Source organism: Triplophysa dalaica, chromosome 17 (genome assembly GCF_015846415.1).
Source record: "Triplophysa dalaica isolate WHDGS20190420 chromosome 17, ASM1584641v1, whole genome shotgun sequence".
Lineage (NCBI taxonomy): Eukaryota > Metazoa > Chordata > Actinopteri > Cypriniformes > Nemacheilidae > Triplophysa > Triplophysa dalaica.
Window position 1 is genome coordinate 2,545,095 of NC_079558.1, and position 119,901 is coordinate 2,664,995.

General features: G+C 37.8%; 6 protein-coding genes across 9 annotated transcripts; all 6 read left to right on the top strand.

The window, feature by feature from the left end:
• Window positions 1–1,941: 1,941 nt before the first annotated feature.
• On the top strand, window positions 1,942–2,604 carry pde6gb (phosphodiesterase 6G, cGMP-specific, rod, gamma, paralog b). The gene is made up of 3 exons (XM_056771330.1): window positions 1,942–2,087; window positions 2,209–2,249; window positions 2,528–2,604. Exons 1-3 carry the CDS (start codon window positions 1,942–1,944, stop codon window positions 2,602–2,604), a joined length of 264 nt encoding a protein of 87 aa, XP_056627308.1.
• Window positions 2,605–4,963: 2,359 nt separating this feature from the next.
• Window positions 4,964–14,108, top strand: nploc4 (NPL4 homolog, ubiquitin recognition factor). Its single transcript, XM_056771311.1, has 17 exons — window positions 4,964–5,108; window positions 5,978–6,058; window positions 7,371–7,480; window positions 7,564–7,782; window positions 7,990–8,038; window positions 8,119–8,213; window positions 8,301–8,424; window positions 8,619–8,798; window positions 9,165–9,251; window positions 9,867–9,938; window positions 10,059–10,185; window positions 10,277–10,437; window positions 10,930–11,001; window positions 11,549–11,641; window positions 11,801–11,920; window positions 12,165–12,267; window positions 12,346–14,108. Exons 1-17 carry the CDS (start codon window positions 5,094–5,096, stop codon window positions 12,501–12,503), a joined length of 1,866 nt encoding a protein of 621 aa, XP_056627289.1. The 5' UTR covers window positions 4,964–5,093; the 3' UTR covers window positions 12,504–14,108.
• Window positions 14,109–18,828: 4,720 nt separating this feature from the next.
• Window positions 18,829–46,535, top strand: LOC130438952 (E3 ubiquitin-protein ligase rnf213-beta-like). Of its 2 annotated transcripts, none has more exons than XM_056771279.1 (63): window positions 18,829–18,955; window positions 19,689–20,708; window positions 20,807–20,962; window positions 21,069–21,238; window positions 21,322–21,611; window positions 21,688–21,917; window positions 22,129–22,332; window positions 22,419–22,641; window positions 22,914–22,969; window positions 23,083–23,239; window positions 23,320–23,463; window positions 23,646–23,744; window positions 23,864–23,992; window positions 24,154–24,316; window positions 24,659–24,826; window positions 24,918–25,067; window positions 25,189–25,802; window positions 25,876–26,035; window positions 26,138–26,355; window positions 26,603–26,746; window positions 27,223–27,375; window positions 27,536–28,697; window positions 28,815–28,999; window positions 29,099–29,251; window positions 29,325–33,161; window positions 33,254–33,390; window positions 33,513–33,611; window positions 33,768–33,901; window positions 33,982–34,098; window positions 34,269–34,318; window positions 34,405–34,561; window positions 34,682–34,817; window positions 34,936–35,118; window positions 35,302–35,435; window positions 35,721–35,896; window positions 35,979–36,182; window positions 36,430–36,617; window positions 36,714–36,834; window positions 36,950–37,050; window positions 37,336–37,515; window positions 37,649–37,794; window positions 37,882–37,981; window positions 38,102–38,213; window positions 38,402–38,618; window positions 38,855–39,045; window positions 39,543–39,665; window positions 39,893–40,003; window positions 40,231–40,473; window positions 40,657–40,735; window positions 40,813–40,847; window positions 40,956–41,204; window positions 41,328–41,493; window positions 41,709–41,794; window positions 42,255–42,491; window positions 42,916–43,048; window positions 43,157–43,240; window positions 43,321–43,501; window positions 43,602–43,803; window positions 43,901–43,978; window positions 44,072–44,269; window positions 44,670–44,759; window positions 45,299–45,474; window positions 45,887–46,535. In XM_056771279.1, exons 2-63 carry the CDS (start codon window positions 19,735–19,737, stop codon window positions 46,020–46,022), a joined length of 15,429 nt encoding a protein of 5,142 aa, XP_056627257.1. In that variant the 5' UTR covers window positions 18,829–18,955; window positions 19,689–19,734; the 3' UTR covers window positions 46,023–46,535. The 2 variants fall into 2 exon arrangements, with proteins under 2 accessions (XP_056627257.1, XP_056627258.1); XM_056771280.1 differs by having other exon boundaries at window positions 24,157–24,316.
• A 412-nt stretch (window positions 46,536–46,947) lies between these two features.
• Window positions 46,948–75,711, top strand: LOC130438953 (E3 ubiquitin-protein ligase rnf213-beta-like). The gene is given in 66 exon segments (XM_056771281.1): window positions 46,948–47,052; window positions 47,976–48,590; window positions 48,680–48,811; window positions 48,980–49,146; window positions 49,242–49,519; window positions 49,638–49,873; window positions 50,418–50,604; window positions 50,606–50,622; window positions 50,731–50,947; window positions 51,371–51,426; window positions 51,543–51,705; window positions 51,786–51,929; window positions 52,187–52,285; window positions 52,381–52,509; window positions 52,684–52,843; window positions 53,158–53,325; window positions 53,417–53,566; window positions 53,689–54,302; window positions 54,390–54,549; window positions 54,652–54,869; window positions 55,137–55,280; window positions 55,574–55,726; window positions 55,887–57,048; window positions 57,168–57,352; window positions 57,452–57,604; window positions 57,678–61,514; window positions 61,607–61,743; window positions 61,883–61,981; window positions 62,136–62,269; window positions 62,354–62,470; window positions 62,641–62,690; window positions 62,787–62,850; window positions 62,853–62,942; window positions 63,064–63,199; window positions 63,318–63,500; window positions 63,685–63,755; window positions 63,758–63,817; window positions 64,085–64,260; window positions 64,347–64,550; window positions 66,071–66,258; window positions 66,368–66,488; window positions 66,604–66,704; window positions 66,990–67,169; window positions 67,303–67,448; window positions 67,536–67,635; window positions 67,773–67,884; window positions 67,998–68,214; window positions 68,409–68,599; window positions 68,720–68,851; window positions 69,097–69,207; window positions 69,324–69,566; window positions 69,667–69,745; window positions 69,837–69,871; window positions 69,965–70,213; window positions 70,396–70,561; window positions 70,782–70,867; window positions 71,384–71,620; window positions 71,725–71,857; window positions 71,966–72,049; window positions 72,130–72,310; window positions 72,411–72,612; window positions 72,705–72,782; window positions 72,876–73,073; window positions 73,406–73,495; window positions 74,019–74,194; window positions 75,086–75,711. Coding segments are annotated over 65 exon segments (15,009 nt in total). The 5' UTR covers window positions 46,948–47,052; window positions 47,976–48,003; the 3' UTR covers window positions 75,222–75,711.
• A 361-nt stretch (window positions 75,712–76,072) lies between these two features.
• cep131 (centrosomal protein 131) lies at window positions 76,073–93,646 on the top strand. 2 transcript variants are annotated; one of them, XM_056771285.1, is made up of 27 exons: window positions 76,073–76,199; window positions 76,895–77,088; window positions 77,483–77,577; window positions 79,180–79,291; window positions 79,655–79,782; window positions 80,358–80,462; window positions 80,782–80,949; window positions 81,094–81,211; window positions 81,363–81,476; window positions 81,963–82,113; window positions 82,450–82,547; window positions 82,636–82,815; window positions 83,035–83,226; window positions 83,306–83,443; window positions 83,545–83,670; window positions 83,815–83,931; window positions 84,728–84,757; window positions 85,609–85,711; window positions 86,091–86,292; window positions 86,940–87,047; window positions 87,288–87,405; window positions 87,745–87,819; window positions 88,590–88,732; window positions 89,016–89,193; window positions 90,362–90,558; window positions 90,684–90,744; window positions 90,944–93,646. In XM_056771285.1, the coding sequence occupies exons 2-27, from the start codon at window positions 76,900–76,902 to the stop codon at window positions 91,013–91,015; spliced, it is 3,318 nt and encodes a 1,105-aa protein (XP_056627263.1). In that variant the 5' UTR covers window positions 76,073–76,199; window positions 76,895–76,899; the 3' UTR covers window positions 91,016–93,646. The 2 variants fall into 2 exon arrangements, with proteins under 2 accessions (XP_056627263.1, XP_056627264.1); XM_056771286.1 differs by lacking the exon at window positions 84,728–84,757.
• Window positions 93,647–94,777: 1,131 nt separating this feature from the next.
• st6galnac (ST6 (alpha-N-acetyl-neuraminyl-2,3-beta-galactosyl-1,3)-N-acetylgalactosaminide alpha-2,6-sialyltransferase) lies at window positions 94,778–105,955 on the top strand. 2 transcript variants are annotated; one of them, XM_056771326.1, is made up of 10 exons: window positions 94,778–94,902; window positions 95,833–96,165; window positions 101,044–101,329; window positions 101,628–101,793; window positions 102,936–103,110; window positions 103,612–103,754; window positions 103,862–103,961; window positions 104,117–104,200; window positions 104,548–104,647; window positions 104,941–105,955. In XM_056771326.1, the coding sequence occupies exons 2-10, from the start codon at window positions 96,020–96,022 to the stop codon at window positions 105,109–105,111; spliced, it is 1,371 nt and encodes a 456-aa protein (XP_056627304.1). In that variant the 5' UTR covers window positions 94,778–94,902; window positions 95,833–96,019; the 3' UTR covers window positions 105,112–105,955. The 2 variants fall into 2 exon arrangements, 1 of the variants encoding a protein (XP_056627304.1); XR_008909396.1 differs by lacking the exons at window positions 104,548–104,647; window positions 104,941–105,955 and having other exon boundaries at window positions 103,612–103,750; window positions 103,859–103,961; window positions 104,117–104,202.
• Window positions 105,956–119,901: the final 13,946 nt, after the last annotated feature.

Below are 119,901 nucleotides of genomic sequence, written 5' to 3' on the forward strand. Positions count from 1 at the left end.
AAGAGAACAAACAAGATTTAGAAGTCTTATTGATAAAACCATAGAACGGAGTCAGTTTCTGGATGTTTCCATTATGATATCTCGTTTTATTCAATCAGCAAATCCTCTATAGCAGAATTATCCTATTCACATTCTAGATGCATTTCTGTTTGTCTTTATTTTGTTTTGGATCAATACTTGTTTTGGTTACATCCTTGAAGTGTTCTGTAAAGTAAAATGGTTGCTTGAAAGCACAAGATTCGTGAAGTGCAGACAAATTTTCTTGCAAAGAGATTTGAAATTAAATCATGTAAAGTAAAATTCAGTTCTTTTAAAATATTCATATTAATTCTATGCATTGATTCTATGTAAGCGTGGGACAGAAACATTATATCTGTCTGTACTTATAAGCAGCTTTGCTTATGAGACCTAACCCTGATAACAAACCTCCCAGAAGAGGATTAGTTTTGGTTTTGAACATATGCATAAAGGTACATATATATACTGCTATTTTTGTATCCATATGACATAAGCAAATTGTTACAAGCATATTACCTTATGTTCAACAAACGTAAAAATATTGATTGTAGTTGAGGGTGATCGAGGGAGGGAGTGTTGCTCCTAATCTTCTGAGAGGGCATATAAAAGACTCATTACCCCTCCACTGCTCCCACGGGAAGACCAGTGTGGACATCCACTCAGCCACAGAGGAGGACCCAGTCATCAGTTTTTCAATTAATAATCCAGTGAGTAAAAGCATTCAATATGAAATTAATTGTTTTTATAATTGTGCAATTGACCAATAAGAATCAAGAATGCAATTAAGGTATGTGAATTTGTATGGTTATTTATTAAAAACAATCTATGGAGATATTTCTGTTTCATGATATTATTTACATAATATTTGTTTATTTGTTTGTTTATAGATTTGCCGATCAAAGTGTGCTTGTTTAAGACTTAAAGTGATACTTCTCCCAAAATTGAAAGTTCTGTCATTATTTACTCACCATTCGAGTTGTTCCAAATCTGTATCAATTTTTTTTGTTCTGAAGAACAAAGAGAATAATATTTGGAAGAACGCTAATAACCAAACAGATCTTGCCCCCCATTGACTCCCATAGTAGGAAAAAATACTTAATCTTTTTTTTCAATGTGTTTCTCTATGTTCATCAAAACAGACATTTTTACAGATGTGGAACAATTCAAAGGCGAGTAAATAATGACATACTTTTCATTTTGGGGGGAAGTATCCCTTTAAGACGTTTGGATATTATATATTTTATGCTATAGTCTTATTTCATGCATTTTAAAAGTAGTCATCTTTGCCTTTAATTTTTTTATGAAAAAAATGAAATTTAATACAAATGTATGTTTAAATATATTTAAATATATGTTTAAATATTCAGTTGCACTTTTTCCCAATTATTATAATTATAATTTCTGAAAAAAGGTGATTAAAAATCACATAAAAAGCAAACAGTAACAGTTGCCATTAAAATTACACAGGCAATATTTAAATACTGTATGTCTTAAGGCAATACAGCTGAAGGTCATATATTGACTCTATCTTTTCTGCCTGTTAAGCAAGTTTGGTGTTATCCTGGCTCTAATAAGATTAACCAAAGTGCAGATTGCCTGAGACGGGGCACATTTAATAATCCAAGCTCTGGATTACACAAAACGGGTCATCCTACCCAAGACACATTGGAGATAGTAGACATACATTACAATAAGGGATTCATATAATTTTGGATTTGTGTACTATTCATCTGTAAGTGGATTTATGAGTTATTTCAGTCTGATGTAGCTGGAAAAGATGAAAACCTGTGATGGCCCTATGCTTCTTAAGCAGCTTGTGTAATTAGAAAAATGATACGTGTGAACCACAAACTTACTCCAGTCCTTCTAACATTTTCCAGGCCATCTTTACATAAACTAAAAAACTACAAGTGACCCACAGCTATGAATCTTGAGCCACCCAAACTGGAGATCAAGTCAGCCACACGTGTCACCGGGGGCCCTGCGACACCCCGCAAAGGACCACCAAAGTTCAAGCAGAGGCAGACGCGTCAGTTCAAGAGCAAGCCACCAAAGAAGGGTATACAAGGGTAAGATGAACAACTTTTGTTTATCAAAAGCTTTATAAAACATTAACATTGAATCCTCTGTGTATCAAACATGCTGGCCGAATGCATTTATATTCAAATATATTGTTATTATTTTTTTCAGTTTTGGAGATGACATCCCTGGTATGGAAGGGTTAGGCACTGGTAAGCATAATCTGTATTTTTCTCCGTTCGTTTGTTTATCAATTTTGTCAGCATCATCTACCATCTATTCTAAGCTGCCCTTGTCTGAAAGAATTAGTCTGATCAGAATAATGCTGTCAAGCCTCTCACACTATATCCGTCATCCAACGTCCGACATATACGACAACACAAACAGACCTGAATTTTATCTGGTCTTCAAGCTACTTAGATTAACCCTTTCATAGATGAATGCTTGATATCCATTTACTGAACTCATGCTGGTGTCCTTCTGCCTACAGACATCACTGTCATTTGTCCCTGGGAGGCCTTTAACCATCTGGAGCTTCACGAGTTGGCTCAGTATGGTATCATCTGAGTCCTCCACCTTCCCATCATCCTCTGTACAAATTTAGACCTTTCCTGTCATTTGCTCCAGACTGCATGTCTTCACCGTGGTCAATGGCTCCAAAAGGACCGTTCCTATTTTCATAACAAAACGAAGAGCAACATTTACAAAAATGGAAAAACAATGAAAAGTGTAATCTTAAAAGTTGCCCTCTTGGTTTCTTTCCTTTCTGGCCTCTAGAAAACCTGTTTGTGTTTTCATAGTCACACTTCTATCTCATCTTCTCTTTTTCCATCACGTGTCCCTCCTCTTTCTTGCGAAACATAAAAACATGCCAGACAGCCTCTGAGTTATACAAGCCCCGTGCCCGTGAAATGCCCTGCTTCTCATTTCACGTGCCTCGGTGTCACCACTGACCAGCATCACCGAGTTCTTAAGAAAAGATCAAAGTCCTGTAGAGATGAGACATTCTGCTGGATGTCATTTTGGCAGAGATTCTGCATTTATAATGATCCACAAATCTCTTTGAACAGTGGAGAGTTTATATTCATGTACAAGAGGCAAGGACACTTTGATCTGAGGCAAAAACTCTTGGATTAAGTAAATTATCTCTCTACAGTTATGACTGTAGGGTAGTTGTGTTGGGCTGTCATCTCTTGTGTTTCTTTCATCTGTGATCATTTTGTGTTATAGTTATTTCATCCTTCATCATCATCATCATCATTCATCATGTTATTATTGTGTCCCACTTTAGTACTTAATTAGAGTCATATAGTGTTATAATTTCATTTACAATTTTATGTTTTATTGTATGTTTCAACTTATTTTGATTTGACGTATTTATTATACTGTAGCACCGACAATTTTATTCAAAAAATCTTTCTTTTCTATTACTGGTTCTATCCTTTTCTCTTTTGTTTGTTGATATTTGCTTGCGTTTTATGCATGCTTTATAGTACACCATTTATGGTTTAAGGCACTTTGATCTTTTTTGTTCCTTTTTCATCCATCCATCCATCCATCAGTTTAGTCATAGTTAGAATTTCATCTATTTTATTGAATTGTAGCGTTCTAGTCGGCCATTTTCACCACAGTCAGCTCCACAACCCAAATAAATCATATAAATCAGAGAATAAAAAATATTTTGCGCAAGCATGTTCATTTTCACATAGACACTTTGCATCATTTGTGTGTTCTTTAAAAATCTTAATTTTGAGTTAACATTTTTGCCTGTATTTTGTAGCAAGGGGATTTAGACTCACACCATGTGTACCACATTTAATGGACAACATCACGTTTACTCTCTACAGGGTGAGATCAAAATAAATTTTGAAAAAAGTCAGAAAGGTTCTTTGTGTTTTGTTTACTAAGGTCACGTCATTGTTCTGTAGATATCATTTGTGGGATGAATGAAAGATATAAACTTCAATTTTAATTAATCTAGCATGATATGTGGTTAGTGCACTAACAAACAGCACGAAATAGAGACAAAAATTATAAACGATGATAATGATAAACTTCAGAGAGGTTTTAAATTGATAAATCTATGACCAGTGTTGGGTAAGTTACTCTGAAAAAGTAATTAACTACTAGTTACTCATTACATATTCAATAGTGTAATTAGATTACTGTCCAAATGACTCTGTCCAAAAAGTATTTAGTTACTCATTACTAATTACTTTCTATATCCTACATCAACCTTTATTAGTTAAGTGATTCAAGGATAGACATGAAACGGCTTATTGAATTCATTCAAATAATATTATTAACTGACCAAAGTATTACAAATGTGAGAATTATACATTAAAGCACAGATTTTAAAGTAAGACTTTGAATTTTGAAGTCAATTACGCTATTGCACACACATATATTTAACAAAGTATTTAGTTTAATTACATCAAAAGTAACTGTATTTAAATTACAGAAAACATATGAGTAATCCCTTACTTTACTTTTTCAAGGGAAAAGTAATTAAATTACAGTAACTAATTACTTAGTAACTAGTTACACCCAACACTGTCTATGACAGACCGAAAATCTAAATATTTTACTAAGTGAAATATTATGAATATAAATGAGATTTTCTTAGTTTTATGAATGTTTTCAAGAAACAAACATTGTATTTTGAAAGAATGATATGCATGTCAATGTCCTGGATGTTCAATTCCACATAAATACAAGCAATAAAAATGTCAAATTTACACCTAAATACATTTGATAAAAAATAGGCTTTGTTTAGTATATTAAATGTACTATGTATTACATCAACACATGCTATGTAATGTACTATAAAACAAAACACAGTCGTTTCGGAACTGAAGAGACTTGTTTCTACCCGGACACTTTAAGCCGAATCCCGTCATCATATCTCGCCGCCGCCGGACTCGTTCAGATGTAGCACCGGCTCTGTGAGTTTTGTATCGCTGCACAGATCCCAACAGATCTCACAAACAGCGACATAAAAAAAAACTCGAGGTCTCCTTTCCGTGACACCAGAAGGGACAGTTCACACAGTCAACATGGCAGAAAACATGGTAAGTGTCTGTTAATGCGTGTCTAAATGAAGTTTAAGGGAATTGTGTCATCCAGTGATGAGGCAGCAGAAATGTTAGCATGATGCTAATGCCAAAATCCTCCAGAAACGCATTAAACACTAAAATTATATTCTGCCCTTACTTACACCTTTCATTAATCTGAATAATTCTTCTCATGATTTACTGCTAGTGTTTAATAATCTGTGGAAATTGTCTGTGTTTCTTGGCAGTGGTTGATGAAGACCATTTAAGTCAATATAAGTTAATATCCTCCTCATATTAAGTTCGAGAAAAGTATCTTATTGAAATATTACGATATTACGTTAAGTGAATATGAGATTTTAGGATTGTTTGGGCTGTTTTGCACAGCAAATGCCACATTATGGAGTATCGTATTCCTTTCGGCTATATTTATTAAATATGTTTTGATTATGAGACAGCAAAATGTGTTCAAGAAGATAAGTGGATGTTTTAGAGATCGTCATATCAGTATGAAAGACAGTCATTTTCACATTAGTTAAGTAGAGATGTTTTTGTCATAAAGTGTAACTAGGCACAGTAGCTCTGTCATTCAGTGATATGTGTTTAAATGGGAGTCCTGTGACGTGTGGCTCTCTGTGTCAGTTTAAGTGTCAGATGTCCTTCTACCCTCCAGCCACATCCTGTCTTTCTTTCCCTGACTTTTATTTAAAATGCTACTGAATTAATGAAAGAATATGGATTGATGCACTCTCTGTTAAAAAATGTTAATTGTCACAAATACAAATGGAAAATAACACAACTAATATTGGTGGTCCAGTGAAATGGTTGTGTCTGATTGGACAACGAACAGCCTTAACGTTGTTTCCCTGTTGTTTATTCATTGACAGATTATTCGTGTTCAGTCTCCAGATGGTATGAAAAAAATCCCCTCTACGAAGCGAGAGACCGCTGCAGCTTTCCTTAAAAAGGTATAAACGGTACTCTTGGTGTCCTTCAGACTACATTAGCTTTCGTCTTGTACCTGTAATATTCTGCCTTTAATTTCTGTCTGTATAACTGAATTATTAAAATGATCCTATTTTGTCCTTATTAGGGTATTAAAAACTTTAATAAATTAGATATTTGATATTTCGAGATGCTCATAAAGACAAATGCACATTAGGATCATGACAGTATATTCACTATGTTACTCAATTTTATATTTAAATCAATATTAGAAATCTCATCAATAAACAGTGTCATGCCCAGCTCTATTGGACAGTTTATTCACACCATCCACTATAAGGAGTATTTGATCCCATTTATGACATTATATTCATTGTCATTGTATGTGCATTTGCAGCAGTTACATAAAAGTCAATATTTACGTAGTAATTATACATTTTTTTTACGATATATACAATATTACGTTATACATTTTACACCTACAGCACAATGTTTGTTTCCAGGGTTTGCATCTGGTGTCATTATTTGACCAGGTGTGATTTCGATGAAGTTTTTTATTAATGTAGGGGTCATAAAGAGTTTTTTTATATTACGGTCACGTAGTTTAAAGTGCTGCAGGCTGTTTGGAGCAGTGAGTTTGTGTTTGCCTGGTAGACACCGCAGGACCTATTAAAGATTCATGCGTCTCTGCAGGAGGGCGGAGGGTGAGCTGGTGATCAATGCTGGCCGTCTCCCTGTTTGATTTCAGCATTAGACATCTAAGAAAACATGGACAGTCGAAAAGTGTAAAAAAGGGATAGTTCTTTCCTAATTAAAAATGTAGTCTTCATTTACTGCCCTTTCTATGTCCTTCAGTCATCATGTTGTTCACCCCCTTTATACGGAGACGGAGAGACTCATGCACCAGTCGCTTCATTGTACGTAAAAGCAGCAGTGTCACTCTTCTGTTTATTAAGTCGAATAGGTATAGAATGACATAAGTGGACCTGTTTTGGTTCTTGGAGTTCACACTGCATTTTTAAAATAGCACTCATCTTCAAAATGTTCTCACCAGTGTAGTAACTTATACTAATGGATAGATACGGGACACCCTGAGTAGCAAGTAAAAGCCTTGTTGATTGGATTAGCAGTGATTTTGAGTTTCTACTGGGGTGTTTCATTACCTTATGGGTGTTGAGTTAGGTCTGATGGACAATCATTCAATATAGATTCTTAGACTTTCTCAAGTACAGTCCTATGTTTAAATCATGAAAGGGCTCTAATCAAAGTAACTGCGTTCTCTTCAGACAAGCCGAGCTAGTCTCACCCCAGAACGTACGTTTGTCTCCCTGCCAGGTTGCCAAAGAATTTGGCTGCAGTTCGAATGGTTTCTCTGTCTACCTGAACCGGAACAAGACCGGAGAGATAATGTCACAGAACAAGGCCCTCAGCCTGCTGAAAATCAAGTAAGAGGCCTAGAGAGTGTGGGTGTATTCTGTAGGAGCATGCTTGCATCTCACATGTTAATCTTTTATTCTTCGTCATTTAGACACGGCGACATGCTTTTCTTCTACCCCTCCTCTGCCGGACCCTCCAGCGAGAACATGGACACAGCTCAGCCTCACACGTCCTCCTCCTTTCCTTCATCGTCATCATCCTCAACTTCCTTATCCCGCTCACACTCTGCACCACAGCTCAGAGAGGACGATATTGACCAATACCTTTCCAAACAGGAGGGAAAAATCTACAGGAACAAAGATCCCCAACTGTGAGTCTGTACATTGCTCTCTCTATATCTCTCTGGCTGTATTGTATATAAAGTGCTCTCACGACCAGTGGAAGATGTACTCATACTGTGCTAGTTATTGGTGCTGTTACCCAACTCAATGAATTATCTATCACAGTATGAGGAGTACTATTTGGGGAGCTTAAAAGATTGTGTTATGTTTGTTTAAAGAGATTGTTTGTTGTACAGGTGCCGGCACGGTGCTATGGGGAAATGTGTGCACTGCGTACCTTTAGAGGTAAGAGCGACCGTCTCTTCAACTAGAGGTCACCATCTCATCTCTAGTGTTCTAACTGTGGTAACTATTTGTGTTTAAAGCCTTTCGATGAAGACTACCTAAACCATCTTGACCCGCCGGTCAAGCACATGTCCTTTCACGCTTACATCCGCAAACTCACTGGGGGCGCTGACAAGTGAGTTTTTCGGTGAACTCCACTTGATAAAGTTTCTAAATGAGTTCAGAGGAACCGTGTGATGAATTCAGTTTCCTTGTCTCTCAGGGGGAAGTTTGTGGCGCTTGAGAACATCAGTTGTAAAATTAAGTCCGGCTGTGAGGGGCATCCGCCCTGGCCAGAGGGCATCTGTACCAAATGCCAACCCAGTGCCATTACTCTCAACAGACAGGTACTCACCTCCTCACTTTCACCCAGCTCTTACATTACATACAGACAAACTCTGAATGAATCGATTTGTTGCGCTGATACGAGCTCTCCAGTTCCTGCTGGGGAGAGTAAATGAGAGCTCCCTGAGGGACTGTATTGCGTTTCTGTCCAGGCATTCACCTTTTTCTGTTGAAACTGAATAATCTTGTGTTTCAGAAATATCGACACGTGGACAACATCATGTTTGAGAACCACACCATTGCTGACCGTTTCCTCGACTTCTGGAGGAAGACGGGGAACCAGCGTATGGGCTACCTGTACGGACGCTACACTGAGCACAAAGACATCCCTCTTGGGATCCGTGCGGAGGTGGCTGCCATTTATGAACCTCCTCAGGTGAGATAGTCAAATTCGTTGGTTTTCTTACAGCAAATACAAAATGTGTTGTTGTGAAATTCGTAAGCTCCACACTAGGGGGCGATAGAACTTTGCAGAGGTGGGTTAGAAAGGTTTGGCCTTCTCTGAGAAATAAGAGGCCAAGATGAGAAATAAGAGGCCAAGATTATGATGCATCTGGTGTTTGTAAACCATAAACCAATGAGGTTTGAACTCTCCAATACTAGAAAGGCCCCACTGACCATGTCTACCGAAAGATGAAAATATACTGTTAATACTTACATGTTAATGTATGAGACTATTTTGGTTTAATACTGTTCTGCTGATTCATGTTTTTTTTGTTTCCACATGTGTGCTGTGACTCAGATTGCAACCCAAAACAGTCTAGAGCTGATTGAAGATCCCAAAGCAGAGGCTGTTGAGGAAATTGCTGCCAAATTGGGTCTACGTAAGGTAGGAGACATTTTCTATACCTCACAAAAGTGCGGGCAGAGTTATTATAGTTTAATTTTTTTTTAATTTAGTTTTATTAATTCCCTTAATTAGCCTTTATTTTCAACTTTGCTACATACATTTTTTTATTTTAGTTTTTGTTTATTACTATAATTTTACTGCATTAAATTTACTTCAGTTTATTTTTGAGGCAACATTTTAATTGTTCCTTGAGTTAAGTTTCTCTCTAAAATCAGTCAATATTTTATTTGATTTCAATAAACAGGAACGTTTCAAAGTTTTAATTTTATAAAAACTAAAATAACGTTGATTGGAGGCTCATCTGGGATAAGGAAATATAAATTTAATCACAAAACAAACATTTAGGAATGTGGGAGGATTGATTCTTAGTGTAGGCTTCCTTAAGTATCCATACATCCCATGAGACTCTTCAGCATGGAATCCCGAAGTTCACATGTAAATGGTTTGGTTTCCATATGTTGCTTTCATGTGAATAATGGAGAGGTGACCTGCACCATTGTGACCTGTGTTTTTTTGTTTGTTTTTGCATGCATGCATCTGGACAAGCTTTTTTCCTGTAAAGCTAATTATTAATACTGGCTGTTTTACATTCAGGTGGGGTGGATTTTCACAGATCTGCTTTCAGAGGACACCAGGATAGGGACCGTCCGCTACAGCAGAAACAAGGTAACCTGTCAAACATCTTAAACATAATACAAACAGACATTAATGACAAGCCATTTAACCCAATTGACTAGCTACATCTCATCGTCACGATTGATGGATTGACATATTTTACCTGTCTAGGACACATACTTCTTGAGCGCAGAGGAGTGCATCACTGCAGGACACTTCCAGAACCAGCAGCCTAATCCGTGTCGGCTTTCCCCAGACAGCCATTTTGGATCCAAGTTTTTTACAGTGGTAGCAACAGGTACAGGCTTCACCCTATACGTGTGATTTCCTGTTGTTGTTCATATGTGTCAAATTCATATTGTTTTAATGCATTCCCTATGTGTTGACAGGGGGTCCTGATAACCAGGTACACTTTGAGGGGTATCAGGTGTCCAACCAGTGCATGGCACTGGTGAGGGATGAGTGTCTTCTGCCCTGTAAAGACACTCCAGAACTTGGTTATGCCAAAGAGTCCAGCACAGAGCAGTATGTCCCGGATGTGTTCTATAAGGTAGACAACTGGCACATTTTTAAATATTGAACACTAACAGTGATGTGTCTGGTTGTTCTCAGTTCAGAGCTTAAAGTTAAGCCTTATCAACTGTGTTTGCGATATAATGTGAATTGCAATAGAGAAAAATTGATGTCCCTTGTCATCTAATCTCATTACTCTTTTGCACGGGTGTAATAACAACTTTTTTTGTTTAAATCATACAAATTTAAAAGTAATTCACACTATTCCATTTTCTGTGCTGTTCCAACAGGTTTGATGTGTTCATGTGGTTAATGACTGTAACTCTAATCATAACATTCACAGGGTTTGATTGATGATGTTTCGTTTGAGCGTCTATTTACCTGAATCTGTCATTCGTCATAGAACATCAGAAATTAACTCATTCCTAAGCTAATATATATATATCTTGCTTTGGACATAAGCCATCTCATCAGAGATTTTAGTAGGACAAGATGATGATCATCATACCTTTTTTTTTTTTACTTTCAGGATAAAGACAAATTTGGCAATGACATCACATATTTAGCCCGGCCGCTACCGGTCGAGTACTTGATCATTGACGTGAGTATTTGTTGTCTTGGTACTCTTACACGTATTTGCTTAAATTGAATTCTAGTTGACACCATGTGTGTGTGATAAGTGAAGGTTTGGCTGATGTTAAGTAAAGTTTGAATCCTGCAAGGGGCGATCCATCACATTTATACCTAAAGCATGTCAAAATGAAATGACAGTTGACACAGTGTACATCACTTGGAAATACACCAATGTAAAATGGCCTGCGAATGCGGTTTCATATAGACTTTTATATTGGGATAGTTCACCCAAAAATAAAAAATCTGTCACCATTTCAACCTTTTTGTGACTGTAAGAACATATATTAAAGAATGTTGGTAACCGAACACAGGTGCTACTCATTGGTGTCCATTTTTGTCCATACAAGAGAAGTGAATATGTAACGCCATTGTTCAGTTACCAACATTCTGCTTTTTTGTGTTCTGTGAAAGAAAAACATTCATACTATCCCTTCAAACATGGTCCTTGTGAGTGCACCATAAGTCACCTTAGATATCAAAGTTTTTAAGGGTCATTGCAAGCTTTTATTTTCCAGATCACCACGACTTTCCCAAAAGACCCAGTGTTCACCTTCTCCTCCACACTCCGCTTCTCTATCGAAAACAGAGAGGCTCTGGGGGAGACTCAGGTACATATTTAGGTTCACAGAAGAGTATCTTTCATGTCTGTCTTATATCTACTGATGACTGAATTTTATTTTGTTTGTAAAACTATCAAAGATGCCATAAAACGTACATTCTTAGTCGACTTACTGTTTTCATTGAAGATTTATTTAATGTGTGTCCAGGATTTCCACAGTTTAGCAACATATCTTTCCCAGTCTTCTTCCTCCTCCTCCTTCCTGAACATCGTCTCAGACTTCCACCTGCTTCTCTTTCTCGTCACCAATGAGGTCATGCCCCTACAGGTGAGATTATTTATATACTATGTAATGCCTCTTTCCATATGACCACATTCATTGAGATCCATATGAATTGTGTACTATATTTAACATTTTCTGAAACCATAGGCATATTTCTGTCTTCTTTTAGTTTGAAATCAAGTTGATCCTTCCATGTTTTGGATTATTTTGGAAGTCTATCTATGCCTGTCTTGTAGATAGTCGTGTATTTCACTTGACCACATCAATCTCTTCTCTGCCGTGTTTACAGGACAGCATTGGGCTTCTTCTTGATGCTGTGAAGACGTCCAATGAAGAACTGGCTCAGACCTGGAAGAAATCTGAGCAGTGGGCCACCATCGAGCAGCTTTGCAGTAAGATGTCATGCAATTTGTTTTAAATTCGTTGGTTTTTCTGTGTGCAAATCAGTCTTTTTTATCTCCATATCACAGGCACAGTGGGAATGCAGCCACCTGGACCCCTGGATTACGCCATGGGCGGCCCAACTCAACCACAATCCTCTTCATCTGTGTGGTCTTGTCTCCACTGCACCTTCATGAACCAGCCTGGCACCGAGCACTGCGAGATGTGTAGTTTGCCCCGCAGCTAAAAACCTAGAAAAATCCAGGCTGCGCCATACATCCCATGGGGAATAACAGCGAGAGCGGGCGTGCTTCCCTGTATTCCTGCCGTTTTAGTATGCCTAATCCCTAACTCCTCCCCTCCCTCACTGACTGTGTCGGATCTTAACGCCGACGCCAGCCTTGTGCTCGAAATATGAGCCCAGTCCAACGCTGTGTGCTGCATTACTTTGATTGGTTGAAGACGATGGGATGCTCCCAAGTATCACTCTCTGTGTAAACCCAGTGCATTCTGGGGATTTAGTTTAGTACTTGGGCAAAAGATCATTTCACTCAAATCGTTATTACGGTCCAATAAAACTTCTCAGCAACACTCTTAGGACATTGGAGAAACAAGATCAGTTTTTGTGTTGTCAAAGTTTTCCCCAACTCACTAAGGATTTTGTGTAAATAATAAAGAAAAAGGAGAAATACTGCTATTTAATTTCAAATGTCTTTTAATCCTGGTTATATGTTGGGAAAAAATCTTTGATGCTCAACTGAGGTGTTCAGCCTCGCATTCAGTTTTCTTTTACTTTAATTCTTCACTTTTTTCGGATGATCAATTGCTTGAAGTGTTGGCTTGAAGTGCTTGGTGATGAGATCGATCTCTGAATGTTGGATTTGAGTGCAGAACTAGAAGAACAGTTACTTTTCCACAAAGTTCTAATTTGACCTTTAACCTCAGAAGGCTACAAAAGCTATGCTTTAAATGTGGATTGGTTTTCGTTTGCTTTGGAAAAACTGACGCCGCTCAATTTTGGTGCTGGTACCAATTTCTGCACCTTATGCATATCCCCTTTCACATCACTGGCAAGTTCAGATATTTTCCAGTCTTCAGCCGCTAAGGATCCTGTATAGTGGCTTTATTCTGTCATGGCCCACATGCTTCTTCTACTCCCCACCCATCAGTACAATGCATCTCACTCTGAAAAGAACTACAGAAGCAAAGCTCTAGAGTCAGTCTGCCTGATTGACATCTTTGCTTTCGGGTTTTATTTTCTTTTGGTGTCACATCAGAATTTCTTTCTGAAGAATACTGTAAAATTAGAGTATTGGTTTTGTGTGGTGAGTATTGGATGGTGGAGTTCAATAGTTGAGTTTCAGTTGATGATCACATTTCATTACTTTTTCCACCTGATCATTTGTTTAAGAAAACACTTCCTCAGTTTTAAAAATCAGTCCAAAGATGTTATATAACATGAATATGCATTCAATACAATTGGGACCCTTTGGAATAATTGATCAAGATTTTTTTTTCAAGCAGCATTTTTATCGCATTTGTATTTTTTAGCTTTTCCTATTAAGTACGCAGATCGACTCGATTCTTAAAACTCACATATGACACTTTCTAAAAAAATGCACTCTGTTAGTTCACCTCAATGCAGGGGGGGACATGTTGATCAATGTTCACAGGATGTTTTCGCTCCGAGAATGTTAGCATGTTAGTTTGAGGCTCTTCATGGTCAGCTCCTCTTCGAGCGGCAGCCGCTTGCACCCCATTCTCACACGAGATGCCCTGAGTTGTGTTCTATCAACAGGTTTTGGAGTTTTAAATGCAGAGAGAGAATAGTTCAACAATAAAATGTTTTTCTTTGGAATCAAGGTGTCTTGTTTTAATTTTGTGTCTGTATGTATGCGTGTATTATTTAACACAGATGTGACAACATTCTGGATAGTGAAGAAAGCTTCCAGAAGGATAAACCAGATGGTGCCCTGTTTGATTTATGGATGCAGACATTCTTCGTGGACAATACACGTACTGTATCTCATGCGTTAAGTGGGACATTGAACTCATCCCTTTTTGGCAGAAAGCATGTGGTTAAATGCTGTTTATAAAACGGTTTGTTCTGGTCCTTGATTCTGATTGGCTGAGCCAAGTCTTAAGCAGTTATAAAACACCCTGATTTATAACGGCTGACTGCATTACGTAACCCTAATATCATTTTATTTACTTTATTTTATGAAACCTTGCTACACATATGTAATAACCGTTTTAGAAAAGCAATAAGCCCCGCGAAGCAGTTTGTTGTAGTGCATTTTATAACAGCTAAGGGGGTTTTGGGCAATTTGCGTCATGCCACAACGCCCTTAGCTATGATAAATGCACTTTAACCCATTGCTTTGCAGGGCTTATTGCGTTATTATGCAGGTATTTGTGTTCTGCTTTATGGAGATGACTGTTCATTGTAATGCCTAAATCTGACAATCTACGCACCTCATACTTCATTGATAATCTGGTTCTGTTTGAAGTTCATTCCTTCTTAGAACCTTAAAGTGTTATTAGCTGTCTAGAGCAACACATTAGTAGCAGTTAAGTATCTGAACAGTGTTTTCATAATTTGGGTATTTATTGTTACTTGTGGATACTTTTTTAGAAAAGCTAAACATGCGAGATTCTAGTCAATCACATCATTATGCATTTATTTTTGTGTATCATTATCTAATGGCTGGAATACACTACAAGACTTTTTAAAATCTGAACAGATTTTTAAAAACTAGACATACACTTGCAGACTTCTTGAAAGTTTCAGATAGAAACACTAACTGATCAAATCTGCAGACTGGCACAGACTTTCTGCAACAAATCTGAGCAAAAGTCTTGTAGGGTATTTTAGCCTTAAACTTTACTTTTGACCTTGTAGATCTTCATATTTTTTTACTGTATTATTTTCATTCTATGAGTTTAATGACATTTCTACATGGTTAAAGAAAAGCACCTGAATTCAGCCATGTGTGTGGCAGATGATTCAGTGGAATGCAGAGGTGGAGCGAGCTCTCGACATCAAACACATCTATACCTAAACCTCTCAGAATCTGTAACCTTTGACATCTGAATCTTATGTTCTCTATTAACTCTCCCAATAATACAAGTAATGACCTTTCACCAGTGAATGTGATGACAAACCTACGAGAGATTACTTGTTGATTGGGATGTTTCGTCAATGTCAAGATTTGACCTTCCTATCTGATGTGAACGTATCCACATCATGCTATAGACCCCTATACATGCTTATCATCGTACTGCAGTAGTTCAAAAGCAATTCAATTTGATTATTTTATACACGTTACTAATCATAATCCAGTTTGAGAACAGGTTATGTGCGCCAATTTCTCATATAAAGGTAGTACATCAATGTACTGAAAGTTAACTCCTCTCCCTCACTTATGGGTGGGATTAGATGATGATAATATATAAGAGCCAGCAAGGCACATATGTGGTTAATTTTGTATTTCACAGTTTTTGGATTCCATTCCACTTTGAGGCATTATCTGACCCATCTAGGTAAGCATTTTTAAACATTGAAATATTGAATCACAGGGTGTTTTATGTGTGACAATTCATGGTAAAAGGCAGCATAATACTTATGAGAAGCAGAATGTATTTGAATTCATAACGCTTGTTGTTTACATTTTTTTGGAGTTGTGCATCACTCATGAAAGCATCCCAAAAGTCATAACATATGAATTGATTTGTTTTTAATAAGGCATGAATTGTCTCCTGTGGTTACTTTTTGTGCTCTCTCTGGGAGCCGCTCAGAGAAGCAGTTCACACAATATAGAGTGGGACTACAAAGCTGAAGGTGAGAGAAACTAAACTTTCCAGTAATAGCCAATAGCCAAATAATTGTTTCTGAGTGGTTTTAAATAATTAGTATTGCAATTTATAGTTTTATAGCAGATAATTGCGCTAACACTTTGAAAAAATACACATGGGTTTGATACAGTGCTCGAATTGAACCAAGGCTTATGGGTTGTCCCCCTCATAAGACTTTTTTTTGGTGGGGTCTAGTCTCGCAATATACAATTGATACAAAATACACAATATATTTGATTATAATATGCATAACTATTAACTATTATGTTTAAAACAGGCTTAAATAGAAGAAAAGGCTTCTTTCACTGTCCAGCGCTTAGGGGTCTTTAAACGTGGTTCAAATTAAGACATGACAACTAGCCCATAAACAAACTTAATATAAATTATTGTAAATAATTAATTCACAAAATTTACCACATCAATTGCATGAATTTAATCACATTTGTCATTATAATTTTAACTCAAATACAAATATGTGAGGGACCCCCAAAAGTCAATTTTTTACTTAAGGGGGGTCCCTCACGCCTTATGGGCGGTCCCGAGCCCCCCAGCCCCCCTTCAATTCGAGCACTGGTCTAAATAAATAGTTTCTTGATTCTTCAGCTGAAAAGGTAAACCTGCGAGGATGCGCCAATCTCACCTTGGTTTTGGATAACTGGAAATATGCCATAATGACGCAAGTCAAAGATCTCCTCCTGAATGATCATAACACCGTGCTACCAGACTATGAAAGGTTGGATATTAAATGTTTGTTAAAAAGTGAACATTTAAGAAGAAGTGATCCATGCGGATTACCTATTTTTTCCCCTTTGCGGCCAACGTTCTGACATGATGAGAATTTTGTCTTTCCAGAATCAAACCATTATCAGAGGCTCTGAATGATCTGTACAGCGAATTTAACTCCCTGAAAGAAAGACTGGGAGAGCTGACCACTAAGTTTGAGGGCATAGAGATGTTCGTGGAGGAAGCCCGAGGCTCACCGCGTAGGGATGTAGAGTCTGCCCGACAGGGACGCAAGAACAAGGTGGTTGTACGAAGAGTTAAAAAACCTGATAATCCACAAGTTTAGGAATAATTTATGTATCTCAACCCACAAGATATCCCATGTTGTAACCAGATATGAAAATGTATAATTGTTTGTCTTTTCTGTACAATTATGGTTGAGATTCTCTCTCTTTTCTTCTCACTTCTTTATCATTTCACATCACACATGTGTTTTGTATTTATATTTTCTGTTATTTTCTTTTTCCTGTTCTGTGAGTTTAAATTGTGAATACATTATCGTTGTAATCACAGAATGGCCAATAAACTTTTTATTTCCCAAAACTGTCCGTGGGGTTTTACAATATGCTGAGGCTATAGGCCTGTTATTAAGAATGTTGGATAAGTTTGCTTGACAGACGTTATCATGATCTAATTAAAGGGATAGTTCAGCCAAAAACTCCAATTTGTCGTTTACTTTCACACCCTTAGGCCATTCAAGATGTGGGTTACATTGCTCCTTGAGTAGAACCATAAAGAAGATTGTTTGGTAAATCCGCAGCCCTCTCTGCTTCATATAATGGGAGGCTACGTGGTCCGCCGTTCTAAGAGTTCCTTAACATGATTCCAAAAAGCGACTCCTGGCGACATGTTGACATTTCGTGAAGCGAGTCGCTCGATATTTTCATAAATTTGAACGTCATTTAATAATATTAGCCTCAACACTCCCTTTCTGCAGGTGGTGCTAAACGTACCAGATGCTGGTATGCCATCCGCCACCAAATACTACAAGAAGAAGATTGCGACTGTGTGCCGAGGCTGCACATTATGGCTAATATTATTAAAAATGAAATTCAGTTTTATGAAAATATCAAACGATTCGCTTCACGAAACGTCAACATGTCGCCAGGAGCCGCTTTTCGGAATTATGTGCTTTAGGAACTCTTAAAACAGGTGGACCCCATAGACTCCCCTTATATGAAGCAGAGAGGGCTGGGAGGATTTACCAAACAATCTTCTTTATGGTTCTACTCCAGAAAAAATGTCACCTACATCTCGGTGGGCCTGAAGGTGAGTAAACGGCAAATTGGAGTTTTTGTCTTAACTATCCCTTTAACATACATGACATATTTGATTACTAGTCTGGATCCTGGTGTGGTTTTAAAGGAGCAATGTGACAGATGTATTACTACAGGTTACATGTAAACATTTATTGAACATTGCTGTAATAGGCTATGTATTAAAAGTTCTATACAAATCATAACAAGAAAGTGTAGACTATAATTTACAAAAATAAAGCCGAGAAATGCCAGATCATGCACATCCTTCAATAACACGCTGTCCGATTGGCTAATCCTAACCCCTCCCTAATCCTCACCCTAACCATTGCGGGGGGGGGGGGGGGGGGTGCATAATCTGACAGGGGTGCGTGTTGCTAACATTGCAATTAAAATCATACAATTATTTTTACATTTTAATTATTATAACTAAAAACAAAAATGATGATAATTATTTTAAACGATTTATTTAAATTAATTACTGATTATTTAATACTGCATATGCTGTAACAACTGCTTTAAGATGTTTGCAAATATGAGGATGCAATTCTATATTAAGCATGAGAAGCAACTTTGTATCCAGGAAATGTAGTTCGGTCAGGAGTATGAGTTTGGTTTTCAATGAGGAAACAATCGTCTTTGATTCACTCGAAACCAGCTGGAGAAACGAAAGTGAAAGTTAAGTGACGCATTTCAAACGAAATAGTCCAGAGGTGTAGTTTAGTGAGGACTGTTCATAGAGAGAGACGTGAGACACAGTCACACGATGCTCTCATGTTACTGACACTGTAAAGGATCATCGCAGGTATGACATCACTTACTTTGTAATATTTTGGACAATATTATCGCATATGAAGTAGGCTATAGCTACTTTACGATGATGGGGCTTTAGGATTCGCTTATTCAGACACTTACTGTACATTCCTCTGTATTTATGTGTAAGAACATAATCTACTGGAAAAACAAAAGCTGGTAGTTATAATAAAGTTGTTTACTAGTTTAAAACATATTGGATTTGACTATACGTGATTAGGCTACTTCCTTAAAGCGTTCAGACTGTTTGTCTTTGAGTATTGCGATTGCAATTTAGTCACTGAGAAGATTCAGTCTTTTCTGATTCCTTACAAATCTTTACCTCAGTTCAAGCATAAAACCTGTTTTTAACTGCATAAACAAACGGTTGCATTAAATGTCCTAATTTCATTTGAAAACTATACTTGCTGCATTTGTTATTTATATGGGTCACGTTAGTTCGTTGTTGACAAAAATAGCCACGTGTTCGGTGTGACAACAAATATTGAAAACAAACTGTTATCATAGTTTATATTAGGCTATTTATATACATATTAATAATTAAAATAGAGAGATTTATCTTTGTTTTTTTCAAAAATGTTGCTGACATACTATTATGTACTACTTAACGTTTCTAAAGTGGTAGTGCTGTGTTTAACAGTTCATTGGAATCACACATTAAAAAAGTTGCTTTGGATAACGCATAAATGTAATTTCTATTTTTTCTTTGCCTTGTGAACCCTAAGAAAAACACATAAAGAAAGCCGCAAGCAGGGAGAACTTTTGGCGAAAATGCCAAAAAAGAAAAGAAATGGGGAGAAAGGTAGGGCACAGAAGAAAGGGAACAAAAAAAGAGATGCTAGCACCTCTTCAGCCAAAGTGCATTCACAGAACAAAAGACCCGAAGGCCATGTTGAGCCAAGAACAGAGTCTGAGCCACATACTCAAAAAAGCTCCAGTACGGTGGAAAAATGGACTCAGACCAAACCTGTTAAACTGGCAACACAGCAGACACAAACAGAGTTAAATGAAAACAAAGAGACCACAGAGTCAATAGAACAGAGTCCAGAGGAGGATAAGATGGATGTGGAGACTCAGAGGAATCAAGGAAATAAATGCGATGGAGAAGATGAGGATTGCATAAAGAATAAAAAAAGAAAAGTCAGTGAGTCAATTGACGCAGAAGAAAAGAGGACCAAACCGTCAAATGGTTGCAGAGATAAGCAAGCTGGAGATGAACAGAAAGACACAGAGACCAAGGAAAAACATTCCAGTAAAGATTCACAGAACGACACTGACCTCAAATCAGGAACTGAAGGAGGAAAATCAAATTCAGAAGCTGCTGGAAACCAGACTAAAGGCTCTAAGGAGTTCAGTGACAACAACGAGTCCAATGAGGCAATAGTACAGAGTCCAGAGAAAGATAAGATGGAGGTGGAGGTGCAGACTCAGTTGCAGAGGAACCAAGGAAATGAAATTGATAGGAGGGATGAGAATTGTGTAGAGAAGAAAGAAGGGAACGTCAGCGAGTCTGGTTGCAGAGATAAGCAAGATGGAGATGAACAGAAAGACACAGAAATCAAGGAAAAACTCCACAGAGATGATTCCCAGAAAGACACTGACCTCAGATCAGGAACTGAAGGACAAAAATCATATGCTGAAGCAGCAGCTGGAAACCAGACTAAAGGCTCAAAGGAGCAAAAGAACCAAACAGCAGCAAATCAGCACCAGACAACGAACAGCGAAACTCAGCATAGACAGCAAAGGTTTGCATACTTGTGTTCATCATATCAAATTTTTGACCTTAATTAATGCATGACCTTTGGGCATTCATTTATAGATGTTTTCACAACTTATTTCACAGAAAACCTTCCCCAGTGAGAGCTCCAGAAAAGCCACCGATGTTTACTTTCTACATATATGCAGTTCTGGACAAAAGATTCAGATTTAATGAGGAGATTAACTTTCTAAATCTCCTGTTTGATAATGAAAAGATATTACTACAAATTACACAATTCGTGTAAGTGCATACTTTCTTGTGTAGAATAGATTATTGGCAATTACAATGTACTTTGTCTATTGTTTTACTATATTGTTTTACTATGTTGTGATTTCTTGTCACGTAGGGATCTACATCAAAATGGCTGTTTGATTGAAGCAATATTTTCGATTGAGGAAAGCACACTGATGAGGGGTAATACAATACAATACAAGTATGCAGTTCAGCAGAGGCACAAGCTGATTCAGGAAATAGCTCTGAGATATGTTTGTATACCTACCGATACTACAATAAAAGGTACTTTTCATTTTTAAATTGTTATTTGATTTCTTTTTATTGTTTTGTGTGATAATGCCTTATTTTGTTGTTGGACTTTCCAGAGCTGCACCTTTATGAAGGCTACGTAAGTTATTCAAGCTCAGGATCTTTTCCGGATCGGTTGAAAGGTTTTGGAGAAAGTCTTTTTGGGTCTGCAGACAAAAACATTTTTGAAGGCTGGAAGACTTCTGCTCGTGTACTGTTGGACCAAGTGTTCCACAAATGGGAGCCATCTAACCATGAGACCATCAAGACATTTATACAACACCTAAACCATTACAAAAAAGCTTTCCAATTTAACCATGAACGAAGGTTGGAATTCCCAGGGAATCTCACTCCATCTCGTATAAATGTAAATGTTATTTTTTACATATTTGCTTTTTCAAAAATGGTCTTGTACATTAGAATCACTGTAGTTGTTGGTTTAGGTCTCAGAGCTGATTTCTGCAAGACTGGTTGAGATTTTGAATGCAGAAAAGAAAACTTCACAGAGCTCAGCTGGAATTAAGTCTTTGGAAGTTGCATTCTCAGTGTTTAAGGTGTGCCGTGGCTGTGGAGTGGATCTCGGCATAAAAGATTGGGCCCAGCTTTGCCAAATTGTCTTTAAAAACGCTGCTTCTCTTGGAGACTTGCAAACACAATTACCTGTCATTGACCAGTGAGTATAAAAGTGTATAGGACAAGCCTATTGGAACAAAGTGTTAATTTCAAGAAGTAGATATGGGGACCGTATTTATAAAGATGTTTATACTGGTGAATTATGTATTTCCTTGTGACAATTGATTTTCAAAATTTCAGTATGAATGAAAAGATCATATTAGTTTGTAGAATGCAACCACATAATAATAGATTTATTTGTATTTTTGCAGCTCTGTGATAGGACTTATAAACCAATGTGGACAGAAGTTGATCTCAGAACTGGTGCTGCTTGTTCCTGCTCTTCATTCACTAAGAAAGCCAGAGGCAAAGTCAGATCCAGGCTCGGCTGTGAATGAGGAGAGATGGGCACATCTTGAAAGCATCAAGTTCACAACATTTAGAGAAAGAATAAGAGGATTGTCTGATAAAAGAAGGTTAGTCTAATTTTAGAGCTTCACTTTCATTTTTGAAATCTCAAAAATGATCTTAACTAAAATAGCATTTCTTCTTAAAACTGTAGGATGATTCTTCAGATGATAAAGGATCACTTGCCATTGAGCAAAGATAAGCCTTACTTATTGACCAGCTGGCTATCCCTGGTAGCCTTTGAGGACATCCCTGAGTTTGCAGAGTCGACAGGAACTGGTCCTGAATACCTGATCCAGAGCTTGATGTACAGGATGGAGGAATTTGAGAAATCTGTGCAAAACACTGAATACGACCGCACAAAATATAACATTGAGGTATTAGAATAATTCGATTATTGGCATTGTTCACCCAAAAATGATAATTCTGTAAGAATTAATCCATACTGTATGTATGCATTCATACTGTACAGTAGTTACACACTTACTATCACTTTATTGAGGCTGACAGTCACCTGGAACTGTCAGTGTTTTAAAAAGCGGTGTAAAACTCTTTACGTTTCTACATTAATATTGGCAATACAGGGTTAAAACACACATGAGGTTGAATAAATACATTTTGTATAAATTGTTTGGTTTTTAATTGGCAGGCGATTGAAAATGTCCTGTGCTACTTTTTGAAGATGGTTGAGGAGGAAAAAGAAAGGTGCAGTATTGCTCTCAGTATTGTTTATTACCTCAAAGGATCTTTACACTCATTGGTATTGTTGTTTAAGCTGTGAAACAGGATTGATATTAATGCAGTTTTTTAATTGGCAGAATTATGGAGTCATTAGACTCAATCCTTGAGTGTTGCAAAAATGTTCACAAAAGCGCTTGCAAGATTGCTCAGCGTGTCCACTTCTACAGTCTCCCATTGCTCACCTTCCAACTTCTGCTTAAAGTGGTTGAAAATAAACATGCTGTGCTTTCTAAGGTACTGTGTCTTTGACGTCTGGTTGTCAGTCACGTTTAGGGTTTGTATGGTGACTCTAAACGAATCTTTCCATCTTCCAGGGTGGAGAGGAAATGGACCAACAGAAAAATCTGCTTTTGTCACAGCTCAATGACATGCAGAATGATTTCAGTAAATGGAGAGATGGTCTGTTCCAACAGCCTGTGATGAAAGACTCCAAGCTGTGTTACCACAAAGAAATACAGGTGTAGTACTGTATAACACCTTAAATTAAAATATTAGTTAGATTAATCCACTCACTAAAAATTGCTGTTTACAATGATCCCGACATTAAAAAAAAAAATCACATTTAATAGGGTCTTAAAAGCAAGTACACATACACATCCAATTTAATATAAATAGTCTTTGTTTTGTATATTCTTTGTAGCTTTGGAATGGTTTGTATGGGATTGAAAGTGCAATACCTGACTTCTCTCAAAAATGGAAATGTTTATTAGATGGAGACTTGAAACGGAGAGTGTCACAGGTAGGCTTAATACAATGTTATAATTTTATAAACATGTACATTGACTAATGAGTTGTACAGAAATGATTAATGGGTTGTAGGGAAGACATGTTGTTTGACCAAACTCCTTTTGCTTTCAGATGCCTGACTTTGACAAGATTCTGATTTGCTGTTTGGAGATGTCATCCAAGGAGATCGAGAACAGTCATGCCAACATTCAGTCTTGTTTTCAAGAGCATTGTCAGTTAGCTGTTAAAAACAAATGTCAGGTAATGTAAAGACTTTTTTATTGCAAAATAATTGTCTTAATTATTCTCAGTGTTGCCCAATTACACTTCTGTCAATAATCACAGAAAATAGATTTTTTCGAATTTATAATAATAAAATTGAATAATTACAGTATGTCTTGTCTTAATTTATTTATTAAAAGCAGGCAAAGAAGGAAGGAGAACTTTTAGGCTATCTCTATAATAAACACATGAAATGGTCCGTCTTGTCCTACATTGTTATTGAGTCGGCTGCTCGCTTTAAAGAGGATCGAGAAGGAAGGCTGCTGGATCCCCAATCAGCCATCAGCTTTTTTTTGACCCAAGGTACAGTGATTCGATCTGATACATGTAACCTTTTTTTCCCCACCGTAAAAATAGTTTTTGGCCTAAAATTTCTAACGTTTATTAAACAGGCTCTAAAAGTCATTTCAACTTACTATTTAATTGTTTTTAATGGTCCGATTTTAATAGCGAAAGTTAACATTTTTTGTAAAGCCAATTCATTTGAACTTAAAATTAAAAAATAATTTACAGCACACTATTTATCCACAGCAACATATAAAGAGTCAAGATGGAACAGTTGCCCTATTCTTAGATTCACATGTGTATGGTATGTAAATGCAGAAGCTTTAATTTAATTTCAAGTCTTTTATTTCATTCCCACAGACAACTGGAATCGATGGAAGTTGAATGAAGAGGCAAGTAGGTTAATAAGAGATAGTCAGTCAGACTTGGATTCTCTAATTCAGAGCCTTTGCCGAGGAGATGTAACCCTGGGCCACTTTAAGACCATCCAAAAGTACAAGAGTCGATTTGAGAAGCTTTACAATCAATGTAAGTGTTACTTACTCCATATCCATGTCTGTTATACTAGACATCATTAGGCCCCCAGCTTAATAACTATAGTTATTACTATTGTCTTTAGATATGAAGAACAACAAAGAAAAGAATATCTCGATCGATGTGACAGAGCTACTCAGTCAAAGAGAAAGTGACATGAAAGCCTTTGAAGAACAAAGGGGGCACATGACCGTCCTTGTTAATATGCTAGGGAAGATTTTGGATACTGTACATGGTAAGTACCTTAAGATTTGTTGAATATGTCTGATCTGAAAACCTAAAAAAAGCTTTAAATAATTTTTACTACATTATAGGGGAAAAAAACATTATATTTCATACTTGACATGTTTCAACAGTACCCGAGCTTTCTTCCCTCGAAAAGGAGGTCAAAAATGACCAGCAGGCAGTATCCCTGAATGAACTGGTTGAGGTGCAGCCTTATTTCTCCAAAGAGGATCTAAACAAAAAGAGCAAAAGAAACGTGCTGTGCTACATAGATAACTTTGAAGTGCAAGACATGGCAAGGGAGATGCATGAAGTGGGGACAAGCAGCCTTCTTCTACATCTATGGCAAGAAAAGGCAACAGAATATGTAATGCTGGTTTCTCAGCTGTTAATACTGAACCTTACAGATGTCCGTAATGAAATCTGGATGCCTTGTCACAGTGAATTCTTCAACCTGGGTGTACAAATTGCAAATGGAACAGTTTGTTTTAAAAAGGTGGACCAGGCTTTAGATTGGTGCGAGGATGGGGGTGAAGGAGACCGGCTAAAGAAAGAACTTGCTTTATTGGCCTCTATGCTAGATAATGAGATCCCGGATAAAAACTGGAAGGAACTTCGGTTCAAACAGATCCAGGAATATAGAAGCCTTCACCATGCTGCTGAATCTGCTGAAGTCATAATGGAAATAAAAGATAAATTGGAATTACAAGGAGACTTTAGTGCAATAGATGTCCTGACTCAAGTGGTATGAGATCTTCATATATATGTATGTGTTTTTGTTTAATTTCATTTGATATTTGATTTCATGTTGTATATAGAGAGATGACTCATTCAAACGAAACACTCTGGGTTCGTTGAGCGATAATCTTGTCAAAGCCAAGCAGAAGTTGGAAAATGTCAAACCACAGCACATAGCCTGTCTAAAGGCATTCTTGCACAGTGAACCTCTGAACAAATGGGTCAAAACCCAAATTGAAAGTAAGATATTCCTGAGTTATAATATTTATTTGAGATCTGTAATTGTCATATATGATAGTTTAATCTTTAATAATATGTACATTTACGCTTTCCTTCTTCAAGGTCTGAAGGACCTAAAAACCTTTATGGATCTGGCCACAATTCCTGCTGGAGAGAATGATGTAGACACTGATCGAATAGCTAATTTTGAGAGCGCTGTAATGGGCTACAGTCCTTTGCTTTACTCACTTCAGAATCATGCAGGATTTGAAGATTTCATCAAACATGCACAGCAAGTGTGGGACGCCCTTGACAAAGATGAGAAACTTGTGGATAAACTGGTTAGTTTTCAGCATCATTTTATATCAAATGTTGTACAGTTAAAGAAATCTCCTGTAAAATAATCATCGTTTAATGTACTGTTTTATTATTCCACAGTGTCTAAGGTTGCATACTATTATTTAGCGAAGAACTATTCTGTACAATTCATTTTCATGCAAATTTACCTGAAATTACAGGGTTCCCACTGTTAATGAACTCAGTAATATATATAATATATTTTATTTTTATTTATCATTATATATTCAGACGGACTCTTGTCGATGGCTGGATTGGCTTAAAGGTTTGAGAGAGACTTTTGGGTCTGTTGAGCAATCATCACTTTCTCAGGCCTCAGCTATCAATACTGATGGCGTGTATCATGTGGGATGGCCAGTGGATTTCAGTGGAAAAGTTAGTAGACAGTGGTTTAAACAAAATGTAATCCCTGAAAGTGATAGTTTCCCAAAAATGACAATTCTTTCATCATTTAATCATGCTCTTGTCATTTCAAACCTTTATGACTTTCTTTCTTTTGAAAAAAGTTAGTAACCGAACAACACTGGACCCCATTCACTTCTAGTGTATGGACACCAAACCAGTGCAAGTGAATAGGTTCCAGTTAACAAAAGAAATCTAAATAACTTATGTTGTGTTCTGCGGAAGAAAGAAAGTCAAACATTTGACATTACAAAAGACTAAATGATGAGAGAATTTTTGTTTTTGGGTGAACTATCACTTTAAGGACACATGCTTTGGTGAAGCATTACATACTAGATGTCACTTATCATGTCTCCAAAACTAAAAATATATTTTATAGAATTGTATAGGTACAGTTTATGAATATGAAATTACAAATATAACATTGTATTGATATTATATGTTTGCAGACGTGTTTGGACAATGTCTTTAATGTGAAGGTGACGAAGAATAGACAAACAAGGACATACAGTCTTGATGATCTCCTCGAGCTTCAGAATAAACTCATGCTAATGTCCTCTAAGGGGGAGCATGGGAAAGAGCAAGTCAACAAGTTTACTCAAGTGGGTCCTTTATCCAAAACCTTTAGTGATGAGAATTTAACTAACATGTTTCTCAAGAAAAGACCCAATTCCACCATTTCGCATGCAACTCTATATTTGCATCTCTTTTTTAAGACAATAAGGGATTATTTTTGTAGTTATGTTTGTTTCTATCTTGTAGGTTTTTGAAGGAGTCCAAAGGATGGGTCGCATCCTCCTGCAGTTGCGTACCTCAGGCAATGTGCTTCTCCGAGACTTGGAAGCTCAGATAACATGCAACGGCACAATAGAACACTGCATTAACATCAGGTTTTCCCAGTTAAAGAAGTGTGTTGAATATAAGGGTGATGTGCTAGAGGAGCTTCAGAAGCTGTGTCGCTTTCTGGAAGACGTCCATAATGACTGGTGTACTCACTTATCTAAGATGCGCTCTCAGTACTATGCTCTGAATTATTACACATCAGAGCAAATGGCCTATCTTTGCAAATGGGTCAACAATGTTAGCAACAAAAGGAAACCTGTGCCACAGCAAATGTGGAATTTTTTGAGCCATGTAAAACCAGACTGTAGCATAAATGACATCAGGGAAGCCTTTGAAACGGCAGCTGACCCAACTGAACCTATGGATCAAGGAGATGTTGCAGAGGAGCCAGAACAAGACAGTGATATTACCATGGACAGTTTGGACAACCTGTGGAAACAATTTAAAGAGAACATGTCCAGATTCCTCAATGACCATGTGGATGTTGAAACACTTGGGAAGATTCTCTCTGTTCTGTCTTCCATGAATCAAATGCACATCATACGTAACATTCCTCAGATTCTATGTGACGGAAGGCCAAACCTTATACAGTGCCCAATTAAGGATGTGATTAGTACTACGTTGTCCTTTTACATAGAGTGCCCAGAACAACCTCTTCCCACAACTGATGAAATATTAATGTGCCAAGAGGAAACAACCACAGAGGAAGTGGAGATCTTCCTTCGCCGATGTTTAGGATTTCAGGGCACTGCATACAAACATAATAAGATTTACACTTTGGTTAATCCAGGATCTCTGACCTATGATGTAGGTGTGGCCCTGGTGGAATGCTTTGAGAGACTAGAAAAAAGTGCAGAGCCTCATTATCGTCTAGTGATGGTCTGCCCCGTAAACCAGGATAGATATGTTCCTTCCTTCTTTAGCAACTATAAAGTGCAAACAGGTCTGTGTGTGTCCAAAGAAAAAAGCGAAGAGTACCTCAAAAATCACTTCCGTATTCCAGCCAAGCTTTACAATCACTCACGCGTCTACCCAGGAAATCTCTCCGTTTGGATGATTGCATCAAGACGTCCATCTGTTGGTATGTATTGTGTTGTGATATCTTAAAAGTAGTAAAATATTCTCTCATGGTTTTAGTAACAGACAGTTATTTAATGCAGGAACTCTTCTTCATTTGTTACAACTACTCTCTGTGCAGGAAAGTCACTGTATGTCAAGCGTCTATTTGAGCAGTTCCAAACAGAGTTTCCAGAAGCAACCTGTATACAAATGAGACTCATTGAACCCTGCGTAAACATCGATGGATTTGTACAAACTCTGTCCCAGCGGTTGGCTCCACTGAAAGAACAAGACCCTGTACTATTGCACATTGATACGGCAGCAGTATGTTTTACAACAAATTCATTTTGATATATCTTGCTAAGTGTAGGTGACTGATAATATTCCAGAATCTGCCTACAAATCCACAATTTTTTTTTACAGGTACGCTGTGGTTTGGAGGAGTTCCTGTTCAAATTACTTGTTCTTGGATGCCTCAGTGACAGCAAAGGAAATATATGGAAGAGAAACACAGCTCATTTTGTGGCAATTGAAGCACTTCAAAGAGGTCTTGGGCCTAACAGTCAAACCCAAAAGGTAAAGAAGACATTTTCTCCTTTGAATCATAGTTAGGAATTAATCTGACTTACCTTTCTTCTATGCTTCACAGACAAACCATGGGTTTTTGCATATACTACCTACTATTTTCTGCAGACCTCCTAAAGAAGTCAAAGATTTGGAGATCAAGAGAAAAAAAGAGAGACAAGCATATTTAGATCCCCTGATGGACAAAGGAGAATTTAGGAGTGAAGACATTCAAAGACCTTACCAATACTTACGGAGGTTTAACAGGAATGAGAACTTGGATCGTTTCACATATCAAATTAATTCCGTAGAAGGAGATCATGTGAACTGTCTCCATCATCTTTTGTCAAACTGTGGCTTAAAGGACCCATCATGGGCAGAATTAAAGCACTTCACTTGGTTTCTTAACCTTCAGCTCAAAGACTGTGAGAATTCCCTGTTCTGTGATCCAGACTTCCTTGCTGACAATTTAAGCGGATTTAAGGACTTCATAGTAAAATTCATGATTCACATGGCTCGAGATTTTGCCTCTCCTTCCATCGACATCTCCGACCAAAGCCCTTCCTTTTTGTCTCAGAACGAAGATGAGGAGGATATCTTGTCTAAACTGACTATTCGGAAGAGATGGGAAAATGAATCTCACCCCTACATCTTTTTCAATGCAGATCATCTCAGCATGTCTTTCTTGGGATTTCATGTAAAGACAAATGGAAGGATTCTCAATGCAGTCGATCCACAAAGTGGCAAAGTGTTAATGGGAAATGTAATGTCGCAGGAGCTTTTTTCAGGCCTTGAACGACAAAGAATTAACCTCTGTGAAGACTTTGACAACCTCTCCAGAGAAGACAAAATACAAAGAATTTCCTTTGTGGTTGGTGCCAAAAAAGGTTGGGAAAAGGGCAAGTTTGATCCAGACCCGACGTATGAGCTTACTGCTGACAATGTCATGAAGATGTTGGCTATTCATATGAGATTCAGATGTGACATTCCAGTAATCATCATGGGAGAAACTGGCTGTGGCAAGACACGGCTTGTGCGCTTTCTCTGTGATCTGCAAAAGGAAGGCAGAGATGTTGAAAACATGAAACTTGTCAAAGTCCATGGAGGTACTAATTCTGAGACTATCTATAAGAAGGTGAGAGAGGCAGAAGAAATGGCTCAGAACAATCGGCAAAAATTTGAAGTTGATACAGTCTTGTTTTTTGATGAAGCCAACACAACCGACGCAATATTTGCCATCAAGGAAGTGTTATGCGATAAAACTGCACAAGGATACCCTTTGAAGAAAAATTCAGGTCTGAAAATTATTGCTGCATGTAATCCCTACAGAAGACACACCACGAAAATGATTGAACGCTTGGAACGAGCAGGGCTGGGATACAGAGTGAAAGCTGAGGAAACAGAGGATCGCCTTGGTAAAGTTCCCATGAGACAGCTTGTGTACCGAGTGCATCCTTTACCCTCAAGTATGGTGCCTCTGGTATGGGATTTTGGACAGTTAAGTGATTCATCTGAGCACTCTTATATTCGTCAGATCGTTCAAAAACAAATAAGGGTTCATGGTTTGCCCCTTCCCTACCACAAAGTGATCACAGAAGTTCTGGCTGCTTCTCAAAGACACATGCGAAGCCAAGCGGATGAATGCAGCTTTGTAAGTCTTAGGGATGTCGAGAGATCAATGTGTGTCCTGGTTTGGTTTTTCAACCACAGGGATTATCTTTTTCCAGATGACCAACAGTTTGAAAAAGAACATATGATATTGAAATGCTTGGTGGTTGCCGTGGGTGTTTGCTATTACCCATCACTTGAAGGTAAAGAACTGTACCTGGCAGCTGTCAGCGAATACTTTCCTCATCCGTTCAACTCTACAAAGACACTGGAGCAGGAGATATCATCATGCCAAGACTTTTTTCTTAGTAACATTGAAACAAGAAACACAATTGCCAAAAATCTGGCTTTGAAAGAGAATGTTTTCCTCATGGTGGTCTGCATTGAGTTGAGAATTCCACTTTTTCTTGTTGGCAAGCCCGGGAGTTCAAAATCCCTTGCTAAGACTGTTGTAGCAGATGCCATGCAGCGTCAGGCCTCTCACTGTGAATTTTTTAAGAAACTCAAGGAAGTTCACATGGTGTCTTTTCAATGCAGCCCCCACTCAAGCCCTGAAGGAATCATTGGAACCTTTTGGAACTGTGCACGTTTCCAAAAGGATAAGAAATTAGATGAGTATGTTTCAGTAGTTGTACTGGATGAAATAGGTCTTGCAGAGGACTCTCCTCGGATGCCACTGAAAACATTGCATCCACTTCTAGAGGATGGATGCATAGACAGTGAAAGATCTCTCCCACACATGAAGGTTGGATTTGTTGGAATCTCAAACTGGGCTCTTGACCCAGCAAAAATGAATAGAGGGATATTTGTGTCCCGTTGGGATCCAAGTGAGAAAGACTTAATAGACACAGCCAAAGGCATCTGCTCATCATCCGAAACTGTTTTTCTCAAAATCAAGCACCTCCTGCCAAAGTTGGCAAAGGGATTTCTTAACATCTGTAAAGATGACAGCGAACAGTTCTTTGGTCTCAGAGATTATTACAGTTTGGTAAAAATGATTTTTGCAACAGTCAAAAAGACAGACAAAGATCCATCTGACATTGAGTTGGCAGACGCTGTATTGAGAAATTTCAGTGGACAAAGAGATGGTTTTGACCCACTTCATTCCTTCCAGGACCTCTTCCTGAATATTTCAGGAGTCCAAAGCCCAAGTACACTAAAAATGATTGAACAAAATCTGGACCATCATGTAGATGAAGAGTGTCGCTACCTTCTTTTGCTCACAACTAACAGTGCTGCTTTGTACATAGTCCAACACCATATTTTCTCAAAGGGGAACAACACACCTCCTGAAATTGTATTTGGTTCAGGATTTCCAAAAGACCAGGAATATGCCCAGATATGTCGTAATGTGAGTCGAATAAAGGCATGCATGGAGACAGGCCGAACCGTCATTTTATTGAATCTCCTCAATCTTTATGAGAGCCTGTATGATGCCTTGAATCAATACTATATCTACCTCGGTAAACAGCAGTATGTTGACCTGGGACTCGGTTCACACAGAGTAAAGTGTAGAGTTCACAAAAACTTCAGGCTGATTGTGGTGGAGGACCAGGAAAAGGTCTACAAAAGGTTTCCTGTTCCCCTAAAAAACAGACTTGAAAAGCACAAAGTTGATAGGAGTACAGATATGATGCCTTGGCAGCACAGAGTTTTGGATAAACTCAGAAAATGGGCTGAAGACTTTCCAAGGGATCAGACATCTACTGAAGTAAACTTCAGCTCGTCAGATGTTTTTGTTGGTTTCCATGGCGATGCTTGTGCCAGTGCACTACTCCAGGCTTTAGATAAAATCCAAAAGCAGGCTAATGATAAAGAAGATACAAAGAAGGCCAAGGACATGCAATTGAAGAGTGAGGACAATGAGACACATCAACCAATCAATGAAGAAATTTTGATGATTGAAACAGATTTACGTGAGGAAATAAATGAAATCCCTGATGAGGAACAAGACGGCGCCTCTTTGGAAGTTGACAGCAAGGTAGAGGATGCGGAAAACATTGAGACTCTTGGAGAGGCTCTTCATCTTGTGAAAATGGATGAGGATTCTAAGGACCCTGAGGCAACAGAGAGTATGGAGTCAAATGAAATCATGGATGAGGAAGAGGAAGCATTTGAAACTGCAAAAAGTTTTCTCTTAAACTGTGCAACACCTGACGCAGTCCTCAGACTGAAATATTCAGAAGAGTTCGGAAATCAGGAGAAAGACAAACTTCAGAAGATTTATTTCCATCAGCAAAGCCACAAATCACTCAGGGACCTCATAGAAAGCCATTTAAAAAAGCCTGATCAAGACAAAACCCGATTCTTAGAGGTACAGTATTGTTCCCTTTTATATAGGTTTGCAGAAAAGTTTCAAACGTTGGGAAAGTTTCTTATGCTTTCCATTTGTTATGAACCTGCTAGGTAACCACATTCTCTAGTCTTCTCACTGGAGCTGATTTGAGAAATCTTGCACCAGCCTTGGGTTTATCTGCTGAGCAGGTTCATCTGCTCTTCTTACACCAGTTTGACACAGAAGCCTCATTTTCCAGTAAAATACGGTAAAAATTTTACTTTGAAGTCTGTTACACATCATTTATGCTATTGTAATGTTTGTTTTTGAAGTTATTGTAGTTTAGGTTTATTTGTAGTAACTTGAACAATTGTATATACATTTTTCCAGGTCTTATCTGAGGGATTCTGTGCTTTCACTACGCATTCTTCTGGTTCAGATTGATATGGAAGAGTCATTGTGCAAAAATGCACTTATTGCTTCAGCAAAGTAAGTCTTTGGTGCTAGCAGCAACAACAACAACAGTAACAACATTCTAAGGATGTAATAGTTTGCCACTTATTATGATTATTTTTGTAACACTTGGTAGATCAGATGTCAAAAACTGAAATTGATCTTTTTCTACCTTACCTGTCCTGTCCCCAGATACTGTACCATGAATGAAATCTTATCCTTCAAATCAGATGCAAGCAACTTTTATACTGTGTTCATAACAAAGCTCTCCAGAATTGGGGAGCAATGTAAAACAAGTGGCGACAAATACATTGGCTTTCAAGGAGGTGAGTGGAACTACACTACATTGGCAGCATCAAGTGTTTTAAAGGGTGTATTCAGATAATTATATATATTTTTGCTTAAGGTGTTTGGTTATCTGCGCATATCGATGATCTTAGAGATTCTGAAGACATGAGCTTAGATCTTAAAGCTTTTTGTGGAATTTCTATGAGTGAACTCATCTCCAGCACAATGAAGTCAGGTACGCTACCAATGCAATATATTTAGAGTGAAGGAGGGACTGAGTGGACATTTTTGACATGTGCCAGTACGCAACAACTCAAAACACCTTAGCAACCACATAGCAACATCATAACAGTCTGTCATAACTCAACCCAGCAAGTTATGAGATGCAATACAATTTGTTTACAGATGTCAACGATTTAGAAGAAATGGATACAAATGAACCTGAAAGTCAAAAGGTAAATTTGTTTAAAGTTTATAATGGACATATAGTACATACAGAACATCCATTTCACAACTTCTAAGAAAAATTATTTGTTTTCAGGAAAGTTCAGTGCATCTAAACAGTTTGTCCCTAATAAGATCCTGCACCCAGAAAGCTGTTTCATTGCTAAGAGATACAGGCAAAAAAACCTCCAGGAGCATAGAGCGCATGAACATATTGCTTGTCCTTTTGGATGATGACCCTGCGCCAACAGGAGGTGGGTTGGTTTGGTTCTATGTCTTCTTTCCACACAAATTTAATATGTGTCATATTAAAGTTTGAATGAAAATAGAAATGGTAAGAATTTAAGTTGGATATGAGTGTTAATGTTTTGCAGAACGGTTCCAGAAAGTGTTGTTAGGAAGGCTGATGACTGCCCTAAAGCAGAAGGAAGTGCTGATTCTAAATCCAACAGATTGGGTTTATAGAGCAGCAAAGAACCGTGAAGCTCTACAAGAAGGTGGAACACTCCGGTATGTCACTCTGGGGTTAAACTATCCCATCTGTCTGGATGTTTGGGTGTCTGTCTATTTGTCTGGCTAGATAAATACAGTATAGCGTTCTAACTTTTTTCTTTGTGCTGTTGTTCAGGCACACTTTGTGGCGTCACCTGCAGGGAATTTTAAGCCCATTACTTGCCAGAGTTTTAGAAGTGTTGGACCGAGACTGTAACTTGGGTCTACTGTATGGGCTCAGTGATGGTCTGGTGCAGTTCTGGTTAGACATCTTTCAAGATCAACAGCTCCTAGACCTACTCTTCACACAGACTGCAAGGTATATTTGGAAAAAAACAATAATAAAAACTGTGATATCGCTTTCTAAGTTATGTTTTGATATGATGTGGTAGAAATGCTTCAAGACGACTACAACTTCCGTTAAACTAGTTCTGTTCCACTATACCTGAGTTTTGTTAGAGGTATTACACACTTTTAAGATTGACTTCTTTTCCTCCTTTAGTGTTCCAGAGCAGGAGATTAATGTTCAGTGTCACCTGTTTGTTGGAGAAGTGGAACGGCCCTGCGCTGCTCCTTTTAGCTGGCTGATAAAAACATACTGCCAGAGTTTATGGGAGGAATCAGAGTTTGTGAGAGGTAAGGCCTCAATTTGTCTTGTAATTTTATTCAATTTATTTGTTTTGGCCACTAAGCTAACAAGATACCATCGTGACACATCCCTGTTGAAAAAAAACAGCATATGCAGGTTAGGTAGGTTTTAAAGCATGGTAGCTGGTTTGTGCTGGTTTAAGCTGGTCATATGCTGGTTTACCATGCTTCTTAACCTACCAAACCAGCATATGTTGTGTTTGTTCAACAGGGATATGTAAATTGCACATGCACTTAATAGCTAATGGTTAATAGTGTTGTCATTTTTTTCAGGCACTGATCAAGGCAACAAAGCAAGAATTCAACAGTTTGTCAGTGCTGTTTCAGGCAGTAGACTGGGGAGCTATATCGAAAAACTTTCAGAGAGAGAAAAAGTAGAAATGGGTCACCGTTACCTGACTGACTATGTACTTCTGGCCTTTAAAGTCCATTCTGTAGAAGAGCTGGAGGTAAGATACATATTTTATTTGTCAGTAATACGTTTGCTTCGTGTTCTGATGCGCTTATGTGTTTGTGGCCGTTTTCACACAGATCTTCACTGCGGCATTGCTGGGCTGTGTGTCTTCGCTGCAGATGGAGATGTCAGTAGCCACTGATCTCTCGCCGACGTGGATCCTAGCAGCCGCAGAAATATATGCACCACGCCTGGACACATTGTCACATGCCCTTCAGCTCAACCCTCAAGTTGTGGGGATCATTAAGGACAGGATACCACAAAAAACAAGCCCTGACATGGTGAGAACGAGGGGTGTTCGCTTTTAAGTAGAGAATTTGCAGCTGGATTGGAAATTTTCAGTTTGGGTAGGAGAGATCCATGAACTAAAGTGCAAAAGTAATCTCATAGCACACAAACATCTGGCAGATGTCTGTTGGATGTCTGCATTTACATCTGCAATACGTCTCGGAGACGTCTACTGTCAGATGTCATATGGATGTTAATGATTTAGAATGGGTGTAAAACTGCTCTGTATTTTATTTTCAGTGTGAGGATATTCTTGCTGTTGGTATCTGCGTTGAGGAAACAAAGCTTTTGCCTCTATCATCATTTTGTGAATGCCAGACCTTTTTGCAAGGAGTTGAGCAGCTTCAGCCCTGTTTAGAGCAAGCGCTCAGTCCAAGATTCAGAGCCCTCTGCAGCCCATGTTGTCTCAAACAGCTGGACTCTATAAAGTAAGTAACAAATATTTTAGAGGCATAATTTTACATTCTAGGTTAAATAAAGAGATATTTTATAGAAATGTAATGTTTTTATGCCTTTTTCTTTAGGTCAGTGTGGCAGGGGATGCTGTTGGTCTGCGCTTTTATCGGACAGGTTGTTGTCAAGATGAAAATGATAGATGAAAGGATAGAGGCAGTGACTCTGAAACACTGCGCTCAGTTACATGGGGTGAGTCTAGACGTACTGTTTGACGTCCCCAGCTCTATTTTCACGTCCAAGTGTAATAAAACGATATTTTGGAGGATATCTAACAGATATGCTGCTTGTGTTTTGGCTTGCACAGCTGATGGAAGGATCTCCCAATTTAAGGGGCAAAGACAATCTTCAGCAAATCATCCGCATACTCAATGATTACCAAAACGAGTCCATCAGTAGAGAGCTGCGGTAAACCAACCTTTAATATCGGACATTTTATATACATTAAATATTTGTTTCAGGATAATTTGAGTGCAACACTAGTGAAGCGTCATATACAGTATATCTGGACTATATGTAACTATATGTTTTTTACTCATAATCACAGAAAATCAACAAATAACAGTACACACAGAGATTCGTTTAGTTTTTATTCCAAACAATGTTCTTTATTTCATACCAATTTAATTAACTACACAGCAGTAAGAACGTATCTCATAATTGCTTTTGCATCTGTGCGCTCTTTCTTCACAGGTTCGGTGTAAAATGTTCAGTATGTTTGGAAGATCTATCAAACCCCACTGCTCTTCCCTGTGACCATGTCTTCTGTTTGGCCTGCGTGGAAAAAGCCATAGCTGGAGGAGCGCAAAAATGTCCCGTGTGCAGGAGACCTTTGCCAGACAACTACCGGCCCACTGTCTCTAGAAACATAGAGTGAGATTAAAACCCAACATTTTACTTTTACATGTCTCGGCATACAGTTGTGTTCTAATCTTTATATGGGATAGAAGTGTATGGCGAAGTAATAGTGAACTGCAATATTCTGTGCGATTGATTTCTGTTGCAGCTCAGCCTTGATTCAGCATAATGAGACAAGGAAATGTTGTAACGGCTTTTTCCTGGAGGTGGTCTCACGCTTCTGTCTGACCGATGAAGAAGACCCCTCAGATGACCTGGTGGAACTGCTTTTCTCCCTCCTCATCTCAGCACAAGGTGAGTTGATTTAAATGCGACCTAAAAAGTCTATCATGGTAAGTTGCTTATTTAAAAAATAACGGTGTGTTATGTGCACGCATACAGGAGACGTCTATAAGACAAGAGAGCTCACCCCATTCCTGGAATGTGTCGACCAGAGCCCTGTTGTGCGCTCTGTGCTGCTCAAACTACTTCTGCAATACAGGTGCCTACTGCAATTTTAGACACACATGTTGTATACACACCCTGACATTCTGGCCTAAAAGATGCACTGTATAATAGTCATAAGTTGCTCACCAAGATGTTTAAAAGCAACTCTCTCCAGTTTTAAACAGGTGAAGAAGCACATTCAAAGCTACTTGGAAGACCTGGAAAACAAGCTTCTGGATAAAGAGGACAGAACTGAACTCTATCTACTATTTGTGAAATGCTTCCAAGTATTTGTCCTTCACCATATATTAACACATGCAACACTATCACTGTTGCTCAGTTATACTTTTAAGTATGATAACTTCATTGCATAGCGTGTCCACACTGTTTGCGTTATGGGAAAAAAACATCAGTTTTTTGTCAGTTCAGTTATTGCATTGTATAGTTGTGTCTAAAATCAGATGCATGTTTGCAGGATTCCCTTCTCTCTTCTGGATTGAATGGAGCTGTTGAGGTCAAAGAGAAGAAAAGTTGTCTACAGGAGAGCGTGAGCTTTCTAAGCCGAATCGCTCGTAAACAGACGCCTTCTAGACAGGATGACCCAGCTGAGTTTCTGCTGTCTATGGCTCGCCTCAGAATGTGTCTGGAGTCTGCTGCCCGTATCCTGCCCAAAACTGTCGGCCAAAGAGAAGGTGAAGATGCTTGATATGAGACCAATTCATGGCAGTTTCCGATATAAAATTAAATTAGATGATGTGATGTCTTGTGGTGAGCATCTGGCAAATATATAAAGTTGTGTACTTTTTGTTGTAAGCACATTTTCAGGGAGAAAATTCTAATTAAATTGATTAAAGAGCAGGGATTTCAAATATGTCTTGTCTTAAAATACTGTAAATTATACATTGGTCACATGTTTGGCATCTTGCAGGAAATTGTGAGGATGTGGAACTGAAGCTGTTGGAGCAGGTAAAGGCTGTGTGTGGGTATTGTGACAATGACTGGTACAGAATTTATCTGCTCCGAGCACTTGATAGACTGGCCGGCATGGATTGTCTACAAATGCTGATCAACAGCACAGATTACGCATGGATCTTCCCTGCAGAGATTCTACGCCTTCACGTACGACCATTCAGTTGTTATTTTTGATTAACCATTATTCTAGTTTTAAAGGTCCAGTGTATAATTTTTTGGAGGATCTATTGACCGGAATGCAATATATTATGCATAACTATGTTCAGAGTTGTATTAAGACCTTACATAATGATGTTTTATGTTTTTATTACAATAGAATGAGCTATTTCTATCTACATACACTGCAGGTCCCATTTTCCATATTGTTCTACAGTAGCCCTAAACAGACAAACTGCTCGATAGAGTGTGTTTCGTAAATACGTTATCTCGTTCCCCAAAGAAGTGAAAACGTCAAAACATCTTAGTTCCGTGTCAGCTGCCGTAGTGCTTTGAAAGGGAGTGGTTGAGTGAGCCTTTGGTTGCAATTTGCAACCTCACCTCTAGATGCCGCTAGATTTCATACACTGGACCTTCAAGGTATTTACCAACTCATGGGTTAAAAAAAAATCTCCAGGATAATGAAAGGAATATTATTATTTTTACAGAGGTTGACTCCTGCTGAAGTGGATCGGTTTTTGTGTTGTGGTCATTCATATCGGACCATCAGAGATGGGGTGGGACAAGTGATGCATGATGGCAAAACAAATAGCCTCAGAGAAGCCTTACAGGTCTATGGCTATATTATTAACAACACATATACAAAACAATTAGGGATCAAACAATTAATGCTTATTTGCTCCTCCTGCTGTGTAAGGGATGATATGAGGAAACTTGAATAATTGAATAATTCATTATTTATGTTTTAATTTCTGAGTTAAAGTTATCATATTGCTTTAGAAAACGGGAAATGCAGAGGACAAGCCTGCATTTGTTTTACATGTGCTTTTCATTTCAGGCAAAGAATTGTTCAGGTCCTTTGAAGAACGTCATGCTGACTCTTGCTATGTTCAGGCAGGTTACCTGTCATCTCGTGTCACCTGAAAGAGCAATAGATCCTCAAGGACAGGTAAAACCTGCTTAGTGTTATATAAATAAACTCTTATTGTATGTGATATTCCAACTTGCAAATTGCAACCTGAAATAGTATCACATTTGGTTATACAAGTCTTTGAGAGTAAAAAAACACTAATAATTTTTTAATTAATCCTAAAATGATTTGTGAATAGGTTTGCTACTCCTTATATGCATATGATGTGCTTCTATAAAAATAAAGTGCTGTTTTATTCTCAACAGGATCTAAATGTTTTGAAGGATATTATAAGAGAGAATGCCTCAGGACATATGGGCGAGCTCTGTACCGCTCTGTTATCCAATCAGATTGGAGGGCCAGGATCTCCATTGAGTCTCAATGCAGGTGTACCGGCTCAACGTCGCCTTCTACTGGAGCTCCTGGTGCACGCCAGTGCTGTGTTTTACAGTGGGAACAGAATGCTCAGGCCACTTCACAGCATTTCCTCTCAGCCTCAGAATGTGACAGTAAGGATTTATTCACTCTAAAAGTCGCACTATGGACATGGTTTAGTTTAGTCGTGTATATATATACAGTATATGTATACTGTATATATTCATTATATATTTGAGCTTTTATGATTTTTTGTATTTAATTAAAATGAGAAGAGAGTTAAAGTTTCTGATCACTCATTTTCTGCTCTTCTTCAGGGAGTGTTTCTGCCCACTATGCCAGATGACCACACAAGTGATGTCCTACAGTCGCTCAATGAGAAAGTTACGCCATACTGTGAGTAGATCTTTATTTAAATGTATTAAACGTTTATTCAATGTTGACTGAAACTATTTATTTTTGTTACTTTTTAGATTGTGTTAACGGCCACCTATGCGTTGTGGGAAAGGTAGTAGATCTAAAAAAACATTTTTTATACTTTTCACCAAAAAGATTATTACAGTGATTAATAATATGGAATTATTTTTACCTCTTCTATTTACTAATTTTAAATTAGTGTGGTAAACCAATGGAATCTTCAAAGTGTGACACATGTGGTGTGCCTATTGGAGGCCATAGACATACTGCAGTGGCAGGTTTTCATCGAGTCTATGGAATTAAAGATACCACACAACCAGGTCATATATTGGGAAATGCGAAAAAACGGTCTGAAGCCCCAAACAGGAATATGTCTCTAGCACAGTCCTGTGTTCTTCGTCTGTTTCTTCATTTGGCCATGTTGCAAGGGGCCATTCACCACCAGCAGGTACAGTTCTAAGAAAATCAATAAAGTGGAAAAATATTACTTCATATTTTGAACAAATTGTATTATAGAACATTTCTCACTCGCTTATGCAAAGTCGGTAACTGTAGACATCACATCCCACAGGGCATTAAAAATAGGATCCAGCCAGCTGTTCATAATGTCTTTGAGTTCCTGTGGCAGCATCTTGAGAAGGACATGACGGTTCTTGGGAAGACTTTAAATCTCAACATGGATGACACTGCCATTGTAGTTCATCTAATCCTCAACAGGTTTCTAGAAACCAACACAGGTGTGAAAACTGTTCTTCAGTATTTCTTACCATCACCCACATGCCAACAAATTGAGATTTTATATTACTTTTGACAAAACTTTTATTAAAATATTTCATCTCAAATATATGTACAATGATAACTTGGAGTCTTTGCTAAACATTTCTGTTTTATGTGTATGTTTTCTCTGTTTGTAAAAAAGTATGTGAACCGAATAACTTTTTGTCGTTGACAGTTGGTCACCAGGATTTATCAACACGCAGGTCCAGGGAAGAGTGGGAGGTCACAGTCTGTAATTCCATCATTACTCCTGTTTTACAGGTCAATAGTTTTACTACAGTATCAAAATAGTGAGCGGCGATTAACCTGTTTTCTATAGTACATTGACCTTATTTATGAACAGTTTTCATTTCCAAACCTTACATTTCATTGTGAACTGAAGAATGCATTTACTTTGGCAGACTTAATGACTTTTTTGCCTGTGGGCATCATGGGAAGGAGACACTATTTGTATAGGGCCCAAACAAAACTATTTTTTAATCCAAGTAGATTGATCACAGATGATTGTTTGCCATTGGAAAATAAATTAAAATCCTACCTTGGATTTTGAACCCTTGATTTTTCTTAGCCACGTCCGGACTTTTTTTGCAAAATTGTATTGTTTTGTTCTTTCTTGTATTAGTTGTTATTAATTTGCTTGCGAGTTGTAGTAAATGTAATTTTTGTAAAAACACAAGGAAACAAGATGCTCACTTTTAAAATAAAATGTATTTGTTTTCAGGATTTGAACAGGATGTTGAACAGCGCACAGGATGTGATTGCATCTGATAACAGACTCTCTAACAGTCCCCTTATGAAGGTTCTGAAGAGAGACCCTAAAGACATCCTTCAGCTCCCCTCTAACTGCCCCACCCACCAGTCGGCCTTCTGGAGTCTTTCACCTCTCCTAACAGTGGAGAGCTTCGCCCAGCAAATACACCAAAGTCAAGCACCTCTGCTCACCCTATTTTTCAATAAGGTATTGTCAAAACATCCAAAATAATAAAATTCCCTCTTTCTTTTTCGCAAACACAGTCCTGCCACATGCCATAACATGCCATTACATTAGGGTGACCATATGAGCCATTTCTCCCAGACGCATTTGTCAACAGCATTCGTCATCGAGGTTCTCACATTTCTGTAAAAAGAAGCATTGTAAAATTAACATTTAACATCACTTAGGATGTATAATCATTGAAGTTCATTGTAGTCATTCTTACCTTGAAATATAACGGCTACCTTTATAAAATAAAACCTGAAATAATAAACCTCGATGACGTATGCGGTTGACAAATGCGACTCCCGGAAGACGCGTCCGATTCCTTGCCAGGATTCGAGAAATGGCTCATATGGTCACCCTACATAACATGCCACAACATGTGTTTATTTGATGTATTCATCAGGTGCATTGTATAAGACAGCTGATTCATCTGCCCACTCTTGCTGCCCTGATGTCTGATCTAATGAAACTGCTTCCTCCAGGCTCTGAGACCCACACTTACACCATCGCCTCACTTTTGCACAGCATTTCTGCAGGTCTGTCATACTTATACATACAAGTGACACTGCTCACCGGTGAAGATAAATGATTGATTTATTCATTTTATGAAGATATATGACAGATGATATGTGTCATTTAAACAGGTTATCAAAAGAAATTATTGTCAGAAAGAGTCGACGTCTTTATGAAGGTGTGGAACCATCTCCGAACGGAAATAGCCAATGATGGTATGCTGAATACAAACTTAATGTTTGCAGAAAGTTAGTAAGAAAATAATGTTAATTCTTTAATTGTTCTCTCATTTCAGCTTCAGTGGGTTTGGATCCTAAACTGTGTGAAACAGACATGACTAAAGATAGTTCTGGACAGTTTCTCTCCATAAGTCGGCAGGGTCCAGGGACATGTCTCCGTGCGATCATAGATCTCCTGTCTAAAACGCACAACAGTCTTGTGGCAGAAGCCAGGAAACTCTGTCAAAGAGAAGACAGGTGTGTGTTTGAGAATGTCTGATAATATCCTTCCTTTAACATATTTCCATACTAGTTATGGTTATACGTTTAATTGTATTATCCACATTTTATCTTACAGTGATTATAAAGTGTCTTTAGTGTCGCTGTGCGAGAGTCAGCTTGCCCTTTGTCACCCGGAGAGGCAGTTTCTACCCCTAGTGTTGGCAAACTGCCATTACACATTAGAGAAGGGCCAGCAGACAGTGAGTTCCTATGATTATCAGGCTATTGAGAGAGAACTCGGCAGACGATTTTTCGCAGGCAAACCACGCATTCAGTCTGTAAGTCTAACACAATTTATGTTATAGTATCAAAGCTGTTTTTATTTGAATGAGAACATTCACCAGTTTTACTGGTTATTATTAATCTTTCTTGCAGGACACTGAGAAGTATCTGAGAAGACAACTCCAGGATTTTTCAGAGGTCCTTACTGAAGTTAGAGCCAAAATACCTCAGGTAATTTTCTTCAGCGTTTTTGAAAGGCCTTTGTGTCCTTGTTTTTTGAGTCTGGAAAAGCAAGCCTCAGTTCTTCACCTCTGTGTATTTCAGGAACCACTGAGGAGTTCTGTGCTCAGCTCCATGAGATCAATGCTGCGCTCATTCACAGACGTTTGCGATGCAGTTTTTGCTGTTGAGATCGGGCTTCGCTTCCTCGGCAAAACCGGAGGAGATGCACAGGCTCTGCTGTTGAGCTATCTAACAGACTCATTGAAAATGAATCGACAAATTTCCAGCAGCGTAGCTGAGGTAAGAAACACAAACAGAGAAGCCAGTGTATCTGAAGCTTCTGCTTTATTAAAGTATATGAAATTTAGCGGCAACAAGTGGTGAGGTTGCGAATTGTAACACGTGGATCACTCTCCCCTCCCTTTAAAAGCACTTTGGAGGCTCTCACAGGACTAAAATGTCGTCACGTATTCGCTTCTTTTCTGAAGACATTTACGGGGATGTAGTTATGTATATTATACTGTATTTTTGTCAATATATCCTCCAAAAAATTACACATTAGACCTGTAAACTTAAAAATTCTGTCTTAATGTTGTTTTTTGTCGGTTGACTTTGCAACGTTAACAAATCAGTTTTTTAGCTGTTTTATGGTTAACATCTACCTTCTTATGGAACTTAAATCCATCTTTCTGTGTTTCAGGCTTTAAAGGACAACCGGCTGAGTCAGTGTACGGCCACCTGGCAGCTTCTTACCTGCTGGAGGAGTGAACAGATCATGAGAAGAGGACAGGTAAACCCACATTCATTCTGTGATGTCATCCTTAGATTTATTTTAACATTGAACCTCAAAATTAGCTAATAGGAAGGATGATTCAAAGTAGGTATAGGTCAGGAATATGAAATTTATGTCTGTTGCTTATAAAGTGTTATGTATGCTATGCACGCATGCCTTCAGTCAAAATAAAACACATTGCATTGCACAGGAAGCTCATTCCTACTGCCTTTACACAAAAGGGTCTAATGAAAAGCTCCCTTCTTCTCGGCTATTTAGCCTGTCGCTAATCTGACCTCATTATCACTAACCTCTGCTGACCTCCTACTGCCCTGACACAGGGTGAAGGGAGTGGACATTTGAGAGCTGTAAATCCAAGTGAAAGTGTTGGGACTGTGCCAGTCTTTAACAATTGAGAGTGTGCCAAAGCCAACAGTTCAAAGACTTTTTGACCCAGTGTCTGAAGCTATTAACCACTGATAAAACACTGGAGATTTGTGAGGTTGCGGTGTTGAATTGTATTAACATTAAAGTGTTTCTTGCAATTTTTAAAACAGGATCCGTTTCAGCGACTGCCCGAACAGTTCAGAGATAAGCTGACTTCAGAGGAGAGAAACCAGGTGAAGGTTTTCCTCGGCGTCACAGACATCGATATTTTCTTACTGGAACTACATGAGATCCTTCAACTGAAGGCCAATAACACAGGGGAGGAGAGCTTTTCACCACACTGGGAGTAAGAACTAATCCTCATTTTTTATTTACTTATGAACCTGACTTCTCTATTTAGAGCCATTTGTACGCAGTTTTTTTATGTTTTGTTTAAACTAAAAGACAACAAAAGCTCATTTATGCTCTGGAATTTTTTCAGAGATGGGCAGGCATTGATTCAAAAGTAAGCTTTATAATATAATAAAATTATATTTTTAGGTAATATCTTATTTTTAGACGAGATGGAGTTTTATGTGGGTTATAAAAATAGCACATGTAGGAAATCACTAATAGTTTAGCAATTATTGTAACATAAAATACTCAAGAATTCCAGTAGACGGCATTCCAACAATAGACGCCAGCACAAACTGTTGATCCTAAACCCCACCAAAAGCTAAACACCCTCCCCCTCTCTATTTTTGTGTCTCATCACATAGCATCAGTTCCACTATGGAATCCCGTTTGGAGGAGAAGAACATCAACTCTTTACCTGGTCTAGAAAGTCTTTCAGAGGAAATCACTCTAGCCAAAGCGGCAGAAGTCTGGAAACTCGCAGTGGAGTTCAAACACTGAAACTTCTGAATGAGCCAAATCTAAATGATGAAAAAACATTCCCTTGTAACCGCAAGTTTCATGGGTTCAATTCCCAGAGAACACACACATACTGATACAAATGTAACTTGAACGCATTGTAAGACTCTATGAATAAAAGCATCTGTCATATCCGTAAATGTAAATCTATGCGAACAAGTGATTTATCAATGTGAGCTGATCTGGTATCCGTTAATATTATTGTTAAACATTGTCGTTCTTTATTTCCGTAGTGAACTATAAGATTATGAATTATTCCAATACTATTAATTCTTTGGTTTAGCTTTATTATTAATACAACTAATCTGTTTACTCTGTGGTCTTTTTAATATGTCCTACTGTACCTTTATAGTTTAGCGCTTTAATGTTTGTGGACCTGTAGCCTTAGTATAAACCTCAGGGAACGATTATAAAGTTTCGTTATAGCATTTGTCATCTGTATACTGTTTTTTAATGTTTGTTTTTTGATAAATGAATAAACATAGATCTACAGCATTTGTCTCAGAGTAACTCATTTGTTTTGAGGATGCAGAGAGCACAGTCAGTTATACGTTTAATAACATTAAGGTGAAAAAATGTAATAAAAGTAATAAAACTGCAATAGTTTGTGACATTGTGAACATTATTTAACTGACTTTTAAAAGTTGCATCATCACAGATCTTTCATCATACTGGCTCTTTGACGGTGCTAAGCCTGTAGCTAAATGTATCAACTGCTTCAAGATATCTGCAAATATGATGATGAAATTTTATATTAAGCATGAGAAGCAACTTTGTATTTTTTAACTGTCGATGAAATGTACTGTAGTTACGTCAGGAGTAGGCATACATGCATGAGTTTGGTTTTCAAATGAGGAAACGATCGTCTTGGATTCATTCAAAACCAGCTGGAGAAACGAAAGTGAAAGTTTAGTGTCGAGTTTAGTCAATGTTTACTGGTGACTGTTCATAGAGAGTGACTCACTTTTACACGATGCTGTCATGTTTCTGACACTGTAAAAGATTAACGCAGGTATGACACCATTTATTTTGTAATATTTTGGCATTATTTACTTTATATTTTGGACACTATCATCGCATATTGAAGTAAAGCTACTTAAAAATGACGTAGCTTCGGGATTCGCTTCTGTACATTTCTCTGTGTTTATGTGTATGAACGGTATGAACGTAGTCTACTCGAAAAACAAAAGCTGATTGTTATAATAATATTTTTTTCTATTTTAAAACATATTGGTTTGAATTGTTATTGATAAAACGTGATTACTTACGAAAAAGTGTCAAGTCTGTTTGTATTTGAGTACTTAAAGATTGTGATTTAGTCACTGTGGAGATTTAGTCTTCTCTGATTTCTTAAAATTCTTTAACTCAGTTAAATAAAACCTGTCTTCAACTGTATAAACAATCGGTTGCATTCGCCGAAAATGTCCTACTTTTATTTGGAAACTATGCTAGCTGCATTTGCATATGGGTAGTTGACTAAAATAGCAACCGTATGATACATGTGTCGTGTGACAGCAAGAAAACAAACTGTTATGATATTTTATTTGAGGCTATTAATATTTATATTTATAATTAAAACAGCGAGAGATTTATCTTCATTGTTCGTTTTTTCAAAAATGTTGCTGTGATACAATAGACACATTTACACATTTATTTGTCAACGACTATATCGATTCTTCATCCGTCAAGTGTTACATTATTACAAGGACCATATTAATTTTTGTATTAGTAAAACAAATACAAGTATTGCCAATTTGTTTTCATCAAGATGATGTTGTGTTATTGTTTCATTGTACTGTTTCTTTAGCTTAAGTATGATTGTTGTGTGTTAACAGTTCATTTGAATCACACATTAAAAAAAATAATTTGGATAATGGATAAATGTAATTTATATTTTTTCTTTGCCTTGTGAACCCTAAAAAAAACGGAATAAAGAAAGGTGCAAGCAGTTAGAACTAAGAAAATGCCAAAGAAGAAAAGGGAGAAAGGTAAGGCACAGAAGAAAGGGCCCCAAAAAAGAGATGCTAGCACCTCTTCAGCCAAAGTGCATTCACAGAGCAAAAGACCCGAAGGCCATGTTGAGCCAAGCACAGAGTCTGAGCCACATACTCAAAAAGGCTCCAGTACGATGGAAAAATGGACTCAGACCAAACCTGTTAAACTGGCAACACAGCAGACACAAACAGAGTTAAATGAAAACAAAGAGACCACAGAGTCAATAGAACAGAGTCCAGAGGAGGATAAGATGGATGTGGAGACTCAGAGGAATCAAGGAAATGAAGGTGATGGAGAAGACAGAGATTGTATAAAGAATAATAAAAGGAAAGGCAGTGAGTCAATAGAAGCAGAAGAAAAGAGGACCAAACTGGCAGATGGTTGCGGAGATAAGCAAGCTGGAGATGAACAGAAAGACACAGATACCAAGGAAAAACATTCCAGTAAAGATTCACAGAACGACACTGACCTCAAATCAGGAACTGAAGGTGGAAAACCAAGTTCAGAAGCGGCAGTGTCAGCAAAGACAGCAGCAAATCAGGACAGCACAATGAGGTTTGCAACATTGTGTTTATCATGTCAAATGTTACACCCAAATAGATGAATGACCTCTGATTCATTCCATAATTATTTTGTTTCTTAAGGACCAATCGGCCAATGTTCACCTTCTACGTATATGCAGTTCTCGACAAAAGATTCAAATTTAACAAACTGTATTGCTCTCTTTTGCTCCTCTATGGGAACGAGTGGATTAAACTTCAAATTAAACATATTAAGTAAGCCCTTTCTGTTTTGAAAAAGTATTTTTTATTCAATCTATATATCATTTTACCTACATGCTGCATAGGTAATATTCATTGCCAAAGTACGTGATACCTGATTAAACTCATGAATTCTTATGTTTTGTCTATTGTTACACCGAACCATGACTTCTTGTTGCTTAGAGGTGTACAACAGGGGAGCTGTTTGATTGAGGCAACATTTTCAGTTGAAGAAAGCACAATGCCAAGGGGTGATGTAATCTGGTACAAGTATGCAGTGCAGCAGGAACAGCAGATTGAGGAAATGGCAATAAGATATGTTTATATTCCTCCTGACAATAATGTTAAAGGTACTAAAATATGTTATATGTTTGTGTGTTTTTTGTATACATATATTATTTGTACATTGTGTGATGATAATGTCTTATTTTGTTACAACTTCCAGAACTGCACCTTTATGAAGGCTTTGTAAGTTGTTCAAGGCCAGTATCTTTTCAAGATAGGATCAAAAGCTGGTTTCAGTCTGCAAAAAAAGACATTTGTGGAGGCTGGGAGACGTCTGCTCATGTGCTGCTGGACAGAGTATTCCAGAAATGGGATCCATCTAACCATGAAAGCAAAAAGACATTTATAATGCACATAAACCAATACATGAAAGGTTTTCAATCAAGTGATGATCAGTGGTTGGAATTCCCAGGGGATCTTGACCCACTTTCAATAAATGTAAGTGTTTATGTCGGTTATTTTCTTCCTTTACAAAAACGATTTATGCATTTGGCAGACGGTTTTATACAAAGCGACATACATCGCATTCTTTTATACTTTATTTACTTTGTTTTAGGTAACAGAGCTGATTCATTCCAGGCTGATTAAGATTTTGAATGAAGAATCAGAAAGAAAAACTTCCCAGAGCTCAGCTGTGAAAAAGTCTTTGGAAGCTGCACTTTTTGTGTTTCAGGTGTGCTGTTACTGTCCAGTGGATCTCGACGAAAAGAACTTGGGCAAGCTCTGCCTTATTGTCGCCAAAAACATTGTTTCTCTTGAAGACATGCAAACATCCTTACCTTACATCGATTTGTGAGTGTATATTGTACAAACCCTTTGCACCTTTTTAATCCAGATGTGCATAGAATAGAAACATTTTATTTTTTGCGTGTTGAATGATTTATACAGTAAATTAGGGGGAAAAATTATGAAAATATGTTTTTAAATACACCTCACTTTATACAGAAATATAACAGAAAATCTTACAGATTACAGAGAAAAAATGAAGTATGAATATCTATAATATTCAGTTGAGAAGGTCCCCAGAGAAAGCTAATTCAGCATAATCTATAATAGATTTAATTACTAAGGATGTTTACGTTAACTTAACTAACAAAAATAACGAATATTTAGGCTTACATGATTTTATTTTGAATATAAATATACACATATATTATAACTTATGTAAATATATGTGAGCCTGCCTGGGAAAACCCGGCTAAAGCTCTACATAAAATCACCTTACATAATGTAAAAAGAACATTCTGTGAAAATTGACTGAGTTAGGTCATGTCAAATATATTAATCAAAATTATAAAAACAGAATAATAACATGTATAATTTTGTTCCTTTACAGCACTGTCATAGGACTGATGAACCATTGTGCAGAGAGATTGATCTCAGAGCTAGTGCTACTCGTTCCTTTCTATCATATATTAAGAAAGCCAGAGGGAAAGTCAGATCCAGGCTCAGATGTGAATGAACAGAGATGGGCGGGACTTGAAAACATCGAGTATCAAATGTTTAGAGAGAGAATGAGAGATTACCCCTGACAAAAAGAGGTATTTTTGGGAGTTGACATTTCATTTTCATTTTGGTTGCAAATTTCTAGATTAAAATAAGAGAGCAGGGAAGATATTACTGTACTTGTTTTCTTCTTATACCTGTAGGATGGTACTTCGCATGCTCAAAGAACACTTGTCATTGACCAAAAACAAGCCATTGTTGACTAGCTGGCTTACACTAGTGGCTTTTGAGGATTTGTCAGAGTTTGCTAAGTTATCAAAAATCGATCCTGAGCATGTGCTTCAGAGCCTAATGTACAGAATGGAGGCGATTGGGCAGTCTGCGCATAATACTGACCACATACACACAAGAAACCTTGAGGTATCAGATATAGAAATTGTTTAGTCAATATTATCTCACCCCGATTAAAAAAAAACATTTTTAAAAGAATGTGCACATAGAGTTTCCTCTACATTGATAATGTACAGTATACTGCTACAGGGAAGTTCAAATAGAGCACTGATAAAGAAGTTAATATGCAAATTAAAAAGGCTTGGTGTGTAAAACAAAGCTTCACCTTTGCCACAGATGGAGAGCAAATTTGGTTCAGGTTTGGTACTGCTTTGGTACTACTGTGCTGCTTGGTTACAAGACACTCAAGACAAATAATATTTGATGTTACTAACATTCAACTTGTGCCACCTTTGATTTGAGAAGGTTTTTAGTGAATCATTACTTAAATGTTGGTCTTTTCATTAATCAAAGCTATTACTATGTATCAACCAATGTTTTTTTTTATTGCAGACAATTAAAAATATCTTGCACTATTTGCTCAAAAGGGTTGAGGAGGATAAAGAAAGGTACAGTATTGTTCTCAATTTTGTTCATTGCTTCTGAGAATCTTAGCACTTTCTGGTATGGTTGTTAAAGCTGTGATATAGGACTGATATTAATGCACAATTTCTTTAATTGTCAGAATAATGGAATCTGAATCTTTAGGCCCTATCCTTAAGTGTTGTCAAAATGTACACAAAAGCGCCTGCAAGATTGCTCGACTTGTCCAACACTACAATGTCCCGCTGCTCACCTTCCAACTTCTTCTTAAAGTGGTCCAATTGAAACATGCTGTGCTTTCAATGGTATTGTGCCTTTGAGGTTTGCTTGTCAGTCACAATTAGAGGTTGTAAGACGTCTCTAAACAAATCATTCCATCTTTCAGGATGGAGAGGAAATAGTCCAGCAGAGAAATCAGCTTTCATCACTGCTCAAAGATATTCAAGTTGATTTCAGTAAATGGAGAGAGAGTCTGCTCCAACAGCCTTTGATGCAAAACTCCATGCTGTGTTACCCCCAAGAAATACAGGTGATATACTGTAAAATACCTCAAATTAAATGAGTAGTTAGATTAAACCACTCACTAAGAAATAATTATTATCTTCACTTGCTTGCTGTTTACAAAGATCTCAACTTTTCCTGATGTTTCTATGTGTGAACTGCATTCACAGACAAAAATAAGATCTTTGGTGTAGCTCCTAATCCACATATTTATATTTAAAAAAATCACACAGATGTCCAATTCAAAATAAATAGTGATTCTTTGTTTTGTATATATTTTTGTAGCTGTGGAATGGTTTGTATGGGATTGAGAGTGCAATAACTGACTTTTCTCAAGACTGGAAGTCCTTATTAGATAAAGACTTGAAACGGAGAGTGTCACAGGTAAGATAAAGCTCTGTTATAATTTCAGAAACTTGTACATTGGTTGAAGAGCTACATAAAACATGTTATTTGTCCATACTCCTTGTGCCATTCAGATCTCTGACTTTGACAAGATTCTGATTTGCTGTTTGGAGATGTCAGCCAAGGAGATTGAGAACAGTCATGCCAACATTCAGTCTTGTTTTCAAGAGCATTGTCAGTTAGCTGTTAAAAACAAATGTCAGGTAATGTAAAGACAAAAGAATTGTGTTGATTATTCTCAGTGTTCCCCAATTACACTTCTGTCAATCTTTACGAAAATATATATATTTTTCATTTTTGCAAATTTATAACAATAATATTACATACATTACTATAGAATATAAAGAGTATGTCTTGTCTTTATTTATTTATTACAGACAAAAAAGGAGGGAGATCTTTTAGATCGTCTCTTTAACAAGCACATGAAATGGTCCATCTTGTCCTACATTGTTGTTGAGTCAGCTGCTCGCTTTAAAGAGGATCGAGAAGGACGTTTGCTGGACCCCCAATCAGCCATCAGCTTTTTTTTGTCTCAATGTACGGTGACTTGATCTGATACATGTAACCTTCTTTCCACACTGTAAAAATATTTTTGCTGCCTACATTTTCTTAAGGTTTCTTAATGGGCTCTAAAATTCATTTGAACTTAATTGATTTTAAAAGTGAAAGTTAAATTGACTTGTAAAGCCAATTCATTTGAACTTAAAAATATATATATAAATATAAAATATCCACAGCAACATATAAATAGTCAAGATGGAACACCTGCCCTATTTTTAGATTCACATGAGTATGGTATTTAAATGCAGAAGCTTTAATTTAATTTCAAGTCTTTTATTTCATTCCCACAGACAACTGGAATCAATGGAAGTTGAATGAAGAGGCAAGTAGGTTAATAGCAGATAATCAGTCAGACTTGGATTCTCTAATTCAGAGCCTTTGCCGAGGAGATGTAACCCTGGGCCACTTTAAGACCATCCAAAAACATAAGAGTCGATTTGAGAAGCTTTACAATCAATGTAAGTGTTACTCACTCCATATCCATGTCTGTTATGCTAGACATCATTAGGCCCCCAGCTTAATAACTATTATTATTTCTATTGTCTCTAGATATGAAGAACAACAAGGAAAATAATATCTCGATCAATGTGAAAGAGCTACTCAGTCAAAGAGAAAGTGACATGAAAGCCTTTGAAGAACAAAGAGAGCATGTGACCGTCCTTGTTAATATGTTAGGGAAGATTTCGGATACTGTACATGGTAAGTACCTTAAGATTTGTTGAATATGTCTGATCTGAAAACCTAAAAAAAGGCTTTAAATTACTTTTACTACATCATAGGGAAAAAAAACATTGTTTTTCATACTTGACATGTTTCAACAGTACCCGAGCTTTCTTCCCTCGAAGAGGAGGTCAAAAGTGACCAACAGGCAGTATCCCTGGATGAACTGGTTGAGGTTCAGCCATATTTCTCCAAAGAGGATCTAAACAAAAAGAGCACAAGAAACGTGCTTTGCTACATAGATAACTTAGAAGTGCAAGACATGGCAAGGGAGATGCATGAAGTGAGGACAAGCAGCCTTCTGCTACATTTATGGCAAGAAAAAGCAACAGAATATGTAAAGCTGGTTTCTCAGCCATTAACACGGAACCTTACAGATGTCCGTAATGAGATCTGGATGCCTTGTCTCAGTGAATTCATCAACCTTGGTGTTCAAATTGCAAATGGAACAGCTTGTTTTAAAAAGGTGGACCAGGCTTTAGATTGGTGTGAGGATTGGGGTGAAGGAGATCGGCTAAAGAAAGAACTTGCTTTATTGGCCTCTTTGCTAGTTAATGAGATTCCGGATAAAAACTGGAAGGAACTTCGGTTCAAACAAATCCAGGAATATAGAAGCCTTCACCATGCTGCTGAATCTGCTGAAGTCATACTGAAAATAAAAGATAAATTGGAATTACAAGGAGACTTTAGTGCAATATATGTCCTGACTCAAGTGGTATGAGATCTTTATACATATGTATGTGTTTTTTTTTTATTTCATTTGATCTGTTCAGTTATATTCTATTTTTCATGTTGTATATAGAGAGACGACTCATTCAAACAAAACACTCTGGGTTCGTTGAGCGATGATCTTGTCAAAGCCAAGCAGAAGTTGGAAAATGTCAAACCACAGCACATAGCCTGTCTAAAGGCATTCTTGGACAGTGATCCTCTGAACAAATGGGTCAAAACCCAAATTGAAAGTAAGATATTCCTGAGTTAGAATGTTCATTTGAGATCTATTATTGTCATATATGATGGTTTAATCTTTAATAATATGGCAATTTACCCTTTTCTTCTTCAAGGTCTGAAGGACCTTAAATCCTTTATGGATCTGGCCACAATTCCTGCTGGAGAGAATGATGTAGACACTGATCGAATAGTTAATTTTGAGAGCGCTGTTATGGGCTACAGTCCTTTGCTTTACTCACTACAGACTCATGCAGGATTTGAAGATTTCATCAAATGTGCTCAGCAAGTGTGGGACGCCCTTGACAAAGATGAGAAACTTGTATATAAACTGGTTAGTTTTCAGCATCATTTTATATCAAATTTTGTACAGTTAAAGAAATCTTCTGAAAAATAATCATTGTTTATTGTACTGTTTTAATATTCCACAGTGTCTAACGTTGCATACTATTATTTAATAGTTTGTAAATATGCTCCGCGAAGAACTATACTGTATAATTAATTTCCATGCAAATTTACCTGAAATGACAGGGTTCCCACTGTTAAGGACCTCAGAAAAATATATACTAAATTTTATTTTTATTTATAATTTTGTATGCAGACGGACTCTTGTCGATGGCTGGATTGGCTTAAAGGTTTGAGAGAGACTTTTGGGTCTGTTGAGCAATCGTCACTTTCTCAGGCCTCAGCTATCAATACTGATGGCGTGTATCATGTGGGATGGCCAGTGGATTTCAATGGAAAAGTGAGTAGGCACTGATTTAAAAAAATGTAATGCCTGAAAGTGATGCCTGAAAGTTTCCCAATCATGAAAATGCTGTCATCATTTACTCATCCTCTTGCCATTTCAACCATTATGACTTTCTTTCTTTTGAAAAAAGTTAGTAACCAAGTGTTTTGAGTGAACTATCACTTTAAGGACACATGCTTCGGTGAAGCATTAAATGCTAGATGTCACTTATAATGTCTCCAAAACTAAAAAAATATGTTATAGCATTGTATAGGTACAGTTTATGAACATGAAATGTGTGTTTGCAGACGTGTTTGGAAAATGTCTTTAATGTGAAGGTGATGAAGAATGGACAAACAAGGACATACAGTCTTGATGATCTCCTCGAGCTTCAGAATAAACTCATGCTAATGTCATCTAAGGGAGAGCATGGGAAAGAGCAAGTCAACAAGTTTACTCAAGTGGGTCCTTTATCCAAAACCTTTAGTGATGAGCATTTAACTAACGTGTTTCTCAAGAATAGACCAAATTCCACCATTTCGCATGCAACTCTATATTTACATCACTTTTTTTAAGACAATAACGGTTAGTTTTGTAGTTATGTTTGTTTCTATGTTGTAGGTTTTTGATGGAGTCCAAAGGATGGGTCGCATCCTCCTGCAGTTGCGTACCTCAGGCAATGTGCTTCTCCGAGACTTGGAAGCTCAGATAACATGCAACGGCACAATGCAACACTGCATTAACATCAGCTTTTCCCAGTTAAAGAAGTGTGTTGAATATAAGGGTGAAGTGCTAGAGGAGCTTCAGAAGCTGTGTCGCTTTCTGGAAGACGTCCATAAAGACTGGTGTTCTCACTTATCTAAGATGCGCTCTCAGTACTATGCTCTGAATTATTACACATCAGAGCAAATGGCCTATCTTTGCAAATGGGTCAACAATGTTAGCAACAAAAGGAAACCTGTGCCACAACAAATGTGGACTTTATTGAGCCATGTAAAACCAGACTGTAGCATAAATGACATCAAGGAAGCCTTTGAAACGGCAGCTGACGCAAATGAACCGATGGATCAAGGAGATGTTGCAGAGGAGCCAGAACAAGACAGTGATATTACCATGGAAAGTTTGGACAACCTGTGGAAACAATTTAAAGAGAACATGTCCAGATTCTTCAATGACCATGTGGATGTTGAAACACTTGGGAAGATTCTATCTGTTTTGTCTTCCATGAATCAAATGCATATCAGACGTAACATTCCTCAGATTCTATGTGACGGAAGGCCAAATCTTATCCATTGCCCTATTGCTGATGTGATTAGTACCACGTTGTCCTTTTACACAGAGAGTCCAGAGCAACCTCTACCCACAACTGATGAAATATTAATGTGCCAAGAAGAAACAACCACAGAGGAAGTGGAGATCTTCCTTCGCCGATGTTTAGGATTTCAGGGCACTGCATACAAACATAATAAGATTTACACTTTGGTTAATCCAGGATCTCTGACCTATGATGTAGGTGTGGCCCTGGTGGAATGCTTTGAGAGACTAGAAAAAAGTGCAGAGCCTCATTATCGTCTAGTGTTGGTCTGCCCCGTAAACCAGGATAGATATGTTCCTTCCTTCTTTAGCAACTATAAAGTGCAAACAGGTCTGTTTGTGTCCGAAGAAAGAAGTGAAGAGTACCTTAAAAATCACTTCCGTATTCCAGCCAAGCTTTACAATCACTCAAGCGTCTACCCAGGAAATCTCTCCGTTTGGATGATTGCATCAGAACGTCCAGCTGTTGGTATGTATTGTGTTGTGGTATCTTAATTTTTTTTTAAATAATCTCTGATGGTTTTGGTAGCAGACAAGTTAATTTATGCAGGAGCTCTTCTTTATTTGTGACATCTACTCTCTGTGCAGGAAAGTCCCTGTATGTCAAGCGTCTATTTGAGCAGTTCCAAACAGAGTTTCCAGAAGCAACCTGTATACAAATGAGACTCATTGAACCCTGCGTAAACATCGACGGATTTGTACAAACTCTGTCCCAGAGGTTGTCTCCACTGAAAGAACAAGACCCTGTACTATTGCACATTGATACGGCAGCAGTATGTTTTGCAACAAATTCATTTTGATATATCTTGCTAAGTGTAGGTGACTGATAATATTTCAGTATCTGCCTACAAATTTACAGATATTTTTTACAGGTACGCTGTGGCTTGGAGGAGTTCCTGTTCAAATTACTTATTCTAGGATGTCTCAGTGACAGCAAGGGAAATATATGGAAGAGAAACACAGCTCATTTTGTGGCAATTGAAGCACTTCAACGAGGTCTCAGGCCCAACAGTCAAACCCAAATGGTAAAGAAGACATTTTCTCCTTTGAATCATAGTTAGGAATTAATCTGACTTACCTTTCATCTCTGCTTCACAGACAAACCATGGGTTTTTGCATATACTACCTACTATTTTCTGCAGACCTCCTAAAGAAGTCAAAGATTTGGAGATCAAGAGAAAAAAAGAGAGACAAGCATATTTAGATCCCCTGATGGACAAAGGAGAATTTAGGAGTGAAGACATTCAAAGACCTTACCAATACTTACAGAGGTTTAACAGGAATGAGAACTTGGATCGTTTCACATATCAAACTCATTCTGTAGAAGGAGATCATGTGGACTGTCTCCATCATCTTTTGTCAAACTGTGGCTTGAAGGACCCATCATGGGCAGAATTAAAGCACTTCACTTGGTTTCTTAACCTTCAGCTCAAAGACTGTGAGAATTCCCTGTTCTGTGATCCAGACTTCCTTGCTGACAATTTAAGCGGATTTAAGGACTTCATAGTGAAATTCATGATTCACATGGCTCGAGATTTTGCCTCTCCTTCCATCGACATCTCCGACCAAAGCCCTTCCTTTTTCTCTCAGAACGAAGATGAGGAGGATATCTTGTCTAAACTGACTATTCGGAAGAGATGGGAAAATGAATCTCACCCCTACATCTTTTTCAATGCAGATCATCTCAGCATGTCTTTCTTGGGATTTCATGTAAAGACAACTGGAAGGATTCTCAATGCAGTCGATCCACGAAGTGGCAAAGTGTTAATGGGAAATGTAATGTCGCAGGAGCTTTTTTCAGGCCTTGAACGACAAAGAATTAACCTCTGTGAAGACTTTGACGACCTCTCCAGAGAAGACAAAATTCAAAGAATTTCCTTTGTTGTTGGCGCTAAAAAAGGTTGGGAAAAGGGCAAGTTTGATCCAGACCCGACATATGAGCTTACTGCTGACAATGTCATGAAGATCTTGGCTATTCATATGAGATTTAGATGTGACATTCCAGTAATCATCATGGGAGAAACTGGCTGTGGCAAGACACGGCTTGTGCGCTTTCTCTGTGATCTGCAAAAGGAAGGCAGAGATGTTGAAAACATGAAACTTGTCAAAGTCCATGGAGGTACTAATTCTGAGACTATCTATAAGAAGGTGAGAGAGGCAGAAGAAATGGCTCAGAACAATTGGCAAAAATATGAAGTTGATACGGTCTTGTTTTTTGATGAAGCCAACACAACCGAAGCAATATTTGCAATCAAGGAAGTGTTATGCGATAAAACTGTACAAGGATACCCTTTGAAGAAAAATTCAGGCCTGAAAATTATTGCTGCATGTAATCCCTACAGAAGACACACCACGAAAATGATTGAACGCTTAGAACGAGCAGGGCTGGGATACAGAGTGAAAGCTGAGGAAACTGAGGATCGCCTTGGTAAAGTTCCCATGAGACAGCTTGTGTACAGAGTGCATCCTTTACCCCCAAGTATGGTGCCTCTGGTATGGGATTTTGGACAGTTAAGTGATTCATCTGAGCACTCTTATATTCGTCAGATCGTTCAAAAACAAATATGGGTTCATAATTTGCCCCTTGCCAACCACAAAGTGATCACAGAAGTTCTGGCTGCTTCTCAAAGACACATGCGGAGCCAAGCAGATGAATGCAGCTTTGTAAGTCTTAGGGATGTCGAGAGATCAATGTGTGTCCTGGTTTGGTTTTTCAAACACAGGGATTATCTTTTTCAAGATGACCAACAGTTTGAAATGGAACAGATGATATTGAAATGCTTGGTGCTTGCCGTGGGTGTTTGCTATTACCCGTCACTTGAACATAAAGAACTTTACCTTGCAGCTGTCAGTGAATACTTTCCTCATCCGTTCAACTCTACAAAGACACTAGAGCAGGAGATATCATCATGCCAAGACTTTTTTCTCAATAACATTGAAACAAGAAAAACTATTGCCAAAAATCTGGCTTTGAAAGAGAATGTTTTCCTCATGGTGGTCTGCATTGAGTTGAGGATTCCACTTTTTCTTGTTGGCAAGCCTGGGAGTTCAAAATCCCTTGCTAAGACTGTTGTGGCAGATGCCATGCAGCGTCAGGCATCTCACTGTGAATTTTTCAAGAAACTCAAGTACGTTCACATGGTGTCTTTTCAATGCAGCCCCCACTCAAGCCCTGAAGGAATCATTGGAACCTTTTGGAACTGTGCAAGTTTCCAAAAGGATAAGAAATTAGATGAGTATGTTTCAGTTGTTGTACTGGATGAAATAGGTCTTGCAGAGGACTCTCCTCGGATGCCACTGAAAACATTGCATCCACTTCTAGAAGATGGATGCATAGACAGTGAAAAATCTCTACCACACATGAAGGTTGGATTTGTTGGAATCTCAAACTGGGCTCTTGACCCAGCAAAAATGAATAGAGGGATTTTTGTGTCCCGTTGGGATCCAAGTGAGAAAGACTTAATAGAGACAGCCGAAGGCATCTGCTCATCGTCCAAAACGGTTTTTCTCAAAATCAAGCACCTCCTGCCAAAGTTGGCAAAGGGATTTCTTAACATCTGTAAAGATGACAGCGAACAGTTCTTTGGTCTCAGAGATTATTACAGTTTGGTAAAAATGATTTTTGCAATAGCCAAAAAGACAGACAAAGAACCATCTGACAGTGAGTTGGCAGAGGCTGTATTGAGAAATTTCAGTGGACAAAGAGATGGTTTTGACCCACATCATTCCTTCCAGGACCTCTTCCTGAATATTTCAGAAGTCCGAAGTCCAAGTACACTAAAAATGATTGAACAAAATCTGGACCATCATGTAGATGAAGAGTGTCGCTACCTTCTTTTGCTCACAACTAACAGTGCTGCTTTGTACATAGTCCAACACCATATTTTCTCAAAGGAGAACAACACATCTCCCGAAATTGTATTTGGTTCAGGATTTCCAAAAGACCAGGAATATGCCCAGATATGTCGTAATGTGAGTCGAATAAAGGCATGTATGGAGACAGGTCGAACTGTCATTTTATTGAATCTCCTCAATCTTTATGAAAGCCTGTATGATGCCTTGAATCAATACTATATGTACCTCGGTGAACAGCAGTATGTTGACCTGGGACTCGGTTCACACAGAGTAAAGTGTAGAGTTCACAAAAACTTCAGGCTGATTGTGGTGGAGGACCAGGAAAAGGTCTACAAAAGGTTTCCTGTTCCCCTAAAAAACAGACTTGAAAAGCACAAAGTTGATAGGAGTACAGATATGATGCCTTGGCAGCACAGAGTTTTAGAAAAACTCCGAAAATGGACTGAAGACTTCCCAAGGGATCAGACATCTACTGAAGTAAACTTTAGCTCGTCAGATGCTTTTGTTGGTTTCCATGGCGATGCTTGTGCCAGTGCACTACTCCAGGCTTTAGAGAAAATCCAAAAGCAGGCTAATGATAGAGAAAATACAAATAAGGCCAAGGACATGCACTTGAAGAGTGAGGACAATGAGACACATCAACCAATCAATGAAGAAGTTTTGATGATTGGAACAGATTCACACGAGGAAATAAATGAAATCTATGATGAGGAACAAGACGGCGCCTCTTTGGAAGTTGACAGCAAGGTAGAGGATGCAGACAAGTTTGAGACTTTTGGAGATGCTCTTCATCTTGTGAAAATGGATGAGGATTCTAAGGACCCTGAGGCAACAGACAGTATGGAGTCAAATGAAATCCTGGATGAGGAAGAAGAAGCTTTTGAAACTGCCAAACGTTTTCTCTTAAACTGTGCAACACCTGACGGTGTCCTCAGACTGAAATATTCAGAAGAGTTCGGAAATCAGGAGAAAGACAAACTTCAGAAGATTTATTTCCATCAGCAAAGCCACAAATCACTCAGGGACCTCATAGAAAGCCATTTTAAAAAGACCGATCAAGACAAAACCCGATTCTTAGAGGTACAGTTTTGATCCCTTTTATAGAGGTTTGCAGAAAAGTTTCAAACATTGGGAAAGTTTCTTATGCTTTCCATTTGTTATGAACCTGCTAGGTAACCACATTCTCCAGTCTTCTCACTGGAGCTGATTTGAGAAATCTTGCACCAGCCTTGGGTTTGTCTATTGAGCAGGTTCATCTGCTCTTCTTACACCAGTTTGACACAGAAGCCTCATTTTCCAGTAAAATACGGTAAAAATTCAAGTTTAACGTGTGCTACACATCATTTATGTTAAAGTAGTGTTTGTTTTTTAAGTTATTGTAGTTTATGTTTATTTGTAGTAACTTGGACAATTATACAGTACAATACAATGTATATACATTTTTCCAGGTCTTATCTGAGGGATTCTGGGGTTTCACTACGCATTCTTCTGGTTCAGATGGACATGGAACAATCGTTGTGCAAAAATGAACTTATTGCTTCAGCAAAGTAAGTCTTTGGTGCTTGCAGCAACAACAACAGCAACAACATTTCAAAGGATGTTATAGTTTGCCACTTATTATGATTATTTATGTTACACTTGGTAGATCAGATGTCAAAAACTGAAATTGATCTTTTTTTACATTACCTGTCCTCTCCCCAGATACTGTACCATGAATGAAATCTTGTCCTTCAAATCAGATGCAAGCAACTTTTATACTGTGTTCATAACAAAGCTCTCCAGAATTGGGGAGCAATGTAAAACAAGTGGCAACAAATACATTGGCTTTCAAGGAGGTGAGTGGAACTACACTACATTGGCAGCATAACTGAGTGTTTTTAGATATATTCAGATAATCATTATATATTTTTTTGCTTAAGGAGTTTGGTTATCTGTGCATATCGATGATCTTAGAGATTCTGAAGACATGAGCTTAGATCTTAAAGCTTTTTGTGGAATATCTGTGAGTGAACTCATCTCCAGCACAATGAAGTCAGGTACGCTACCAGTGCAATATATTTAGAGTGAAGGAGGGACTGTGTTCACATTTTGACAAGTGCCAGTATGCAACAACTCAAAACACCTTAGCAACCACATAGCAACATCATAACAGTCCGTCATAACTCATCCCAGCAAGTTATGAGATGCAATAAAATTTTGTTTACAGATGTCAACGATTCAGAAGAAATGGATACAAATGAACCTGAAAGTCAAAAGGTAAATTTGTTTGAAGTTTATAATGGACATATAGTACATACAGAACATTAATTTCACCCTGGGTGAAAAATTCTAATAAAAATGATTTGTTTTCAGGAAAGTTCAGTGCATCTAAACAGTTTGTCACTAATAAGATCCTGCACCCAGAAAGCTGTTTCATTGCTAGAGATACAGGCAAAAACACCTTCAGGAGCATGGAGCGCATGAACATATTGCTTGTCCTTTTGGGTGATGACCCTGCGCCAACAGGAGGTGGGTTGGTTTGGTTATATGTCTTCTTTCCACACAAATTTAATGTGTGTCATATTAAAGTTTGAATGAAAATAGAAATGGTAAGAATTTAAGTTTGGATATGAGTGTTAATTTTTTTCAGAACGGTTCCAGAAAGTATTGTTAGAAAGGCTGATGACTGCCCTAAAGCAGAAGGAAGAGCTGAGTCTAAATCCAACAGACTGGGTTTATAGAGCAGCAAAGAACCGTGAAGCTCTACAAGAAGGTGGAACACTCCGGTATGTCACTTTGGGGTTAAACTATCCCATCTGTCTGGATGTTTGGGTGTCTGTCTATTTGTCTGGCTAGATAAATACAGTGTAGCGTTCTAACTTTTTTCTTTGTGCTGTTGTTCAGGCACACTTTGTGGCGTCACCTGCAGGGAATTTTAAGCCCACTACTTGCCAGAGTTTTAGAAGTGTTGGACCGAGACTGTAACTTGCATCTACTGTATAAGCTCAGTGATGGTCTGGTGCAGTTCTGGTTAGACATCTTTCAAGATCAACAGCTCCTAGACCTACTCTTCACACAGACTGCAAGGTATATTTGGAAAAAAAACAATAATAAAAACTGTTATATCGCTTTCTAAGTTATGTTTTGATATGATGTGGAAGAAATGCTTCAAGACGACTACAACTTCCGTTAAACTAGTTCTGTTCCACTATACCTGAGTTTTGTTAGGGGTAATACACACTTTTAAGATTGACTTCTTTTCCTCCTTTAGTGTTCCAGAGCAGGAGATTAATGTTCAGTGTCACCTGTTTGTTGGAGAAGTGGAACGGCCTTGCGCTGCTCCTTTAGCTGGCTGATAAAAACATACTGCCAGAGTTTATGGGAGGAATCAGAGTTTGTGAGAGGTGAGGCCTCTGTTTGTCTTGTAATTTTTGTCGATTTATTTGTTTTGGCCACTTAGCCAACAAGATACCATTGTGGCATGGTAGCATAGGGTTATGTAGGTTTTAAAGCATGGTTGCTGGTTTGCGCAGGTTTAAGCTGGTCATATGCTGGTTTACCATGCTTCTTAACCTACCAAACCAGCATATGTTGGTTTTGTTCAACAGGGATATGTAAATTGCACATGCACTTAATAGCTAATGGTTTATAGTATTGTCGTTTTTTTTCAGGCACTGATCAAGCCAACCAAGCAAGAATTCAACAGTTTGTCAGTGCTGTTTCAGGCAGTAGACTGGGGAGCTATTTCAAAAAACTTTCAGAGAGAGAAAAAGTAGAAATGGGTCACAGTTTCCTGACTGACTATGTACTTCTGGCCTTTAAAGTCCATTCTGTAGAAGAGCTGGAGGTTAGATACATATTTTATTTGTCAGAAAGAAAATCGTTTGCTTCGTGTTCTGATGCGATTGTGTGTTTGTGGCCGTTTTGACACAGATCATCTCTGCGGCATTGGTGAGCTGTGTGTCTGCGCTGCAGATGGAGATGTCAGTAACCACTGATCTCTCGCCGACGTGGATCCTTGCAGCTGCAGAAATATATGCACCACGCCTGGACACATTATCACATGCCCTTCAGCTCAACCCTCAAGTTGTGGGGATCATTAAGGACAGGATACCACAAAAAACAAGCCCTGACATGGTGAGAACGGGGGGTGGTCGCTTTTAAGTACAGAATCTGAGCTTGCAGCTGGATCGGAAATTTTCAGTTTGGATAGGAGAGATCCATGAACTAAAATGCAAAAGCAATCACATCTGCTGTCAGATGTCATATAGATGTTTATGATTTAGAATGGGTGTAAAACTTCTCTTTCTAAGATATTTATCAGATGTCTATGCACAGTAGATGTTATACCTATCTCCAGATCGTTGGCAGACATTTTACAGACATACATGTGCTAGCTGGGAAACATTGTTGTAGTGAAATCGATCATCAAATGTTGAGAGAAATCACGAAGACCAAGAAGCCAAGCTTCAAGGGTTTCAATCTTTAATTTGTTTGAACAAGTCAAAGAGAGCCATACAGAGTTCATCTGAATATGTCTGACCAATACACATCTGACTCCATCTCTTATACATTGTTCTCACGTTGTTATCACAGTTTAAACCAATCAGGTTTCACATGACATCACCTATTTTTGTTAGTCCATCCTTTTCTGTCCTTCCACAGTTAAATGTCAAGCTCGATATATAAGTATTTAACTGTGGCAAAACCTTATAAAAGCTTAAAAACGAAATGCACATACATCCATCTTAAAATGCAGCTATATGTCACGTTGTTATTTACTACACCTGGCTTAGTGTTTAATGTATTTCAAGGGAAACATGTGCTTAAATCAATATAATAGTGTATACTGTGTTCATCTGTGACTAGTACCAACTAGTATCTTCAAAAGTGTGTGTGTGTGATGCTAAGCAAATGTGAGGTCCATATCTGCTTGATGCCCATTCTATGAGGCCAATAGCCTTTGTTAAAATCAGAGAAGAACATGAACTTCTATAACTATCTTAAATGTAGTCTTTTATATAAGAAACTCAGTAGTAAAAAGAAAACTCAGTAATATATATACTTAGAAAAACCACCATACCATCCAGCTGCTTTTCAGTTCATTACAGAATAGACATGTGCCTGGTTAACTGGGGTTACCACTAAATCCTGCTGAAACCGAGCTCCCTTCGATAATGCAAGGTTTAGATTATTTTATTGATGTGTTGCTTGTCCAAGAAGCACGCCTCTGTGATCAGTAGGAAATGCTGCTCGATCTAAAAGCAGTGCGAGTTTGAGTCGCTTATAACGTGCATTTAAAAAAAAAAACATTATCATTATAGATATACTTTATTATCGTGAAAATACCTGAGGAGGCTTGAGGATTTGTGATAAAAAATGTACATATGGCATTTCCTAGAACTACGTGTGTTATGGTTTTCTTCTGCAGTGCGTATTTGGAGTTTCTTCACAAGAGCGCCCTCTGGCTTTTGGATGCAGCCGCATTTTACCGTACTTCACTCACAAGTTGTCCAAAAATCACATGATATATATTTTCACTTAACCGGGCATATGTCTATTGCAGAGGTATTCGTCCATTCATAGAGACAGAAAGAAATTCATTGACAGTGATTTATTTTCTTAGAATTGATCTCAATTGTGTATTTTATTTTCAGTGTGAGGATATTCTTGCCGTTGGTATCTGCGTTGAGGAAACAAAGCTTTTGCCTCTATCATCAGTTTGTGAATGTCGGTCCTTTTTGCAAGGAGTTGAGCAGCTTCAGCCCTGTTTAGAGCAAGTGGTCAGTGCAAGCTTCAGAGCCCTCTGCAGCCCGTGCTGTCTTAAACAGCTGGACTCTATAAAGTAAGTTATAAAAAATTTAAAAACATTTTTTTGAGTCATTATTTTACATTCGAGGCTAAATAAAGAGATATTTTATAGAAATAATTTTTTTTTATGCCTTTTTCTTTAGGTCAGTGTGGCAGGGGATGCTGTTGGTCTGCGCCTTTATCGGACAGGTTGTTGTCAAGATGAAAATGATAGATGAAAGGATAGAGGCAGTGACTCTGAAACACTGCGCTCAGTTACATGGGGTGAGTCTAGACGTACTGTTTGACGCCCTCTGCTCTATTTTCACGTCCAAGGGTAATAAAACGATATTTTGGAGGATATCTAACAGATATGCTGCTTGTATTTTGGCTTGCACAGCTGATGGAAGGATCTCCCAATTTGAGGAGCAAAGACAATCTTCAGCAAATCATCCGCATTCTCCATGATTACCACAACGAGTCCATCAGTAGAGAGCTGCGGTAATCCAACCTTTTATATCGCACATTTTATATACATTAAATATTTGTTTCTGGATAAGGTGAGTGCAACACTAGTGAAGCGTCATATACAGTGTATCTGGACTACATGTTACTATATGTTTTTTATTCATAATCACAGAAAATCAACAAATAACAGTACACACAGAGATTCTTATAGTTTTTATTCCAAACAATGTTCTTTATTTCATACCAATAAAATTAACTACACAGCAGTAAGAACGTATCGCATAATTGCTTTTGCATCTGTGCGCTCTTTCTTCACAGGTTCGGTGTAAAATGTTCAGTATGTTTGGAAGATCTATCAAACCCCACTGCTCTTCCCTGTGACCATGTCTTCTGTTTGGTCTGCGTGGAAAAAGCCATAGCTGGAGGAGCGCAAAAATGTCCCGTGTGCAGGAGACCTTTGCCAGACAACTACCGGCCCACTGTCTCTAGAAACATAGAGTGAGATTAAAACCCAACATTTTACTTTTACATGTCTCGGCATACAGTTGTGTTCTAATCTTTATATGGGATAGAAGTGTATGGCGAAGTTATAGTGAACTGCAATATTCTGTGCGATTGATTTCTGTTGCAGCTCAGCCTTGATTCAGCATAATGAGACAAGGAAATGTTGTAACGGCTTTTTCCTGGAGGTGGTCTCACGCTTCTGTCTGACCGATGAAGAAGACCCCTCAGAAGACCTGGTGGAACTGCTTTTCTCCCTCCTCATCTCAGCACAAGGTGAGTTGATTTTAATGCGACCTAAAAATCCTATCACGGTAAGTTGCTTAATTAAAAAATAACGGTGTGTTATGTGCACGCATACAGGAGACGTCTATAAGACAAGAGAGCTCACCCCATTCCTGGAATGTGTCGACCAGAGCCCTGTTGTGCGCTCTGTCCTGCTCAAACTACTTCTGCAATACAGGTGCCTACTGCAATTTTAGACACACATGTTGTATACACACCCTGACATTCTGGCCTAAAAGATGGACTATTGGCCTTATGTAATAGTATATACTCAGGTTTCTCACGAGGACACATTTTAAAAACGACTCTCTCCAGTTTTAAAAAGGTGAAGAAGCACATTCAAAGCTACTTGGAAGACCTGGAAAACAAGATTCTGGATAAAGAGGACAGAACTGAACTCTTCCGGCTATTTGTTAACTGCTTCCAAGTATGTGTCCTTCTCCATATATTAACGGATGCATCATATAATGCTGCTCAATAACAGTTTTAGGAATTATTTATTATTGTTTTGTATATAGTAATGCATATGTATGTTTGCAGGATTCCCTTCTCTCTTCTGGCTTAAATGGAGCTGTTGAGGTGAAAGCGAATAAAAGTCTTCTACATGAAGCCGTGAGCTTCCTTAGTCGACTGGCTCGTAGACAGACGCCTTCTAGACTGGACGACCCGGCCGAGTTTTTGCTGTCTATGGCTCACCTAAGAATATGTCTGGAGTCTGCTGCATGTGTTTTGCCCAAAGCTGTCGGACAAGGAACAGGTGCTTGATATGAGACTGATTCATGGCAGTATCTGATAGTTAATTAAATTAGATTAATAATTTATCTGATTTATATTAGGGTTTTTGTTTTTATATAAATATAGAGACCATTTTTATTTAATCATTAGGTACCAAATAGCAGGTTTTCCAAAGCTGTCTTGTCTGTTATTGTAATAGGAATATTGGTCTTGCAGGTGATTGTGAGGATGTGGAACTGAAGCTGTTGGAGCAGGTGAAGGCTGTGTGTGAATACTGTGACAATGACTGGTACAGAATTTATCTGCTCAGAGCACTTGACAGACTGGCCGGTAAGGATTGTCTACAAATGCTGATCAACAGCACAGAATACAAATGGATCTTCCCTGCGGAAATTCTACACCTTCATGTATGACTCATGTTCAGATGATGTTCTGTTATTTTTTATTAACAATTTATCCATTATTAAGCCGTAGAAAAACGAATGGATTAATAATAATGAAAAATGAAATAGATTGTGTCTTGTCAGTTTTTACAGAGGCTGATTCCTGCTGAAGTGGATCGGTTTTTGTGTTGTGGTCAGTCATATAGGACTATCAGAGATGGGGTGGGACAAGTCATCCATGACTGCGAAACAGATGGACTCAGAAAAGCCCTCCAGGTCTTTGTCAAGTGCTACATTAAATACACAATTAGGCTTATTTGGACTTAACAGTCAATAAATACTTTTAAGAGATATGGTTCCTGCTACTGAAATATGATGAAACATGCATAACATTTGAAAGTTATAGTCTGATTCTCAGTTGAAGTTGTAATATTACTAAAGAACGAATGAAATACAGATCCAAAGTTAATAACCCAACGCTGATAAAATGCTAGTTTTTTATAATGACATATTTTTTTCAGGCAATGGATGCTTCAGGCCCTTTGAAAAACATCATGCTGACTCTTGCTGTATTCAGGCAGGTTACCTGTCATCTCATGTCACCTAAAAGAGCAATAGATCCTCAAGGACAGGTAAAACCTGGTTATTGTTCTATTCTTCATGAACAATTATATGATATAGGTTTTGGTAAATTGTTTCGATATGAACGCTTCTATACAAAAAATGACTATCGGTTTTCTCTCAACAGGAAATAACATTCTTGAAGGATATTATTAGAGAGAATGCGTCTGGACATATCCGTGAGCTCTGTACCGCTCTGTTATCCAATCAGATTGGAGGGCCAGGATCTCCCCTGAGTCTAAGTGCAGGTGTACCTGCTCAACGTCGCCCTCTACTGGAGCTCCTGGTGCACGCCAGTGCTGTGTTTTACAGTGGGAACGGACTGCTCAGGCCACTTCACAGCATTTCCTCTCAACCTCAGAATGTGACAGTAAGGATTTATTCACATTTATGGAATATCTTTGGAGTATTTCACTTGTCGTTTCAGTGGTTTTGTGAACCTTTCACAATGATTGTATGCTCTGCTTCAGGGAGCGTTTCTGCCCACAATGCTGGATGACCACACCAGTGATGCCCAACAGTGGCTCAATGAGAAGCTTACAACATACTGTGAGTGTGTTTCAAATAAAATATTTTACTCTCAGTATGCTATCTTTTTTTACTCTTTCTAATGAAAATATTTATCTTTGCTAACTTTTAGATTGTATTAACAGTCACCCAACCTTTGTGGCAAATGTAAGATATGCATTTTTAAATAATTTACACTAAAATGAATTAATTCTGTGGTCTAGAAGTTGTTTATTTAGGTCTTTTTCTCTATTTATTTAGTGTGGTAGACCAATGGAACTGTCAAACTGTGCTACATGTGGAGTTCGTATTGGAGGCCAGAATCATATTCCAGTGCCAGGTTTTACTCCAGTCAGTGGAGTCACAGATATGACACGAACGGGGCATATATTGGGAAATTCTAAAACCCGGTCTGAAGCCCCAAACAGGAATATGTCTCTAGCACAGTCCTGTGTTCTTCGTCTGTGTCTTCATTTGGCCATGTTGCAAGGGGCCATTCACCACCAGCAGGTATAATGGATGCCATCTTCAGTGCTGCAATTGTGAAAGTTGGCTTCTAGACTAGTACAATTATAGAGTAGAAAACAATTAGTTTACATTTTTATCAAATTAAATGATATGACTCTCATTTTATCACTTGCTTATGCCAAATCAAAACAAGTCTGTAACTATCGGTTTATCACATCCCACAGGGCATCGTAAATATGATCTTTCCGGTTGTTCAAAATGTCTTTGAGTTCCTGTGGCAACATCTTGAGAAGGACATGACGGTTCTTGGAAAGACTTTAAATCTCAACATGGATGACACTGCCATTGTAGTTCATCTAATCCTCAACAAGTTTTCAGAGACCAACACAGGTGTGAAAACTGTTCTCCACTTACCATTCTTGCTGACCATAACCCACATGCAAATAAATTAGGATTATATGTGACTCGAAAAAAGGTTTATTTAAATACGTAACCTAAAATATTTATACATTGATGACTCCTGTCTAAACATTTCTCATGTGCTTTATGTGTATGTTTTCTTGTGTTTAAAATACTGTATGTGAACCAAATCCCATTTTGTCATTGACAGGTGGTGACCAGGGTCTGACATCACGTAGGTCCAGAGAAGAGTGGGAGAGCACAGTCTGTAATTCAGTTATTAATCCTATTTTACGGGTTAGTATATTTTTTACAGTACCCGTATAGTTGGTGCTTAACCTGTGTTTTATAGTATAAAGGTTTTTATTTCTTTAATCTGTATAGTTTTTCTTTCCAAACATTCCACTGTAGAAATGAAGCATGCATTTAGTTTGAAATGCTAAATGACATTTTTGCTATTTTAAAGGGCATCATGAAAAGGAGGCTTGTAGGGTCCAAACAAAACTGATGTGACATTTTAATAGAATTCTCTCCTAATTTTTGACATTTATGATTATGTGATTATTTAGGGTTCATTCTGAGACCAGGTATTGGTCACATGATTTCTCACATGAAGTACTCCTTGGATTTTGGAACCCTTGATTTTTCTTAGGCACTTGTGGACTAGAAAGATTTTACTTGCAAAATGTTATTTTTTTATTTTTGTTTGTATAAGTTGTTATTAGTTTACTGCACGTTGTTATAAATTGAATTTGTGTTAAAACACAAAGAAACAAGATGCTCACTTTTAAAATAAAATGTATTTGTTTTCAGGATTTGAACAGGATGTTGAACAGCGCACAGGATGTGATTGCATCTGATAACAGACTCTCTAACAGTCCCCTTATGAAGGTTCTGAAGAGAGACCCTAAAGACATCCTTCAACTCCCCTCTAACTGCCCCACCCACCAGTCGGCCTTCTGGAGTCTTTCACCTCTCCTAACAGTGGAGAGCTTCGCCCAGCAAATACACCAAAGTCAAGCACCCCTGCTCACCCTATTTTTCAATAAGGTATTGTCGAAAAATAATAAAATTCCCTCTTTTTTTTCTGCAAATACAGTCCTGCCAAATGGCATAACATGCCACAACATGTGTTTATTTGATGTATTCATCAGGTGCATTGTATAAGACAGCTGATTCATCTGCCCACTCTTGCTGCCCTGATGTCTGATCTAATGAAACTGCTTCCTCCAAGCTCTGAGACCCACACTTACACCATCGCCTCACTTTTGCACAGCATTTCTGCAGGTCTGTCATACTTATACATACAAGTGACACTGCTCACCGGTGAAGATAAATGATTGATTTATTCATTTTATGAAGATATGTGACATATGATATGTGTCATTTAAACAGGTTATCAAAAGAAATTATTGTCAGAAAGAGTCGACGTCTTTATGAAGGTGTGGAACCATCTCCGAACGGAAATAGCCAATGATGGTATGCTGAATACAAACTTAATGTTTGCAGAAAGTTAGTAAGAAAATAATGTTAATTCTTTAATTGTTCTCTCATTTCAGCTTCAGTTGGTTTGGATCCTAAACTGTGTGAAACAGACATGACTAAAGAAAGTTCTGGACAGTTTCTCTCCATAAGTCGGCAGGGTCCAGGGACATGTCTCCGTGCGATCATAGATCTCCTGTCTAAAACGCACAACAGTCTTGTGGCAGAAGCCAGGAAACTCTGTCACCGAGAAGACAGGTGTGTGTTTGAGAATGTCTGATAATATCCTTCCTTTAACATATTTCCATACTAGTTATGGTTATACGTTTAATTGTATTATCCACATTTTATCTTACAGTGATTATAAAGTGTCTTTAGTGTCGCTGTGTGAGAGTCAGCTTGCCCTTTGTCACCCGGAGAGGCAGTTTCTCCCTCTAGTGTTGGCAAACTGCCATTACACATTAGAGAAGGGCCAGCAGACAGTGAGTTCCTATGATTATCAGGCTATTGAGAGAGAACTCGGAAGACGATTTTTCGCAGGCAAACCACGCATTCAGTCTGTAAGTCTAACACAATTTAAGTTATAGTATCAAAGCTGTTTTTATTTGGATGAGAACATTGTTTTACTGGTTATTATTAATCTTTCTTGCAGGACACTGAGAAGTATCTGAGAAGACAACACCAGGATTTTTCAGAGGTCCTTACTGAAGTTAGAGCCAAAATACCTCAGGTAATTTTCTTCAGCGTTTTTGAAAGGCCTTTGTGTCCTTGTTTTTTGAGTCTGGAAAAGCAAGCCTCAGTTCTTCACCTCTCTGTATTTCAGGAACCACTGAGGAGTTCTGTGCTCAGCTCCATGAGATCAATGCTGCGCTCATTCACAGACGTCTGCGATGCAGTTTTTTCTGTTGAGATCGGGCTTCGCTTCCTCAGCAAAACCGGAGGAGATCCACAGGCTCTGCTGTTGAGCTATCTGACAGACTCATTGAAAATGGATAGACAAATTTCTAGCAGCGTAGCTGAGGTATGAAACACAAACAGAGAAGTGTGTTGGAAGCTTCTGCTTTATGAAAGAATATGAAATTTAGCGGCAACAAGCTCTTTGGAGGCTCTCACAGGACTAAGATGTCGTCACGTATTCGCTTCTTTGCGGAAGACATTTACGAAGACGTAGTTATGTATATGATATTGTATTTTTGTCAATAGATCCTCCGAAAAATTAAAAATCAGACCTGTAAACTTAAAAATTCTGTCTTAAATGTTGTTTTTTGTTGCTTGACTTTGCAGTTATTTAGCTGTTTTTATGGTTAACATCTAACTTCTTATGGAACTTAAATCCATCTTTCTGTGTTTCAGGCTTTAAAGGACAACCAGCTGAGTCAGTGTACGGCCACCTGGCAGCTTCTTACCTGCTGGAGGAGTGAACAGATCATGAGAAGAGGACAGGTAAACCCACATTCATTCTGTGATGTCATCCTCAGATTTATTTTAACATTGAACCTCAAAATTAGCTAATAGGAAGGATGATTCAAATTAGGTAGGAACAGGTCATACAGTATATGTTTCTAGTATGCTATGCACGCATGCCGTCAATCAAAATAAAACACATTGCATTGCACAGGAAGCTCATTCCTACTGCCATTACACAAAAGGGTCCAATGAAAAGCTCCCTTCTGCTCGGCTATTTAGCCTGTCGCTAATCTGACCTCATTATCACTAACCTCTGCTGACCTCCTACTGCCCTGACACAGGGTGAAGGGAGTGGACATTTGAGAGCTGTAAATCAAGTGGTAAAAGTGTTGGGACTGTGCCAGTCTTTAACAATTGAGAGTGTGCCAAAGCCAACAGTTCAAAGACTTTTTGACCCAGTGTCTGAAGCTATTAACCACTGATAAAACACTGGAGATTTGTGAGGTTGCGGTGTTGAATAGAATTAATATTAAAGGGTTTCTTGCAATTTTCAAAACAGGATCCGTTTCAGCGACTGCCCGAAGTTTTCCGAGATAAGCTGACTTCAGAGGAGAGAAACCAGGTGAAGGTTTTCCTCGGCATCACAGACATCGATATTTTCTTACTGGAACTACATGAGATCCTTCAACTGAAGGCCAATAACACAGGGGAGGAGAGCTTTTCACCACACTGGGAGTAAGAACTAATCCTCATTTTTTATTTACTTATGAACCTGACTTCTCTATTTAGAGCCATTTGTACGAAGTTTTTTTATGTTTTGTTTAAACTAACAGACAACAAAAATATTGCCCTGGAATTTTTTCTGAGATACCAGGCACTGATTCAAAAGTAAACTTTGATAGAACTGATGTAGGGTCAGTCGATCATGAGTTGAAAAAGAAATGTCAAAGTTTAAGCAGCACCTAACGTGATAGTTATTTCATGTAAAGATAGTCAAATGTAAGTAATACAAATAATTCAAATTTAAATATTACAAAATATATGAATATAAAATTATATTTTATTATAATATCATTTTTTTAGAGATGAAATTTTAAGAGGGTTTCAAAAATAGCACATGTTATCAGTTATAGTTTAGCACTTATTGTAACATAAAATATACAAGTATTCCATTATGGTCTATTTTTCACTTGTAAGTGAAGGAATACATTTAAATGTCATTGTCCTGGATAATTTTTAACAAAATAAAGCATCAGGAAATGTTTTTTCTTCCTAAACAAATACACCTTAAAGCCTCCTATAGCGTTTAGCACCACGTCCTACAACACAAATAGACATAAGGGTCCTTAAAGAATGACTACTTTCAATCACAACAATGCAGTCCCCCAAACCTAGTAGTCCTCTGGGGACCCATGGGCTTCAGGCCCCAGAGAGGCACACTTTGACCCCCTCAGGCTTCCATCTGTCAGACTGCCCTGCTCTGGTCACCTACTGAGCAGGCAGCTGGTCGTAAAGAAAAGGAATGCGTGTGCTGCGAACAATAGACGGCAGCACAAACTGTTGATCCTAAACTCCACCAAAAGCTAAACACCCTCCCCCTCTCTATTTTTGTGTCTCATCACATAGCATCAGTTCCACTATGGAATCCCGTTTGGAGGAGAAGAACATCAACTCTTTACCTGGTCTAGAAAGTCTTTCGGAGGAAATCACTCTAGCCAAAGCGGCAGAAGTCTGGAAACTCGCAGTGGAGTTCAAACACTGAAACTTCTGAATGAGCCAAATCTAAATGATGAAAAAACATTCCCTTACAACCGCAAGTTTCATGGGTTCAATTCCTAGAGAACACACACATACTGATACAAATGTAACTTGAATGCGACTAAGACTCTATGAATAAAATAATCTATCAAATCCGTAAATGTAAATCTATGCAAATGTGATTTATCAATGTGAGCTGATCTGGTATCCATTAATAATTTTGTTAAACATTGTCGTCTTTATTTACGTAGTGAACTACAGATTATGAATCATTCCAACACTATTAATTTGCTTTATTATTAATACAACTAATCTGTTTACGCTTCTGTCTTTTTAAAACAGCCTACTGTACCTTTAAAGTTTAGTACTTTAATGTTGGTGGACCTGTAGCCTCAGTATAAACCTCAGGGGAACAATTATAATGTATGTTATAGCATCAGTCATTTGTATACTGTTTGTTCAATGTTTGATAAATTAATAAACATAAATCTACAGCGTTTGTCTCAGAGTAACTCATTTGATTGGAGGATGCAGAGAGCACATTATACATGTTTAACAACATTACATGTAATAAAAATAATTACACTGCAATAGTTTGTGAAATCGTATACATTTAACTGACTTTTAAAAAGTTTCTTTCAACAAGTCAAGTCATCATCATAAATCATTCATCATACTGGCTCATTGACGCCACATCTGCCGCCTGTGCTACACGCCAACCGATCTTGCCTCGCGCCACGCCCCTTTCAACCATCACGCCGAGAGAGACGTCAGCCGAGCCAATCACGTAAACCAATCTCCACCAATCCAAACCCAAATGGGAGGGGCTTCCGTGTGTTTTCTGGTTGCCAATGAGAAGATGTTGCGCTGTGTGGAGTTGGATACAAACGAGAAATCTCTGTCAGGCGCTCTAAACGGGAATAAACATCATTTTATTTAAATAACGACTATTTCTTAATCTCATGTGGACAGTTTAAAGAAGGTAAGCGTTGACTGGCCAATTTAACCTTGCCAATTTTGTCGCGCTCGTTATGTGCTAGCAAGAAGTGGTGCAAGAAAGACAGTTTCCACATATCTGAAACAGAGTCGCATTAACGTTAGTTTCATTGTTATATCCAAACACGATTTATTTAAGCTCATTGTTTATGATTTGAGTGTTTATATCAAGCACATGTTGTGTGTTATCACTCATCTTATTTTAACCTGTGCTGGAACAGGCCTTTACTTTGAATGTCTTTGTTTTTCTCTAGACTGTCATATTGGGGTTTGTTTATATATGTTTATATATGTACATGTCATATTTTAGTGAGGACTAATCTCTTCTAACATCTTTATTGATTTAGTCTTAACATAATAAGACTGTTAAATACAGTTACATTGCACAATGAGCATTGGCCATATCTGATATATTGCCTCACATTAACGGTTTCTTTACTTAAACATTACCGAGTTCTCATGATATCTGTTCAAATATGACGACAGACTGGATGATAAAAACATCATTTTTTCCAAAAGGATCTTTCTTTGGTAGTCTGTGCATACAATAATGAGTTGTTATTATAGCCTATACCACCTGCATCTGATCTATAGAATGAATGATATCCATCACCACCTATGTATTTGAATGACATTGCTGTGAGGTTCTCACAACCACTTTCTCTCTCATATCCATTCAAGTTAAGATGCATACAACTCGCAGTCCGTCCGCGTCCATCCAGGCAGGAACGGTTGGGGACCTTTTGGACCTCAGTTTGACCGGTTCTCAGCTCACGATGGGCCGCAGACCCAGCAGTGCTTCTCCAGGAAAGCACTTTTCCCGGTCCATATCTGTATCCGTGGCCAGTGACGGCCGGGGGAAACGAAACACTTTGGTAAGTCTGGCAAATTATTATGTTATCTCATGCTGTTTTGTGTTATCATCTGTCTGAAGAGTTGTCTATCAACACAATGGCAGCGATTAAAATGCTGTGTTTACTGTAGGACTTCAGAGTGATAAGAACTAGCGGGTTATATTATATAGCCTACTAGTTAACATGAAGTGCATGCTCTCAGACCTATTGTCACTGTGGAGACAGTTATGTTAATATGTTCCGAAATGCATACAATTGGACTGTCAATCACCATAATGGAATCCAGTATGGGTGTGTGAAATTATAGTTCATAAGGGTGCCTGGTTTTGTTTCAATACAGCCCTTTCTCGTATAAACTGGAGTTGATCCATTTAAAAAATCGTTTCGACTGTTTATCGCTCTCTGTTGTTGACAGACTGATGGTGGATTGGGGAGTTCACGAGGAATTAAGAACCTGCGCCGGTCCAACAGCACCACACAGGTGAACCAGCAGGCCAACACAAGCCTAAGGTACAGAACCATCTGTCATTACCTTTTAAGACATTGGAAAGATTGACTCTCCTGTTGGGGCTGGTAATGACATGTTAATGACAAAATCTCAACAAACCACGTGCATGGTTTTATAACATGGTTATTTTTGTAAAACTTTTGGCGAGTAGATGTTTAGAAATACTGTTTTAGATTATACTGATGTATACTTGATTCTGACAATAAACCAAATTGTCGTAATACGAAATACAATTTCATTTTTTTTCTTTTGAATTTGGATTCAATAAAACCCCAACATGCTTTGTTGGATTTACTCATGCTACAGTGTAAATTGTTCTTTGCTTGCTAAGACTCTGAAAGTAGACATGCCTCAAAGCAAAAACTTATTTTTTTTCTGCCCCTAAACTGGTTGGTTGACAGCTTGTCCCACATGTACAGTATGATATCTGTGCCGTATTTGCATGTTCATGCATGCTCAGGTGTAGTGCACATTCACTCTCATCCCCCATGTTACAGCATGCTTGATCGATCAACTGCATGACTTTTGGGGGAAATTTTGGTGGTTTTTACCCTTAAACTAGCAACAGCTGTGGGTTGAGTGATTCTGGTGTTCCTCTGACAATAGCTATTGTGGCCTCAACGCTTGCAGCACAAGGCAAGAAAGAGGGGGGGGGGTGGTGTTCAGCTTTGTCAAGAGAAGAACTCACGTCTCCGGTTTCATTCAGATTAGACCGTAGTGAAAGCAGAAGTGTGTGCATGCTGAATTCTTTTGTCCGGCAGCTGCCAGCCCTTCCCGTCCCATTGCATCCTGGGATGCCAAAGGGGTTTTAAATGAAGAACGACCCCAAACCCCCTTCCCCCTTTCTTCTGGTGTTTAATAATTGTCATTCCATGACCTCTCTTGTCTCTGAATAGCTTGAAAAGGAGACACGTAGAGGAATGTGGTTCTTGAATCGGGTTTGAATTGCTTTTCATTGGAACAGCTGACACTGGGCCCCAGACACCCCAAAACACACACATATGCATACTGAAGTTCCTGGCACAGATGCCGATGGGTCAGGTCAGCTGTATGGGGGAAAACCGTGTTGAAGGTTTGGTGGAATTTGAATGTAGAAAAAGCGATTGCCATATGCCTGTGGACATCTGGCCCTTTAAATGCTGCCGCTGCCGGCCCAATCGGTCCTTTTTTCCGAATATGTTCTGATATGTTTAGTTGATTTTACTGGTTCGGATTTGTTCCTATTTTATGGAAAAAAATATTCTCATTTATAATATTTATTTTTAATAGATGCTCACCTTACAACACCACTCGAATGTATATACCAATAGTTCTTGAAATGTAGTACATGTTTGGTGCTTGGCATTTGACTTGGACTAGAAACCAACCACTTAGCAACCACCCAGAACACCCTAGTAACACATAGAAACTTGCTAAAAAAATAAATATGTTTGCATTGGAAATGCAGCATGTTTATTCAAAAATGATAAAAATGTAGTTTTTCCAACTTCAGCTAAAACATTATTATTTGTAGGCTTCTGGTCCTGTGTATGCTTACCCCCAGCGTCTTACTGTCCAGTATTTGTGACATTTTCTTTCTCTTTTTCCTTCATGTTTGGTTGCAGCGATGGGCACACAGAAGACTTCCTGGCTCTGTTCAACAGCAGCACTGATGGACGCAGGAAACTGGCCAGTCTTTCCAAGACGTCCAAAGACCAAACTACCTGGAACATCCTGGTACTGCTCTACCCATTAGAGTTATTTATGCAGAAATCTTGATTCACATTTTGTTTTGATTATTTGTACCGTAGTTTTAGTAACTCACCTCAACCATATGCAAGCGTGTTTAAAACCCCAGCGTCTTAACACCCAAGCAACTGCACATCAATACACTGTTTATAAATCATTCAAAAACATTTATAGAACATTAATAAAGTTGTTAAAGATTCAATCAAATATGTTTTCATAATGCTGATGATTGCATAATGATAAGATGCACGCCCAGGAGAACTGAACATGTTTGAACTCAGGAAGCCCTAAACTATGGTAAACTTACACCATCTGGGTGTTACATGGCATTTCTGTGTGTAATGTTTTTAGGATGAACAGCCGAGGGCGTTTCCTGTACCAAGCAGCTCTCACAGTACCTGCAGCATGGATTCTCCTACTGGACCGAAGAAGAGGGAGGCTGGAGTCTTTCTGGCGGCCAACTTCACTGCCAACAACAGGTGGGAAGATTTTTTCTCTCAGCACTTACACACTGTGCTGTAACACGTAGATTTTAAATATACCAGTGGCTAAGATAGAGACCAGGTTTTAAAGGGATACTTCACCCAAAAATAAAAATTCTGTCATAATTTACTCACCTTCGGGTTATCCAAAATCTGTATACATTTCTTTGTTCTGATGAACACAGAGAAATATATTTGGAACAATGCTAATAACCAGACAGATTTTGCTCCCCATTGACTACCATAATAGGAAAAATAAAATGGTAGTCAAAAGTGCCCCAGAACTTTTTGCTGTCCTACATTGTTCAAAATGTCGTCTTTTCTGTTCAACAGAACAAAACTAAAAATGATAAAGTCATTTTTCCTACTATTGGGGGCAAGATCTGTTTGGTTATAAGCATTTTTTCAAATATCTTTCTCTGTGTTCATCAGAACAGATTTATACAGATTTGGAACAACTCAAAGGTGAGTAAATGATAACAGAATTAAAAAATTTGGGTGAAGATCAGTTTGTTTTTGTTTTGTTTTATTGCTGCAACTTTTCTGTATTGTATTTCAATTTGTGCATTCAGGAGCAATAAAGCCGCTGTGGGGAACTCCATGACCACAATTCTCCATAACAACCACTCAGAGAAGCCCCTCACTCCCAAGAGCTCCAATCAGAAACCATCTTTTAAGTAGGTTTAATATGCCTGTGGTGTGTGATTGCCCAGCTGTTTTTCGGAAGTCCTTGTCTTCGGCATGACAAAGTGAGATATTTTGAAGAATGAAGCAAACTGTTCTGAAGCATCTTGGACTAGCATTTAATGTTTCCTACTTTGGTATTCAATGATGTCCCAGAACTAAAAATTGCCAAAATTCTTCCAAATATCTTTTTTTGTGTTCAACAGAACATAGAAATTTGAGTGTAATTTATCACAGCGATTTCAGTTTTTTGTGAACTATTCCTTTATACTGTTTCCAAATTAATTTTCTTTCCCCCCTCTGCTTTAACAGTAACATCATCAAAGCCACAGTGAATGACGATGTGTCTGCAGATGTAGCCGGTTCTCTCACTAAGTCTCAGAAGAACTTCTCCTCGGCATCCTCAGGCTCCAACAACAACAGCCCCCGAAGCACAGGTCAACCCCGTAGACGAGAGGTGACCGAGGAAGAGGCAGAGAGGTATGAAGCATCCCATCATATCTGTGATTATAGATTAATAAAACTATTTATTGAATGCAGTTTAAATTTGCGATTTGGTTGTACTTTGTTCATATTCATTTCTCTATTTGGTTTGTTTTAAAATCATAATTACTCTATTTCTAGATTTATTCAGCAGGTAAATCTTGCAGCTGTTACTATCCAGCGTTGGTTTCGTCGCCATACCAATAGAAAGAGAGCCAATGAAAATGCTCTCAAGCAAGTTCTAGCATCCAAAAAGAAGGTAATGTCTTTGACTATTGTTTGCAATGAATGAATGCAAATATTGGCCAGCAGTTGGTATTAATGAACAAACTACTGTACCCAAGCTCTTGATATCAGTACATGATTTCGTGGAATAAAAAAAAAAGAATGCTTTTCCTCAATTCTTCCAGGAGAGGGGAAAGAGAGCAGATGAGAAAACCTCTGAATCAATAAAGAAGAAAGAAGATGATAGAAAACGCATCAGAGAGGAGAAAGCCCGTCTGGCACGACTTACTGCAATACAGGTATATAACAGTGTTAAGCAACACTTAAAGGGGCAGTTCACCCAAAAATTAACAATTCTATCAGCATTTACTCACTCTAGAGTTTTTCCAAATCTGTAAAATGTCTTTGTTCCAATGAACAACGAGAAATATATTTGGAAGAGAGCTTCAACCAAACAGTTCTTGGCCACCATTGACAACCATAGTAGGAAAAAATCAGTCAGTCAAAAGTGCCACAGAACAACATTCTATAAAACATCTTCTTTTGGGGTCAACAGAACAGAAATTTTACAGATTTGGAACAATTTGAGGATGAGTAAATGAAGACAGTATTTTAATTATTGGATGATATGTTATATAAAATAATGACTTTCCTGTTATAATCCTGTTCTACTTTTTAATGTTCTTAATATAAAGTGTATAGTACTGCTGTCATAATTTGTGTTAACGCATGCATTGTTGTGTTTCTGGTTGTTTTTCCATGTTTTTAAATTGTCTCCAAAACAGGAGCTTCAGCAGAAAAGAGCTCAACGGGCCGCAGAGGTCCACCAGATAGCAGAGGAGGAGCTGGAGGCACGAAGACAAGGAAAAACAGGCCGTAAAAAACTTTCCAAGAGTTCACCAACTTCTCCCATTGATATTAAAGCTAGAAACACAGGTTTGTACTGCACTTCCACTTTGCATGGTTTGGAAAGTTTTTAATGTAGAATAAAAACGTTGACATAATTCATATGAGTCTTAATGCGATAGCTCACCCAGAAATAAACATTCTTCATCATTTAGACATTTACTAACCCTCTTGTCATTTCAAACCTATATGACTTTCTTTAATCCGCAGAACACAAAAGGAGATTGAGAAAAAATATTTTTAACTGGACCCCATTCTCTTTCATTGGATTTGTGTCCATACAATAGAATTTAATGGGGTCCAGTGCTTTTCGGTTAGCAACTTTCTTCACTTTAAAGTTTGGCCTGGCTTGACTGCTTTTTATAGATTCTAATGTGAACGTGGTTTCTGATATGGAAGATGTGACAAATCCGAGAGGCGTGTCACCTGTTGGTTCTCTGTGCAGAAGTTCTCCGTGTTCCCAGGTAATCCCTCGTCCCCAAACCGCTCTTAATTTCCTTGTCTGTAAACATAAGAGTTCAGTTTGTTTCTAAAATGACATAATTCCCCCAGGAGATACTGCAGAGGTCTGTAAGCATGGAGGATCAGCGCCAGGGGGCGCCATCGAGTAGGACTCAGTCAAAAACCACCCTAAATGATTTGCTGGACACACTGAAACTCTTAGAAGAGGAGCCGGAGAGACTGTCCGAGCCTAAAAGCTGCAGAAAGGACAAGTACTCTTGGATTGATGAGGTGAGTTGACAGTTTCTACCAGTGGCAGTCGGTTACTCTTCCTCCGGAGGCACAAGAATGCAAAATATGTGTTTGGCATGTCATGTGTGTGGCTCAACATGTCAAAATATGAGGCATGCGAACATGTCAAAATACTTGCCTGCTTTAAAACATGTATAAGTCAATTATTTCTGTCCTGACCGGCCATGCCAATCACGGGATGACCTGTTTTCTCCTCAGGATGGAGACTCCAACTCACTGACGACCGATAACGTTGAACGACACAGACAGTTGAGTCAGGCTCCTGTCCTACCAGATGGGGGCGCCCTGCTGTCTGAAGCCAAACTGCAAAGCATTATGAGCTTCCTGGATGAGATGGAGAAATCTGAGCAGGAGAGACCACGCTCAGTCACCTCCGGATCACACCGAGAGGTAAAGACAGATGAGCTGAGCTTATGAAATTCATTTTTGTCTCAGTGCAGATGTTGACATGTTTTTTCTGTGATTGCAGGTGGTTTTGTCAGAGGAGGACCAAGCAGTTGTAGAACAAGCATCAGCCACAGCCGCTGAGGTTACCGGATCCATGATGAGACAAAAACTGGAGCTGGAAGAAAAGAAGCGCACCATAAATATGCTACAGACGGCGCTGGTATGACAAACACGCACCTTATTTTGTGTGCAGTGTACGAAAACGGTCTATGGGGATGTTGACATTGAGACTGATGAACGTGTGGATGTGTTTTTGTTTAGGCTCAGCAGAGGGAGCTGACGATCCGTCACATAAAGGAAACAGAAAAAGAGCTCAATCATAACTTTCAGCAACACAAACAGCAGTATGAAGCAACGATACAAAGACACCTGACCTTTATAGACCAGGTGATTACCTCTGCACACCTGTTATACAAAACAACCATAACATTTTATACAGCGGGTTTTATTGTCAAGAATATGGTGGTAACACTTGACTGTTAAATGAAGTAACAAGGAATCACGGACGGTCTTTCTCTCTTTTCTTCTCAGCTGATTGATGATAAAAAGGCCCTGACTGAACGCTGTGAGGAGGTGGTTGGAGAACTCAAGCTGGTGGATCAGAAGTACACTAAGAAGATAGCTCAGATGGAGGAACAACATGAACTGGTGAGTTCAGTTAAAATTTTGTCTTAGGTGGCCAAGACCTGATCCTGGGCCTGGAGTGGGACACAAAAGGAGATCATTTTGAGAAAATCTCTTCCATGCATTGAATGCACTTTAATGTAGTGAACATTCAAAAAGGAAAACATTTTACATTGATCGATTTAGCAGATTATTTTCATTTAAACAATTTTATTGGCTGTAGTGTAACCGATTATATCACTGCAAAATAATTCTAAATTGCAGTCTGTCCTTTGCATCTCAGGAGACAGAATTTTTCTGTAACTTTTCCTAAAGAATCCTTGGGGATAGCTCCTCCTAAATTATAATTCTTCATTTATCAACAAGTTGTTCCAAACCTAAATACATGTCTTTGTTCTGTTAAACACTAAAGAGGATATTTTGAAGAATGTGGGAAACCAAACAGATCTGCGGCTCTATTGACGCCTGTAGTAGTTTTAACCTTTACCATGGTAGTCAATAGTACCCCAGAACGGTTTGGTTTACATTTTTTTTTATATCTTTGTGTTCAGCACAGCAGTGAAATTGAACTTTAGGGTGTGTGTAAATGATGACAAAATGTTATTTTTTTGAGCGAACTATCCCTTTAAGTGTCGGCTGTAGTTTGTGAGTTTGTTTTCACTGTGGTTCTTTCTCTGATTAGGCAATTCTCACATCTGTCTAAAACCTGAGCTTGTGTGTTTGTCGCGCTGCTTTTGCCACTGCTAACTATTATTTCTGTTTCCTCTTTCTGCTGTTTTTGTGCTTTTCTGTCTGTATCTGTCCTTCCGTCTGCCTGTAGGTGTGGCAAATTCTGGCTCCCATGTGTGAGGTAACTCTTGTTTCCTATGCAACCTTTTATTCATCACTGTGATGCTCTATCATTTTCACAACCTCTTATTCATCTCTCCTGTTGCTACTAAGTCTGTCAGTTGCCACAAAGTCTGTCTGTTCTTTTTAAGGGATGTCATTAATGCCATTAGTCTTAAATGCTTAAAGGGGTCATATGTCGCGAATACGTGTTTTTCTGTGTCTTTGGTGTGTTTTAAGTAAATTACAAAATTTAAAGTGTCGGAACAAAAAATGCATTCTATCTGATTTGACTAAGACCGCCCAAATGTATACACAAGTAAGTTGCTTGATGTTCCAAATATGGTAAGAGGCGTTACATTTCCGTCACACGCTTGCAGTATTCGACCAATCACTCCGCACTGGTTAACTGGCCAATCATAGCACACCTCGCTTTTCACAGCAATGAGCTTTGTAAAGAATCTGCAGGTTTCACAGAGGCATGGCAACGAGGAGATACAAACATGGACGGTATGTGGAAATATAGCTTTTTTGAATCTTAAATCGTGTTTACACATTACATCTAAAACAAACAACAATATTTGTTTCAGCCGTGTCATATCACCCCTTTAATATAATACTTTGTTTAATATATTCAACTCGTATTGTGTATTAAGACACAAAGAACTGAGTCTGCTCAAGGATTTGCCTGGTAAACCTGTTGGTGTACATGCCAAAATAAACATGTACTTCAGTGTACACTCGATTTGTTCAACTACTAAATCAATCCACTCGTTTAGATCCCTGAACGTTCACATGAACCTAGTTTTTTTTTGCTTGCCCGTCCATCTCTTAACAGTTTGGTTTCTATTTTCTTTCTTTCTCTCCATGCAGGAGATTAAGAAGCTGAAAGAGTTAATGAGTGCCACGGAAAAGATCCGCAGGGAGAAATGGATCGATGAGAAGACCAAAAAGATCAAGGAGATTACAGTTAAAGGTCAGCCCAGATTGAGAAAACACATCTGTCCACACTAGCGCCCCATCTGTCAGACCCTTCAACAGGATCAATTTCTATGAGCCCATCAAACCTGAAACATTACTTCTTTTCTTGAGTTTTCCCTACATGCCAGAATAAACTCAGATACAATTTTGATTGGCTATGTTTAAACTCCACTTCTTGGCTAGAAGCTTGTTGACGCCCAAACACATGTGTTGAGCGTTTATTATCGGTCCTTCCAACAGCTTTCTCTCTAAACACAGCTGATGGGAATTTTACCTATTGGGACGCCTTGCTAAGAATCCAAATTCTAGCAAACAGTTTCGTGAATCCGTCCCCACAGGATTTGTCAGCTCAGGTATCTCCTCTGTGCTCTCAGGTCTGGAGCCAGAAATCCAAAAGCTGATCTCTAAACACAAACAGGAGCTGAAAAAACTTAAAGCTCTTCATGAGGCTGACCTGCTCCAGGCGGACGAGAGGGCCGCTCAACGCTACGTCAGGCAGACTGAGGAACTGCGACAGCAGCTGGAGCGAGAGAGAGATGAACAGTGTCAGAGAGAGAGAGAAATGTCCAAGCAGAGGTATTTCCATCTTACACGCTCATGTATTCAGTTCACACACTCATGCAAATGTTAACTGTACAATCAAACAATTGTTAACTGTACAACCAAACAATTCTTGGTCACCATTGATTTTAATAGTAGGAAAAATTGGTTGTTCAAATATCTGTGACACAGAAATCCTACAAAGTATGTAGTCTCCAAAAACATGCATCCTTTTTGTCACATCCATAACGCTTTAGTTTTTCTCTTAAAATAAAAAACTTATGCATAGACTACTATTTTTCTGATGTCTGGACTCTATCAGGGATTTAGTCAAATATAAACAGATGGTTCAGTATATTGGTCAAACGTCACATTTCTTGACTGGTTTTGACTGATGTCACATCCGTAAGGCTCGAATTGCCCATCTGTTAGACGGGAGGTCAAGAAGATGTGGGTAGATATTGACACACACAATCTAACGCAAAGAGAGATATGTGTGTGGAATTGGACTTCAAAAAGGAAACTGGCTAGACAAGCTACACAAACACACTTCAAATTACCTTTTAATTGCAGTCTTTGCACAATGTTGTGTAGTCATTTTGTAAATACCACCTTCTGATGTTTGTTTACAAAACATTTAATTTCTATGTACAGTTGAGTAATTGCGTGCATACATGTCTCAGGTTTGAGAAGCAGCTGCAGGAGGAAGAGAACGTTTTGCAGCAGCAGAGGAGACGTCTCTACAAGGAGGTTTCAGAGGAGAAAGAACGACTTGCACAGCTGGCAGCCAGGTCTGGTTCAACGGTCATTTCATAGTGCAGCTATTAACTTTCTTATAGACGGTTTCATCGGCAACATCAAAAAGTTTGTCTGACCCAAACTTAACTTAACATGCTTTCCTGTAGCTCAGTGGTAAGAGCATTGCGTTAACAACGCAAGGTTGTATTTACAAGTAAATTGGTAGCAATGTGGACATCACCACCATTAGGCCTGTTTTTTTTTTTTACTGACTTTGTGTCTTTGCCCAACAGGCAGCGTGCTGAACTCGAGGACTTAAGGAAGCAGCTGGAAGACAACAGTTCTCTGACAGGAAAAGCACTCAGAGAAGAGCTGGAGAAGAGCCGAGAAGAACAGGAAAGACGACACCAGGTAGCATTCAAGCAAACTTTTAGGAATCTTCAACGCTAGATTTGACAAACTCTGTAATTGTAGCATTTAAGTAATGCTGCAGCCAATCACATGCTTTCTTTGCCCCTTCTGTGTTTGTTTATATGTGTGTCTGTGTGTTTATTATTTATACATTTATTTTTGCATTGAATAGTTGGTTGAATAGCGTTGTAATATCAGTTTCTTCTCTAAACAATTCAACCGCATGTGTGAATGTGACCTGATCCTTTGGAACCGGAACTCAAATATCCAGTTTGATGATACACAGAAACCTGTCTATTAAAATATTGACATGTCGGTTCTTGTGTTTGTATTGTTAAGGTCGAAATAAAAGCCTTGAAGGAAAGACTTGAGATTGAGAAACAGACATGGGAAGAAAATTACATGAAGAAAGAGGTTGGTGTAAAAAATAGTTTTTCTGTTGAATGATATTTTATACTAAACTAATATACTTCCATTTAATTTTGTTCCACGTGTTGAATGATAAATGTTGTTAGTATTAAGGTTTGCATAGAGAGAGTGTTTGCCAGAAGCAAATGTGTGCACACAAAATGTCAATATCGCCTTAAATCTATTGTTTGGAAACCACTGTTTGACGAAGAAAATGAAGTTTTTTCAAAGTGTACCAACTGTATAAGACTGAAGATCAGTAGTCTGCACACATTTAATATCTTGGGTTTCCAGGCCTGTTAACTGCAATAAGAAAATGTGATCAAAAAGTCCGGCAACATATTATGATGAATTATAATTAAATAAAATTGAAAAGAAAGTGATTATACCTAAAAATGTAAAGCAACCAATTATTTTTTACCTTGTTGTGCATTTAGTATTCTAGTATACGCTTTGTGTAATGATTTGATATGCATCAGTTAAAGATGAAGCATCTTTCTGCATTGAAAACTCCTGATATTTCTCAGGGTGGTTTATGTAGCAAACATGTTTCTGACCGTCTCCCGCTAGATCTATGATATATAGACTAGTTAGCTTTGATAATAATCTACCCTTCCATCTAAGTCAGCAAACATACAAGCTGATACCTCGTGTATCTCACGGATGCTTTATTTACCCACCCAATGGCAAACAGAACAAGTTTTTCTCATGTAGCTGTATGTGTGTGAACTGAAATGTCTGTGTGGTCGTATCAAACATGGTGTTTCCTCTCACAGGAAGCTTGGCTGTTGAGCAGAGAGAGGGAGCTGAAAGAAGAAGTGCGCCGAGGGAGAGACAAAGAGATCGAGCTGGCCATCCAAAGATTGGAGGAGGAAACCAGAGTGGCGAGAGAGGAGTGCGAGAGAGCGTCTGACAACCGGTGTGTTTCCACTTCCTGTTTGAGAAAACAGGAGAAAAGAGAAAACAGGGTGTCACAGTGTGACTCGTCCTCATTTGTACATCACTGACATGAAAATCTTTCATTATTTACTCACCTTCATGTCAGTAGGTCTTTCTGTCTTCTGCAGGACACGGAACGTTTAAAGGGTTCCACAAAAATAATCATACTACATGAGGGTGAATAAATGATCACAAAATAATTTTTGGTTGAACTTTCCGTTTTAAGAAATGTGTAATAATATGGGGCGGGGGTGTTCTCGCAGGATAAAGCGCGTGAGGGAGAAATACGAAGCCGAGCTCAGAGATCTGGAGCGTTCGGAGCGGGCGGCACTGCAGAAACAACAGGAGACGCGAGAGAAACATAGCGAGATGGAGGCCGAGCTTCTACGTCTGCAGTCCCTCTTAAGACAGAAAGAACAGGATATTAGTGACCTCTCCCAGGTAACTGCCATCACGAGGCACTATCCTGTTTGTCTTTTGTCAATAAAAGTGCAGAGATGCCTCATAAAGCCTTGGAGTCTTTACATTTTACCTTACGCATTTTACTATACAGTTAAACAGATGATCAGGAGTCATAAAGCACCTGTTCAGTAGTTTAAAGGGATAGTTCACCCAAAAATGAAGATTCTTTCATCAGTTACTCGACCTCCTGTCGTTTTAAACCTGTAGGACTTTTTTTCTCCAGCCGAACACAAAAGAAGATATTTTGAAGAAAGTTGGTATCCAACAGCTCTTCGGTTGCCGTTCGGTTAACATTTTTCAAAATATATTTTTTCGTAATGACCGAATTTTCATTTTCGGGTGAAATATCACCATAAGAGCAGTGTTTAAGGATGAGAATCCAAAATTGAATTCTTAAAGATTCTTAATAAAAAAAAAATATTTTATTTTCATTAATAATAATGGTTCTTACTATATAATGCATATTGCAATGCTATTTTTACGTAAGATTTCTCTATTTGGAAAATGACTGCAATATAAAGACTGTTGTTTTCTTTTTGCAGATTTTTAATGACGTGTTGTTATAAGTCAGTAATTAGTCTCATGAGTCTTCATTACACTTAACACGTTTTTAGCCGAATTTAATGAGAACATTTTAAGTCAAGAACTCTTCTGACCTTTATGTAAGACACAGTAAGGATTAAATTCCAATATGTTTTTGTTGTTTTTCCTGGAAACGGTTCTTAATTGAATTCATACCAGCACTCGTGTATAGCAAACAGTAGCTTATGTAAATTTCAACAGAAATCCGTAATCGATTCTCTTATGATTACATAGTGTTGTGCAAGTCAGACGATGAAACAGCGTTTTCTATGTCAGAAGCTATTCAAATTCACAGGTGCAATAAACTAGGTGACTTTTGACCTTTTTTGCTAGCTTTACACCTGTCGGCTGCTTGCATTGTGTTGGGTTTAGAGATTACTATTAAGAAACAAATAAACTAAAGCTGACGTTCTATACAGAAGGATCTAGTATTGTCGGGAATAGATGAAGGATTTTTTTTTCGGCTTTGGATGAAAAGCTCCTAAATGTTAATGTCTATTCTTAGGCCTTAAAATCAAGATGCATTTTGAATGTTTTGTGTCTCCTTCCGTGATGTGGATCACAGTCACGTGACAAGCTGTCAGAGGAGCGCCGCAGCCTGGCTGAAGTGATCAGGCAGGAATTTGCTGAACGGTTGGTAGAGACAGAAGAAGAGAACAAGAGGATTAAAATCGAGGTGTCGGAGGCCAAGGCACGACTCCGGTTAGAGGTGGAACGAGTTAGTCGAGAGAAAGAGGAGGAGCTTGCTGAAGTGCATCAAAGGTAAGAGAAAATGGCTAATGATGGACAAAATTATTCTATGATTTCATGATGATTATGAAAGAAATGGTCAAACGTGATGTGTTTATTCTATATCTGATGAGTTTCTGATCTCCTCATTAAAATAGAGTGAAGTCGGCTATTCTGAAGAAAGAAGAGACTGTGAATAACCTGAGGAAACAGCATGAGGTATAAAATGTCATTTTAACAGTTAATACTGTATGTGTCAAGTGGAGGTTCTCTGATTTTGTGAATGCGTGTACAGGAAAATAAGTCATGTTTCGAAACATCAAAAGACACACAGTACTATATGTGTAAACAGTGTTTGTGAGTTGTGTTTTAAAAAATGTGTTTTAAATCGTTTTTGCTTACACCTTTGATCTTTCAGGCTGCGTTGAAGAGAGCAGATCATCTTGAAGCTTTGTTGGAACAGCAAAGAAAACAGCTCTTGGGGAAATGATTGACAAGTCAGGGCATTGGGCCCTCCCACCACCCCATCCCTTGTGTGATACCATCCCCTGCACAACAAAATATTTTTCCTCTATTGTTTTGTCTGGTTTCTTTTGTGTGGGTAAACTGAGGAATGAAAGAACAGTTTTGTTCCACCCAAATCTCATTTCATGTCAAACCATCCATGACATGAAATTCCCATGGGAGCAGGACAAAAAATAAGAGACAAAATCAATTTTTATGTTGCCTTGTTTTTGTGCGTCTCTCTTGCACGGATTTAACCGAATTGCAGACTCCACCCAACCCCTGGCATCATGCACAGATAAATTGGCAAATCCTAGCGGATGATGTCACTAAGCCTGAAGAACATGTTCGCTTTATATTTCACCTCAAAATCAAAAGAACAAAATAGGAATTACATTTTTACAGGGAATATTTTCCTAAATATTAAGAATATATCTTTCTATTTTTTTTATTTTTTTTAACTATTTATATGCCTTGCTAGTGCTGGTGCACTGGTTTTAATTTTTAAAAACTTGATTTTAACTTGTTACTGTTGTACACTAGAAATTTACTGTATTACAGTAATGATAATCCTGTGATCATCTTAAAAATATTCAAAGGGTTGAACCTTTATAAAGTTCTCACACTGAAAAATCCTAAATGGGCTTAAAAAATATTTTTTTTCTTTGACTTTTAGGGTGAAATATTTTAGCACTTGTTTTTGTGAGATCCAACCCAGAAGTAAAAAACCCTTTGGCTGCTCACGGTGGCATTCACTACAATTATTTTCCGGGTCCCCCCCTCTCCAGTTTGGGAAATGTCAGAGTTTGGAGTAGACAAAATCGTAACCCTCAACATTAAAGTAAACCCCCGCCACCACTATCAGCACAAAACTCCACGTCCACACTCCCCTTCCCCTAATTTCCGCTGCATACAGATGCCTTTCGTCCCAAAGCCCCCAGGCCACCAAACATGCTCGCACACAGCCCTTAGTGAAGCCCAACTTTTCGTCAAACATCAGATGGCAGCACAGAGGTTTTAGAGTGTTTCTTGACAAGAGAGAAGAAAAGTATGAAGTGTTTTTTTTTGTAGATTTAAAGGCATTTGAATGAAAAGCTCTCGTACATGGCATGCTGCTGTTTTGCGATGAGTTGTGATTGAGGTTAAGTTGAGATGGATATAGAAAGTTGGAAAGAGATTGAAAATGAGACGATTCAAAGAAGAAAATATTGACAGTGTTTGGTGATGGCTGGACTTGACCGTACCTTGATCAACATCCTTGTTGGTAGAACAATGGTTAAGCTAAGGGTTTGGTTTTGAATTAAGTTTTTGTGTTTTAACTCAACATTTACACCGATTCCCCTATTCCTGCCAACTACTGAAACACATTAATTACTTTGTTTCCTTAAACAAACAGGAGCAGGATTCCTAACAAAAAACAAAGCATGCATGTTTGGTGACCTTGCGGAGACGTAGCATAATTGATACTCTCTCTCCTTCTACAATCTGTACCAAGCGTCCTGCCCAAGAGAGAAGCCGCCGGGACAAATGCAGTACAGCAGGAGTTTAAAACAGTAGGGGAGGAAGGAAGGGAGGGAGGGACTTCACAACTCTCACTGGTCTTCTTTGTCCTTGTTTTCATTTTTTGTAAAATGACATTGTTTTAATAAGGATGTACATCAGCAAAACGAAACAAAGTGCAGTGCAACAAACTGCAGACATGAAATGGAGGACACTAGCAGCACCAAACATATGTGGGAATCTGTTGTTTACTTGAAAGTTGAACTATGTGAGCAGACCATAGCTGACTTCCCTCCCATTGTTTGAAGGATTTTATATGTCAGATTTTCCTGACGTGTTTTGTTTGGTGAACGGATCCACACCACAGAGGTGTGAGGACAAAGTGCCTCGTTGTTGTTGGCTTATGAGTGTTTCCTAGGGACAAACAGATCAAGTGTGTCATTTAAGTGTTGTCAAGCCTGTGAACTCTCGATAAGCTTGCTGTTTAAAATGCCGCAAGAGACCAATTTGACTACAGCGTGCTGTCACGTGGCCCAGGCACACAAACAAGCAGCATTTTTAATGACTCTTTTGCATATATCAGCATCCGAGCCATTTTATTAGAACCTTAATGTGAGGTTTTATGTTAAAGACATTCTGAGAATGTTTCCAATACGTTACGTAAAGGTTAGAAGTGAATTTTGGCAGCAGATGCAGGTCCTTGGCTGTCTTTTCCCCCCGTCGGTTGGCATGGCTGGTGCGTGCCAGTCCCACTTGTGCCAATGAACCCTTCTTTAATGTGTGTGTGTATGTGTGTGTGTGGTGTTTAAGAGCCAAGCGCCGGTCGCCATTTTATTCTGGTGTTTCGTAACTTTGAACCGAAAACACTATTGTTATTATCTTATATTCAATTCGTTGGGGAACTGTTCTCCCTGAGGTGACTCTTACAAGTTTTTGTGGTTTGTTTGTTTTCGCATGTGCTGTTGCTTTTAAGTTAAATATGCTCTTAAACGTAGCTCTTAATGTGACCTTTTTTACCCACTTCCTGTATTTTGTTCGTCAGGATTAATAGCTTTGTTTTCCCGCAGTGAAGAAAAGAATCTTCGATTGTCATTAAGAAAATAAACCATTAAATGAACTTGTTGACTTGTTTATTTATTTTCTGCGCTTGCATTACTAGCAGTTGCATAATTGCTCAACCCCATTTTTAGACATTTTCATTTCCCGTAGAAAATACATGTTGTAGATGTTTTTTAATGTTTTTCAAGGGTGTTCAGTGTAAACATAGTAGTTCACCAACACATTTAAAATTCTGTCATCATTTAGACGCCCTCTTGTTATTTCAAAGCTGTATGACTTTCTTTCTTCTGCAGAACACATTTACTGTACATTTAGTCATTTAGCAGACGCTTTTATCCAAAGTTCAGGCATCCATAAGCAAATGTCATACATGAGCAATAATACAATAGGTGCATATGCAAAGTTACTAGTTTCAACAAAAGGCAGAACAATACCTGTTGAGAATAGGAGAGCGGTTTAGTTTTTTTATCAGGAAATACTGCATGTCTTTCTTTTTACTGAAAAACACTTCAAATAAAAGTTACTTGTGAAAGTTTATCTCCCAATGCACTCCGATAGAAAGCATCACGGAACATGCCGGCTGAAGATAATGAAGATATTACGTCGCTTCCTTTGCCACGCTTATTTCCTTTGCTTGTGAGTGAGCCATTTGCTTGCCATTAAGTAGAATGTTCCACTGCAGAAGTTTCAAGCAAGCTTTCAAATTGTTCAAGAACCCATGTGACCATTATGTCCCCTTTCAACGTGAGAAGACAGAGGAGGGGCTTGTGTGAGAGAGAGATAAGAGGAGTTAACAACATTGTATGGAAATGAACAGCTATAACTTCTGTTATTAACTTTTTAAACCTGGTGTGTGTTCCAAAGGACAGCCCATCTTATTTTTCCAAACATTATTCTATACTTCAAATTTTTTATGGAGTTTGTGTATTCATCTGGTTGTTTTGGTGTCTTTGTCACCAGATTGTGTTGTTTTTATCTGTGCAGTTGATCTGATCTATGTTTATGTACTGTTTGGAGTGATACTTGGCCATCCCTCTCTTTCTCTCTCTCTCTCTCTCTCTCTCTCTCTCTCTCTCTCTCTCTCTCTCCCTCTCTCCTCTTTCTCTCTGTCTCTCTCCCTCTCTCTGTCTTCCTCTTTTATTTCTTTGGGGGAGGGGACAGGGGCAGTGACGATTTCTAGCAGCTGTTATTCATCTTACAATAGGGCGGTCTCTCAAGTTCCTGTGTTCAGGGAGCTGTTAGAGTTTAGGTGTTAAGATGAGCTCGCTGTTGCTCAAATCCAACTCCGAACGCTTGTCAGAAGTTTCCCTTCAGGTACGAGAAATATTTGTTCATCTTTACATGTTTTTTGTTTCTGTTCGTCTATTGTGGGAGTTTTCATTGAGTTTAGGGACAAAGTTGTTCTTGAACAGTTGTTACTTTGTTTTATGACTTTTTGTGTTTCTTTTTGTTATACTTTTTTGGTTTGTTTTATTTCCTTAGACTTTTTTTAGGAGTTTAAACTAAGCAGTCCAAGTGCTTTTTTAAAGAAAAAGGACTTTGGTTTACTGTTCAGTTGTCTTCAGAAATTACTCATGGTCTATTCTGAGTTCCAGAAAGTGTAGTAAAAGTTTCTGAAAAGCCCTGAGCTTAGAAAGAACTTATTCAAGCAAATGCTATTCTCGTCGTTGCAAATTCAACGGTACAATAGCAGGAATGTGCATATAAAGAAAGCTTTGTTTGCCAGACAGAAAGAGGGAATTTGTGTCAACATTTTAGTTGATATTCATGTTATTACCGTTTTGCTTATAAATGTGTCAGAGCATTCTAAGAGCTGTAGGCTTACGAAATGTTGTTATTCAGGTTCTTCCTGAGTAGCCGTCTATGCGATCCATCAAGTTGTTAACTTGCTCCCTTTATATTGATAGTTTTACTCAATTCAAGAAGCCTGACTGTCAGTCCTTGCCTTTAGACATTTTTATCAATCTATTTATTGTTTTCACATGAACACTTTTCAGAATCAAGTAAATATACATCTAAACAATCTTTCCCGGCCTCTAGACAATTTTAAAGCCTTTACATTTTTAAATAGTACATTCTAAACAGATCTATTCGTATAAAAACCATAATAATGTTGTATTTGGACTCTTCAGCATGTGAGATTTGGTCAGGGGATATTTTCCTTGGGGGGGATTATGTTGGTTACCTAGCAAAACTCCTCAGGGGAAAGTTGCTAACCATTATTAATTTTTCTTCACCCTTTAGGGAAGTGAACACCAGAGCTTAAACAAACGTACTTCACAGCTTCTGCCTGCCTCTTCCATTTAAGAAGGACTTTTAGTATTATCGAAACGGTGCTCGAACAGTTTCCCAGAAGAACTCCCATGTCCTTACACGGTGACGGGGTGTTCTTGGCCATTCTCAGCAATTTGGGACTAAGCAAAGTGTTACAATGAAATCCCGACTTCCTCGAAGACTGCTGGTGTGGTTCATTGCATTGCTGGGCATCGGATTGTTGGCAATATTTATGGTGTGCTTCGCTTTGCAGATTCAAACTCCATGGCAAACAGTTTCTTTCCCAAGCCTTAAACACATCAGGTAAGATGCAACATTTTTATCCAACTTCCAATATTTTTTTTTACATTAATAAACATTCACAAATTTAAGGACCAGATCATATTATTCAAAATTGAATATGACGCTTTCTGTGGAACACGACACAAAAGATGATATAAAAAACAAAGCAGTGGATTTGTTATACAATGGAAGTCAAGTTATGGCAATGTTGTTTGGTTGCCAGTGTTCTCTTCTTTATGTTGTGTAGGCAACAGTAGGTCGTGCATGTTTGGAATGACATATGGGTGTATATGATGAAAGAATTTTCTTTGTGTGAACTATGAATCCCCTTTAGTTTGGATTGCTCTGGACCAATGCATACATTGTAGCATTTTTCAGTGGTGTTGGTTCCTTTTCACACTGATTGCTTTGGGCCGAACCAGTTAAAAGGAACCAAAATGAGTCGTGATATACCAGACAACAGACTCAATTGCAGGGAGAAACAGAAATGTATTAACACGGTAGATAGACAAGACAGTCAATAGTGACACCGCCAGTAGCCCAGAGATCTGCAGGGAGAGACTTGACCCGACGAATAGCAGACACCTTCGTACAGGATAGAGCTCAAAACACAGAGGTCCTGGAGTGGAGAACGCTCGACCCGGTAACACACGCTGTGCAAATATCAAAAGTCCAACCCCGTCTGGGGAAATAATGTGTCTGGAGGGTGAAGTCTGGAGGTGATGAGTGAGCGAGTCTGTGACACCAACGGGTACTGAGGAGAGTGTGGCCAAAAACTAACTAAGAAGGGTACCATGGGGAAGCTAGACTTAGCTAAGGCTAGGGAAGAACTGCAAAAAATAACAATGGCTATACTGAAGCTAAAAACCGCGACTAGATATAAAATACTAGGTAGTTAGGAGAACAGCTGTAACATACACAGGGTAAACACACACATTTAGCGTACAGCGATCTGGCAAAGAAATGTAGAACAGAAGGGAATCGCAGCGACGATCTCAACAACATCCACCAGGTCAACGTCCGGTTTTGTCCCAAGTATATTATCGAGGTCATCGTAACAGGGGAACTTGTACATCACACAACTGGATATACTGCTTTACCTTGAACCCAGCTTTGTTCCACAGATCTATTAAACTCCGCTGAGTTGTTTACTAAACAATAAAAATATTGCGCTGTTCTTGTGAGTTGTCAAAAGTTGGGATGTAATATGGTCAAATTTCTACGAGGCTCCGCACCGCCGCACAACTGCTTGTTTGTCCGCGAGCTGTCATGCAAATTATCGACAAACACTTTCAACACTTTCATCATTCCATAATGAACAGCGCAGCTGACTACAGCAGCTGGTTTAGTCCAAAAAGGTTTGGTACTTGGGATTGTTCGGGGTAGGATCACGTTCACACCACTAATAAACCGCTCCAGGATTCGTTTGAAGCATACAGAGATCAACTTTTTAAGGAGGCCTCGGTATGCTTATTTGGTCTGCTTTTGCTGTGCACTCAAATGCGATTGATGCATTCACACCTGCCCAAACGAGCCGCACCAAGAAGAAAAACGAACTCTCGTGCGCTTCAACCGTATTAAATATATGAGGAGTGAAAACACTCTTAAATGTTTTCTAGAACTTTAGGTTTTTCTTTTGACTAATGTTGGCGGTTTTTGCTTACGTTGTCATTATGAAAGCGCATATTCTGCATGGTGTCTCTAGAGAGCAGATTCTCTGATAATCATTGTAGTATGCAGCCATTTGTCATGCGCTTAGAAAATGATTTGTGATATTTTTTTGTTAATGTTTACCTAGTGACAGACCGATGATTTGTTAAAAAAAGTTCTTATTTGAATTTTGATTCCTAACCATTCATATTTTCATTTACACAAAATTGTTTTGAAGCGTTGAAATTGTAGTGCGTTAGTAGGAAAGGCAAGAAATACAGCCTTTGGTACATAATGAGATTAACCATTAACTTCCAACTTCCTCAGGCTGGCAAGTTTTCTATTGTTTGTAATGTTAACCTAGTATTAAAAACTGTAAACGTCACAGGATTCAGCGTTCATGGCTTTGCTTCTAGTGTTTTTAGTTCGGGCAAGCATAGAATCAGTCTGGTTTGGCTTTAGTCCAATAAAGTGCATTAGTGATACGGGTGAGCTCTTGTAGAAGTGCAGAATCATTGGGCTCAAAGTGGAGTCTGTTATGCGAAATGTAGCCCAGATGCTTTTAAAGGGCAAAGCTCTAATTTTAACACAGACGTGCATGGAAAAGCCTGCTGGTCAGGAAAAGGTACACATTCGGCATAACATTTTTATTTGTAATAACCTAACGCTTACTTTAATTAAGGTTTTGTCGTAATAACGCTATAAAAATCTTGTGTTTGGTAACATTTCATGAATTATAATTATGGTCAGTACATGATGTTTTACAGATCAGTTCTTTAAATGCATTCAAATGTTGGAATAATGTACTTCGGAAACGTAGGAAATGACATGGAAATGAGAATAAATGACACCTGGTTTAACAACCGTCTGGATGTACATTATCCTTCGTACTACCAGGTTACTTGCGACAAGGCAAGTTTATTTGAGCAAAAAATATTGTATTTAAATATTTATGTATATATATATATACGTGTGTGTGTGTGTGTATAATAAAAATAAATAGATTTGCCGATATATATATATATATATATATATATATATATATATATATATACACACGCACACACATAAATATTTAAATACAATATTTTTAGCTCAAATAAGTTTAGCCTTGTGGCAAGTTTATATATATAGGCACATTTAGTGATTTACTTATTATACTATTATACTGCACCTGTCAAAAATATTACAAAATGAAATAAAATTTGTGTGTAATATTTAACTATGGGTGTCAAAATGATTTACAACATCCAGCTTACCAAGTGTTATTGTTTTTGTAATAAGCAGCAAAATGTACAGACAGCTGTCTGTTATCATGTAGATAGGTAACATACATTTGTTTTTAATTTAATTGTATTATTCTATTTCATTTACTTAATTTATCACATTATTTAAGTTTTATGCATTTAATATAGTTCATTAATCATATATATTCATTCATTTATTTGATCATTTTATTATTTACATTTATTCTTATTATTTGTTACATTTGTCCTTATTTTTCACACTGCTTTATCTTCTGTGGGGTGCTGTATGGTCTTCTATGCCGATATGAGTCTCCGATGGTCTCCATCTCAAGGTTCATAACAACGTCACGAGACAATGTTTTGATACTTGCGTGGCTAAAAATACCCATTGAATCTGTGTCTAGTCAGATGAAGTTGGACAGAGCTAGCCTGAGCATTGAAGCACAACTGAGATTATTCAATAAACCATCTTTCATTTAATTCAACATCATTTCGTCTCCTGTCTTCTGTTCTTTCCTTCATCTCTGTATCTACCCGTGGTTGTTTTGAAGTATTAACTCACAACAGAGATGATATTTTCAGATGTAATAAGTTCCTGACGGGGACTCTAATTTTGGAACAATAAGATCTGCAAGCCATATCCATAGTTGGATCTGTCATCGCGAAATAAACTGTATTCTTGCGATAACAACCGTCTGCCTGTACATTATCCCTTACATATATTCAAAAATACTGTTTAACCGAATGATTCATTTTATTTATTAGTGTCACTAAAAAACTTAGGCCTACTTTATTAACATCTTTATTCAGATTGATTGAAAAATGCTTTTGTGTCTCGAGCAATAAGTCTATTGTGAAAACTGTGAATTTGTAGACAAACATTAACTTCCAGTAGTCTTTTTGATGATGTTTGCTGACGTATTAATATAGCAGGATGGCCAATAAAAGTTCTGTTATAGTGTTATATGGCACACAATGGAATATTGACATAAAATTCAGAAGCTCTCATGTTATTAATATGTTTTGTCATCTGAGGTGTTCATGACTAAAGAGGAATTGTGTCAGTTCTGCTCAGAAGTGCAGTAAAAACCTCATAGCATTGAAAGATCTTATAAATTATCATACAATTTTTGATACTGTAGTGTCGTTCCATCTTGTTCATACGTCAAAACCGATAGATCTAACTATTCTGCACACTTGGATGTCAGAGGGGATGAACAGCAGGTGGGAGACAAAGTGATGTTATAATACAATGAGCAAAGTTTATTAGAGAGAGAAAATCATAGTTTCGTTCAGATGCCCATTCTCACTCTGCCTAGAACTCTGTCAAGAGTTTTTTCTATCTCTGTCTAAATTTTTTAACTCGGACTGACTAGCAACACATCGAGCAGGTGTTTTTTATACCAAGACAGTGGAAAATAACTGTTTCGCAACATTATCTTGTGACGTTATTATGAACCTTGAGACCAAGACTACCACCAACTCATATCTACTTGATATCTTCGCCATTGACTCCCACTCTATGAACACAACCATTGTCAAAATATCTTCTTTCGTTTTCCACAGATAAAATAGTCATAAACAGGTTTTGAACCACATGAGGAGAAATAAATTTCAATTTTGGGTGAAGTCCAATATTCAACAAATTACGTTCATGTATTTCTTATGTGAGACTACTGCAAACTCATATCTACTTGTGAAGACAATACAAGCAGATTGTAGAATATAATATAACTTATAATATGTATTAATATGTAGCAAAATAATGATAAAGAATAAAAGGATAATGAAATAAGAAATTAAATACAATACAAAATGTAGGTCTGTACTCTCAAGTCATAATTTCATCATCTATGAAAATAACACACACAAACAGGTTGCTTTTAAGAAATTCAAATCCTACAATCTATCAGCACTGAACCAAACTTCTGTCATAAATTGAAATAATATTGCTGTGTCATGCTAGTCACCCTCTATTATGTTCTGCCACTTTTGCCCAAAGGTTTTATAATCTCAGAAATGACACCAACATCTCTTCGGAGTATCAACTATCTGCTGAGAATGAACTGGACATTAATAAAGAACCGGATCAGAGTGCAGAGCAGGAGCTTGATCACCAAGATGAATCTGAAGACACAGAAAAAACAAAGCCTGTCACTCCAGATCAAAACACCAACACATTACAAAGGACAGAACCAAAAAATGAGACTAAAATATTAAAACCAAAAATGACACCACAGTTTGACTTTGGTGAGCAGTATTTTGTGGATGAATTTCCTTCACAAACAGTAAGTCTCATTGTTTTCTGGTGTAGTTTTATTATGGCCTTACACAGGCTTTTATTAGTTAAAAACATTTTTGGCAAAAATGGCATTGCTTATGTAATGAGTAGTGATTACATCTCTTAACCTTCCAGTTATACGAGTTGTGTAAGTTTGATAGCATTTGCTTTACCTGCACGTTGAGATTAGTTTCTTCTTTCACACCATCAGCAATTTTATGTTCCAATATCAATATTCAGTTCTTCTGAAATATGCTGCATGAACCTCATTAAATGAGAAACTGTATTGTCTGATTTTATTGCAGGACTGTCCAAACAACATCAGAAAGCATGTGCCTCAGACCAAGTTCTCTGAGATGTTTCTACACACCATTCCAGTCCTGCAGTGGGCTAAGCATTTAACTCCAGACGAGTATGAACGACTGAGTCGCTATGGTGGAGCACATGGCTGGGGAGGCGTTACACTCGATGGTATGTGTTGTGGGAATTTTCGACTGAACTTCGATGGAAAAACCAAGAGTGTTTGTTCTAATTTGTTTTAGAAAAGCTTTTGGTTGACATCATACTTCAGTGTTCACTTTACATAAATAGTTCAGTCAACACTTAACAAATAAGAGCCAAATATTCAATAATTTATGTTCATTGAGTTATTGACTTAATTTACTTTAGAATGATAGTTCACCCAAAGTTGAACTAAAAATAATTTACTCATTCTCGTGTTATTCGTGCACTGTAAACATTTTTGCTGTAGTTATGCAGCTAGTTGCCGGTAGCTTACTGTAGATTTATTTTGATCTAATTTACTGGCAACCGTTTGTTCAAAGATAAATGAAAAAAACTATAAAATAAAACCCTTATGCAAAGCATTCTGGGAACCAGAAATCCACATAAACCTTTTTCAGCTTTTTTTCTTGTTTTGGTTCCCAGAATGCTTTGCATAAGGGTTTTATTTTATAGTTATTTTCTGTAAGGATAAAGACTTGTTAATATTTGATGATCATTTATCTTTGAACAAACTGTTGCCAGTAAATAACATAAATGTAAATCTACCGTAAATTACTGGCAAACTGCTGCCAGTAATACTGTAATATCTACAGAACTTCTTAACAGTGTGGCATCCTGTGCTTGCAACACCAAGTTCATGGGTTCGATCCCAGGGATTGCACATGCTCAGAAACAAATGTATAGTATAATGAAATGCAAGTCGCTTTGGATAAAAGCATCAGCCAAATACATAAATGTAAATGTCATTCCAAACTTTTTGTAGAACCAAAAGATATTTTAAAGAATGTTGGTAATCAAATATAGAACCCCCATTGACTTCCACTCTGCGAACACAACCACCGAGACATTTTTCAAAATATCTTCTTTCGTGTTCCACAGAGGAATAAACAGAGGGGAAATAAATGAGGACAGAATTTACATTTTGGGTGAACTATCCCTTTTAGTCCATTTATCTACTAATGAAGTTCATGTACTTCTTAAGTGTTTTGGTGGTACTACAGTGAACTGCAGTAACATGCAACATATTTAACATTAGTTCTATAAGAAGATGTCCAGTTATTTGGAAACTGAGGGTTTTAGTTGATCTGTGTGTCCATTGTTATTCTCAGAGTTGAAGAGCTCACTAGGAATTATGAACACGACAGCAAATCGGTTAATGTTTGACGACTGGGAGAAAAGAATAAACAGATCAGCGTGTATCCGCTGTGCGGCAGTGGGAAATGGGGGAATACTGAATGGATCGAAAAAAGGAAAGGAGATCGACGAACATGACTACGTGTTCAGGTAGGGAGATATCTTGTAACCCACAAAAAAAATGCTAAATTTACATTAATGATATTGGTGTTCTAGTATCTGAAAAAGACTTAATTGCAATTCTGATAAACTATTACTAAAGGTTGAAAAGAGATATTCGATAGATGATAACCTGTGGCGGAAGTATTATGGCTTCTTGTACTGTATTATGGATTTAGAAAATTTAAAATAGAGAACATAAATCGTAAGAGGTACTTATTTTAATTTATTTTATTATTCATTGAGATTTACAAATAAAAATATTTCATTTAAATTGTGTCATTTAGTTGATTTACATTTGCGTTCATTTAATAATTATTTAAATTGATATTTTTTCAAATGTTTTTGTAGTTTACTTGACAACAGAGGGCGTATGTAGTTTACTTGACTACTCTAGTAGTCTATATAATAATCTAGACTCGTACCTAAATTGATCAAATGTGAAGTCATGTGCATTGTATAATGTGTAACGTTTCTCTGTTTTACTTTTAGGGTGAATGGTGCGGTTCTGAAGGGCTTCGAGGAGGACGTGGGATCCAGAACGTCCTTTTACACATTCTCGACAAACACCATGCGAAACTCCATGCGAAGCTATCGTGGAGTGGGCTACAGAGGACCACCAATATCTGAGGTAAGCAGTTAGACAGTAAACGTTTTCCCAAATTCTCCAACAGAATGTTTATTTAGTGGTGAGGTTGTTTGTTCCTAATTCTGTCTCACTGACTCTTTCTCCGAACAGGAGACAAGATATATTTTCTGCCAGATCACAACCGAGATTACATTCTTATGACAGCAGCTGCCACACATACCGTCATTGAAAAAGGCCCTGAGCGCAGCAAAAAGTAATTATTATTAAACCTTTTTTCTGAGACCCACAGATAATTTGCCCACAGCTCATTGGTTTTTGTCCTGCTTTTATCCGTAATCATTAATGTGAATTGTGTTGGATGTGTTGTACCATGTAGCCTGAATTCAATTATTTTTTATGTTCTTTTAGTCCCCCTAAATACTTTGGTGAAGATGTAACAGTGGAAAAGTTCAAAATTTACCATCCAGATTTTACTCGTTACCTTAGAAACAGGTAAGATTTTTGTGTATGACTTTTTATGACTGTGTGCTGCTGCCCATATAACATATTTGAATAAATAGCTTGCATGATCACCTTGTAGCTCTATACATATGGAGCTGGGGAAGGAGGAGGGTTTCCGAATCACTAGCCAAGTTTTATACGTAGAGGAGCATGCTCATTGGCTGCTGATATAGGAAGGAACCAATCAGCTGCGCCATGTAGTAGTTATAATGTCAGATTGGTTTAGACTTTATGACTGCGTTTCATGCAAAAACGTTCTCTTTCATTTAGCTTTTATTTCGCTTTGTTTTTACAGCAGTCAGTTATCTAGGTTTAATTATTTTCTTTTGTTCATCAAGGTTTCTGCATTCAGGCCTTCTGAGAACAGGTGCCAAAAGATTTTACAGACCGTCCACAGGAGCAGTCATGCTCCTGGCTGCTATTCATACGTGTGATCAGGTTTGTTTGTTTTTATTGTTGTGTGAGATGAGTCTATTTGATTGATAATTCAACGATGTTGCCTCACTTATTGTGCAAATTTAGAATATGACACCTTTCTTAAAGTTTACCTCTATTTACAAACAAAATGACAAAAGGTTAGCTGGTTTTTATGAACTGTGAAGAAAACAATGCCCAGAGAACTCACCTGACTGGATATCTTGCGGTCAATTAATTCCAATAAATCATGATGCCAGTAAAATGTACTTTGGCTAACTTCCAAGAAAAGTGATTTATTGTTTTGTTGTTACCAGGTCGATGCTTACGGGTTCATGACTCCAGACTGGAAGTTATACTCGGACCACTACTATGACAAATATTATAAAACAGTGCGTTTCTTTGCCAATCATGACATGCGTATGGAGATGAGGTTGTGGCAGGAGTTGCATCAGGCGGGACTGATGAATCTCTTCATGCGCCAGTGAGCACAAAAGAAGGATTGCTGGTCTTTGTATAAGGTGGGGTTTTTTTTACCAGAAAGAGGGTGGAAATCAGCCGTGTGAAAACCCGGTCATTCTTTGGTTCATGGTATTTGACAATTCTGCTTTGAAAATGAAGATGATAGGTTGTTTTCATTGTTTACTGGGAACTGTGCAAAGAATCTACAAAGGAGTGTCTTCGGTGACATACTTTGAACTCTTGCATCACAGTGTGAGGACTTAAAAACACAGTAATATATTAGAGTAACAAACACACTCTATATTTTTGGCATGTCTTTGTTCATTCCATATGGTGGTAGGCTGGTATAGTGTCATTCTTTGCTTTAACTGTAATCTCCATGTGCCATAGGATCTCTGTGAGAGTCACACCCAATCCACCAAAGATATGATTTTAATGTGATTTTTTTATTCTTAATTATATTCCTTGTATGAATGTAAACATTTAAATATGGTTAATCCATAATGCACTTGTAGTGATGCATCACATGATTTAAAAATGGTTTTCTGTTTTTAAGAGGACTTTTTATAATTTATGTTTACAGCTTAAAACTGGAAGCTCTAAAGTGCTAACTTTTATGTTCAGTGCACAGGCTGTTTGAAGTGAAGTGTAAATATTTTTATTCATTTTTCTAAGGTTACTATGATTGTAACAGTCAAATGGTTTTTAAATTATTATATCTGCTTTGGTCAAAAGGTTAGGTATTCGGTTTTATCATTTTTAAAACAAATTGTATACATGACCATTGTCACAAATGACCAGACAATGGAAAATGATCCTAATAATGACTATTTGGTTTATTTTGTGATGAGAATAAATCTTTCAAAACTGTGTTTTGTATCTGTTTTGCCATAATGCATGTTTGTCCTGCTGAGGCTTTTAGAACTTGCATACAGGATCTAAAATGTTTTGTTTCCATAATTGGCTGACTCACTAAAGCAAAGCAAAGAAAAATCGATGTTGCAAGATATCAGAGAGTTTACTTGTTGGAGGTAAATTAAGACTTTATTTCACCTTTGTCTTTTGTGTGATAAGAATTTTACGTGTGATATTTCTTCAGGCTACGTGTGATGATTGTCAAGGCTATTATTAATCCATTATTATAACAAACCCTTGGTCACACTTCACATTTCCAAGCATTGCACGGAGCCCATACTGTACACCAAACAAACCCACAATAAAATGTTTATTGTTTTGTGTAAAGAATAATATGAAATATTCTGAAACATTTCATGAAAAACTATTGAATGACCAAAAGAAACTCTACATATGTACAAAACATAGCATCAGAAAGAAATGTCAGTTGCCTCACTAGACAAAACAGTCTCATGGGAATTCGTGACATGTCATACTGACACGAATTTCCCCCTTTATTAGTGTCACCCAGCACGACTTTCAAATATATATCAACACAATCTGATGGTAATTCATACCTATTTTACAAGATGGCTGATTTGTGTGAATTCCTATTTCTTACGATCTTATCGGTATGTTTTGTCATGATTTGACTTTTCCCTTGTGACATTATGATAAGGGGCGGGGTTAGGGGCTTGGCTTTGCATTTTTAAGTGCCATGGCAATAACTTTCCAAAGATTTAGCATTAAACACTACTGGTAAGAGAAACGTATAACATTGTTCTATTACTTTTTGATCCTTTAATAAAAAAAACACTTCCGTAAACACTTGCAAAGTAAGGACAAAAATAAAACTTCTGACTGAATTAACAAGTTCACATACAATTTTGATGGACTATGCATTTGTGTCTTGAGTGATAGATCATAGAATTTCTTAAAAGCAACCTGTTTGTGTGTGTATTTTCAAAAGATGATGAAATTATGACTTGAGAGTAAAGACCTACATTTTGTGTTGTATTTCATTTCTTATCTCCTTGTCGTTCTTATTCTTTATTATAATTCTTTACTATTTTCCCTATATTTTATTAGTTATAAATTATAGTAATTTTTCTACTGTCTCTATATTCTATATTACTTTTCTTAATGCTATATACATTCTTTGGATGCTGCATTTGTATTCTCTTCACAAGTAGATATGAGTTTGCAGTAGTCACATTTTCAAGGTTAATAATAACGCCACGATAATGTTGTAAAACAGTAATTTTCCACTGTCTTGGTATAATAACACCTGCTCAATGTGTTGCTAGTCAGACCAAGTCGGAATTTATTATAACATCATTTCGTCTCCTGTCTGCTGTTCTTTAAGTAGTAGAATCAGATCTATCTTGAGCAAATCGTCTATTGTGGAAACTGTAAATTAATCGGAGAATCAGTACACACAGAAAACACACTAACTGCCACTCAAAACACCAAAACACTCCAAAGGACAGAACCAAAAAAAAGACAAAAACATTCAAACCAGAAAAACCCATAGAATATGACCAGTATTTTGTTGATGAATTTTATTCACAATCTGTAAGTGTCAGTGTTTTTGGTGTAGTCTTATTATGGGTTAAGTGAGAAGCTTGTATTTGAAACCTTTTTTTTATTTGTGCCAGAGCTATCTATATATTATCAATGACAGATGAAGGAATGTCAGTTTGTTATGAATTAAGAATTGTTTAAAAGTCATCTTTGACTGTAGCCAAAGGTTGCTTAGGCACACAATGGCTGATGATAAATGTGGCATAATCTCTGTAAGCAATCTTTCAATCTTCATGTAAAACAAGTTCTGCAAGTTTGAAAATAGCACTGGTTTAGTGACTTCCTGCATGTAGAGATTAGTTCATTTGAATCCATCCAACAAAGGAATTTCTAATGAGAAAAATAGTGGGTGTGGCTTTCGTCTTTCTCTACGATTTGATTAGTTGTATAATAAGAGCCGTAGCATTTTTAAATGGGACTAGTAGCAGACTCGCTGTTGAAGGAGAGGAGTAAACGGATGTTCCGCCCAAATCGTCTCACTTACATCATTTAAGATGGATAGTCATAGGTATTACAGGAAGTGCATTTTCAGATTTGAACTAAGGATTATGAGGGAGCACGAATGTTAAACAGAGAATGACCCACATTGCTAAACTATTTACAAAAACACTGCAATATTTCGTGAAAAATAGGCATTGTCGTTTTTAATTTCACTGGGATTTTATATGTCAAAATTAATATGTTCTGAAATATGCTGTAGGAATTTCATTAAATGTGAGAAAATATTTTTACAGCAGGACTGTAAAAATGGGGGGCACGGTGGCTTAGTGGTTAGCACGTTCGCCTCACACCTCCAAGGTTGGGGGTTCGATTCCCGCTTCCGACTTGTGTGTGTGGAGTTTGCATGTTCTCCCCGTGCCTCGGGGGTTTCCTCCGGGTACTCCGGTTTCCTCCCCTGGTCCAAAGACATGCATGGTAGGTTGATTGGCATCTCTGGAAAAATTGTCCGTAGGGTGTGAGTGCGTGAGTGAATGAGTGAGTGTGTGTGCCCTGCGATGGGTTGGCACTCCATCCAGGGTGTATCCTGCCTTGATGCCCGATGACTCCTGAGATAGGCGCAGGCTCCCCGTGACCCGAGGTAGTTCGGATAAGCGGTAGAAAATGGATGGATGGATGGACTGTAAAAATGTAAAAAATGTGCCTTAGACCAACTTCTCTGAGAAGTTTCCACACACCGTTCCAGTCATGCAGTGGGAAAAGTATTTAACTCCAGATAAGTATGTCATGATCCTGTCCTCCTTGTCAGGAGTTATCTAGTTCTGTGGACAGGGTCATGACAGTACCATGTCTTTTGTGCTTGTTGTGTTTTGTGTGGATGTACATGGCCATTGTTGTCACTTTAAGCCATGTTCTCTCCTGTTGCGTGTCTTAGCCCCGCACCCTTGTTTCCCTGTATCTTCCCTATAGCGTATCATTCCCCTCGCCGGCCCAGTGTAATAATCCCTTGTTAGGATTAGTAATAATCCCTCTTGTCTTCAGTCCTGTGCTGGTTCGTTTTGACGTCTACCTAGTGTCGTAGTCTGTCATGTTCCTGCCTTGCCCTTTATAGTAGTAAACTTGTTTTTTGCCATTTTTGTTTGACATTTTTCCCCCTCGTTGGAAGTGTTTGTTTGAGAGTTTGTTGTCCACCCTTTGTTGTGTATATTTACCTGTTTTGCCCCATCGTGGGTTTCTTTATTTAAATAAAGTATTTGGTTTTCAAACGGCTATCTCCGCATGGGTTCTCTGTTGAAATTCCTGACAGAGTATGAGCGACTAAGGTGCATCAGGAGAGGTTTTGCTCTCCATCGATGGTATGTGTCTTGGGAATATTGGACTAAAGTCTGATTGATTTTGCAACTTTATAGTCTTGTGTTATCGGCAGACACATCCCTCTCTCATTGTCCGTCTATTTAAAAAAAAATCTTTGTGTGATATAATAAGGCAGAAATTAAATAAACACCTGACACAAATGACGCAGGTTGAAGTGTCTTTCGTTTTACGCATACTCAGTATGTAATGTAAAGTATGTAAGCGTGTTCAGACGTATTAATGTAGACAAAGCATAAACCATTTCAGTCAGACGGTTTAAGTCTGGTACTCTATACTAATGAAGTTCATGTATTCCTTAGCCTATGTGTTGTAGTGGTACTACAGTGAACTATAGTAAAGTGCAATATATTTTAAGGTTCTATAATATGTAGTATTATAAGACGTCCAAACATCTTATCGAAAAAAAGGCAAGGAAATCAACAAACATGAATACATGTTCAGGTGGGAGAGAAATCTTGTCACCCATAAAGACAATATATTAATAAATTTGTAAATTTTACTTTGCGCTGAAAAGTAAATCCCAAGCTTGTGAATTACATGAATGATATTGGTGTTCTTCTAGTATCTGAAAAAGACATTATTGCATGTCTGATCAACAACAAGAAAAAAAAAGAGATTTGTATGCGATGGATTACGACCAGTGACAGACAGACAATTTACATTTTGATCTGTTCCTCATACAAAACTTTATTATGGCTTATTTAGACAATTCACAAAACACAAATCACATGGGCTATATTTTGGCTTTATTTTATAGTATATACGTTTAGTTTACAAATATTTTGTAAGTATTGAGATTTACAATATATAATCATATTAAATATAAATGGTGTTATTTACTTGATTTACATTAACGTTTGTTTAATAATTACTTGATTTTAGATTTTTCTCATCATACTTGTGAACAGGCCTTAAATGTAGCTTACTTGAATGCTGTAGACTATAGACCATTTTATCGGACGCGCATGCACCTGACCCCCAGTTAACTTCCGGTTTTTGTTTGGCTATTGTCTAATAATATAACTATTTATGTTAAAAAAAAGTATTTTACTGTATAATAAATTGTATTAAATCCACTATTTGCTGATTTTTGTTGTATGTTCATTTTATTAAATAAACAATTGGATCATGTAGTACGGTCGCATTTAAATAAACTGGTATGGTACATTGACTGGTACTTGTTCATAATGATAAACCGTTTTATAAAATGAATTGACACTGCCAATCAGAAAAAATTCAAGTTTGTACTATCGGGTTATTTTTCAAACGTGTGATAAAACTGAAATTTAAAATGAAATGTAATTTAATATTTAGATAATTTAATTAGATTAAAGACATAAGGTGTTTGTAGTTACATATGAACAAAGTCATAGTCAGTTAAATGAATAAAGAAGATAATCCATCTTATATTGGTGTGTTACTTTTGACCGACCTGTGTGTTACTTTGGTCCCTACTGATGGGGTTTAAAGTAACAATGTGTAACTTATATTCAAAGTGAAATGATATAAAAGTCATTTAACATTTGAACAAAATACCACACAAAAGTGCGCATGCGCAACAACCTTTGCTTATGTTGTTAAGATGAAACCGTCTATACAATAATTTAGACCTAACCGTAAAGTCATGTGAATTGTATAATGTGTAATGTTTCTCTTTTGTACTTTAAGGTTGAATGGTGTGCGGTTCTGAAAGACTTTTTAGGAGGACGTAGGATCCAGAACGTCGTTTCAAACATTCTCAACAAACACCATAAGAAACTCCATGAATAACTATCGTGGGGAGGGCTACGAGGCGGTTACTGACATTCACTGACAGTTTAAAAGTTGTTTGTCTCGTATTTTTTTGGTTTGCTAGTACTGTGTGTATGACAGCAGCCAGTTTTCCAAGTTAAAATATTTTCTTTTGTTCATTGAGGTTTCTACATTCACACCACAGGAGCCAGAAGAATTGCCTGTGCAAAGGAGCAGTTATGCTCCTGGCTATACTATTCATACATGTGATCAGGTGTGCCTGATTTAATAATATGGTGTGATTCATTTATTGCAGCTACACTCTTAAAAATAAAGGTGCCTTTAAGATTCTTCATAGCGATACCATAGAAAAAACATTTCTGGTTCCACAAAGAACCATTCAGTCAAAGGTTCTTTAAAGAACCCCATCTGTCCTACTTCTTATAATCTGAAGAACATTTTTTCAAGGCAAAGAACCGTTTGTATAATGGAAAGGTTCTTCAGATGTTAAAGGTTCTTAATGGAACCAAAAGGTTTTTTGTTTACGGGTGACTATGTACAGAATCTACAAAGGACGTTGGTGACATACATTTAACTCTTGCATCACAGTGAGAGGCCTTAAAAACACAGTAATATATTCAGAGGTATTAACACACTTTGCCTTTTTGGCATATGTTTGTTCACTCCAGATGGTGTCAGGCTGGGAAAGTGTCATTCTAGGCTATATAATGTTGGTCACACCCAATCAACCAAATTATTCTTAATTATATTCCTATTTGAATGTAAAAGTGTGTAGATGAAACCTAAATGCACTTGTCCAGATGCCTCACATGGAGATCTAGAAAGGGTTTTATGTTTTTAGGAGGACTTCACCGCTTCACTTTACCTGGAAGCTTTAAAGTGTAATAGTTTATGTTCAGTTCACAGGCTGTTTGAACTGAAATGTGAATATTTGGCAAAGGTGTGTTTAGTAACCACATGATATTTTTCTATTTTACTGTGATTTGAACCGTCAAATGTTTTTTAATTATTATTTCTGGTTTGCTCCACAGGTTTTGTTGACAAACCACTTCAATCAGTTTCAAAGACATTTTTTTAAAGATTTTTTGGTCACAAAGTCCCAATTGACCAGACAATGGAAAGATGATCCTAAATGAATTTGGTTTATTTTGGGATGAGAATAAATCTTTTAAAACTGTGTTTTGATTTTAAGGTTCGTACCTGTCTTGTGCCAGTTTTATTTTGTGCCCGTTTTGTGGCTTTTACAGTCATAGACAACTTGCATATAGAGGAAATATTTTCTTTCCATTACCGACTGACTTCCTACAGGAAAAAAAGAAAGAAAAGAAAGAAAAAAGATTTTCCAAATAGTCTATTATTGGAGATAAATTAAAGGTCCAATGTGTCATTTTTTTGGACGATCTATTGACAGAAATGCAATATAATATACATAACTATGTCTTCAGAGCAGTATAAAGACCTCACATAGTGATCTTTATTACTTTAGAATGAACTATTTCTATCAACATACACGCAGGTCCCCTTACATGGAATTCGCCATGTTGTTTCAACAGCGGCCTAAACGGACTAACTCTACAGAGCAATTCCCTATATATGTTTTCTCAATCCGGAAAGAAGCGGAAACATGACAACATTTTAGTTCTGTGTCAGCAACAGCAGTTCTTCGAAAGTGATTAGTAGGGTGGAGTGATCCGTTTGGTTGCAATTTGCCACCTCACCTCTAGATGCTGTTAAATTTAAAGGACCTTTAAGAAAATATTTTACCTTTAATTATGTCTTTTGTATGGGTGTAACGTGATTAAAACGAACAAAACCGTTTTGGGTGCGATGAATGCATAGTTGCGGTAATCTGTTATAAAACCCTGTTGTGTGAAGTAGTCGTTTAATTGTCAAAGTTGTTACAGTTGTTACAGTGCGCATTCTAAAGTTGAAAGTTTGAGGTTGAAAGAACCACTCTACCGCCATCTAGTGGTGAAAGTTTCAATTGCAGTGGTGTTTCATTAAAGTTTCACAGATTTAACATGTTGTCTCTATATTAATTATTAAATAATAGGATATGAGTACCACGTGTAGTTTGTTTACCTTTGATTGAAATACCCGAAAAGGGACCCGGGGCACTCAGCTCGAGACAACACGACACACCTGGATGAGGTTCAAAAAGTGAAGAAAGTTGAATGCTACCGGTGAGCTGTGAATGATAATGAAGTTGCATAGGACACAGGTAAAGTAAATATTATGGTTTGTTTTAGATGTAATGCAATGTGTAAGCACGAAGTGTTTTCTCATACCGTGGATGTTTGTATCTCCTCTTTGCCTCTCCTCGCTGAAACGCACGAATTTTTTTAGATTAGAAGTGCGAGGTGTGCTATGATTGGCCAGTTCACCAGTGTGTTGTGGTTGGTCGAATACGGCAAGCGTGTCGGAAATGTAACGCCTCTTACCATATTTGGAACATCAGGTTCAAAAGCAATTGTACAGAGAGGTACGCCCACTTTTCATGCGTACACATTTGGGCGACCTTGGTCAAATTATAGATAGACACGCCCTGCATTCCATTTCGAAGGGATCATCCCTACACCCTTCATAGGGATTACCCTCCGGTGTGAGAGCTTCAAAGGGTTGAAGGATGTGATCGAACAACTTTTTCTTGAAAATGGTCCTCTGTCTCATCCAGAGGGTTCATCAGTTGTACCCTCGCAATCCTTCATTCCGAAGGGCCCTTCGAAGTGGCCATCTGTCCTGTTTGCTTTGTCTCTACTGGTATGGAATAGGGTGGTCCTATAAATTGACGTGTGCCTGTTCAGTTCACCCATCTACCTCCATCTGTTCCTTCTCATTGCAGTTTCTATAGGGAATATGGGGATTTTCTTAGGGTTCCCCACTGGTGTCTGTAAAACTGCACACATCATCAGCACCACTGTTTTTTCCACAGTATGACGGCGGTTTTTACTTCTATGGAAGCATTTCTCAAATAATTAATCCACTGATTCATTTTAGGCAATGTGAAGTAAGAAACGTGTGAATTGGCAGCTTTTGTGTTATGCAATGAAAGTTACATAATACGATCCAAATTAAGCTGTAATGCGCATAAGCTTTAGATGAATCATATCTGTTTGGCTCTTTTTTACACCTTAAGCTTCTCTTTGTTTTTCATTTACATGGCACCCTAAAAAATATTATATATTCTATGTAGTGGGTGATTTTGCTTTTTATTGTCTCCACACAGATGTCATTCTTTTGGCCTTAGGGGTTTATACCCGTCACAGATGACAACTTTGTTTGCTCTTCGCACTGAGAAATGCACATTGAGTTAGATGCTCTTGAGTATAATCACTTTACTGTGTGTCCAGATTTTGGTTGGCTGATGCATTTAATTTTGAAAGCGGCGTGTAATCGTGTTAAATGGCTGTTTGTCGCGCAGCTGACTGGATCAAAACAGAAGAGAAATGACAAACGGGAAAAACACCAAAGGGGCTTTGGGTAAATTAGTCATCGTAAGACATTGCACTTTATGACTCAAGCTGTGGGACTCGCACCTGAAGGAGCAACCTTTATAAAAGCTTAATGGAATCAGGATTTTTTTTGTGTCCCATAGTGAAAAGACAGTTTGTCATTTGTCACAACTGGCAGTATAATCGCACAATTCTAAACCACAATACCTTTAAAAATGTCATATAATGCATTTGTCAAGCCAAATGGACAGATGATTGCATAGATGATTGTAAGAGTCAATTATTAACAGGCAGTTGTCCTGCAATCAATGTAGTCTCACACTTTGAAAATCAATCATTTTGCTTTCAAAGCAGCATATGAAAAAAATCATTTCATTGCAGGCTCCTAAAAACTCCTAAAATTGTATCTTTTTGTTCAAGTATTGATATTTCGGTCTGTGGGTGGAATACGTTTTTATTTGAATACACCACAGTTGTAATTATCTGCATATCAACAGGGGTTTTCCTGGCTCATAATGAGGCACAGGGGGTGCCATCCTGACCTTGTACAGACACATGGGCTACCTTACCTTTTAAGTGATTTTGAAATATTAAAAGTTCTAATAAAATTAGATGAAAATGAAAATTATTAAGTGATTTAAAACATTGCTTTTGATTCAACCGATCAGACATTTATTTTTAATCAAATAAAGTTATTTATCATTTTCAAATAAGTATGTTTTCATCCCACAATAGCCATGAATTAACCAGTCTTACTAAATGAGCAAAGCTCATTCACATCTTGCAGTCTCTGTGGTTCACTTTAAATGATTCAATGAACTCTTATATTCGCTACTATCGCCATAGTGACTGTAAAGTTCAATAATTTATATGAATTGGTTCAACGGAGTCATTTGTGTGCAAGTTGTTCTGAACGCAATGTGCGTTCATGCTGGTGACCTTGCTGTGTACTGTACAGTATAAGCTGATTCAACGATCCAACTTCACCGCTAAAGACATATGGACGTCATGTTAATTTATGAAATTTCAAGAAATTAATCGTAATTGGATGCAAAACAAACCGCCGTGAAACACATCTGGCTCTTGTTCTGTAACTGTTTTTCGCGCCTCAGTGTGCTGCTACAAATGAAAGTCTGGGTGCGTCCGAAATCTCACGTACTGAATTTGAATAAGTACCTACCTATCGGCCTTTAAAACACTTTCTATATAGTATGTGAGGGGGTAGTATGAATACATTGGACATACTGCGTCCGCCATGTTTTACGGTCATGTGACCAGTATGCTCTTTGACCTATGACGTATTAACAACAACCTAGATGTGAGAAATTCATTCAATGGCACTTACATTGAAGACGGACGTCTGCCCTTAAATATTCTGCCATATTTTTTTATTTACTTTTGAAATTTGACCGTTGCTCAGCTCAGGTGGCATCATGGGGTAGAGAAGTGTCCATCCGATCAACAATCTAGGCTGAAGTAGTAGACCATCCGGGTATCTCTCGCTTACTTTTGATAATTTTTTGAATGAGGTTTCGGACATACAATTCACGTATATACTCAAAATACTCATTTTCGCCTACTATATAGTATGGATTTAGGTGATTTCGGAAGCTGTCACAGTTAAATGCACGCAGAATTTCTTGTGAAGACACCCTACAGACTTTTGGCGAGAGTCTGAGGCGGCACGACATTTAACGGAGGAAATTTCTCCATCTAGGAAAAAAACCAAACACTTTTATTTGCACTCTGTAGTTGAGTTGTTGAAAACAAATAAGAATATCATCGCTGTTCTTTTGAAACCTCAGATGTCCAAACACGCTGTTTTTAAGCTTTGTCATTGCAAACCTTTATGTCTTTCTTTCTTCCGCAGAACACAAGAGAAAATATAAAGGCCTATGTATTATTTAAAGCGCGGGGTAATGTTGACCACACAAATCTGTTTGTTGTGTTTAATTGTTTGCTCTTGACTCGTTCGCTATTAGTTTTATTTTGGGATTATGGCTCCCTGCTGGAGACCTAGTTTCTGAAGTCATATAACAGAGCTATGTTGAGGTAGTTTAATCTACTCATTATATTAAAAAAAGACCCTGTACTCCCAGATCAATTGAAAATCATGTTACAGCCTCCCAGTATGACACTGTTTACATATTTCATTCTCTTTCATAAATAAAACCATGTGTGTTTCAGGTCATTTATCTCGTGCTGTGAGCTGTGGTCACATGAGTCCTTCCAACTGTATTGTTTGTGACATGGTTTTTAACATCTTGAATCAGAGAGATGTTGATTTGAGCACAGCTATAATATCAAATCTTTAGTTTGTTTCACTTTTCATATGTAATTTTAGTGAGGTTTTGCTAATTAAGTAGAGCTAAACTATGAAGTCTCTTGTTCACCGTTAAGTTAACTTTATGTAGTCTAATGCTTTTTAACAAATGTATTTTAAGAGATACCTGATGACTTTAAGTTGTGTATGGTTAAAGGGATAGTTCACCCAAAAACGAGAATTCTGTCATCTATAACTCTCCCTCACATTGTTCCAAACCTGTATAAATTCATTTGTTCTGCTATACACAAAGGAAGATATTTGTAAGAATGGCAGTAACCAAACAGATCTCATTCCCCATAGACTCTAATAGTATTTATTTTCGCTACTATGGCAGTGAATGGGGTATGATAACTGTTTGGTTACTGACATACTTACAAATATCTTCCTTTGTGTTAAGCAGAACAAAGACATTTAAACAAGTTTGTATTTTCAGGTGAACTTTTCCTCTAATAGGACAGAATGCATGCAGCTAAACACAGTTGACACTTGTCCTCTGAATGCTAAATTTCATTCTGTACTGTACAGTACACTTATTTTATTTATATTTTATTTAAGGGAATGACAATTTTATTCTATACCTGAGTTTAGGTAATGATAACTGCATTCCCCCTAAATCTGTATAGTCTGTACTGCATTTGTGATCATAGGTATCTACTAGTTAAAAGCAAATGATCAAAAACAGATTAAAAACATCTAACACCTTCTTTTAGCAAATGTTACAAGATCAGTAGATCCAAAGGAGGATATCATGCACACACAATCCGGCTCAACTGCTACACTGACACACTATCACACTCTCAATTTCTCACTTGATGTGAGAAGCTGTGAGTAATTTGATTTTGAAAGGAAAGTCTCCTCGCTGAGGGCCGATTTAAGGGGTTGTCTTTGAACTCCAATGCACTCATATAGACAGTAATCTGTAACTATCTTAGACATTGAAGGATGGATGTCTCAAGTTTTCAGAATAGTTGTTGATGAAAACCCCTTGACATTGAATATTTGGTACAATATCTTTCCTTGAAATAACTAATAATACTTCTATTTGTGCTATATATTTGTTCAAATGTCCATTCATTTTCATTTAAATTTTTAAATAATCACGAACTGACGAAGATATTTGGGGGTGTGGTCACACAAGACATTTCTGGGTGAGCATTCGCTTTTAGATAGAATGCATCTTTTTTTCAATACTTACATTTTTGAAATTTTACGTCTTTAATACATGCATGGGCAACTTATAAGTCACCAAAGATACAGAAAAACATGTATCCGCGCCATACGATCCCTTTAAATTTGTCCTGTTCCATGTCCTAATCTCATCCCTTCTCTTTTTAGTTTGCAATTTCTTTTCTGCTGTCCTCTACATAGAAAAGCTGCTCATGAATTTTGTTTTCCACCTGCAGGCATGTGGACGCAGGCAGGATCCAGCAGCGTGTACGTGCTTGTGCATGCAAGTAAGAAGGATGTGCGAGAGAGATGAGAGAAAAGTGCTTTAAAAATTAATCTCAACACTATATGAGTATAGTGTTTCCATGGCAACCATGACAGAGTGACATATGCTTTTTCAGACAAATTGAATGCTTGACATTGTGACTCAAGTCCCTGAACTACATGTCCTGTTAGGCTCTAAGGGCATCAAAAAAGAATGATGGTTACATGCTCAGTTTTTGATAACATGTATTGTGCTTCTTGGGTACGCTATTGAATTTACATGCTAAAAATCTTTTATCCAGTTAAAGACACATGCATCTGCCCTTTTATAGATTTGATAAACTGCTTTTTAATTTACTCTGCCATATGATCCGAGTTGTGAATTTTATATAAGAAACACTGAAGGTTATGAGAGAAAAATATTCATGAGCTCCTGCCATACTCAACAGACCCAGTTAAATGGTTTAATAATTCTTTACCAGACAACAGATTTCAGGTGCTTTTTAGACGAGAAATAAACAAATAACAGTTACTCAAATCGAGGCTTTATTGCCCATTATGGCCTAGACAATAAGCCATTACAGAATGCAATAATTCCGCTGAGTTCTCATCAAAATTAAACTTAATAACGTCTTTAGCTACAATGTCCTGAAAACATACAGTCTCTGTTCATTTCCTTAATCTGGACAATTAAAGCAATAAGACACTCGAGTCCTTCCGTTACATTGATATTAAACAGGGAGATCATACCGATTCAATCAACATCAAAATAAAATGTCATTTCCATTCCTTTTCTGCTTTCCGGTTTATAGGTTTTTTATTGCTTTAGATTACTTTTGAAACTTTGCATTGCAGTAAAATCTGTATCGTTGACCCTTGTTTCATATAAACAAAGTGCTTGTAATATTCTTTATTTGTGTGGTGCAGAATAACTGAATGACAAATTATAAAATGAGTTGTTCTGGTGTTTCATTATTATGAGTGAACCCATGTTCAAAGTCATTGTATCTCCATGCCACTTGTCTGTGTTGCCTAGCAACCACTTTGTCGAATTGTTTCTGAAGAACTACATTGCTTAGCGGAAGATTAATATTTGTTTTATCAATATTTGTAGCCATACGTTTTGTTATTTTTTGTTCCTTTTTTTAGCCATGCCAGGTATGGAATATCCGTTCAAAGAAAGCAATAAGGGCTCTAAAAATGACTGTAGTTCTTACCATCATAAAAAGTAGTTAATTATATTACACTATAATTACTTAAGTATAACTAGTATCTTCGAATTTTACTAGTTTCATACTCTTCGGAAGATGTAAACACTTGTCCAGACATCTATATCACATAAATAATTAAATCTTAAAGATATTCGTTTAACATTTTGATTTTGTTGTTCTGTTCAAACGTTTGTGCAGTAATAACAAAACAAAAACCGGAAGTTCTTCTAGACCAGAGTTGTGAATGCGTTTCGAAGTGGTCTATAGCGTTTTTGTCAAAATGGGAAAGCTCCAACAAACAAGTTGATTTCGCCTTTGTAAGTTGTATATCTGAACTCATTCATCTGTGGGTAA

Coding starts and splice junctions, on each gene's coding strand:
- pde6gb (XM_056771330.1), top strand. CDS start 1,942: ATGAATCTTGAGCCACCCAAACTGGAGATCAAGTCAGCCACACGTGTC. Junction 2,088..2,208: donor CCAAAGAAGGGTATACAAGG/GTAAGATGAACA, acceptor TATTTTTTTCAG/TTTTGGAGATGACATCCCTG. Junction 2,250..2,527: donor TATGGAAGGGTTAGGCACTG/GTAAGCATAATC, acceptor TTCTGCCTACAG/ACATCACTGTCATTTGTCCC.
- LOC130438952 (XM_056771279.1), top strand. CDS start 19,735: ATGCCAAAAAAGAAAAGAAATGGGGAGAAAGGTAGGGCACAGAAGAAA. Junction 34,562..34,681: donor TGACCCTGCGCCAACAGGAG/GTGGGTTGGTTT, acceptor AATGTTTTGCAG/AACGGTTCCAGAAAGTGTTG. Junction 37,051..37,335: donor TCCATCAGTAGAGAGCTGCG/GTAAACCAACCT, acceptor CTTTCTTCACAG/GTTCGGTGTAAAATGTTCAG.
- nploc4 (XM_056771311.1), top strand. Junction 9,252..9,866: donor CCAAATTGGGTCTACGTAAG/GTAGGAGACATT, acceptor TTTTACATTCAG/GTGGGGTGGATTTTCACAGA. Junction 12,268..12,345: donor CACCATCGAGCAGCTTTGCA/GTAAGATGTCAT, acceptor TCCATATCACAG/GCACAGTGGGAATGCAGCCA.
- st6galnac (XM_056771326.1), top strand. CDS start 96,020: ATGAAATCCCGACTTCCTCGAAGACTGCTGGTGTGGTTCATTGCATTG. Junction 103,755..103,861: donor ACCACCAATATCTGAGGTAA/GCAGTTAGACAG, acceptor TCCGAACAGGAG/ACAAGATATATTTTCTGCCA. Junction 104,201..104,547: donor ACTCGTTACCTTAGAAACAG/GTAAGATTTTTG, acceptor TTGTTCATCAAG/GTTTCTGCATTCAGGCCTTC.
- cep131 (XM_056771285.1), top strand. CDS start 76,900: ATGCATACAACTCGCAGTCCGTCCGCGTCCATCCAGGCAGGAACGGTT. Junction 79,783..80,357: donor AACTTCACTGCCAACAACAG/GTGGGAAGATTT, acceptor TTGTGCATTCAG/GAGCAATAAAGCCGCTGTGG. Junction 82,816..83,034: donor AGTACTCTTGGATTGATGAG/GTGAGTTGACAG, acceptor TTTTCTCCTCAG/GATGGAGACTCCAACTCACT.